The sequence below is a fragment of the Gavia stellata genome, chromosome 3 (assembly GCF_030936135.1).
Source record: "Gavia stellata isolate bGavSte3 chromosome 3, bGavSte3.hap2, whole genome shotgun sequence".
NCBI lineage: Eukaryota > Metazoa > Chordata > Aves > Gaviiformes > Gaviidae > Gavia > Gavia stellata.
Window position 1 is genome coordinate 40,681,879 of NC_082596.1, and position 103,478 is coordinate 40,785,356.

General features: G+C 36.3%; 1 protein-coding gene across 1 annotated transcript; it reads left to right on the forward strand.

Annotated features, from left to right (window-relative positions):
* Positions 1–441: 441 nt before the first annotated feature.
* Positions 442–99,118, forward strand: ASPH (aspartate beta-hydroxylase). Its single transcript, XM_059836293.1, has 17 exons — positions 442–665; positions 3,190–3,339; positions 5,427–5,495; positions 19,578–19,622; positions 26,648–26,737; positions 28,264–28,338; positions 62,173–62,261; positions 64,350–64,436; positions 67,464–67,614; positions 68,662–68,798; positions 74,362–74,460; positions 75,138–75,227; positions 80,262–80,399; positions 86,889–87,024; positions 87,881–87,972; positions 92,845–92,978; positions 98,776–99,118. The coding sequence occupies exons 1-17, from the start codon at positions 650–652 to the stop codon at positions 98,924–98,926; spliced, it is 1,749 nt and encodes a 582-aa protein (XP_059692276.1). The 5' UTR covers positions 442–649; the 3' UTR covers positions 98,927–99,118.
* Positions 99,119–103,478: the final 4,360 nt, after the last annotated feature.

Genomic DNA, 103,478 nt, shown 5'->3' on the forward strand with positions numbered 1-103,478 from the left:
GGTTGATTTCAAGTAACTATTAGAAGACTCAAAACTACATTTTAGAAATTAGCTGTCTTTTATTCTTGAAGTAGTTAGCAAGTTTCAAATGAGCAGTCTCTACAGGGTACTCAGGAAGCATGGTAGAGGAGTGCCAACATGGAGAAAGTTTCTTGGGTGAGGGCCAACTTAACAAATGCAAGCAGGCAAACTTTGTGTCCAGACTTGTGTTTCAGCTTATGCTGATGGATTTAATGTCCTTAGAGCTCAGGCACTGAGGCATACATTGCAGCAAAAATACTACAGTACAATGTGCTTGGCTTCATTTGCTGCTGTGTTTGATGTTGGAGGATTAAGGGGAGGGGAATGGATCAACTACCCAGGATGCTCTGTTAGGAGGAGTAAGTGAATTTGATTGTCGTCAGAACTAGATTGCCATATGAGTTCTGAAAAGCGTTTGGCTCCTGAGGATAACTGCTCTAAAAATAGACTTGGAGGAGAGCTTTCTCTTGGGTCTGGTTTCGTGTTCCCACTGAGCTGGCTTTAGGGAACTTGTTTGCTCCTGTTGCAAGACTACAGTGAGGATAAATTGTTTCTTACTCTGCCTTCAACATTAATTTTGGAGATATCGACACACTCACTCTGTCTGTGGAAACCGAGCACTAATGTTATGGCTGACGACACAGGTATAATCTTCACCTTTTTGTGAACAAATGGAAAATGCGTAGTTACAAATACCAGCTATGTCTGATTTTGTAATCAGCAAAATAACTGGCTTACTGTGGTATGTTGGTGTTTTCTAACCAGTTTGCTGTTCTAATCTGTGTTACAGGCTGCCTTTGTTCTTTTCTGATTAAATGCTCTCTGGAGTAGAGGTATTTCATGAGTTTATGGCAGGTGGTTAATTGTAACTTAGTTTTTGCCTGAGTAGAGTACACATTAACATAAGAGACATTGTTTTGTCTTCAAATATCTGACTTTAAAGTTAGTTTTGGAGTATGTGAAATTACTAGGTGTCTTTAACGTAAGCTAAAGTAAAAGGAAAAAGGTTTTCATATATTTTTATCTAGGTGTGACTCTTAATGCAGGGTGGGTGAGGTATAGTACTTTTAAAGATTTGCCATTGAGGAATAGAGCACACTTTAAGACTTTCTAATGTCTGCATAAAGACATCTGGTGGTGTAAGCACAGGCTTACCAGATATGGCAAGTGACCTACTTCTGACATGGCTGGCAGCATGTGCAGGGTAAGAGCTTGAATTGACAATTACCTGTCTGGAGTGAGCTCTGAGCCAGTGTCAGTCCTTGCAATGTTTTGTTCTGACCCTATGTGTACGGTTACCTGTGCAGACCACAGGTAAATTTTATTTTACATAACTTCCATTTGTATTAAAGTATCGCCTGATGAAGCTGCTGTGGTTGAATTCTTAGCAGAATTTTTCAAGAGTTTTGAGAATAATTTTTGTACGAGATAGGCCACAGCATAAAAACATATCTTTGTGACTGTTGTGAATTATGTTTTCATAGCAGAATCTGTTTTTGAGGGATTTGCATGAAACAGTATTTTAGACTGGAAAAAATATGAACAGCCATGATTACGTAAATGTCTGTCTTTTTTTTTTTTTTTTTTCATTTTCCTGTTCTTTTCTATTAATAAGTAAAGCCCCTTTCTTCAGAGGCAACTAGCAGTAAACAGTAGAAAACAGTAAGGTAAATGAGTAAGTGTGAAATAAAGTAACATTCTCTTTTCTGTTTGCCTCTTCTAATACCTAGTTTGCTCTAGAACAAAGTTGTAACCTGGAATCATTTAGAATGTTTTTGGCCTTAAGGTTTCATCTTAAATATGTACAAAGCTTCCGTTGCGTACATTGGAACACAGAAGTAGTGAAGTTCTGCTGTTACACAATATAATTGTTTATTTCTGAATATTAAAATTTCTAGCTCAAGAGTACATTAAATAATTTTCACATGCAGTTGATCATATTTCTGAATGTACTGGCACATGCTGCTTGTCTTTGCCTCTGTTTTCAGGCTACCTGTACATCTTTCCCACCAGAGAGGTGGTATGATGAGTTATGTATATGGACCTTGCACATATGTAATTACGGTACTGTGCAAGTAGCAAGCAATACATGCCTGATGTGAGGCTAAGTCATCTTGGTTTCTCTCTGGATATTGTTGGACAGCCTGTACCAAGGCAAATTTTTGTTTAGTATAGAAAAGAAACTAAATAGCTGCTATTTGATCTTTGTATGGAGTAGTCTTAATAAAAGAATATTTTTTTCAATAAAATGCTGAGCTGAGTAAAAGCTGACATGAGTCAGGGTTTTTTTAAATTGGTCTGAACTCAGTATATAGCACAACGAATGTAATAAAAGGTTTGTTTATTACAGCTGTGAACCTGATGGCAAGCAGGGTCTGAAAGTACAGAAATAAGTCAGTCAGTCACAAATCTCATTGCTCATTTTTCAGAGCTACTCCATTTTATTCTAAAAACCAATCATGTTGATATTTAGCTGTTGAGAGTACTTTTTGTCTGGAATTCTGAAGGTATTCACGTAGTGAATCTCTGCTTGATTCTAAGCAACAGGGAAGATATTTTTTAGTTGGTAGAGAGTCCGAACTTGGACTCTTACCCTTAATATGGTTTAGATTTTAGTATTCTTAGGCTATTTGAATTTTCATGTTGATTCCATGAACTAATTCAACTAGCTTTGAAACTTGCTACAGAAGAAATGCTTTTCTTCCAAACTGTTTCTGCTGGTCATATTGCCCTCTGGTGGCAGTTTGAGAACTGTTGGCACAAATGCAAAGCATCTCAAAAATGTTAAGCTCTGTATAAATATACACTAAGGGGAGGAAGGGGGGATTTCCAACTAAGTTGTTAAGACAAATTACATGTTGGGTTTTGGTGTTTGGTTGGTTATAGGGCTTTTACTTAGATAATCATTGAGCTTCCCACCATAATTCACAGTAATATGAAAAGCAATTAACAGTGGTGAAGTTTAAAAAAAAACCAACAAACTAACAAACAAACAAAAAAAAACCCCAAAAAACCCAACCAAACCACCAACCAACCAAAAAAAAGTCTTACTCAAATGTCTTGTATTCTGTGTAGTCATAAGAAACAAAATTTATAATTATATCCTCAGTCATAATTTTATAACTCATACAAATCCATTTTTCCTGCTTGTTTGCCTTACTTTAACAGAAACTAAGCATGGAGGAAGCAAAAATGGAAAGAAAGAAGGCCTCTCTGGAAGCTCATTTTTCACCTGGTTTATGGTAATTGCTTTGCTGGGAGTTTGGACATCAGTAGCAGTTGTCTGGTTTGAACTTGTGGATTATGAAGAAGTCCTAGGTAAGAATTTTAAATCTTAAAACACTTCTAATAATAATTATGATATACATTAAATGGAGGCCATTTTAAATTTCTAGATAGCTGAATTGACTGCTGCGGTGTTTGCAAATGACCTACATGATAAGAATAGGCAATGCAGTTCAAAAAGTACATTTCAATGCTGAACTCTATTATGATGTTAAAATGGGAGTCTCATAAGACTGGGAAAGGTTATTAACATACTGCATTTATTAAAGAGTTGAAGCAATCTCCAAGGATAGATCTGGATCTGTTTGTAACATATATACTGTAGTTCATTTGAAATGTCAGCTAAATATGCATTGTGTCAGTTTAAGCTCTCAGAAACTTGCAGCAGTGGCTGAAAGTGGGCAGCTAATGTTACCACTCCTCTGATGGACTGTGTTGCCTATAGAGTCAAGAGAACTGATCAGTCATCCTCTCGTGAATGAGCTGTTGAATGACCTCAGGATTAAGTGTGTAAGGGTGATAATTGTATCTCAATATGCCAATGTTAAGATAGTATTGTTAATGTAATATCTAAGGGTGAAAATTAACGTCTCAAATTTCAAGATGTATGTCCATAGGTAGAGCTATTATCCCTGATCTTGTAGGCTTCAACATGCACTTCTGCAAGCTTTACAGCTTTACGAGTGTGTTGGTACGTGCTTTTTTGATCTGGACTGATTTTAAGAGAAGCTTCTGGTTTGAAACTTAATTGGTTCTAGTGATGCAAATAATGGTTTCTGTATTTTTACCATGCATGCAGCCAAAGCAAAGGATTTCCGTTATAACTTGTCAGAGGTTCTACAAGGTAGGATATTGGAGAAATAAGATTGCTTTACAGTTCCTTGACTAAAAATTTTGGTTTACTTTTTTATGTTTTTAATTTTTTAGAGAATTACTATTCTTCTACAATGACATGAAACTCAGTCATTTCTCATCTGTCTCATTCTTCATGGTTTTGAAGATGATACAATTCTTCTTATTTCTAGAGAATTACATGTATTCCACCAATCTGTTGTGTTTAACCATAAAGCGATAAAGATCCTTTCTAATTGATTGCTTCCACACAATGGTCATGGCCTTATTTTTTGTCTATTCTAGACCCAGGTCTGTACTTTTTCTTCCACAAAACTGTTTTCTAATTTTCTAAGTACCATATTAAGAACTATATTTCATTTATTTTAATGCAATCAAGTTCTGCATCCATTTAGAGAATGGCAAATTTAGTAATAAACTGGCAGACTATAAGGACTTAGAGTTCTTCTGCAAACATTGTGCAGATTTTCAATCTTATTAAAAGTTAAGTCTGAATTTTATCAAAACTGATTAGATAGCGCTCTACTCACTTGGTGATCCCAGGACACTTCTAATCCTGGATACCATGGTTCTATGCTAAAAATTCTTTTTGAATAGAAAAAAGGGTTCTCCTTTTGCTTATACTTACAGCTGGTAGAGCTGCAGTTTCAAAAATAAAAGTGAGCAGTTTGATGTATTCACCTATAGTCACCTATAAAAGGATGGACAACTTTTTTGTCTGCAGTGAATGTTACACAGTTGTTGATAAAATGATGAACGTTTTTGCTTTGTCCAGAAAGTAGGTTGCTTACCATCTATTAACTTGGCACTAAAAATTACATACCTATCTTTTTTCCAGATAATTTAGAATGGCAAGAGGCATATAATCAGAAAACAAACCATGATTATTTGATTAATTCTTGTTTTATTATTTCTTTTCCCTCAAACATGTTGAATGTTCCTTGTGAACTTAGGTTTATTCTGAGCAAAGTGTTTTCACATAAAACGCATCACTTAATTACAGATTTGTTTAAAATCTGCGAGCACCGAAATAAATGTGTGGAAAAAAGACTAACTTGTGTTCAGTCTAAAATCTAGGCAATGCAGAAAGGAACTTAAAATATTTGTAATATTTTCCAGGAAATTTAAAACGTGGTTAAGAAGAGTATGGCTAAATCATTAAAAAAACCCCTAGCATTGACAGTTAACCTTCGCACATTGAAAGCACTGTGCTGGAAACAAACTACTGAATCCCTAATTCTTTCCTCTTCCTCTCTTTGGATTTCTAGGGAAGCTTGGGATATATGATGCTGATGGAGATGGAGATTTTGATGTGGAAGATGCTAAAGTATTGCTAGGCAAGTACAAATACAGGTGGAATAATTATATAATTCAGTTGTCATAGTCATGTTTGGGTTTTGTTTAATGTCAAAACAATATTTCTGTTTTGTCATAATTGAAGAACTTCATTTAATTGTGGTGGGTTTTTTTTCTTAATGCAAGTAGGATTGTGTGTGCAACTTGTTGGAGCAAGTTGTATTCTTTTTCTTCTAATATAGCAATGTAAGTGGAAAGCACTTAACTTCAAAATAGTCCTGTAAGTAATTAGGTGCTGTTGACTGTTGAAAAGATGGTTGTGATTATTAATAAATTAATCAGATGCAGGGCTTAAGATGCTTCAAGAGTTAAAACATTGTTTATGTTAACATGTTAAGCCAGGTCCATTTTAAAATGACTTCCAACAGGCCTTTGTATTTCTTAGATGACTATTTGTTTAGCATATTTCTGTACTGTCTTTCCTCTATTCTGAGTTCTCCACAAGTCTATTCGTTTTCTTTGCGCTTCAGAAATCCTACATGACTTGGATTTTTCTTTGATGTTGAAACACTGGTTTTAGGCTTCTATTCCTTGTAGTATGGGAGAATGTCGTTCTGCTCACTATGTATCTTCAAAGAGAAATTTCAATCACTAGACATGCTTCATGATATTGCCCTTCTGCCTACATCTTCTAGCAGTTAAAGCACTACCATCTTCAGCTTCACAATCAAGCATTGGATACATATTTCTTGCATACCTGATGTTAGGTTTACTTTGATTTAATTGATTTGTTCAAATGTAAACCTATTCTAGGCACACAAACCTGTCAAATTAAATAAACAAAACAACAAATAAAACCCAGGGTGCTAAATAATAGCTTGAGCAGAGAGCAACGTGGAGTGTCTCAAACTAGTCAAAGTTATCAATAGGTTCATCAATATGTTATGGCTTGCTATTTGAAACTCATACTCCATAACAATCAGTTTATCATCAGTTTCTTTTTCCCCACTTATGTTTGCAGAAATAAGTAATTCTTTCGGGGGGGGGTTCATTTGATTAATCCCTTCATGGTTAAAGAAAACCCATGCAATCAAAATTACTGAACCATTTTGCAGTGGTGTGAATGTGAGAAGCACTCCAAAGAATCTCCAGTGCTCTGAATGACTTCAGAGCTACAAATTGGGCATTAATTGCAAATGGTGAATAAGATAACACTTTGTATAGTTACAATTCTAATCTTTCTCTATTACGTAGTGTATAGAAAGTGGATATCAGTCTCTTGTGGGTCATATTAGTTGGATTCAGATTGCCAAGGTGGTAGCCAGAAACACACTGCTGCTTTGTTACATCTGTGTTTTATGCAACTCGATATAGCTGGGAATTCTGCCAGTACATGACAGTGTTTCTATTATAAGCTTGTCTTAACATGCATTTAAACCTTATACTTGAAGTGTGACATTAAAAGGTCACAGATGAAAAGTTATTTTTATTATTTTTGAGTACTTGCTTAGAAATATGATTTAATCTCATTAAATTTTAAGAATATTTTCTGCAGTACAAAGGAAATGGTAAATTTTGAGAAGTTACATGATATTGATAAAAATTATGAATATAAATATATACTTTTTTGCTAACTAGCATATAATATTATTAACTGAAGTTCCCAGTAAATTATTGTGCTTGTTTGTATTTAACATTTAATAGGAACTAAAAAATGAACACCACTATGCAGACTAAAATTATTTCATTGATACAGAAACTGGAAGACTAGATTCCCTCTTGAGGAGTTTGTCTTCCAGAATTAAGTCTTTGTAGTAAAGAAAACCAGATAGTAAGTCTGTATTCGACTGCATTAGGCTAACTTTCTAAATATTGAATGCATAGCTCCTTTTATATTTTATTTATGAGGATTTTGTTAGTGCATATGCTGTGTTTGAAAACTTGTTATTTTCGGGGATTTTTCTTTGGGTCAGAGTACCATAACAGCAAGTGGTTTCTCTGCTAATTTAATACTGACTTAAAAAGGAGATACTACTGTTTGATGTTTAATGCTAGGAAGTCATATACTTTTTTCTTTTCTGTTCTGTAGCTATTACTAAACTACTGTATCTTGAAATTGTGGCATGTACAGTGGTTTAATGTTGTCCACTTCCATAATCTTTGTAGTTTTCGCTACAAATGTAAAGATTTAATTTGTATACTAATGATAAATATATTTTAAAGTTAATTTTGATTTTGAGAAATGCTTCTATCAGCATGAGTTTATTTTATATGTCAAAGAATGGTTTAGTAGCTGACAACTTAGTATTTTTTTGTACTACTTGGGCACACCTGAATAGAAGGATTAAAATCTACTGTTCTTGTACATATAAGGTATTATAGGGTCTGTTCTTTTTATTTATTTGTTCCTGCTGTTCCCAAAAGAGCGCAAAGAACTAAATAATGTTGTTTTAAACACATATACTGCTTCCTTACTCTTCTCGTTCAGCAACCAGTTGAATTCCAAATTTAGCAGTTGACCTAACTAGAAAGCCGCAAGCAGCCTTCCACAACTACACTTGTGGAAGTGTAAATCAAAGGAGTTTTGATGATTAAGTTCTCTCGAGGTATTTGTGTAATTTCAAAAATGGTGTGCAAGAAGTGTGTTCTTCCCCACCCCACCTAAAACCTCGCCAGCCAATCAGCCTCAAATATTTGTTGAGTTAGTTTTGTATCCACTTATAAAAAAATTATTCAGGGTGGAAATGCAAACTTTTTGAAGCTAGTCTGCAGTTACCTTGCAGAAATGCAAACTTTTTGAAGCTAGTCTGCAGTTACCTTGCAGATTCTTTCTTTTTCACAGTTATTTGTGAGGTTCTGTTTACTGAATTCCTTTTGGTAATGGGAAGAGAGGCTTCTTAATTTGCTCCTTTGAGGGCTGTTGTTATGAGTAATTCACTTCCCACTTCTTGTCCACCTCACTCTGATTGTTCTTTGAAGGAAGTTATTCTTCTCAGGAGGAGTGCTATACCTCTGTACTTGAGAATTGAGTACAGAGAAACAGTGGCTTTAGTAGTATTACAAAAAAATGCATGTATAGGGAGTACCAATGTCTGTTGTAATAGAATCTTTGGAGCCGAGCCTTTTTTTTTATACTTCAGTCCTTTTTAACAAGCGACAATACCCTGAGAAATTCTACTTAAATGGTTGCAGTAGTTAGTACAATTTCGGAACTGCAGCTACAGGAAGTCATCAATATATTGTTCTTGTGCATTTAGTTCAGAGTAGTCCGGCTATGCAGAAAATAGAAAAAAAACTCACCCTAGTGTATCAGCAAACAATGAGTAGTAAACAGACTCCAAGCTTCTGTAAAACAACTTTTTTTTCCCCTGGTTCACACATAGTAGAAAAAGATGTTTGCAAGCAGTGGTAAAAAGATTGCACATTCAGAGAATCTGTAGTGAGATAACAGGTATTAAAAGAATGCTTTTGTACGGTTCAGCTGCTTGGGATAAGTTTCATACTCTTCTCTATTTTTCTCACATTCTACTGTAGCACCTTCAAATATTAAAGGCTTGCATATGCTCACCTTTGTAAAAGAGATGTTTGCAGGCTTTGTCTTGTTAAACGAATGTAGGCAAGCCCTCCGCCCCATTGGTTGGTAACACTATTGAACAGATAAAGATTTTGACTCCCTCGATCACTGTTTGGTTTAAATTGTAATGTTTAGACTTCTCTTGAAATAAAATAGTTATTTCCTGTGAGTTGCTGATTTAGCATGGCATGGCTGCCTGATTGAGCAGTTCCATTTTTGTCACCACTTTCGGGCATTTCTTACTATGCTCATGTGTGCTTATCGGTATGTGAGTTTTACTTTGAAAAGCAGTTCTTCTCAATTATGGGGATGAATGAAGACCAAAAATAGTTTGAGTATTAATTAGTTTGGTGGGTTTTTTTATTTTAACTCTTTCCAAGAAAGAAAAAAGATAAATATATGAAAAAACGTGTTACTTGCTGTAACTCAGGCTGAAGTGTCTTTTTTTTTTTCCTTTTTTTTTTTTTTTTTTTTTTTTACCCTTAGCTTCAAAGGCCATTATATTAATCTTGGATATTTTTTGTAAGGAATTGTAAAGAAAGGTTTTGGGGTTTCATTGTTCAGTGTTTTTTGTGGTAAAGACTATAAGACGTATTCTTCCCATTTTCTGTGGTTCCCTTTGGTGTCCTAAACTTTTCAAAGAAAATATGCTGCTGTACTCTATGTTATATTTTATAAAGATAATTGCCCAAGAGTATATTCTTGACTTAGTGCAAGAACAGGGACATTTATATGGTTCTTCACATGCTTACAGAAATGCTATCTAAACCCTGGGGTCTTTTGTGAGTGGTGTTTTGGTTTGGGGTTTTTTCTTTTTTTTTTTTTTTTAATGCCAGATTCTGACAGACGAGAATGAAACAAATATCTATTACTCTGTGTTTATAACTTAGATTTATATTTTTTTTTTTTTTTAGATTCAGGTTTCCATTCTTAAATTGAGATTTCATTCTTCAGTAAATATACTTACTTTGGTTTATGTCTTTACATCTTGCTTGGTCCAGATTTTGAAAACAAATTGGAATAATGACTGACTACGGTGCATAAAGTTAAGTCTATAAAATTTAATTTTTATAGAACTAAGCCATGGAAGAAGTTGGAGAGGGACATTTGTAATACCTTGATTGCCTCCTGGATTCAGTTTGTCATTTTTAAACCTTTGGGCTATCCAGTGAAAAAATTAAAGAGAATGGCTGATCACTCAAGTAGAGGTTCTGGATACCCAGGTACAAGGATGTGGAACATCATGGACTTGGAAGTTTCCTCAGAATTATCATTGATACTCTCACTGTGTGCTGTAAGAAAAACATGTTGAAATGTGTTAAATGTCTCTGCCATGAACTCCTCTATCTTGAATGTTTCATTAACCTGCACCTAATATTGTTTTGTAGTCTGCACGTGCAACATGTTCACTTAATTTTATGTCTCAACAATCTGTCTTCACCCTTAGCCCACTTTTCTGCTTCGTCTTCCAACGCAAATGAAGGTTTGTTCTGGTTAGAAGTGGGAATTCCTCCCTCTCCTGCTTTAAAGCTTACCAATAATAGACGTTTGTCATTGCGTGATCATTCTGTTGATCTTTTCCCAGAACAGAAAAGTCAAAATGTTATATAATAATAACTCTAAAGCAGTGGATTTTAATACAAAAAAACAGGGGGGGGGGGGGGGGGGGGAAGAGAGCATTAATCATGGCTTATTTGTATTTTGCAAACACCAGTTAGATCAGTGGGTCTCATAGCCAAAGATAGCAACTCCTGGTTTCAGAAAGTTTAGAAGTGACGAGCTCTTTTTTTGCTCCTCTGGCTATCTCTACTTTAGCTGTCTTTAGCGTGCTTTAGATTTTCTATGTAACAATACATATATATACCCTTTATATTGGCTACCTATTCATTTTTATCTAGTGTTCTGTATATCCTCAGGTTTGGAATTAATTCCTGAGGATCAAGTGTATCATGTCGAATATATATCATAGAAAAAAATATTTGAGAAGCATGTTAAAAAAACCAAGCAAACAAACTGCAAAACAACCCCAGCAATTAGAGTCCTCACTTCTAAGCAAAATCAAAATTCTGCATGGTAGAATAATTGTTACCCTTAACAGTATGTCTGTGACAAGTTTGTTTAAATACGGTTTGCTTTTAAATGTTATTCTCCGCTATCAAATGCAAGCTCACAAATTTAAACATGATGGTTTAAAAAAAAAAAAAAAAAAGGCAAATTGAATGATTTTAAGTAGTAGAGGATTCCTGTTAAACAATTGTCTGAAGGTAAATGCTGCAGCAAGAAAACTGAATATAAATGGATTTGGTTTTAGGACTAGGAAGAAGGGAAAGCAAAGCAAAGCTGTTGCCTTTTTTTTAAGATTTTGGCATAATATTCTGCATGTTTATTGTCCAAATTATAGTTTGTACTTTTGAAAGTTTCAACTTTCTTAACATTTTTCTATTTCCTAATTAGCATTCCTGTAAAGACTGCTGTCTGTGACATGAGATGTCTTTCACAGATCCTCCTTTTACAGTTTCCTCTTTCCACCTAACTGCTGTCTCTTTTTTTTCCTTCCCCCTCTCTCTCTCTTTCCTCTATTCTTGTGTAGGCCTGACCAAAGATGGCAGTAATGAAAATATTGATTCCCTTGAGGAAGTCCTTAATATTTTAGCAGAGGAAAGCTCTGATTGGTTTTATGGCTTTCTCTCATTTCTCTATGATGTATTGACTCCTTTTGAAATACTAGAAGAAGAAGAGAGCGAAGCTGCAGATGATGTTGATGGTACGTCACAGAATGAAGGGGTTCAGGGAAAAAAGACTTGTGTTATTTTGGATTTACAGAACCAGTGACTGAGAGACTAATTTGATTGGCTTTCGAAAATATCCATGAAACCATCAGTCTTAATATAACAGGAATTTATGGCATTGAGGGGAAACTCCCAAATGGACGCAATAAAGATTGAACTAAAGTCAGCCATGTGATGTAGTTTCGCTAGTTGAAAGCCTTTCAGTGACTTTTCCATTTTCGTGACAGGATGACAAATACTACGCAGTTGTGTAAATATGTAGAATAAAATGTGTATCTGCAGTTGTGTAGTTGGTTTCTGTATGTGCTTCAATTTGTGCATTTTGTGCACAAAGCTTACAAAGCTAAGTGTAATAACCTCTCCTGTTAACACTGTAACATTTGTCTTTCTAGCAAACATTAACTGAAGCGTTTTGTAACAGCTTTAATTGTAAAGTATTCTGGCATGACTGCATTATGTAAATACATATTTATATGTTAATCCTTAATGTAAACATGACAATGATAATTCTCTTGTGAAATATAATTTTAATAAATAATTTATTTTGTGATTCACTGATTTCTCAGGTAGATTCTTTTTACCTGTTCAAATAAAAGCACTTCATTTAAAAGTGCTTGAAAATCTTACAGAAACATTTATTTCTAAGTTAGCTAACGTCTGTTGTATTCAGAAGATATGATGTCACTATATGGTTTATTCCCACTGATTTGTCTGTTTTCAGTCATTTTTTTAATATAACAATCATATCACAAAGGCTGTTAGAAATTTGTTTGAGTTTTTTTAAGGTGGGCCTTTTATGGAAGTGGGAAGCTGTGACTATGTATTTCTAATGTAATACTGAATATATTAAAGACTAATTGGAAAATAGAATGTAATGTCTTCTATTCCTTGCTAAATTCAAGAACTTAATGCATTTTTGCAAATTTTAATCCTTTTCCCATGAAACTGTTTAATGACAGTTGTTCCAAAAATATTTTTCATGTACATGAATTCTGTCATAAAGTTATTGGTATAGAAAGGGGAGTTTATAATTGTGTTCTGCAGTTTGTTTCCTGGACTAAAAGCTGAAACTGAGCTCTCGTTTTTATGCATGAATAGCGTACTCAATCAGATTATTATTAAAATTATGTGAAATTGTCTATTGTGATGCCTGCTATGCTTAAGTTTCTATCTATTTCCTATATAGAGTTTATACTCACATTTTAACACTAGTGGTTGCAGGCTGAAATTTTAAGCTGTTTTTGAATTAAATGCATTTTCACTTTCTATGGCATGGCAATTTTAAAGCAAGTTAACATGCCAGTTTCAAAAAAACCTTTCATTAAATCATCCACTTCAGGGTTCTACTCAATCTTTAAAAAGTAATAAAAAAGAAAAAGTGTTAGTGTTAAGCAAGTGAAGTGTTTCAAAAAAAAAAAAAAAAGTTGTGAAGTGTTAATACTGCTGCTTAAGATTTACAAATTAAATAGAGCCACATAAACATTAGTAACATTTTCTTCCAAATATTTGAGGATTAGGTTAGAAGAAAGTTAGTAACACGTCAATTTAATGGGTTTTAGTATGAGATATATGAAGCATAAGGCAAATAAAAAGAACCAACCCATACATTATGAAAATAAATGCTAATAGATCTGTGGAATATTACTGAGAAGTTTCTCAGCAAGTGGAAGAAACTTGCAAAATATCTAAGACATAGGAAATGAGCAACCTTGGTTTGTTTTGTTTGTTTTTTTTTTTCCTCTTTAGAAGCAGATTTGAATTAGAAATAAGAGTTTCATCACTTTTGTGGGATAATAATATCTCTCAGTATGAATTAGAAAAATTGTCATGGAACATTGAATTCTATTGTAGATGCTTCAGTAATGGAACTAGATAGCCAAGAAGAGGAGGAAAACATCTACTATGAGAATTCTGTATTACAAAGTTTATACCAAATAGTTAAAATACACATTTCTAATCTGATGAAGTTTCAAGTGAAATAGAGGTAATAGATTGCTTGAGCCATGAGAAAGGTACAGGCACTGAAATAGATAATGGTCACATCAGTTTAACTTGGGCTAGGGAGTTGAAATGCAGGCCAAGAAAGTTCTGATTTAATATCATGGAAGTTCCTTGTTGATTTTATTAAGTGTGTGGGAATAAAGAATTTGTAGGAGGAGAAAAAGGGGTAGGGAGGGAAGACCTAGGGGAAATACTAACAGTAAATAACTTTCTAGAGTGTTTAGTTTATGGAATATAGGTTTTTTTCCAGAAGTGTTCACTTTTGCCTGGTGGTGTTCCTGTTGAGTTAACAACTAAACCCTCGCCAGTGGTGAGCACAGCTGTCAAAGCTCTCCTAAAGTTTGGGATAGAAGAGTTTGATTTTAATGAATTGCATTAATTGTTGTGATTGCAAGCAGGACTTGGCTAGTAAGGGTTAGATCAGCATGGCCGTTTTTTGAAAAGCATTTTAACAGCAAAAAGGTTAAGCTGAGTATGATATGTAAATAAGTAAGGAAGACTGAATTGTATCTCAACTCTTGCTTCTAAGTCCACACAGAGTTTGAAATTAGTTGAGGAAATTGAAACCTAAATTTTTAGTTTGATTTATGGTGACTATCAGTTACATAAAATACAGTCAGGATATTAATGTTTTAAAAGAAGTCCAGAAAACTTTTAAAGTGGTTTTAAACTGTAGGTAGAAAGCTGTAGCAGCTTTGTCTTCTGATATTATTTTAGAATAATTATTTCGGAAGGCAAAGCTGCTGGTTTTGACCTACAGTTTTTGGTCTGAGAATTTAAAATAGGAGCCAGTTAGTAGCAAACCATGTTTTAATAAGGAAAATATATTGTTTAAATGGTAGGCACTTCCTAGGTTTTGTAGCTAGTAAAGAATGAAAATTTAGTGATTTTATGTTAAATTGAACGCGGAGCTTTCATCAGCTACCTTCATATTCCTTACAGGTCATTTATATTGCGTTTTACAGAGCTGCAGAAGTAAATGTCTGTGACCTGAAGTTGTAGTCTTCCAGTTTGACCATCATTTTTAGAAATATGTAGAATGTTTTGCTTTTTCATTTTCTAGTGTTGGTAAATGTTTGATATTCTAACTGCCAGTCTTCAGCATACTTTTACAACCTTTAAACAAAATACTGCATTAACCTTTGTAGCATAAGCTCTTGCTTGCTTTGTTGTGATAGTAGTGTAAAGAATTTGTAGGGAAAAAACCCCTTAATACCGTATATCTGAAATGGCTGAGAACTTATGGAAGGTTTGAACCCCAGATTTCTGTGACCACTTTCAACGATATTTAATTTGAAAGTAAGACAGTGTTTTATATGGGGGTGGGGAATCACAATGCTCATAATGTATACAATAACTTAGAACTGAATAGAATAAACAGTAAATTGTTTGCATATCTGTTGAAATTCCTATTGCAACTTTTTATTCTCCTCAAAAAATTAGCTGGTTTGAGAGCGTGTTCAATATTTCACTCTTGAAATTTGTTTCAAGGTCAGTGAATAAGTCTTAGCACCTGTAGGCTTCATTTTATGGTAATTTTGCAGTATTAGTTAGTCTCCATTGGCTGGCCTTAGAAGAAATTGATTTTTTTTATGACAGTTATTCATATAGTTTACAGTTGGATGGAAGGGTAGAAGAAGAATGCATTGAAGCATTAGAAGGATTTTCATTGCATTTCATAGTAGTTAATGGTCAAATGGGGGAAAATAACGCTGATACTTTAAATATAATTTGATTAATATTTGAGAGCTGGGGAGAGCTGTTGCGTACGGTTCGGTCATTTTGGACAGATGCATACTATTTTCCCTATTCAGTTGCCATCAGTTAAATAGCTATTGTAATGATGGCACAGCAGCATGAATTAAATTAAATACTGTCTTTCGTATGGTCAGTTAGGATGGATTCCTAAAGATGAGGCTAATAAAGGCAAGACTTGCTTGTTGGTTTCTTGTATCTTATACAAGATGCAACATACACATCTGTGACTTCAGAAAATGCTTTCTGCCCTGTGTCTCTGATTTGAATTTTTCTTCTGCGATTTGGCAATTAAATAAGCAAGAGATATCTAAGCAACTTACTGAGAATATATTGGGAGTATTTTAATTTTTTATTATGCTAGTTGTATGAATTAAAAAAGCTCTCTTGCATTTGGGAGGGTTACAGGCTTTGGTATGCCTGGCAATCTGCATACAGGTAATGAGTTCAGTTTAAGGTAAGTGGGTGCTAGCCTTCTGTCAGTAAGCTATTTTGTTTAACAGAAAACCTTGTATATACAATGTAGCATATTATAAATGCAGAATGATAGTAATAATTATGTGCAGGTGCATATGCAAACAATCATAGCTTTTTCTGACTTGCAGTTCTGCCGGAGAAGGAAAACAAAAAGGAGAGAAAAAAAAGTTAATAATGTTTTTGGCTTACAGATTTGCATTTCCTTTTTTAGTTCTGCAATTTTAACATCTTTTGCTAATTTTCTGTGTGGTGGAGGAGGTTTTTGGTGGGACCTCATGAATTAAGGCAAGAGCCTGAACACAAGCCCTGATATTTAAAGTTTGACACTTTCTGTTATCCAGGCTTTGCACAAATTGCAGCAGGGTAGCAAGTTCTGTCTGTCAGCTGCTTAGTGCTAACCTTGACCGTATGCTTTCTATGGTAAATGTGAAGTAGCCTCTTCCTTTTTCACATGTAAGTGGATAAGCCACATTAATTAGCTTACATTTGTTGCATGATGCTGCAGGTTAAAAGGCTTTATGCAGGTAGATGTTGTGGTGAAATTGATTTATAGGAATTTTTTCAAGTGGCAAAGCATTTTGTATAGCAAGGATATTAAAGTGTTCAGTATTATTAAATGAATAATATAAAATTTGCACGTGCAAGAATAAATGTCAGGTTTCTCAATATATTGTTAAATATGAGAATATTATCTGTCAACGTCTGTGAAACTGCTCAAAAAGACTGAGTGCTTTGTGCTGGCTATTATTTTTGTTTTGCAGTGCTTATTTTTCTGAATAAAAATAATATTCATATACTTTTGATGCTGAAATTCTAAAGCTGTGTTCTCACTCAGGGGTTCTTTTTGTGGAGGTTGTTCTTGAAGATTTTTGTGAGGAAAAAATGGATTTTGTTGCAGAAATAGAATGCTTTATAATATTCTTTATAATATTCTAAGTTTCAAAGAATCAGTTAAGAAATTAAGTTATCTACCATTAAGCATTATGTAAAAATAACCACTTTAACATGAACATTTGATTTTTAGTATGACTGTTTAAAGCAGCTCTTTGGAAAATATTGGAAACCTATCCAGCTATGTTAACTTTGAAGTCTACTTTTTAATTCACTGACTCCAATAGCAGCCATTTCTGACATTCCATTATAACCACATAAGTGGTTATAAATTCTATATTTCTCTTTGCATTGCCAGCACTGGACATTTATAATGTAGGACTGAGTGGAAAAAAGAAGGAATTTAAAAACTAGCTCAAAGAAAGTGTGAAGACACTTGATTTGGAGCTTAGAGTAAGGGTCCACAAGTTCAGTTACATGTTTCATAAAATTCTGGACATTGCTTTGTGTGCCCCAGGGCTGTAAGAGCCTAAGTCTTTGCCCATGAGTTTACTTAGATGCTAGATTTTATCACCTGCCCCAGGACATTGCTATTTTGGGAAAGTGAAGTGTTTTGCACCCATGCCTTGCTTCAGCCTGTTTGGCATTCACAAATGAGACTTCACTATGCTGTAGGCATTGTAGGGGCCCAGTCCAGGCAGAAATCAAGATGCAGCAGGATTTCTGTTTTGTGATTATTACATAATATTAAGATTTTGAAATATATTATTCTACATACTTTTACTGTAAATGGGTCTATTCATAATATGTTAAACTATACATGATTTACAGAATTATGTCGTTCATTGATAATTTGCTGAGAATCTTAAAACTATTCATTGTATAAAAGCAGACTGAAACAAATTACTGCTTGCCTGAATATTTATCAAGTGAAATATCAATAATCAGTGAAAAGGGTATTTTGTAATCTTTCAACATAGTGCATATACTTTTATTTAAAAATTTATCTAAATATCAGTATAATAATTTTTGTGTATACAGGTCTTTGTAAAATTTTCTGTTTTCCCTGTCAAGACATGCTTTTAAGAGTGTATCTTAAAATACACAGTAACATTTAATTTACTGTGAAAAGAGGGGGAGCTGGAAATTTAAATTCTGAGGACCTTTTATTAATTATATTTTCATTGATGCTGTAGTATAAGAAAGTTGGAGTCTATTCTTCCTTTTGTATGAGAAAGTTGTTTACTTACTGTTCCACACACTGCTTAGAAATAGTAAGACTGAATAATGAATTTAGTCAAGTTAGAACTCTGAACTTGAGCAATGATGGTAATCTGTGAGGGAAGAGCTTAAAAAGGCTTTCATATCCCAGGTATGAGTATGTAAGGAAACTGATCTAAAAACTAGCTGGCTACTTGGCTAACCTACTTATAAGGAATTTTGGCCATAATGTCAATGCTTGATACTTTGAAAACATGTAAGATAGAAATTAGATGCAAGTTGATTATAATGACTTTAATGGCTACATTCTTTAAATTTACGATATTTTCTTTTTAGTGTAGAATATGGGGCTTTTGTTCGTTTTGGTTTTTAAGAGTAAATGTTGAGGTATATTGATGCAGTTTGGGTAGTTATTAATTGTTTTCTGGAAACCTAATCTCGGGGTTCAGATGTCCAATGTAGGCACTTTATATGTCTCAATGAGAAGCCTAATGTTGAGACATGGGAATATAATTTCTAGTTTAAAAAGATTATGTATGAGTTTAAAAAATATATTTACCATAACTTTTCTTAACGTCCTAGTTGGTTTTCGGGTAGCAATGCACATGATTTTTGTGGTTAAGGTAGTTGTGTTTATGGGGTATAGGTCTTAATCCACAGCAGCATCATGGTGATAATCCAATCTCTTTTTATAATATTAGAAAGATGAGGCTAATTATTATTTGTATTTTGGGGAAGGCTTTTGCCTTCATGCCTCTTGTTCAACTAGGTATAAAGCACAATCAAGATGCTGAATGGCCTCAGTTTCTGTTAGCTACAATGGGGAAGGAAGGCAGCACCTGACTTTGGAGATTAAGGTTTATTTTTTTTAATAAAAGTCTTAAGTAAAGCAGTAAGTATTTTAATTGAAATGAAATGGCAACTGCTTTTTGGAATATGAGCAGTACCTTTGCCAAAACACCTATTTTCATTGGATAAAGAAACATATATTGTAATTCATTGTAAGAAAATACTCAATTTATATAATCTACAGTACATAGGTGCTTGAAGATCTTTTGAGTTAACATGTTTATTAAATACTTATAAAATTGTATAGAAATATAAGTTAGTGGGTTTGAGAGACAACTGTCACAATACCTAGCAGAGAAATCAGCTGGGATATTGGTAATAATTGTGTGGCATCACGCTGTCTGGAGAGAACTGAGCTAGCTCCAAGAAGTTAAGAAGCAAGTAGCGTGCATCTGGTATTGTACTTTTCTTGGATTAATTAGCCTTCCATCTCAGTACTTGTGGTGGTTTTGCTGCTGAAGATGCTTTATTCTTAATGAGTTAACATTCGGTATCTCTCCATAGCATTGCAGCATGCTATGTAAAGGTAACTTTTTATATGGCATGGCAGATTGGAAAATTTTATGTCATGTTTATTGAACATCACAGGTATATTCATAACCTATTTCCATTTTGCAATAAATCAGGTGAGGAGCCAGGCGGGGTAGCCAAGAAAAAACCTAAAGTCAAAGGTATTTTTAACGTTCTTTTTCTTGTGGAACTTTATGCAGATAATGAAGTCTGAAATGCATGCGCATTGCAAATACAGATTGCAGGTTATAATAATGTTTACTAATACTAGCTATGTTGGCTAAGTGTTGTCTAATGGTACAGCAAATTATTATCCTCCCTATTTTTCAGTAAGTTGTTTTTTTTTTTTACTACCAATTGTAATTTAATGACAATGCAAATGCTTTCCTAACTAGAGATTGTATTTTGTTTGTGCAATTTTTTTTACAACAGTTGGTCTTGTTTGGATTATAAGGAGTTTGTTAACTTCATATTCTGCATGTTTAAAAAAAGTTCTGATGTATATGCAGATTTTGCCCTGTGTGAAATCCTCCTGTAGTTATCTTTCATGAATTCATGATACTATTACTATATTGTAATTGGACTTAAGCACCTTAATTTCTGCTTAAGTCTGTACTTATATAGTTTCATCTACTTCTTTCTTATGGGAGGAGAAATTTAGGTAAAGTTCAATAACTTCCCCTTTCATATTATTTGCAGGATTGATTGCAGTGATGATACTTATAAATTTTCCAACAGCTTAAAAGTAGGATAGTTTATGCCATATATTTATTTATAATTACATTGCTGAATGAACAGGACATAATGGTCTAAATGTGTTCAGTGCAACAAAGGGACTAAAAAAGCTAATTAGCCTCAGCAAAACACCAAACTACCAGATGTACTTCAAGTGCTTAACTTTTTATATGTTCTCAGTTATCTCCACGCAGCATGGAGCTTTGTAAAGAACGCAGTCTTTGTTGCGTTAAAGACACAGACCTTAATGTGTTTTTTCTAGTAGTATGTGAAAAATGCATGCTGTTTGTGATACAGAGTCTCATTAGGAAAAAAGTGCATTTGCTGAGGGAAGCTCTCATGCTCATATGAATGTGACTTTTCTTAGCATCTTGCATGCAAGTTGAAATACTTAGCATTTGTTCCACATTGTGCTCAGTATGACGTGGTTGCAAATTGTGTGTTTTGAAGAATGTAATAAATGTCATTTAACAATTCATTCCTGAGTTTTGGATTATTTTTCAATGTTTGATATGAAAATGAAGAAATGGTGTGATATATTTCAAATGCTTTATGCCAAAAAACAGTTGGAAGGAACCGTGATGTTACTCCTTTTAGACTGAGCTGTGTGATTGAATTGTTCACTCGCAGAAATGTTACACAGCAGTTTGAGGCAGATGTTACAGGAGAAATGTTGTCACTTGCCCGGTTTTTGCCTCAACAGACTGCATTTCTAAATTTTACTGAGTTAAAAATTCCTTATTCTGGAGAATGCTGCTGGTACTGACAATGTTTTTCAAAACTGGAGCCAAAGTGGCAGTAAATATTGAACATGTAAATTTCAAGGATGCTGTTCTGACTCTTCTGATATGTTATCTAGATACTGTGGCACAGCCAAATGTGAATTGAAATAGAGAAAATAAGCACAAGAGATACAACTACAAAAGTAAAACAAACAAAAAAGTATTACTAATAACACTACATATGGAAAAGCAAAGATATAGGAATTAATTTACAATTCTTACTTTGATTTCACTGAATATGGTCAAACCAAATTAACTTTTTTGGTGTTGATTTAATTCACCAGGACATGGCTGTTCCTTCTTAATTATTGTGTACTTCCTTCTTGTTTTTGTAAAATATATACTTAAGATAAATTTTTAAGTCTTGGCCTAATCTGAGGTAACAGTGTCAGTAAAATGTTGTAGTATACATTTATCTTGTTATAACATTTTCATTTGTAGTTTTAGCAAGTTGAGAAAATTGTGAAGAAAAATTATTTTGGTGATGCTCCTGACACTTCTAGATCCTACAATGGTCATACTGTTGTCAAAGATTCAAAATGTACTGTGATTTTCATGCTCACAAAACTGGTTTTAGCATTCTGCAGAAGTTAGCTAACAGTAAGATGATAGAGCATGGGTTTTGCTAGATTAATGCTTTATTTGGATGCAGTCGCAGTAAGCTAAGATTATTGACAGGCTGCATGGTGTGAGATACTGCTAAAAGTCTGAACTAATTTGTTTAAATGGCTTAAAGCTTAAATAGTTAATTATACAAGTTCAAATTGTCATCTAACAAACATTAAGTAAGAATTCGATGAAAGCTTTTAGATGGTTGCTCATAAGATGTTTTCTGATCTAAGAATGTTTCTCTTATTGAACATTTCCTCTTTTTTAAATGAAAAACTAAAAAGTAAAAGAAGCAATTAAAGAACCACTCAAGAAATTAAAGGAGAAGCAGGAATCCAGGAAGGAGGAAATCAAAGATGAGGAAGGAAAAAAGAAAGCCAGGAAAGGAAAAGATGCTACTGATCGAAAGGACAAGAAAGCTGTTGATATGAATAAATTAAAGAAAGATTCTGACAAGGCTAAAAGAGACAGAGGAAAGGAAAAGGAAAAAAGCCTAGACAAAAATGTAAAACCCAAGGAGGCTACAAAAAAATCAGCCAGTGAAAAGAATGGTACTATTCAGGTGGGAAAAGACAAAGAAACAAAAAAGATAGTTAAAATCCCATCCAAGGAAGACAAGAAAGAAAAGAAATAAACAGAGTTCTGGTTGTGCTAATGAGGAACAGACCTCAAGAATGAGAAATTCAGCATATTTATATGAATGTGGTAAATATAGCAATAAGAAGATAATGTTTTCTGGAAATAAGTGTGAACAAAGGCTATACATAATCATTTTTTGAAAACTGTTAAGTGTGTACTGGCATTGTAAACACAAAACAAAAATGTCTGCTGTGAAACTCAAATATGTACATATGTTAATATGCCTGGCTAACAATGTGTATTGAAAACAGAAATATCAAATTGATGCCAGTTATTTCAAGTATACTCTATAAGCCTGGGTTTGGGGTTTTTTTCCTTTCTTTGTTTCCTTTCATTAAAATGCTGTTTTCTTGATGTGGGGATGAGTGTCATGTTGTATATCAAATGCAAGTTTAAAAGCAATATTAAGAGAATTATCTGGACACATATAGTGTTCTGTTTCACAAAAGCAACCAGGAGGAGCATTAATAGAACGTATTGTCATAGGAACTTAGCAAATAAATGTAAATTATTCCCTGCTAAACTTTTTTTTCCCTAAGTAGACTGAGAAAACTATTTTATACACAAACACTCAAACCAACTTTAGCGTTGCGTTTATTTATGAGACTTCAGTGTATACTCAACCAAAGTGTTGCAAGACTTTTGTTTATTGATCCTGTGACAATATGTACTGCTTTCCTTTCGTCCTTTCCTTCTATATTTATTTTTTAGCTATATTTAGGTCTGAAAACTTGATTCACTGTCACTTTTCAGTTTACTGTGTTTACTGATTTTTTTTTCTGAGTTTTCCAAGCTTCTGGTTATATATACTTCTGAAAATTAGGCCACCTGTTTCACCATTGATGGGTATTGTTCGGTTCCAATCACATTTTAAGAGGTGATACGCTACTACTACTGTATTCTGGTTGAACTTGATTGGAGAACAGCTTATGTATTTTTGCAACTATTATTTTCTTCAAACAAGACTTCTGAAGTATGTGATACTTCTGTAAGCAACCTCCTGTGTTAGTTTGCTCTTATAGCTTCTATATTTTTAACATTTAGGAATGATTTATCCAGTAGTCTCATTAGAATAAACAAAGTTACAAAATATTTCTTCAGAGATACTTCAATATGTTATTGGATCAATACTTGCTTTCAAGTTTATATGGAAAAGGAGTATTTTCTAATTTTACTAGACAAATAATATCACTTAGTATGTTGAAATATTAATTGCACAATAAAATTACACGAGATTAGAACAAAATTCGTAATGGAAGTTGAAGAGTTATTATTGTAATACTGCGGTATTGTTTTAAAGAAAACAATGCTAAGGAGTGAAATTGAGCATGAGTATATGCATGTGGGTGGTGGTGTAAGAGTAAAGTCCTGAAGGTTCTGTTTGTGGTTTTGCTTAAATTTTACGTATAACAGTTGGCAATACACTTATCTCAGACTTCCGATACAGCACGTAGGTGTATTTCTAACATGCTTTGATCCCTAGAGGTATAAGATGTGGTAATAGGGTAAGATAGAATCTCATTTTTCTTAATTTTTTTTCTTAGAGGAAACTTATGAAAAATAGTTCAAATGAAAGCCATAGAAAATAGTGGAGTACCTTAAGATTCTAGCTGTGATAATTAATAGAGATGATATACAGAGCTATTTCCTAAATATTTATATATGTGTGAAGGAGGGAAAAGATGTGTGCGTTAAGAACATTATAGTGCTTAGCAAAAATCTTGACAGAATAAAGATCTAATGCACTTGCATAATGAGCATTCTCTTTTAGGTTTTGATGATGATAGACATGTTTATTCATCTTTGCTGTGTTAGGTGTCAATATACATAATTGGTAGAGGAGCACTCAAATCACACTTCTCAAGAATGGTGGCACAGTGGTATAGTGCACATCAGTTTTTATTTTCTCCCTTAATGTGACAGAAATTGTAACCGTCTGGGAGTGAAAATTGGAATGAGTTGCCTTTCTGATTAACATATTCTTGTATCTATGACCCAAAGTTTATCCGGTTCTAAAAAAAAAATTGTTTTTTTTCCCAAAGAACATTTTATTTGAGCAGCACTCCAAGCTATACAGATAACCACACAATAAAATGCGATTTTTGCCCCAGAGATATGTTTTGCTGTTGTATATCTCCATGAAATATTATTGTCATTCGACTTAACATGGCAAGTTACCACATAAGCTGAAAAAATGCACCACACAAGTAAAAACTGAGTGCAACTTTTTTTTGATAAAAAGATGAGAGAAGATAATATCTTGCAAAAAGTAAACATATTACATACTCAACAGGATTGAATAGGAATCGGTGGTAAACACATGATAAATGTGTATAAAAAGCTTGAAAGCAAAGTTGAGAAATGTGCAACCAAAACAAATAAATACTCTTGCTAATCCCTTCTTTCCTTTTACACACCCCAAGTGTTTGTTGGCTGTGAAATATTGAATATCTTTTGAAATACTTTAAATCCATTTATTGTTCATGAAGCAAAGCAAGCGTTTGTCTGGAATTGGAGATGTGAGTTATCAGAGGATATGAGGACTTATTTAAAGAGGTGTATACGTAAGGGCAGTGAACTGTATTTGTGAAAGCAGGGGTGGCTGTTTCTACGCTTCCAGATTCTGAAGTGTGAGACAGTGGCTAAGTAACTGGTTTTGTTTCCATATGTAGTTAAAGGTAATTGTGGAAGGAAGTAACTTCTTATTCTTGTAGCCATTAATATTGCTGCAGCAAAAGATGAATGTAAGTCTTAATAACGGTTTTGAAAATTTTAGGTTTTTTTTTTAAATGACACAGAAGAAAATTGGCAAAAAATGAAGTGTAAATTTGGCTTCTTTTCTTCTAGCTTCTGATCTTGACTCCATAGTAGTGGACTCCTAGCTACAGTACTTTTAGGTACAGCCTAACTACTTATCTTCATGTAATTTAAATAATGTAAAAAGGTGTAAGTGGGATTAATTCTGTTATTCCTGTTCCCATTACTTATATAGGGTAATGGAATAAATACATATTTTTCTCACAATGCATAAAATAATAAAATTTCTCTAGTTTACACAAAGTTGTTCTGAGGCATACTAGTCCTGTTTGTATTGACTCCAGTAGAAGCCTGGTAATTATTTTTTTTAGAAAACTTGACTAACTTGAAATATAATACTTGCATTGTTCCGCTTAAAGTTACTTTTACAAGATTGTTAGCAGTACAGGGGTGTTCATTAGAATGTAGCCTCTGCTTTCTTAAATACTATTTTTCTACTGATTTCTGTGCATACAGCTCTTGAGAAACTAGTTTGTTTTGGGCAGTGTGCGTGTCTATTTAAGAAGGTAGTTTTATCTTAAGTGACCTTGGAACTTAAATATGAACCTAGGAAAAATGACATAGGATTATAGGAGAAATCCATTTGGAAGGGACTTCAGGAGATTCTTATTCCAACATCTTGCTCAAAACAGGGTCATCTCAGAGGTATGACCAGGTTATGCTGGCTGTTATCCAGTGTGGTCTTTAAAACCTCAAAGGATGGGAATGTACAACCTCTCTGTGCAGCGTTTTCCACTGATTTGACTGGCTTCATGGTGGGGCGTGTCTGTGTGTGTGTAAGTTTTACCCATATCCAGTCTGAACCTCTCTTGTTTAAGTCTTGTTTGAATCCTTCATAAAGGATAGTTGAGAGGACGATTAGGCTAATACCAATACATTCTTTCTTGAGGATGTGGCATAATCTTTCAAGGCTATGAATTATCTTTATCTTTTACCATAGTGTTGATCATTGCTGTTATTGGTTGCTTTCTTTTCATTGTGTTTTGATCTAATAAGACTCTGTGGTATAGATAGTAATCATCTTGGTGAAATTTCTTCAGTCATACTTTTCCTGTAGTAATTTAGTTGTCAAAAGAAACTGCAGATTGAGATTATCTTATTTTGAAGGAACAGTTCTCTTCATCAGATCTTCTAAGATTTAACATGTGAATTTAAAATACCTCGTCTCATTCTGAGCAACATGTTATAAAGTTCACATTACTTCTTCATAAAACCTATAAAATTGATCGTATGAAGCACTTTTTGCCCCAAGAGAAAAACAGTGAGAAAAACCTGGTGCCTTTTTTCTTCTGGATACTGAATAGATCTTGAGAATAGCATAGTTGTTTCTTCAGTTACTTTGAAATAAAGGCAAGTGCTTAAATTTCTGTCCCTTTTTGTCCCCTCATTGTATGTTTGCCTTCAAAACATATGTTTAAATCTGAATACGTTTTAGTCTTTGTATATATCACTGTATATCAGGACAGCCCTGTAATTGTGATTAATTGTTTGAATACATTACGGAGAGTTTAACATCAGTTAATTTAATTGAAACAAATTTCTTAGTTTGTAATTGAATCAGATCAAAAAGAGCATAAATTTAACTTTATAACTGAAAAATGCAGGCCTTAAAGAAAGATCTGTCCCAGCACAGCCAACATCACCAGAATCTGCAGAGACCATCCAGCCTGCTGAGAAGTCATATGTCGAATCAGGTAAGGCCTTTTGTAAACCATAAGTGAAACAAAAGACATGATGTTTCATTTGAATTATAATTCTGTTTCCTCAGCATGCAAACTCATTGTGTTATTTCTTTGGGTAGAAAAATAAATCTTCCTTTGATTTTATGTGTTGCTTATCCAGAGTTTATGTAACAGGAATCACTGTTGATAACTTTATATAAATCACTGACCATGAAAAGTTTATAATTTAAATGTATAGAAGGCACTCTTGTCAGCTCTCATGGTTACCATTGGAACCATATCACATCAGAATAGCTTTCTGCTGATGTACAATTGTGGTTTTGATACGTATGCAACAGCGTACCAGTCAGAACAACAGCAGATTCTCCGCCTTAAACAAACCACGAAAAACCCCCACCCAACAACCAACTTCATAAGATTAATCAAATATTCACTTCTCAACTAAAACCAATAGTATATATCATTAAATACAATAAATATAGCTTCTAGTGTTGAAAAAAAATAATTTAAACATTTTTCAAGCCCCATAAGTATTAATAAAATTCATTAGGTTTAAGAGGAATTCAAGAAAAAATATTTTTACACGTCAGATTTCAGATATGTGATTTTCATTTTAGTGTTATACACAGAGTACCTACTTCTCCCTGTTCCTTGAAGAGGCTTGTCCTACTTCATGTTTATGTGAACCTAACGCAATAACCTGCAAATGTGGAGCGTATGGTCAATAAAATGGATTATAGCATTTGTTTTAAGACTTGCATTATTTGTCTTAAGTTATCATTTATAAAATATATCAAGTTAAGATGTAATTTCCTTTTTTTTCTTTTTTTCATAACTGGTACCATTTTGAATCTTTATTTGAAAAATGCAGCTGTGATTTGGTTTTGTGCTGTTGAGTTTCTCAATGTTAATTTCAGGACATTTATATGAAGGCAACACTTCATACAAATTCCTGTTATGTCCGAGGCTGGTGTGTTAGATGACAATCACTTGTCCCTGAAATCAGTTTGTGATTTATTCTGCTATGAATTGCCAGGAGAAGACCTTGATATTGTAATGTTAGTATCTATTTTCGCTGTCTATAAAGCCAACAAAACCCCAATTCTGCAAGTGACATTTTGTTGTCAAATATGACACGCTAATGCCGCTGCCTAAATTGTAGGAACGTAATAGATGAAAGTGCTAGTAAAATAATTACATAGAATAGGGTTCTCAGTTTGGATAGTTATCTGAAGTTACTAATGTTATTGCCACTGAGAAAAATATATTTGCAGAAAATGCATTGTAGATAAATCTTCCAATTAATCTTCAGAATGAATCTGATGTGATTGATGCAAAACTTTCCATATTGGAGAGTAAGCAAAACCAAATTGTTTTCGTAATTGCATGAGTTGCAGAGGTTCACCAAGTCAATCTCTATGGAATTTTATGGAATAGAATTAGAACTTTGTGGAGGCTACGAAAAGCTGCAAGCCTCGAGCTAATATTTAGACTTTGCCTTTTGCACTTACCTTCACTGCAATTTGTAATCCTTTTAGAGCACAAGAATGCTGACATAGAGTTGGAAGAGAAAATTCAGTCTGTTCTTCATGAAGCTCTCCATTCCCAGCCTGGTAATGCATTAACACTTAGAAATCACTAAAGAGTTTATAAATACTGCCATAGGCTAGACGAATCTCAGAGTCTGGTGTTAGTATGCACTTAAAGTACTTTTGCCTGCACAAAACATTCTAATCAGCCAACTTGTCATTTTCAAGAAAATTCGGAAAGTTCAGTCACCAAATTGCCCAGAGCTGTTTGGTGTTTGGCAGCAGTAGCTCAAATCAGTCAATTGACAAAAACTTCCTCAAAATACTGTCTACAGTGCAAGAATGGGTAAACACAGATGGCTTTTACTGTGGTTTTCTCCAGGAGCAAAGAAGGCACTGGCGAGTCAGTGCAGGTACTTTGGGTTTATACTGCTGGAAGGTGCAGGCAAGTCCCCCTCCCTGTCCCCTTTGGGGACTAGTTGAAAAACACGAAGGGTGCGCTGAAGACTGAACATGTGCTGGTAATAGTATTTACCAAGGAGTATCTATTCTCTAACAATCTGTATTATTGATTAGGAGAGAGACATGAAGATGTAGGTGAAAGTATAAGTGACCAGTGGCAAGTGAAGGAAGAAATACATGGAGAAACTTTTGAAGCTCCTACAACAGATGACTTGCTCAGAGAATTAGAGAATGAAATGCCAGAAGCATATGAGACACCAGACTCAATTCAGAAAGGTATCTGAATGACTAAATATATTTAAAACTACATTTTGCCAACAATAAGAACAGACAAATGGAAATATGTCTCGTTAAAAACTTGACTTGTAATTTCTACTTGCAATAGAGACTTGGCAAATGTCAACCACAGCAAGTATTACTTGAAAAATAAATATTTTTTAAAATCAAAATGGGATATTTTAATGCCATGTGTTTTGGAATCCAGGTAGCTATATATTATTGTTTACTTACTGCTATATTGGTTTTCAACCAAACGAATTAATATGTGCTCCAGGTATGCATATCTGTGCCCAATAGAGGGACTTCTATAATAGCTGTATAGAGTCTGCTTCTGGACTTTCTAGTTTATTAAATTAAATTGTAAGAGTTTATTAGCACAGCCTTTTGTAGACAGACTTATTCTCACTCCACTTTCCTTCTAATGTGTCTCTCTGAGAGAATGTTATACATGAACTATATTGCAAGTCCTGCTGAGAACATAACATCATATAAGGATGATGCTCATATCCTGCTGCCTTGGGGCATTGACAGGATGATAAAAATTTCTTGTAATCAAAATATTAAAGCAGAATCATATGATCTAAATCCAACTTAGGGAAAATATTTTTGAATGCTTTTTATCTGCACTACTGAAAATTTTACATATGGATGTAATCTAAAAGTTTTGATCCTCCTTGTTTCTGTATCTCTTCTATTCATTCACAGTGAAGTTAAAGTAGGGGAATAGAGGAGAAATTAAATTTGCAGTTACTTTAAATCTTTAAAATTACTATTAAGAAGGCAAAGAGAATATGTTTTACTTTCTTTACATTTACACAGAAATTTCTGTGGAGAGTCATCTTTTTTGTGCAAATGTGTATAGAGTTTATGTGTGTATACACATTCTCAGTATTATGTATAAGATTAAAATTATGAATTTTATTCTTTCAATCTATATACATATCTTGCTGGCATTAGAAGAAATATGGTTAGAATTTCTGCTTAGAAATTTGAGTATTTTTACATAATATTCTGTTACAGGGTTTGTGCTATCATGTATTGATTTAAAAATTTTAAAATTTGTAAATACATATTTATTTCTCAGATGCTGATCTTTTGGTAGATGATCTTGGAGCAGTGGAGCCTGAACCATATGAACCTCCAGGTATAATTTTGTTTTTCCAAACTTGGTAATACACATTTTCTGCCTAAATGTAGCAAATTATATGAGAAAGCAAAATAGAAAAGGTTGGACTGGTTTAGTAATACGTAATTTTGAAAATGCTTTTTCCTCCAAACAACTGTTCTTGATTGTCTTAGATATTTTTACTCTGACTGAGATGACTGTATTGTGTTTGCTATTGCAAATGGTTCTTAAAAAGAACAGATGGTAGGTATGGAAACTTTGCTTTCATTGGTGCAAAAACTTCATTTTTACTTTTTTATGTGTTTCTGGTTGTTGTGTATGATTGGAATCTGGATAGGCAAGAGATCTGTGGTTGTACAGTCTAAGAAAGTGAGAATGAGATTTATTGCTTACATTAATGTCTTCTTACAGACTACAGTGCTAAGGTTCTTCTAGCCTGTTATGCTTGGCATTAGTCAGAAACTTGTGTTCTCACATGGAACTTGCCACCTTTCAGAGGCATCCAGTTTGTAACGTTCCTTCAGGACTGTTTGTTTCTGTATGGCCAATTATGCCATCAGAGAGTGAGTCAGCACCAAGGACTTAATTCTGAACTATCCTTGCACTGTCTGTCTGCATACCCTAATTCATCTTTAAAGCTTTTTGAAATTTTGCCTGGACGAATCCAATTAGCTTATAGTCATCTTCATATTGTGCTTGATGTCACATACAATGATGTTAGCTCATCTTTCCCATTATGAAGAAACATTACATGGATATTACAGTTTCCCTGCTGTCTGATAAGTATTTTCTTCTGGATGCTAATAATGCTTCTATGTAGTACAGGCAGCCTCTTCCATTTATATTGGACATTGATTTCTGTTTGGACTAGGCTTCTTATCTTTGGCTCAATGTTAGTTCTGGACTTTACAGTCTTGTATGATGCCAAATATGGCAGAAAAATAATTTTATTTGTTTCATACAGCTAAAACTGCTTATTCCTATCTTTGTGGAAGATAACTTCTTTCCAGTTACTGATTTAGAATCCAACCTGCAATGCTTCCATAGTAAAAGGATAGTTACTTTACCTTCAGTACCATGTGTTGTCAGATGTATCATACTGAGTATATTAATAACGTCACAAAGAATTGTAGTCACAGAGGAAAATAATCCACGTATTTAGCTATGCAATGAAAAAAAGTAAATTGCTCTAAATCTGTGATGCCAGAAGCAAAGGTACATATTTCTCAAGGTCTGATTTCTGGCTCTTATCTTGTCTTCTGTAGAACGTCGCCAGTGGTCCTCCTGCACATTAGTGAAGAAGCTACCTTAGAACTTTGAGGATAGGGGAAGATTACATTTTTTATTCATATTAGAAGAACTATTAAAAAAATATTGATGGAGACTAATGGCTCTTGTGGATCTAGTTTTCATACAGAGTGTATAACAGAGGACTAGAAGAGAGGGCAACCCAACACCTTCCATTAGATTGCCATGTGTCAAGTTGCAAGTGTCTGTAAGGTTTTAATTTGTCAGTTTTCAACTAAGGAGCTACATTTAGCTATTGACAGGCACATTATGGATGCAAGTTAAAATAATCAGAGTATTAAAAATATTTCATATTTTTAATTTAAAAATATTTCTTTTTAATATTTAATTTACAGTTTCATATGAATATGATATGGATATGGAAAAGACAGTAAGTGATCCAGAAGCTCCAGGTTTGTAAATTTTCATGACTTCAGATTATAATATAATCACTTACACTTTTTTAAACATGCTTCAAAGTAATGTGTCATATTGACTGTTTCATCACACTTTCATTTTCAACCAGTTTTTCAGGTAGTTTCAGATAAGCCTGATTTTTGCAGCTCTGTTACCATTACAGGTGTGAACACAACACTCCATGAATCCAATCCACAAATAATTACATAAATACTGTGTTCTGTCAGGAGTCTTCCAGTCTAATCAATGGATTGTCTAAGACCTATTTGTATTCCTAATTTTAAGCCTAAATACAAATATGCGTTAACTTATTATATTGTGTGACTTACGGTGTAGGTCCTAGATGTGTTTTACAATCCAGTTGTCACTTCCAAAATAAAATATTGTAGTACTAACTCAGTATGTTTAATTCCGTTACTCTTGAGCTAAATATGTGACCTTTTTAAATTCTCTTGTGCTATTTAGCTGTTGCATGAAAATTTTATTAGAATATAAAATATTAAATATTTATGTTTAAGGTGACTCTGAGCTAATGCTAGAAGACGCTATTGAACATTACACAGGTACAGTCCAAAGTCTTACTTCTTTTTATTGACGTTTCACTGAATTTTGGCCCCAAGCCAGCCCCCAAAAAACCCAAAACATTAAAAGTCATAGATAGCATCAGTTCCTTCGTAAGTTATTATATCTATATTTTAATTTTTGTTCTGAACAAATACGAAGATCTACATGAATGCTACTTTTCTGTAATGTCAGCCAAATGGGCAGAATAATATTTTGAGGGTTAAATTTGCAGGAGAAAGGATGTTTGTATTTTAAATTGCATAGAAATGTTTCTGTGGATAAAAAGTAATTTGAATTTGCCAAAGATGTTGAAATTAGTGTGATAAGTGTCAGGAAAAAAGTACTATCTTTAAAATTTTTTTTAAAAAGCAAGCAAGCCATAACAAACGGATTCCAAAATTCCACTGGAGAAGTTTTCTGTATATAGAAATTATTTATGAGTATTTCCATTTTGAATTGTAGGTAATTTGTAGGTGATTTCATGAACCGTGTAAGAAAAGCCTACCAATAGTACTTTATCTTTTTTTAAGTCTATCTTGTAGTGCCAAAAAATGATTCAGTTCTTTTCACAGGACCTTTTAGAAATCTTCATCATTGTTGAACTTTTATTAACTTTAATGCAGTATAAAATACTATAGTTTTGAGTATCTTTATTGTCCTGAATAAACTTGACAGTGTATTATTTGTATATATTTATTTTCTTAAAATTCCATGAATTTTCATATTGATTTTTTTTTTTCTTTAAACAGAGGATAGAGTGCATGGGGATTATAACGAAGATCATGGTATGACAACTGGTGTATTCAGTGAAATGACAGTATCAAAGTCTTTCTTTAATGTGAAAGTGAAATTATTTTGTCTTAAAATTTTCCATGCTGTCACATTACTTTGCAAGTTCTCAGTTAAGGTGGTTTTTTTAATGTTCAAACCCCAGGTGTACGTAGGCAATCAATTGGTCTTTAACACTGGAGCAAGTGTAGAGTATGTGTATAGGTTATATTCCCATATTTGTCCTCTTTGTCATACTTTGTGTTTATGTGGCGTAAGAATGTTGAAGACTTTGCATGCCCTTTTTCTTATGAAACCCTGGCCAAGTCAGCCGTGGTTCACTTCATCTGTATAGCTCAGTGTTACCTTTTCACCTTGTCTGTAACTACCAGTTCTTTGGAGACAACCCTGTTTTAGTTTGATTTGGTTAATGATTTGCTAGTGATTGCTGAGACCAAATCTGGTGCTTGTGCTCTGGGGCACAAGCCTTATGAAGAGCGGCTGAGGGAACTGGGGTTGTTCAGTCTGGAGAAGAGGAGGCTGAGGGGAGACCTTATTGCTCTCTACAATTACCTGAAAGGAGGTTGCAGAGAGGTGGGTGTTGGTCTCTTCTCCCAAGTGACTAGCGACAGGACAAGAGGAAACAGCTTCAAGTTGTGCCAGGGGAGGTTTAGGCTGGATGTTAGGAAAAATTTCTTTACTGAAAGAGTGGTGAAAGACTGGAACAGGCTGTCTAGGGAGGTGGTGGAGTCACCCTCCCTGGAGGTGTTCGAGGAACGTGTGGACATGGCACTGCAGGACACGGTTTAGTGGGCATGGTGGTGTTGGGTTGATGGTTGGACTTCATGATCTTACAGGTCTTTTCCAACCTTAGTGATTCTGTGAAAAAGTAAACAAGAAGACGACCAGTGGTCACAGTCTTGAAACAAAGGTCTGTGGTTGTGATTCCTTCTGTGAGATCCTTCTGGGGGACTACTGTACTAAAGAGAAGTTAAGCATATCTTTAGAGGACTCTTGTTTATTTTCCATGTTTATGTAACCTGAGCAAAGGACAGTGATTCTTAACTTCAAAATATTTGAGACAGAAAACCTTCATTCTTTGTCATCAGGAGAGAAATTCTGACATCCAGCTCTGGGATAGAAGTCAAAATCCCATTGAAGGACTTTCAGTGGCCCAAAGGTGTATTCTGCTCTTAGTCCATGTCTTCCTCAGCCTGCAGAAAATAATTATTTCCCTCAGCTATGATGCCCTTGACTTAATATGTCAGCATCAATAGGACGCAAAAGCAAGAGAGACCTACCTTTTTCCCTGGGCTTATTGGTTACGCTCCTTTTCAGGAGATACTTTACAATCAGTTCCTGATCAAGAATCACTTCTTCATATCTAAGTGTGAGAAGCAAGAGAAGAAGTGTAACTTTTAATCTTTACTTTTTATGCTCCTTCATACGTAGTGGTGACATGAACAGCGAACCCTTCCACGGTCCCTGATTCCATCTATACCTGCTTTTGGAGTAAGATGATCATGGAGGTTCCCAAAGGAATTTGCATCAGTTTTCTATAGAATCAGTTCCAAAACCATTTCATATTCTGCGATCTCTTCTGGCCTCGGCACAGTAACAGTGAATCACTCTATTTTGTGAGTAGTTCATGTGCTTTAGCAAGCAGTGGTTTCATGTGCAATCACTACTGTGTGCTGCAATGAGAGTTTTAAATAGTATCAGATAAATCAGATTTAGAGTTTTTTCTACTTTTTCTTTACTATTCCAAGTCCTCTGATTAGGCTGATGAAGAGAACAGGACGTTCCATTCTTTTCTCAAAAGGAAATTCCGAGGAAGAACGTGATTGTCAAAAATTTATTATTCATGGCTACTAAATTGCCAGGCTTTCTTATGCAGCTAATCATGCCTGCAGTTCAACATAATCTGTGACAAACTGCTTTTGTCTTGATGAAAGTTCATCTTTTCATGGGAGAATTTTGCCTTGCTTCCAAGTTATCCCTTCAAGACATTCTGGTTATGAGAGAAAGCACAATGCTTCCTTTGTAATTTTTAGAGGGATTTTGTTTGAGAACTCTAGCCTGGAGCAGTGTAGAAGAAAAAGACCAGTGAGGTGAGGCGTTGAGTGTTCTTGGCATTTGCATTGATTGACTTTTTTTTTTTTTTTTAACCCCACCCCCTGTCCCCAATCTTGAAAGTTATGTGAAGTTACAAAGTTATTTGGAATTTCAGTTTGTTCCAAGAGCAGACCTGTGTACAGGCACCCTTATTTTTAAGCACTTGTCGGTCCCAGAAATAACCAGAGAAAAATAATCAGAAATTGCTGTCAGGATCCCTAGAAAAGATGAGAGACAACACTGGAGAAGACAGTCTAATCACAGTCCTATAAGCTCATCTTACATTGTCGGTCCTTCAAGGTTTGAGCTAACCAGCCAACCATGGATATCTCGGAAGATGTGCTGAAAGATGTGAGGCTGTCTTTCTGTGACACGCCGTTTTTTCCGTCTGAGTTCAGTCTGTCCAGTTTCAGGGCATGGGAGTTGTAATTGTTCATGAATGTGTGCTAGACACCATTTTAGCAGTTGTAGTACCTAGTTTTCATCCCTGTTGTCTCCTGGCCCATCTTTCTTGTACTTTTTGACATGCTTTTGGTTGGATCGAAAATGAAACAGATTTGCTCTCTTTCTGGAGAAGAGAGTTTTTAGCACCTGTTTTCTAAAGTCAAAGAAGGGATGGAGGCCATCATGGAGAACTGAAATTCTTTCTCTCAAATGTAAAGCTTATGTTTTTGACATTAGCTCCAAAATTGCGGTTCACATCCACAAGAAGATTCACTTTAAAGCTTTAGATGCAAATGTCTGAGAAATCAGCAGAAGTATAAGCTTCCCTGTGCTAGAGTCAATGTATCTTCTCCATTTCTATCAGATGTGTTCCCCCTCTTCTGGCAGACCCTCTGATGTAATATTTTCTCCAATCCTGGTGCTTCCTAGAATTCTCATAAAGCTGAGATAGCAGTGCCAAGATGATTGTTGGCTAGAGCAGTTCAGTTTCTTTTCAGACTCTTGCTTTGTATGACTTGGTTCTTAATTCAGATGAGCAACCAGGTCTAATAGTATTGCAGTTCCTGTAATCACTTCTACCTTGCATGGTGTTGGGAGAAACTGAAAGCCTATGGTAGGCTGCACCCCCTTTGTGAGTCTAGCATATTGAAAGGAACTGTTTCTTCATACCTTCCACGGTTATGGCTAATGCTAAAAATTCTTTAGTTGAAATGAGGGCATGTGCCCACACTGAAGTGTGTAAATGGAGTGATCATGTAACTTGGAACACAGGAACTCAGTTACTGTACACAACTTTCAGTAGTTTTATGAAGAGTTTTATACAGTCTGTAACAGTGAAACTAGAGAAAGAAGGCAAGTGTGAGATTTTCATTAGAAATGAGGAGTTCTGGATGCTTTTTTAAGAACATGCTGTAAGAACTTTTTTTTTAAAGGAATGGAGGGGAAGCCAAGTGACTATTAGTGCCTTTTTAGATAAAACATTAGTGGAAAGATTTTATTCTTTAAAAAAATCTTATGTAAATAACCTTTTTAAGATCAGGGTTAGTACCTGTTAAGATAATAAAATTATCCAAAACACTGGATGAACACTGAACTTCTTTAGTTCTAAAATCCACAATAAATGTATATTGAAAATTCAGACAATTCATGGATAGCATTTTGTCTATTTTCAGACATTATTTGAAGTAAAGTAATGAATATTCTTAATCATTTCTTCTTCAGAGTTACAAAAATTAGAATGGCTCTTTACTCAACAATTAGGAGTGTAGGTGAATTATAACAATTGTACAGAATGATAGCTTTATTGTCACTGTTTTCAGTATTTCATCTGTGTCGATAGAAATGCTTAAAATTTCAGCATTGCATTCACATTTGGTACTTGTTTTATGTCTAGAATTTCTGCTACAAGCTCCAGTGAAAGTTCATATATCTATTCAGGCCCCCAAAGTGGTGAAAGTCTTTGAGAGATTTGCATTTATCAGTAAAGAAATGAACTGGATGCTTAACAACCAAATTTTTAGGATACCTTGTGCATATCAATCACCCAGGAACTTTATTTTTCTTTCCTTTCAGAACCAAAACATGAAGAGCAGACTGAGACTCAAGATACAGGTATATACATATATGTATGTATGTGTGTGGGTGGTGTGTGTGTACACTGCCACACACATCCCCCCATGTGTTTATATTTATATATATGGAGCATATTAGAAAACCTTTGTTTCATATGTAATTACAGTAGAAATACCTCTAAAATAAATGTTATTTGGAATATAAATGATTTTCAAAATCAGATAAATATTTTAGTAAAGTTAACATAAAAATCATCAACTTAATCTTGCTATTTATATGTATTGAAATATGTAATCTGTGTGAATTTCAATCACGATATATTGCCAATTTTGGCAAAGGTGCGTTACAGTCTGTGTAGTTATAAAGTTAGGTTTTTTGACTATGAACTGAGACACCTTCTTTTGATGTACCATCCTTGAGGATTCATCTTTAAGGCGTCAAGTGACACAAAATGGAGCATGTGAGGCTTTTTGTGAACATTTGGAACACAGTAGTTCAGAACAGACACTCAACCTGCTGTCTGCCGTGAGCCTTGCCCATAACCTTGGAACCAGTGCTTAAGATCATTCAAAATTTACAGGCTGTCAGTACTAGCTCTGTTTTGATGCATACTTTTTGCTAGTGCCTTTGTCTATTAGCAGAAGCAATTAAAAAATTATTTGTCTGCGGTCCTCTCTCTGGATCCTGTATACTTTTTTGTCTTGAAATACCAGCTCTTTTGAGAGTAGTCTCAGAGATCTGATTGAAAAAGACACAATTGTTTAGTTTAGAATGAAGTCAAGAAATTCTTTAGTGTAAATAAATAATAAATATCTGCTTTGTCACCTTTGTGATTATAAGCTTAAGAGGACAGTCAAATGAGTTAGAAGGTGCTATATTCAAAGAAAATAAAAATAACAATTATTTATTTTTCCATGGAATCTATAATTTAATTTGAAGAACTTGCTTGTTGTCCTTCAGGAAGGAAAGTAGGACCCACCATAGAATTGCATGTTTATCCAAATAAAAAGACTTTTAAAGTAAAAGATCATAGGTTTTTTTGGTTTGGTTTTTAACATGTCTAGCAGATGGATTTAATGCTGTAAAAGGTAAAAGTGGGAGTACTGATTATGCTTAGAAAGATTAAGGAGTGTTTTTAAAATTTTAGGTTTTAAAGTTAATATGTCTTAATCCAAACAACTTTGGTTCAGAAGGTACAATTTTGAAATATTTACCTAATGAATATAGCAGTTCTTTAGTGAAACAGGGAAGAAAATTTAAGAAGTAATTTCCTTTTTTCCCTCAAATTCATCCAAGTTCCTGTTTGTTTATAGCAATTTACCATTCACAGTTAAACATGTCTGTGTGCTAGCAATGTTCGTTTGTGTTGTATGTAAGTTTCATCAGTTGAGGGACTGACTTCATTATTGCTCTGAATTGAATGTTTTCTTAGCTGTTGAGGACCTTCCAGAGGAGGTGAATGAAGCCACGGAGCCAGGTATATATTTTGTAATTGTGATCTTAAAGTGTTTTGAGGAAATATATGCATTTTGAAATCTGATGTAAAAAAATAAAAGTTCATTATATACTTTTTTCTTTTTACACTTATAGAGGAAATTATTGAAGATTTTGATATTGATAAAGAGCTGTCAGGTATGAGTTTTTATAGTTTATGAAGGAAAACATTTTTTCTTCCATTTATATTTGTTCATATAATTAAAAACCAAACAAGAAACGGAGCAGAGAAATGTGCTGTATAGAATCATAGAATGGGTTGGGATGGAAGGGACCTTTAAAGATCATCTTGTCCAACTCCCTTGCTATGGGCAGGGACATCTTTCACTAGATCAGCTTGCTCAAAGCTCCATCCAAGCTGACTTATAAGACCTCTTTAAATACCGAAAGGCTGCAATAAGGTCTCCCTGGAGCCTTCTTTTCTCCAGGCTGAACAACCCCGACTCTCAGCCGTTCTTCACAGGAGATGTGTTCCATCCCTCTGATAATTTTCATGGCCCTCCTCTGGACCTGCTCTAACAGGTTCATGTCTCTCTTGTACTGAAGACCCCAAAGCTGGACACAGTCCTCTAGGTGGGATCTCACAAGAGAGGAGTAAAGGGGGAGAATCACCTCCCTCGACCCGCTGGCCATGCTTCTTTTCATGCAGCCCAAGATACAGTTGGCTTTCTGGGCTGTGAGCACACATTGCCAGCTCATGTCCAATTTTTCATCCACCAGGATCCCCAAGTCCTTCTCCACAGGGCTGCTTTCAATCACTTCATCCCCCAGCCTGTATTGATATTGCGGATTGTCCTGACACAGGTGCAGGATCTTTCACTTGGCCTTGTTGAACTTCATGACTTTCTTATGAAGTACATAGAGCTTCAATTTGAGGTGTGGAGTATGTTAATTTCCCACATTACTACTCAAAAAGATTAAGTTGTAAATTTTTGTTTGTTGTGCTGGTGTCAGGGAATTTTAAATGAGTACTGAGTCAAATGTAATTTGAAGATTTGCTCTAAGAAGTTAAAAATATTATTAAGCAAGATTTTTTTTCAAACATGCAATTCAGTCAGCTAGAGCAAAGTGATCTAAGCAGCTTAGTCTGAGCACAGTGTGTAGGATTAGATGCTATATTTATTTAGGTTTTCCACTTGAAAAATGTGTTCTAATATAATTAAATGGAGAAACAAGAATTATTGTTTCACACAAACAACAATTGTAACCAAAATCACTTTTGGGGGGTGTACTAGGAATGGAAATCAATAGCAAAGAGGAGCTAAACTTTTGGACATGACATGCATTCAGTACCTTTTTTCTACTGTTAAGTTAACCTAGTTGGTTGTTCCTTTTTTTTTTGATACTAATTTGATTGGGTGGCCGGTGGGGAATAAAAAACAAAATTGTGAACATACTGTGTGTAACTTACAACACTTACTTTCTTTGTAACAGTAGAAAGTAAGCATACAGAAGATGTTGTGGCTGCTGAACCAGAGGAATCAGGTTTGTATATTATCTTTTCAATGAGTTTGCTTCTTTGAGAATGATAAATATTATAAAATCGAATTCTGTGCTGCAATAAAAATACATTTGTAACTTTTTCTGCAGCTTTTTTCTTTCAAGGACAAACATAACTGTGTTGTTGGAATCTAGCATCTTGGGTTTTTTAATGACAATATTTTAATGCCTTACAGAGCAGTCTTCAGTTTTAGAAGCTGAGAGAGTGCTCCCAGTTCAGAAAAACATACAGTGATAAAAATGGCCACATTAGGTCACGTGAAGCTGAAGATTTCTTTGCTATGCTCTGTTTCCACCAGCCAGTAGTGTGTACTCAGGAAAGAGGGTATATGTAAGAAATAAAGTGGAATGTCTCCCCAGCTTTGAGCACTTTATTTATGGGCTTCCTGAGTCAGAGAATGTATTTCCCTTTCTTTGATTTTTCTTACTGTCTACAGGCAGCATCCTGGCTATTACAAATTCTTTTCCAGTGAGCCTGACTCCCTCCATGCATGAACAGGGAGCTATTTTGAACCTTCAGTCTATTAGCAGTAATGGCACTTTGTGACATGTGACATGCCTAATTTAAACATACATACAGAATTAAAAAACTAAATTTTGAAGTCAAATACTTCACAGTTACAGCTGGGAGCATAATAAGTATCTGAATGTTTTCTAAGCCCATACTGTAGTAGCATGTGAAACTGTGGGAGATTTGTGCTTCAGATAGTATAGTTTCAGAATTTTGAAGTATAATTTTTGAAACTATGCAGTCCTGCAGTTTACTTATTGGCCTACTTTAAGTATTAATCTTTCCCCTGGAAAAATTCAGCTGAGGAAAATTTGCATGCGACTTCTGCAAAAGTAGTATTACAGAGCAGTCTTGATAGGTCACTGTTTTGAGCATAAGGGAAAAAAAAATGCAGCTTTTTATAAGTATTTAGAAAACTGTCCTGTTTGAATTGTTTGTACACTTTTGACTTACAGAAATTCCTGTTCAAGCTGAGGATTATTCAAATGATGTTCTAGTGGGTAAGTTAATCTTAAGTGCTTGGGTTTTTTCCTCCAAAAAATGGAGCGATAGCTACATGGAAAGTCTGTAAACAAATTACTTTGTGGAGAGGCATGAAGGGATATCATTATTACCATTTAAAGTTGCTTCCTGTTTTTGAAGCAATAATTTTTATCTTGTACTAGGTAAGTGCTAGTAATAGTTACTGGGTTATACGGAAGCATTCCAAATACAACTGAGAGAAGTTTTAATTTACAACTTTATTTTTAATTATTTCAGACAGAGCTGGATACTTTTGTTGTAAAGGGAAATATAAAAATTTCAGGTCTCAAAATATATGCGTACTTCCTTTCTAGAGTAAGTGATCATGGGTAGTGATACTGTCACTTCTCTGTGTATCAGATCTATTGGAGTCCGACTGCGGCATGTTCTTTGGCCACTGATCTGGAAACAGGACTGTTTTGTCATGCCATCACATTATTCTTGACATAACTGATTTTAAGAACAGCAGCAGTTCCAGCTCTTTCATCTGTTGCCTGACAGTAGTAAACATAGAGTTTACCCAAACCATTTTTAAAGTAGCTAAATGGCTTTTGAATTTGAAGACTGCATATTGTTATATTTAATCTGCTTTTTGGAGTTAATAATTAGATGTTGATAGTTTGTTCTTTGTAATGAAGTAGTTGTGTTGAGTGAAACACTGAGCTGTATCTCTGTGCAGTAAATCACAGAAGCTGCAATCCAGGAGCCCCGAGAGCTCTATTTCTGGTTTGTTCTGATTACCTTGAACACCTTTCTAGGTTAGTTAATCTTTGCAACATGCAGAAGGTCTTAAGTGTTGTAGTGCCCAGGTAGTTCTGTAGGGTTTTGTTTTCCCTTGCGGGAGAGGAAACTTGTGTTTTGGTTCTTGGGCGTGCCAAAAGTAGCCAGAGAAGTGAAAAAACATAGGAGGCCTTTGTGGTTGACCAGTACAGATTGGAGGCATGGTTTAGTTCACATTTTAATTTACATGCTGAACCTTAACTGAGGTGATTTGAAATGCTCATATCAATACGTACCTGTGTTGTTTGTGAGGTATCTCTAACCTGTTCAATATACCATGTGGCTGTTATGATAAAATGTTTGAAGCCATAGGTGTTCATTAATAGATGCCTTTTCTAAAAATGTTTTGTTTCATCATGAATATGAAATATTTTTCACCAAAGCTTATAATCAGTATAGGAACAAGCAGTAGTTACCTTCGACAGCATAGGCAAGAAGTTCAGCAAAGGTAGTGTTCAGTGGGTTTGTTGTGCTTTAATTTGGAACTGTAGAACAAGAAAAGATGTTTTCTCTTAGAAGATGTTGCTCCTTAAAGTTAAAATAACAAAAAGGCTCTTACAGGACTATTGCAAAACTTCAACAGTAGATAATTCCACTGCACAGTGTCAGTTGTATTGATATGAGGATATTGAGATGATCTCTTGACTTACATATACAATTTTAAAACTAAATTCAGAATCCAATTATCAACTTGAAATCTTTAATTTTTGTTTTCATGGACCTTATTTATTTTGCTTTTTATGCTGCAATTTATGGCCCAGTCTTGCAGCAGTAAATTAATTTCCTACCTTCACAAAAAAAAAAAGAAAAAAGTATATTGTACAGTAGTTTCCAAATATTCCATTTAGAATCACAGAATCATTTAGGTTGGAAAAGACCCTTAAGATCATCGAGTCCAACCATTAAGCTAACACTGCCAAGTCCACCACTAAACCATGTCCCTAAGTGTCATGTCTACATGTCTTTTAAATACCTCCAGGGTTGGGGACTCAGCCACTTGCCTGGGCAGCCTGATCCAGTGCTTGATAACCCTTTTGGTGAAGAAATTTTTCTTAATGTCCAATCTAACCTCCCGCAGCGCAACTTGAGTCCATTTCCTCTTGTGCTATCACTTTCACTTGGGAGGAGAGACAAGCACCCACCTTTCTACAACCTCCTTTCAGGTAGTTGTAGAGAGTGATAAGGTCTCCCCTCAGCCTCCTCTTCTCCAGACTAAACAATCCCAGCTCCCTCAGCCGCTCCTCATAAGACTTGTGCTGTAGACCCCTCACCAGCTTCGTTGCTCTTCTTTGGACACACTCCAGCACCTCAAGGTCTTTATTGTAGTGAGGGCCCAAAACTGAATGCAGTATTCAAGGTGTGGCCCCCACCAGTGCCGAGTACAAAGGGACAATCACTCCTTTAATTGCAGATGGACTTTCAAATAAGATGGTGGAATTGAACCTAGTTGTCCACTCTCCTTTTATTGTATTGTGATACAAAGAGAGTCCTTGCTGTTTTCAAACACTGTTAGAATCAAAAATAACTTGTTTTACTCTGAAACAGTATGTATTTCTGATCCTTTCAAAAGGTTTGTTAGATTTTTTATTTTTTTTTTTTTTTTACCTTCAGTTGTTTTCAAAACTAGTGCAACACACTTTTTAAACCACGAGATTAGCCTTCAAGAGTATGTTAGCTCTGCCCTGGTGTATCTTGTAGAAATAGATGATAATAGCAGCACTGGAAGGAATTAATATTTTCTTTCTCCCCTCACAGGAAAAAAGTGAGAGAATCAATAAAAACCTATTTATTCAGTTATTAAACACACAAGTAACTGTTAGATGTAGTACCATGTATGTGATTCTTCCTTTAGGAAGCAGAAAATGAAAATAATTCGACCAGCACAAAATCTGCAACAGTGTACCAACATACTCAAGAATCTTTAGTAATGTGTGTAATTATGTAGGAACCACTTTGAAGGCAGAAGAATCATTGTTTATCACTTTTTGTAAAAAGCTTATTATGTCAGCACATAAAGTAGGACTTAAATAGCATTTCTGAAAATTGAGAAAAGAAACAGGGGACATAAGTAAACTACTGACCAGAAATAAAAATATTATTACTATTAAATTATTATTTTTTCCTACTATTAAGTATGTTTACTTGCCTTTTTTGGATGTGAAAATTTCACTTTGAAGGCAAAATTATTTTTACATTTTCATCTTAAAGTATGAAGTTCATATTTACCAGGGATTTTTTTTATTTGTGATGAAGGATTCAGTCTGGGTTTTTTTGTCAGAAGTCATATTTGTTCATGTGATTTCATTTCATCAGGTATTCAAAGCTAGTATTTCCTGTTATTTCAGCAATCATAATATTGAAGTTCATTGTACTAGAGACAGTCAAGAACTCTACTCTGAATGAAGAACACCTATATACACATATGCACTCTTTACATATATGAAAGATCTACCTATTTATGTACTGAACATAACTTCAGGTAGTGTAAAAGATATTCAGAAATGTCGCTATAGAGTCCTTATTCTTAGGTACTACAAATTCAGGCAACTTCATTCGAAGCATGGTGGTACCAGTTTGTATCAGGTTAGGAGCAGTTGTTTGATTTGTGTCTGAAACATAGGAACTTACTTATTTTGGAAAGAAATCAGGACATAGTTCAGATGATGAATTTAGCTGTGAGGAACATCCTCACATGGCCAGTGAAGAGATTGTGTGGGATTTAAATATGCTGGAGTGCAAGTCAAAAGTTTTTTGCTGACTTCAGGGCATATCACAAAAAAAAATAGTAACAGGCAACTGCATCCTTAGGTATCTGTGTGTACTGTTTTCCAATTCTCTAAGTTTACTTCTAAAATTACTACCAATATTACTTTCCAGCTGTGGGCTGTTTTAACTGCAGTTATAGTCTGTATTTTTGTAAATTAATGCACTTAGGTGGTACGATAGGCCAGCTTGAAATATTACTGATTTACGATTTTTGGCTAATCCTGTTCTACACTGGCACGTAAATTGCAGTGGTTGTGATAAAGTGGTACTTTGAGACACATTTTAAGGGAGACATATTATAGTTTTTTGGGATACCTTTACTCTCTGTATTTGGATTTTGATCCCTCTTGTATCTGTTCAGATTTAAAATATCTAAGGGTTGTTTCCCCTCCCCTCTTGACATTTTTATAACCCTGCATTTATTTTACCAACTGCTGAACTCCCTTATGTCTAGAGAAGTTTCCACTTCACAGCTTTGACGCTTCCTCATTCCCTGGCTCCTCTCTTCCAATTGTACGTGCCCTTGACTTTAAAAAAAAATATATATATAAAAAATTGTTTTAATGTATTTGTGACATGGCCTAGATTTCCTTTACAAGGTAAATGAAGTGCCATATGCTGAGAAAAAATTTACTGCTTAGATAAATATTTAGAAGTTTACATTTCCCACCTTATACAGCAACTTTGTGTATATTCATTATGATAGCTCCTAGAAATGATAGCTTTCTCAAATTAACTAATCTGATACAAAGTTGCATTTTTTAGCATTTAAGATTTTTTTCTGTTTGTTTTAGAGTAAGTTGTGTTTTGGTTGGTCCTTTAATATAGATTTCCCCTTATTTTTTCAGATACTTAAAGCTTCAAAAGAAAAGTCCCTACGTCAGGAGGACCAGCCCCAACCATACGCTACAAAAGGGGAGCAGATGGTTGTAATAGATCTTATGATGTAATTACCAAGCAGTTCAGGGTTTGGGGAACGAACACTAAGATATTGTAAATGGGTTGTAGCCAACTGTCATTTTAGTAAGCTTTTTTAACACTTGGATGTTTAATTTACATTCCTGTGAAATTTTTTTTGGTCAAGTTTAGTGAATTCATTATTTTTTCTTCTGTGTTTGTGACAGAGTTGCAACTTTGAGCTGCATTTCTTATGTGCTGTTCAAGCAATTGTTAATATTCTATTTATAACATAGCAGCAAGTACATTTTTTCAAATTTTAATATATATCTTTTGTTGTGGATTCATACAGTATGTACAGAGCAGTTTGGTCAGATGAAACATATAATATTATGAATTTTAAAATGTTTTATAACTGCTGATATAGCATACAACCTAACCGCATTTTTTTGAAAACACTAATCAGGCACACACTATGCTGTGAAGTTTGATTTATATCTCTTTGCACTGATGTTATGTCAACAGTTACACTACATGCATTTCAGGTGATTTTTAAAATAGTCTAACAAGATACAAAATGTGTCTTTTTGATTCATGCTAGTAAAAGGGCAGATTACTAAATTAATTTTTTCAGAAACCCTTTGTGTGTGAATTAGAACGTTTTATTTATGCACGTTTGATTTTTAAAGCAAAAATATCTAGAAACTATGTAATAACCTGCAGGGAGTCAGTGTAGATTGCAACAAAACTGAGTTGCTGGAATGAGGTTGAGTTCAGTAAAATTCTTCTAGTTTGGCTACCAATATAATATCTCAAAGCTGTATTTAGTAAGCTTTATATTCAGTGAATTAATTAAAAAGTCACATTTGCACAAATACTTGACTTGTTAATTAAAAAAAAAGGCTTTGGAAAGTCAGTCTTAGGAAAAATAGGGTATCAAAATTTAAGATCTACAGTCGTAAATGCTCTTGTAAATGGTACGTCTGAAATTTAGACTTTCAGTTATTTAGAATTTTAATATCACAGGTGTACTTTTTACCTGTTCTGTGCTGCTGTTCCACAATTATGAAGACATATTTTATTCTTTGGCATTTTGCATGTGTTCCTTTTTGGCTCAGGAATAATTGCTGTGATTTTAGGAAATGGCCAAGCCTGGTATGGGAGCTTAGAAGAAATAAAATAAGATAAATTTTTATGAAGAAAAGTCAATTTGGTAACACTAACAGTGGTCACCTTTTGGTTGACAGGGAGATTTTAAATTTCTGTAACACTGTTTTGAAGTCAGGTTTTAAGTTGCTTACATTTATGGTGAAAAGGGCATCATATATGCTTGCCTTTTTTTGTTTGGGATTTCAGTAAGACTCCACATAAGTGAGTGTTACATCTCATCAACAAACACAGAAGATGTCCCAAAGTGATTTCTTGAGACTTTTCAAGAAAGCAATAATACTCTTAGACTGTGATGTGATTTGGGCTGGGATGTTTTAGTAAAATTACCTGTGATTGTGAATTGCAGAGCAATAATTTTTACAAAGCCATATTTTGTGAGGAAGCTTGGGAATAATTTTAGAATGGTGAATGGAGGACTTTTTATATAACAATGGCAGCCTATTTGTAGAATTATGGGACTGTGAGAGTATATTATGCTGTGATCAAATTTTAAGTATTTTGTAACTGGGTATGTGATTTTTACGTGCTTCATGTTTACAAAAATATGCCAAGCTGAGTAAGGCCAAGAGGACTATTAAAAAAAATGTATATTTAATCTGTTTTAATGTTTGGCTGCAATAAAACACAGAAGAATATCTTTGTCTTTCTAGTGTCATTATTTTTTCAAAAATGTGGTCGATATTAGCTATGGGGATAAATATTTCCCCCAGCCACTAATTAATATTATTATTTTTCAAAGTAATAATTTTGAATGTTTAAAAATATATTTGAAAGTACTATTTACAAGGAGAAAGAAATATAGCAAGTAGAAGTAATTTTTATTTCTGGGTGGCATTATGTGAAGGAAATGGGCATTACTCTAAAGTCTGTGTTTTCTATAATTGTGTTTTGTTTCTTCTTTTGGAGTATTAGTTATTCTGCAACCAATTTGGCCTGAATTTTGCCCATGATACATAATTTCTATTTGTAACTTAAAATGGATGGGATATCACTCTTTAACAAAGGCAAATGTGGGGGGGAAGTATGGTGCCTACTTCTCCTAGTGAAGTATTGTAGGTTATGGACCATAGTTTAAATCAGAAGTCTAGCAAGGGTATTGTGTCTGTGCAGTTCTGTGTTTGAAAACAAAAATCTTCCCTGACCTTTTCAGTTTTCAAACACCTCCATATTTTTATGATGAAATATTGCTGAATAAATATCTGTAGTTTAAGAAAAAGTCAGAAGACAACATGTTTCTTTATATTTTCACATTGCCACATTGCTTCTTGCTGTATCTCAGTGAATCTATGAAATCTTAGATTCAGTTGCTTTTTTGGAAGTCACAGGAAGAAATACTAATAAGGAAAGCAAAATTTAAATAAGGGTAGGATACTAAAGTTTCATTTTCATACTGAGAACTGACTTGTTCACATTCTCAATAATTGAAAAGGTATCATATCATGACACTATTCTTTCTAAGGAGTAAAGAAAATGGGTGAGATTGGATATTGGAAAGATACTGAAAAATGTAATGTTTTTACTGAATATCATTGTGCAATTTTACGTGTTTCAAAAATTGCATATATGTAAATAACAAATTGTATTGTACATTTATATTGTTGATTGGGATTCATGTAAAATCTACAAGGTATGAAATACATTTTAGTTGTGACTCAGGTCATTGTCACATGCACTCACAAATATTTAGACATATTGTAATATGAAAAATAAATATATTCTTTATGGTAGAAACCTTCTTGGGAATACCTGATGCATATGTTACACAGTGATAGCAGTCCTAGCCTATAGAGATTGTTTAAAACAGTTTTGTCTATGATTTGTTTAGCTGGAAACAGAGAAATTGAGTAAAGGATGAGAGTGGTTTGAAGAGCTAAGAAAAATTTTTTGTTTGAGCTACAGTTGGTTTAAGTTGGTGATAAACTAGTCTCAAGATTTACTGTCATATCCATGTCTTTGAGACAGCACGTTTTTAAACCTCTGTCAGAAATAGCATGATTAATACCATTTGCACCATCGAAGTAAGCTAGGGATCAGTGTGGAGGGAATAAAGCAGTATGTGCTGAATATGATGCTGAAGTGAATTCTTAGTTAAGTATGGCGAGAGCCAAGAGAAGCAAGATCTTCAGAGCTGACAAGGTCAAGTTGTGATGAATTTCAAAAGCAGCAACCTAGGAGAAGCTGGAGTATCTAAAGATCATTGGAGAGGCTTTGGTGAAATTAAAGGCAACTAATTTAGCAGACTACAGGTTGAAAAAAGTCTGAGAGAGAATTTGGAGCATTGATCCCAGTACATATAACCTACAGTTCTCTATGTAGTATTTATGTTGCCTGAACCTCAGTAATAAAGAAACGTGAAGCTGGACAAGAAATGGGAGATAGGAGTAGGCTTTAGAGTCATGAGCTCATACCTTGTTCTTTCTGTGATGAAAAAGAAGTTGCAGAAATAACATGAATGTCCAAGATGGGTGGAAGAGGGTCACTGAGTAACCTAGAGGGAATTAGAAGAGCTCAGGTGAGAATATCAGTGTTGCTGATAAGGGAAAAGATACAGGGAAAATGAGTGGCTAGGTAGCATGCTGTACCATGGTTTACTATCCTGTAATGAATGGTTCATGTGCTTTGAGTTGGTAAAAATAAAAGAAATATGGGTATATAAACTATTCTGTGTCTCCTCTGGAGCTGCATTACCGCTTTTTTTTAAAATACAGTATTTCTGATGACATACAGATGGACCTGACCATTTTATTTATTGTGTAGTATGCGCAAAAAAATAAAAACAAAAAAGCCAGTATTTTAGCAAGTACTGAACAATGCTTTCATTAATATACCATTATAGTAATAATATTCCTTCTCCAAGTTATTCCATAGTACATAACTGACTCTCTGTAGATCTTTTTAAATTTCTTTCGATTTAATTGACAATCTGGATTTTACGATATAATTGAAGAGGTGAATGACTTTCAGTGTGGCCATATTTATTTAATTTACAATATCATAATAAAGTTAATACTCATTCTGCCTTGTGTTGAATATGAAAATCAGTCATACTGTCTGCATGTTCGGTAGTAGCAGTTGTCAGCTTGTAGTAAAGGGTGAAATTAGAATGTGAAATAGTTTGATTTCATGTGTGTGCATAACCCAATTTCTCTATGAAAAAAGAAATGTTTTTCAGCATTTTCACATGGTGTATTTTGTTCACAATATAATGCTTCTAAGCAGTCCATTTAAAAAAACTGTGAAGATTGAGTATTCTGACAAGATTTCTGTAATTGACTTAGAAATTAAAGAAAATGTTTTTTCTATGTATAAGAATACATCAAAATTAAAGAGTGTATAGCTAGAAAGCCAACTGACCTCTCTTTCCAGTATTCTCTATTAAGTTTATTGGGAGGAAATATTGGAAGCTTATTGGGACGAAATTGGAAATGGAATGATAATGTTAGAATTGTGATGCAAGATGTGTTAAATGTTATAGAGTAGGGCAGGATCAAAAAGTGTTTAGAGAGGAGGAAAAGAGAAGAGGACAAGCCTGTCTCTATATGTACCATCTTCACAATATACACATACATGATTTTGGTACAGTATGTAGTCTGTCTTTTGTTACAGACTGTCTTATGCTTATTTAACATTTACCTGTGCATTCAGATGTTTACAAAATACCTGGGTTAAATTATTTTAAAGGTTGAAGTCAGGCAAAAGCTTCCAAGTGCCTAAGTCACTTCTGAAAATGAGACCTAGGTTCCCGATTTATTTTAATGGTTTTTGCATTTTAATCAAATATATATATTAAGTTAGTGTTCCCAAGAGTTTTTAATTAGTGAACAAATTTTTTTTTCTTGCAAAATAGCTTGCATTACAAGTGTGTATCACCAAAATCTACCAAATATCTAAAGGGGAAGGCGTATGAAGTATTTGCAATGGACGCAATTATGTAATAATATTTGAAGCATCTGCGGAGAAAGGCCTTTTATGTAGCCATAGTTCAGACAGTAGTCTATGGTTACTTTAAAAAAAAAGAAACCAAGTCCTGTTGACCTAATCATATTCTGAGTGTAAACTGTAATTTTATTGTAATTTCATCCTAACTCTTTCTTGTAACTCTTTCTCATCATAAACTGTTAATGTAAATTTATTTCAATGAAATTATATTTTTAATATTCTAGGAAAAAGTGAAAAAGAAACTGAAGAAGACAAAACAGAAAAAGGTAAGTCTGAAAGTAACATTCTGTTCTTCTGAACTTCAAAAGCATGCTTTCTGGTGGGGGGCACTGATTTAAATCAGATTAAATACTAGTGAAGCTTAGCTGCTGTACATCTTATGTAGGTAAATTGGAGTTGAATAAACATCCAGAGTGCATGTGCTTTTGTAAGTAAACGCACACTTGTTTCCAAAGCTGACAGCAATGTATTCCCCTTTTACATGCTCGCAGGCTGCTGTTAAAAACTTCTGCTGTTTCAGGAGTCAAAAGCTTCAATGTTGTACTCCTAGCTTAGCTCTCCAGAGGTCACAGCTTCACCAGGCTCCTCGGGCGTCTGTGGGTGAGAGGCAACCTGGGCTGCCTAGGCCCAAAAGCTGGGTTCGGCACTGCCTGCTGTGCTCAGCCTGGGGACACAGCTGGCTCCGTGCTGTGTATGATCTGACCTCACACAGCTTGTCCAAGGGATGTAGAAGCAACCTATGGATGGTCCAGTGTACTCATAGCTCTGGTGCACTGTCATGTAACGTAATTCAGGTAACTTAGGTCAATCAGTAAAACAGATAAAAATAAATTGTAGGTCTAAACAGATGCAGCTGTGGTGTAGAATGGTTATATCCATCCTTGCCCACAGCAGAAGATGCCATCTGGGAGCACTGGTAGCTACTTTAGAAAGACGCCAGGTGGCACTAAAATCAGTCCTCATCAACTCCGTGTTTACCCAGTAGGGGTTTCTGTCTGGTTTAAGTTAGGTAAGAACACACAGAGGCAGGTTTGGTGGAAAAGAAGTGGGTGGTGCTAAGAGCACCATGAATCTGTTCTCCCTATGCTGACATTGGTGCTGGCCCCATGCATTCCCTGTCACTGCATGAAGCTTGCACAACCTCTGCCATTCGGACAGATCAAGTTTTGTATCTGTCCTTAGCTATATCATTACAGTGAGCAGTGCACAAAAGCCTTAGGGCCTGTACACTTCATAGAAGTGGAGATCTCAAAGTCCAAAACTGCTGCATAACACAACGCTGAACTAAATGTATAGGATGCTAGAATATTACCATGTACTTTTGTACAGAAAGTTAATGAAGAAATTTATTTCTGGCCTTGTCAAAGAGTTGCTTGATTCTAGCCTTTGAATGAAGCCAGAAGACTTCATGGTGAAAGGGAGAGGTGAATGATGGAAATACATGCCAAAAATAAAATTACCATTCTGCAATTGTTTCTTAGAATCAACATCTAACCAACCAACAGTAATTTCAGACAGAAAACCCTGCAGAATACTTTTTACTGCAAGGTAGATAGTTCTGGAATAACTACAGCTAGAAATTTATTATAGTAATTAGATTCCTGAGCTTTATTAGTCCCTAAAATGATGCAGTTTTTATTGTCTGATTGCTTCCCCAGGTAAGTTGATTATAGAGGTTTTGCCCATTCTACCTGTACCAGTTTGGAAAGATGTTTTGATTATTGTAGCGCTACTGGCTTTAAATTGTCTAGATGCAGTTACTTGGTTTTATACCTTCTAAGTTATCATTTACAGAAGCCCATAAAACAAGTGGATCACTTACACTATTTGTATCTCACCTATTGAGCTTCCCAAACAACAGGACAATGACAGGAGTTTTTCATCATCATCAAATTCTCATTCAAGCACCCACTGAGAGACAGCACAATTCCAAAAACTAATTCGGGTCTAGTATGAGGAGGGAAGACAATTACTTGAGCAAATTTTGAATTCCAGGTAAAAGTAGTTGGTCTGTTAATATATATATGTGTGTGTGTATGTATGTATGTTTTTCAGCCCATAACTGAAATTTTGAAACTTGGACTGGGAAGGTCAGAGTATTTGAGGGGGGGGATGGGGGGGGATTAGTAAAACAGAAGGTCATAAAATTCATTGGAAAACTTCTACAGAGCATGATCTTTGGAATCTGCTTAGCATTGTCTTTTAAAGGTGCCCATCTACAAATTGCCAAGAACATTATTACTGAATTTGGATCACAGCAAGGATAGGAGGGTGTTTAGAAAAGAAAGCCTATGCCTCCCCTGGGAATAGCTTCCTTAGAGTTTGACAGTTTAAGATGGAGAACTGGCGGGAGGAGCCTTCACTGCCATTGACTATGAGACTGTGTCACATGGGGAGGTCTCTATTTTAGATTTGGTTTGGAGCTGGCACCGCCCACGTCTATTTTTGTCAATGTGGGAGAAAAATAAGGAGGCATCATTATATACTTATATAACTATAGAGATTATGACTTTTATTTAAAACTTTATTTAAAACTTTTAAATAAAGTATTTCCACTAGTGGTAAGCACAACATATGGTCAGTGCAGCAGGATTGTTCCAGTGCAGTTTTCAATTCAAAAACTGGGGACCATGTGTCCTCAAGATGGCTGTGAAGACCATGATTTATCTTGAATCCTTAGGCCTTATGAAGGTAATTAACTAAAAGCCAGAGTCCTAGCTGCTTTCTGTTTTGCGTGCCAGTAGCAGACGCAAGATAGAGGAAGCCACCAGGAATGCCCCCTTGGCATTATAATGATGATAGGGAAAAAATAAAATAATCCAATGGCAAGAACTAAAATCTATTTATGAGGTGGTTTATTAGATAGGAAGCAGAGTCTTTCTATCCCCACATTCTCTTTCCACTCCTTCAGAGAGATTGTGACATTAGTTCCTCAGAAATGGCAAGGCAATAGAAATTTCATTAGAAAGATAGTTTAACAAGAAATACTCAAGCTAATAGTATAATATGGACACTCTTAATCACAGAGGAGGCTACTGTCTCTCTCCATCGACTACGAATCCTACAGCATCAGTTCCCAAACGTTAAAGCAAGACAGTTTAGCCTATGTGGAAGGCACCTTTCCTCCCAGACCTCCAAGTTACACCAGCCAGGAGTCAGTCATCCGTGTCAATGCACAGGATAGGACCAAGGTACCAAGCTCCAGTGCAGCAGGCAAGCCTGCCCTCCCACTCTATGCCTTTTCATAGTCTCCAAAGGTAAGAAAAGGAGCAGAGGACTTAGGAAAGGGAATAGTTACTACTGAGAGCAAAAGACAGAGGAAGAGGAGAAAAGGGCATCAAGACCAGGTGGAAAACTGTCTGAGCTAGCCCCAGTTGAGATTTCTTCCTGACCACAGTTGCACATCAGCTGACAAGCTCACTGTTTGTGGTGTCCTTCTTCCTGACGTGTATTGTGTCAGAATGAAGTCACATAATTGTGAAGTATCTGTTCCCAACATTTTACAAGGCACAGGAGTGAGAGATGATTTGTGTTAAGTATATGAAAGTGCATACTGGTGTTTAGAGATAACCACTAATTGTTCTGGGATTTCTAATAGCAGCATGATATTATCTCCCGTTTACTTGGAATATCTTTGCTCAGGAATAAAACTGTACATGTATCCTTTGATCAGAGGCCCAGTGTATGTCAGCAAGGACAGAACAATTCATGCTTTATGTTGCGCTAAAGGTACTCCATCCTTTAAATGATATTTTCAGAAAACAACTAGTTGAAGCCTTTAGCGTAGACAATATCAGAGACCCACTTAAAACTAACTTGCTGTCTGTTAAAATGCCAAGTGCATGCTGTATCTTTAGAACAAAAAAAAAATATTAATCATGAAAGGTAATTATGATAGTATTCAGTATTTTTGTCCAGTTCTGGCTAATAAAGTATTGACTGTTTTGAGACATTAGGCTGATATCTGATCGGTCAGCTCAGCAGTGTTTGCTCTTTTAGGAGGATAAGGTTTTCCTTAGTCTGGCTAATTGCTTTGTATTTCAGATGAAAATGTGAAATGGAGAGCTGGGGTTTTTTTCTCCCTTCTGTGGAGGCTAGAGAGCGTTCGTTTACTCCATTACAGAAATATTATTACTAGTTATTTCTGACATAATATTTTTACCAGTTTGTTCTGTGTTGCTTTGGACTTAGTCAGATGTAATAAATTTTTTGCCATGTACTAGTTGTCACTCTGGTTTTTTCCATATGTTTTTTTTTCATATTACTTCATGTAATTGGTTTGGATGCGCTTACCACATTAACATAATTGGCTTACTTGGCATTTTACACCAATTTCAAGCCTTGTGTTCTGCTCAGTTATACAGGACCATACAGATATTTGATAATTTGAGAACGTTTGTCTAGAAATTCTAGAAAAGTTTTCATTCCTTGATTGTTATTTCTTTAGGCAACTTTTTGGTTTAAAAGTTGTAAAGTATGAAGAAATTATACTTCCATTATAATTCTGTGAATAAAATTGACATCAAAGCTGCAAAATGATTTGCCTGATGCTGTCTGTGTGGACAGTTACTTAAGAGAAAAATATACATCTGCTTCAGATGAAGATTTACAGAACTTGATTTTTTAAAACATTATTAGCCTTTTGTTTTTGCAGAAAAAGTTAATATTATCTTTTTTTTTAATCTGACCTGTAATCGAGATTGCTTTCTATCACAAGGCACTGTTTTTAATCACTTAAAGGTGTTCTGAAATTATACCATTGAGATTACATTCTTCTGTTGGGAAAACTCATTTTGGAAATGCCTTTCTAAAAATGCATTTTGGAAGGTTTCAAGGAAAAAATTCAGTAGCTTCACAAAATGTACTTTTCACTGATTTCTTTGACTTTTCCCAGTGTTTAAATGAAAGAAGAAAAATCTTTTATTGCAGACTTAGTGTGGGTTTTTTCCTCCACAAGAGCCTGTATTATTAATGGCAAAAAAATATTAGTTCACACATGCTGGCTAATAGTCATCAGTGGAGAGATGTTTGAGTTTGGCCACTGGATTTCATTTTCCATTCCCTGTGCAGCTGCTGTTTGCTGCTGTATCTCCACTTGTTTCAAAGCCGATGGCATGTTCTAGTCTAGATCTTCAGACCTGAGCAAGATTTCCTCTGGTACTGTTCCTTCTTGGCACTGAAACTTTCTGTGAGATCACAGGCTGAGAGAGTTGTGGGGTTTTGTTAGCCTGGAGAAGAGAAGGCTCTGCGGAGACCTTGTTGCAGCCTTTCAATACTTAAAGGGGTCTTATAAGACAGATGGGGACAGATTTTTTAACAGGGCCTCTAGCGATAGGACAGGGGGTAGTGGTTTTAAACTAAAAGAGGGTATATTCAGACTAGATACAAGGAAGAAATTTTTTACAATGAGGATGGTGAAACACTGGAACAGGTTGCCCAGAGACGTGGTAGATGCCTCATCCCTGGAAACATTCAAGGTCAGGTTGGATGGGGCTCTGAGCAACCTGATCTAGTTGAAGATGTCCCTGCTCGTTGCAGGGAGCTTGGACTACATGACCTTTTAAGGTCCCTTCCAACCCAAACCATTCTACAATTCCATGATTCTGTGATCAGGTACTGAAAGGAAGGAATAAACTGTTTTCTGAGTCTTTCAGCGTACACACTACTGGCTTCCAAACAGCCTGCCGGAGTAAGAGTTATCATCTAAGAGGAATGTCAATGAGTTGAGGAGAACTCCGGATGGGACTCAATTCCAGATCAAGACACTTGCATGTGGCTGCATGTGCTAGTGTAGTGTCCAAACTGCATTATGTACAATGATCATCTGTACAGTCAGTGGAGCCTTCAGCAAACCACTTAGTAGGTGTTTTTTTAGGCTCCATTGACTGTAATGACTAGATTTCTAAAGAATAAAGTAGGGTTTAGGTGTCTACATAGAGAAACCTAAATTTAGTTGCCTTAATTTGAATGTGTAGAAACAGGTGAAGTGTTTCTTGCAAAGGGATACTTATGTTCTGTTAGCACCATTTGGTATGGGGCCCATGTAATTATGTGACAGCAGAGAGGCTTTGTCACTTGCATTCATCTTTCCTTGAGTCACTCTCATGACTGCTTATAGCCCTAATAATTTTCTGAAGTATGCCCCAGAGACGGAGACTGGAAGTAGAGTAGATGGTCAGTAACAGGTATTTGGGGCAAGAGAGTTTAGGGGAAAAGACCCTTGAAGAAGGGCATGAGCAACAAGGGTGTGGAAGAAGACAGGTATCTAAGAATAAGTTGGGGATAAATAGGAAGAGCTGGACTAAGGAACAGATTGTGAGCAAGTGTAGAAATGAAAGGGAAGAAATTTTGTAGGGCATCAAGGTTGAGAAGGGGAAAGGTTGGGAAGAGGATGCCAGGAGAAGGAGAGAGAAAGGAGATGAACAGAAGCTTAATGGTTGAGTAGAAGCTGCAGAGCATAAAAGCATGATTGTTAGACAAATCAGATAATGGAACTGATCCATTTATTTTTGAAATTCAATATTCTGTTGCTGGCATAGGGCTGCGAGGAATCTCAGTCACAGTGGTGACAGACATGGAGCTGGAGGAATTTCTTTAATTGACAAATGAGATAATGGAAATTCCTTGTCTAATTATAGTCTTGGCATTAAAGCGCATTGACATACAGCAGTATATTACAGAAATTGTAGAAAATAAGACTAGGTGGGACCCTGACGCTTACTTTGTCTATTCTGTTGACCAAAGGCCTTATCAACTGTGTGCATTGTTCCTGGCAGATGCTTCTAGAACTTGTTCTTACAAATTTCCAGTAATTAGAATTCCATAACTACCCTCAGCAATCTGTTCTGCTGTGCTTGCTCGTGGATGCTAGTTCTAGATGTTCAAGACAAATTTTCTGTTGTAGCAATTTTAAGCCTTTTATTCCTTGTCCTGACTATGGTGATGTAGAAAAGAATTTATTCTTTTAATCTCTGTAGCTACTTTTTAGAGTGGTACGTACCCTTCTTCCAGTGAGGCAAACTCTTTACTCCTACCTTTTTCCCCTTCGTTCTTGCTTATTCGGATGTAAAAAGTGCATTCATTACTTTTCAAAAGATATCTCTCCGTTATTTGTAGAAAAAGACTGTCGGTGCTTTTGGTGATGACAAGGGGCCTTTCAACATAGAATAGGCCTGGTATTTTAGTTTTCATATGCCAAAATAGGTATATAAAATAGCTATTCCATCATCTTTCATTGGATGACATTGCAGGCTATTAAGTTTACTGCACATTTAATACATTACCACTTCCAAAATATTTTCCTTCTCTGTTTTTTAGGGTTTTTTTCTGTTTTTCTTTTTCTCCTGTACCTTAATGTAGAAGGGAGAGAGAAGATTGCTTGTCATCATTGGCCATTGTTTATTCCCCAACAGAAAGAACTAGCATGGAGTTTCTTGTAAGGCTTCTTCCTCGCTTGCTGCTTTGACAGTGGAAACTGTTTTCTCTGAGGGAGTCTTCAGCACTCCTATGACAACAATTCTAGATAGAAAGCCTATCCTTACATCCAACACCATTATTGAAAATCCTCAGTATTATTCTTGCAAGACCATAGTATGATATATAAAAGAATTATTATCATTTTAATGTTCAACCAGATTTGGACTACAAATACCCTAGCAGTTGTGTGATCGTGCATTACTTCAGCTACATGGTAAAATTTGTAAGTCATTGAAGCAAAATTACATGTTTTTTTCCTCTGAAAACAGATAAGTTAACTTCTTTGTAACACTGAATTTAATACATTGGGTCACATCTGCTGAAAGATTATTACACTAGAAGGAGGCAATGGATAATTTATTAAAATACCCCTGCAGGGACATAGCAGGCTATCTGGTTAATATAGAGGAATGCTTGATGGTTACACTGAGAGCTCTCTGATGAATTCTTTAACATAGGAATAGAATGGGGGGTGAAAATGATTGCTCATTATATAATGTTTACTGTGTTATATTGGTGCCTAGCAGCTGAATAATATTTATTTTAACAGCTTCTTTCCAGCTTTTCATATTGATCTCCTGCTGGTCTAGAGCTGATCCATAATTGTACTGAAAAGGGGAAGATAATACTTCTTTGTAATGGAGGGTGGCAAAAAGGTTCTCCCAACACATCACTGGAGTCAGATATGAGGGGAAACATGTCTTACATCTTTGTGCCACAGACTTGTAAGATTTTCATTCATTTTTTCTTCTGAGCTGTTTCTGTCTCATCTCCTTGTAATCTCAAAGGAATTGTGGAAACAGTGTCCCACAGGCAGTAATAGTTTCCTGGTGAGTGGGAAAGCTTCTTTCCATTGCCTTGAAGGAACCTTGCTGTTGCCATGCTTACCAAGTTTGAGAAGGACCAAATGACTTTGTATCTTTCCATGAATACTGAAAGTTAGAAAGCTGAAAAATAGCTGTCCTTTCTTATTGACTACACAGTTTCTATGTAACTGGCCAGTCTTAGATAAAGATTTTGCTTCATGCTGTAGGAACTGACAATTGACATTTTAGTTGTGGTTTACATCATTCCTTGTATGTACAGCCACCTACTTAGAGAACAGGAAGAAACCAAGTGTTTGGTGGTGATGTCCAGCTGGAAGCTCCCCAGATCATGTACCCAGAGGAACTGACATGCCTCAGTTTTCCTGCTAACAACAAATGACAGTTTCACGTAGCAGCTGTGAACTCAACCAACCTAAAAAGTCCACAGGGGCACTTGCTTTTATTGGCCGCTTGGGCTGATGCTTCTGGGTTCATCCACACCTACTGTTGAGCAAGCCAGGCCTTAGATATAGCAATGAAAAACTGAGCTGGCATATTTTTAGAAAAGGAAAAAAAAAAAAAGAAAACAAAACACCAAACACAAAAGCCAGCAAACCTTTTGCACATTATGGATTGTTCTTTTCATGCCCAGTGACTTTTATGTCAGAAACTTCTGACCGTACCTGTTAGTCACTGTGGACTGAAGGTCTGGGGTGGAGGGGTCCTTTCTCTCATGGTGAGAGCTGATTTTGTGAGTGTTGCTGGATTCAAGGGGTATGAGCACTTGGAACAGAGCCAGTGCTGTGGTCCTTAATCATTATCATCATTAACTGCATGAAAATGCAGTAAAGACATCACTTTGCTATGAAATGTATAATATTAAGGTAAGACATAGCAAGATTGGAATCAGCCACAGGTTGAAATGCATTTCTACTATATTATCTATGGGGAATGAACAAAAGACATGAAAACCATCTATATTATTATATTAAAAAAAAAAAGAAAAGCAAAATCAGTTCAGTTCCATGATAACTACATTCCTTAAGGGTATTATTGTGTGTTTGAGTATAAATGCTTGATGTCAAGTCATAGGGTACAAACTTGGAAGTGTTTAGCAAAGCAAAACCGATATATTAAAGTATGCTATTTGCTGGTTTATCCTGATAAAGGAGTAAACTCCTTTATGTCAGTTTTTTCCTTAGCTTCTTGGTAGCTAATGCCTTGGAAAATGACAGTCACTTCCATTAGAAGAAGGATCAACAGGGATATAATAATCCTAATGCACTGCTGCTTTAGTACCTTTCCTGTATAGATCTTAATACATTTTTATATTTAAAGCTTCATATGACCTCTGTGAATAAGTAAATTGAAGCTATCCTACTAAATTCCATCCTGTTTAAATTCTATTTCCCCCCTGCCCCTGAAAAGCGATAGTATCTATTTAACTGTGCATACCAATGCTGCAAAATAGTTTATAAAGGTAATGTAAGAAAAACTCTCTCCATGCAGAGCTGTCTGAGTTCAGTGTTGAACATGACAGTAAAAGTCTTACACAGAAAGAACCAAAGGTAGTCAAGGGCTTTTTTATCTCAACAGAAGCACCTCAGACTCATGAGATCCCCTGATGCTTGGATGGGGTTTGTGTTGGTTTAGCATTAACTAAGGCATTGGTCTTTCTCTGAGGTTTAACGCAGACAAAGTGATTTGTCTGCCTAAATCTCTGTGTAGGATCAGAGTCTCGGAGAGAAACTATCATTTAATGACTCATGAGCACAGCTTCCAGTAGCATGTTGTGGCTCTTGTCATTCCTGAACAGTGCACCCAAGGACTTGGGAAGCAGAATAAAACATGGCTAGTTACAATACCTTGTTATCCAAAATACTTGCTGCAGCTTTGCAGCAGTCTTGTGATGTTAAGCTGTATGGTGTTTGGTTTTAGCTTTACACATACTAGTTACAGCATTCCCTATTTAAACAAAGAAAATAATTTTACTTCTCTTCATGCTATTAATGACTTACTGTCCACAGAGGGGAAAAAACAGTAATGCATAATTTAAGCAAAAATATGTGCTATTACTTACAGATATACATAACTAGTAGTTACTTGTATCAGCCACTGTATATTTCCCTTACTTGTGTCAGAAAAGGGTTTTTTTTCCTAATGAAGTGCAAAAGGAAAGTTGAGCTGTAGCAAATGTGGAAAAAAGCAGTTATCTTCTGTCATATCATTCAGTAGTTTATTTGCATTTTTTTTAACATCTAGTATACTTCATGTAACCAAATAGACATTGTTTAAGAGTGAACTGCTATGAAGTAAATAATAGCTGTTTAAATTGGCACAATTTACTTCAATTTGCTTCAAACGCAATTTACTTTACACAATTTATTTCAAGGCTGGTTTGCTACATACTGCTGCTGCTCTGCTACTGAGCGATAGCTTGCTATGCTGTGGAAGCTTGATGACTTAAAGAGGTCTTGATCGGACATTTCAGAGTTGAACCTGTTTTCAGCAGGAAGTTGGACTACACAACTTCTTGAGTCCCTCCTACCCTGAGTAACTGATTTCTATCAAGTCTTTTAATTGCTTTAGATAAAGAAGTAGGCATATATAGGCACAACTTTAGAAATTACTAACATGTCCTGGTAATGGTATTTTTCATAATACCATATAAATGTGGAAAAATAAGTTAACTTTGTTCTTCCATGTCAATTGAACCATTTGGAAAAAAATTCTTGACTATATGAGAAAAAAATTCTTGACTATATGAGATAAAAAATGCTTTTATCAAAAACTTGACTGCAAAGTTATTCAGTTTGAATGACTGAAGATTGCTTTTTCATACAGGAGTTTGTGATTGCAGTACGTAAGAAATCAATTTCTTTTCAATGTATTCTGAAACTGCCTTATTTGAAAATCATGCACTTTACCAGCGTAGTACTAGTCATTAGTTAAAGGTTGCTCCAAGCAATTGCTGTGAAATATGAAAGAAGTAATGAACTGTGTCTTTTTTAAATCTCTCCTAGCTAAAAAGAAGAAGAAGACAAAGCTCTTAAACAAGTTTGATAAGACCATTAAGGCTGAACTAGATGCTGCAGAAAAGCTACGTAAAAAGGTAAGTTTGAATGTTTCACTCAGGACTGTAGACAGTGGACAAAAATGCGCAAAATAAAAATTAAATGAGAAAAAGGGAGAATTACTTTCAGATAACTTTCATTGACTTTTTAAAATTAAATATTCAGTGCATGTTTATCCTTCAGGCTTCATTTCTGCTGGATAGTTTATCTTAATTTTTTGTAAAGTCATAAGTGTATGTCTGTTCCTGTGTGTTTTGCTCACCTTTAACCTTGAAAATATTTAGCTTAACTGTTGAATTCCTATCATCAAACAACTGCTTAAATTAATCATATGGAACAGGGTTAGTTCTGCCCTATCACTGTTGTCCATTTGAGAACTGAAGTCAGCTATTATCAGAGAACTTAAATCATGTGTGTTAATATGGATCTTTCAGTGTTCATATGCTTTGTGAGCATTAGTTGCAAACCTTTGTTGTAGGCATTGTCTCTGTTGGGATTCTGCACACATCTTGTGAGTGTCTCTGCTCCTGTACAGCTGCTTAGAGCACGAAGCAGATGTTCCTGCTTCTCACCAGTGGCAGCAAGACCTTAACATCAATCAGTCAATTTTGGTAGTTCTGAATTTAATAACTTGACTATGAAAAACAAACAAAAAAACCCCCAACAATAAACAAAAACTCTTCAGTCATCTTCTCTGATAACTTCCAATTTTATTCTTTTATTTGAGTGTTTCAGAAAACAAGACCTTTGCAGAGATGTCCCTTTTCCAGATGTGAGATTAAATAGTGAAGCAAGACTATGTGACTGTTAGAAATGAGACACCTTAAGTCTTTTGGATGTAAATCTTCTAGAAACTCAGATATACCTCACAAGACAGTCCTAGCGCATGGAGAACAACTGCAGGTCTTTGTTGTACCCTGGATTTCAGATGGCTGAGCAATGAGATACGCTATTTTTAGTACCATAAAATAAAAACCATTTTAATCACTGCAGGTGTAGGATTATTCTTGATTTTCGGAAGACTGACTGCAGTTTTAGCTTTACGTTGCCATCTGTGCAGCCCCAGAGTTCCTGTAGGTCTGTGATGGGGCTGAAGGGCTACTACAGAGAAAGCACTAACCTCAGGCTGCTGCTGCTTTTCACTAGGAGCCTTGTTTACGTGTTAGAATACAAAAATAAAAAGCATTTTCATGCTTCTTGTTACTTAAACCATTGGTTGATCAGAGAAAGGCATAACAGAAACTTTTGATGATCCTATAAGGTCAGTTGGCTGACTCTCTTTTCTCGTCTGTGTCTCTTGGTGACTTGCAGACAATCACGCTTATCTTCTAGGGAGCAAGATAAATTTAGTAACAAGTCAGGCGTGTAATATTTGAAGATAGCAAGACAATTGTGTATAATAGTCCACTCATATTTATAAAGCTGTAAGAGTTGGAAGTGGCAGGAAGATCTGATGCCAAATTTTGCCAAGCAGTGCTCAGCTCCTATTTAACAGTTCAGCTGGTTCTTCTCAACTTCCATCCTTACTTGCTAGTCAGCATCAATCATGAGAATACCGGACTTTGTATGCAACAGGGAGGAGACAAAAAGCACATGTGAGGTGTCCCGAGGGACATTGATATGCAAAACACAAAAGATTTGAAGGAAACAGCCATACAGTATGGATGAGTCTACAGTATTTCCCCTAGAAGAACCATAGTTACAATACTGTTCATCATGTGAGGTACGCAGAGAGGAAATTTCCACATATGTCTAGAACTTCCTTTGTATTCTCCAATCAGTTTGGATTTTGTTATTAGCAATAGAACCTTTACATTTTTATAGAGACAGGTTATTGTCATCTCAGCATTTTTTCCAGTCAACAAAGGGGAAGTGAGTAAAATAAAAACAAAGCTATTCATTTTAACCATGTGAAGTAGATAATATTGTTTCTGAAATAACAACAATTAATTTCTCTTAAATAAGCAGGCAATCCCAACAAAAATATCAGTGAAAACTGTTAATTCAGTCTGCATTTTTTTGTTTTGTTTTTGTTTTTTAATTGGGGAAATGAATGTGTTATTAGGTCATGCATCCTTCAGCTTTTTTATTAGACAGAATTGCTGATAAATATCTCTACTTTCCAGGGAAAAGTTGAAGAAGCTCTAAGGGCCTTTGAAGCATTAGTGAATCAATATCCACAGAGTCCTCGAGCAAGATATGGGAAAGCACAGGTACTAAAAAAAGGCCATAAATGTTAAAAAAGATTAAATAAACCTTTTTTAACAATAGAGTTCTAAACCCCAGTCAGACTTCGTTTATAATTTTATGGATGTTTCCTAGGGAAAAAAAGAATTATGTGATCTGTCATATTGTATCTGTTTCAGTCCTCTATTCTTCCCCAATTACTTTGGGAGCTTTTGTCTAACTTTAGTGGGAGATACTGTAAATAACACAAAAATAAGATACATCCTGTATATCTTATGAAAACTGACAGATAAACAGTAAGAAGAGATAAATCCCAATTAATGTCCCAGTGCAGGAACAGGCAGAACTTTGTTTTTACATACTGTTTGCTGCTGCTGGTAAATCAACACATCAGTCCGCTTTGAGATAAATGCTGCTTTTTGCTTAGTGGGAATAGGGAAGGATTTTTTGGAGTTTTTATAGAGAGAGTGTTAAAGGGTAAAGAACCTAAATTCATAGGCAAGGAGGCTTAATTAGCCTTTTCTGGTGGAGTGAGTTCTGTTTCAGGTGTTCTCATGCAAAAAAAGTGAAAGCATTGGAAAATAAGCTCTGTATTCATAATACTTTTGAGCCGTGTTGGGATGTCTCAGAAGAGAATAATCCTTGTATTTTCGTAAATAGTAGAATAATCCCACTGCACTAGGTGTAATAAAAGACTGCTTGAACTCCGGTTAATCAAGATGAGCAAAGTGAAACCTGCACCGTAGAAGGGAATTGTGCTGTTTTACAATTAACGAGGCACTTGAATTGGAGTCACAGACAGTTTTCATTTGGTTATTAATAGTCATGCTAAAACCAAAGCTGTGATTATCCAAAAAACTATCACACAAGCACTTGATACACAGCAGACCAAATACTTTAGTGTTCTGTGTGAGGGATAGTCTGCTGAACTATTTGCCTTCGTATGGTAGCAGACTACTTTAGTTCATATATGTGATGGACTTAACTCTGTTAACGTACGCTTTTAGTATTTACCTTTTTAATGAATCTACTCATTATATCTAAGAGAATATGCTTCCTGCCTCCTCATTAGCTCACTGCTTTTAGGGAGGAGGGCAGATCACTGAAGCCAGCTGTGAAGCTTATTCTCATTCAGAATTCCCTCCAGTTGTCCCTTTACAACAATTTGTAGTCACAACCTGCTACTTTAGTAATGCTTAAAAGGTCCTACAGACCAAGATCTGAAGTCACAATTAGCATACACTTTCTGGGAATGTATAAAAACAACTATAAATCCATTTCTGTTTTCAGTAGCCTCATAAAAGTCTTTTTACTGAACACTCATATTAACATGAGCAATGACAATTTATTGAATCCAGTATGTGTAAGTTGAATCTGTTTGAAGGAATGGGAAAATCATGGGCTTCACTTACAGATGGATTATTCTTAGGGTTTACATTGTAACACCGTATTACTTTTAAATGGGTATTTATATCAACACAACACATTCAAATTTGCTATCTCTCATCACTAACTAAAGGTAAAACTGCAGAGAAGGGTAAGGGTAAAGGTCAGGAATTCACCACAAGAGTGTACTTCTCCATTTCTATGAACCATGAACCAACATGACATGCTAATTTTGTAGATTCAATTTCTAATAGGACATGAGGATTCATTTTTCTGGATCTTTCAGTAGCTTTTGAAAGGCAACTGTTTTCCCCAAGAAGTTTATTATTAGAAGTGGTTTTCAGAAATTTGAGCAATTCTCGATTTCATTTCTGGAGCTACACTTCGGCCAGATGAAAAAATCTTCTACAGAAATCGTTAACGCCTTTAAGGCTGGAAAGAAGAACAGGTAGATCTTAAATCTCCTTATAGGTCTTGTAGCATCTATAGTGGTGAATTTATGCAGATTTTTATGCTGACAATTTTTGCCTCTTGCTTGTGATCTTTTACTATTCTTTGCCGTGCAATTCCCTCAAAAAAAGGAAAAGCAAATTTCCTAGTGAATATACATCAGAAAAATAAATAACCTCTTCAAACTGATTTCTGTAGTTATGTCTGAAACCAACTGATCAACTGTTTGACTGAGTAGTCATGTTCTTTGGTATTTCCCATATTCTGTTTCAAAGTAGGCCAAGGAAAAAAACAAGTAAAGGACATAAGTGCAATAGACCAATAAGAGCTTTTGCACCTGCAGTGCTTGTGATGCACCTACACCTTGCTCTGCTAATTGACCTAAGAAAGAACATAAGCCCATAAAAATAGACGTATTTGGGAAGAATGCCTTAAACACATGAAAATTCATGCATTTGTGTAAACAATTCAAAGTAATGCTTTAAAAATTCAGCATTTGAGATATAGTCTTATTTTTTTCAGCTGTGGAAACAAATTAAGAAAATGCCATACCACAGGTGAAATCAGTAGTAGCTTCCATTGGCTTCACTGAAGCTGTAATTTCACAGTAGAGATTTCATACACCCTTTGGTCTGCTCCTGAATTTAATGAACAAATTAAAGTTCTGAAAGAGTTGTAGGGTAGATATTCTACCAACATATGCAAGAGTAAAGCCAATTCCTAATTAGTTTTTTTAGAAAGAGTGTAATTAAATCTGTGTCAGAATATACGGAAGAAATGGTTGTTGGTGTGTGTGATCTGTGTATTGCTGCCAGTGTGAGTCTTAGTATACGCATAGTCTGTAGGCAACAATTTACATTTCTTCCATATTATTAAAATGGATTGATTCATTTATTTTCAAAAGCAGAAATTATGACTTCTACAAATGTTAACCAAAAATCTGTGTTAATGTATGGTTTAGGTGCAAATTTCCTCATACTTATGCTTTCAAACAGTTTGCAGGAAACAAGAATTAACAGTAATTCTAATCTGCCTCATGAAAAAGCACAATCAAATAAGTTTTCCATTGTTATACCAAAACTATATAGATGAAAGATAATTCTAAGATTATTCACGTAGTCTAACAATTGCATAGTTTGTCTTTTAAGAAAATTAAGTTATTTTTAAGACTAATGGATTATTATGTGTTCTAATAATGGTTTTGTGATTCTTTCTAGTCTGAAGATGACTTAGCTGAGAAAATGAGAAGTAATGAGATGCTGCAAAAAGCCATCAACACCTATGATGAGGTGGTTAGTCTGCCAAATGTCCCTTCAGATCTGATAAAACTGAGCTTGAAACGAGAAGCAGACAGGCAGCAGTTTCTTGGTAAGATTTGAGGACGGTGTAAAAATTGTGGAAGTTGTGTGAGCAAGGCTTTCAGAAGGTCACTAAGGACTTAAAAATGCCACTGACAATTTTCGGTAGGACTTGTGTTCCTAATCTCTTAAATGCTTAAGAAAAATGTTTTAAAATTCTTTAAAATTTTTCTAGGGAACTAGTGTATATAATTGCTTGTATGATAATAGTGCCTGTAGACAACAGTGCACTAGGTGCTTAAGAGAAGCTATGATGAAAGGTGGTCAAAAAATTTTTATTGACAGAGAAAGAAGAAAGTGTTCTTCTTTTTCTACTGAAGCTGAGGGAAATCATGAGAAAATTAATGGCATACACAGAGTAAACACACCCAGAATAAACTTTCAATAAACATAGAGAAGAATGGAATTGAACTAGGGGATAACATCCGAAAGTTTAGATCTCAAGTCTGTGATGTATGAGAAGTGCTGATTAGAATATGAAGCACAGTCAACTTTGGTGGAGAAAAGAGTTCTCGTCCCATGGGTTGGATTTGAATATCAACTTGCTTTGATGTTGCTGTTCCTCAGCAAGACCTCATCTAGGAAGTCGAGGAACATACTTAATTTTAAGCACGTAAAGCGTGATTAATTTCGTAATGGAAATACAGTGGAACTATTGCTTAACACTAGAAACGCATTTAATTACTTAATCAATTCAGACTAAGTTTATTTTGATGTGTTTACCTCGTTTTGTCAAACACTTTGACATCTATATATGAAAAAGCAAGCATGTTACTGCTACACTATGAACGGTTCTCCACTAGAGGCTACCATAACACTGCTTGATATGTGTTCCCAGTGATTTCCTGAAATATTCCTTGCACGGCTACACCCCAGTGACAACCAAGCAGCTGAATATATTCCTAGCCACACAAGTTTTTTTTCAAGTTCTGCTTCTTGATCTTTAGTGAAAGTGGAACACCTGGCTCTGATTTGTGTTTTCTTAGACGTTGTGTAAGCATCTTACTACTGTTACTTATATCTGTAGTTGTAATTAAGTCTTGTTCCATCAAATTAGGTCGCATGAGAGGTTCCCTGGTTACTCTACAGAAATTAGTTCAGCTGTTTCCCAGTGATATTTCATTCAAGAATGACCTTGGTGTTGGTTACCTCTTGATAGGAGATAACAGCAATGCCAAGAAAGTGTATGAAGAGGTGAGCTTCCATTCCAGCCAAGGAAAAAAATTATTTTCATTCAGATGTTCATTCTAAAGATTGCCTGCTTTTAACTTTTTGAGTTGTTAAAGAATTTGCATGTCTGGTTTTGAAGGGTTAATATAGGTATGATTTTTTTCTAGTGCAGTTCTTAATTATCTTCTAATTTTAATTCAGATTTCCTTATACTGTCATGCTAAATGTTTGTCCTCATAGACAAAGAAATGCAGATGTTTTTCATATGCTTAATAATATTAGGTTTCTTATACCTTCTGGCAGCCAGGTTTGGAATATATTGGCAACACATATAAATGTAATGCATAGTATAAAAAAAGATATCTACAAGACATGGAAAGCAGAAGTAAGCCTGTTTCTTTACAGGTACACTGTCTCTAACCATATGATAAAATAGTTCAGTACTCAACATAGCTATTTAACCTTTGGTTTTTCATGATTTTTGTAGACAGCCTAAATTCTGTTTTTCTTTCATGATGGTTGTAGTGTGGACAGTTCATTGGATTTATATTACTATTTTATATATGGTTTTCAAGACGAGGAAAACTCACTGCCAGGAAGGGCCACTCTGCTCCTGTGATCTAGAAACCCTGTTAACGTCTGGAAACTCACTGACAGATGCGGAGCTTGATGTCACTGGTAGAGCACAAGCTGTCAGCACCTGATCGGAGATGGTCTTGTTGGCACACTTGTTGCAGTGCTTGTTTAGTACAGGCGTAGTATGGTAATTGGCTGGTTATGTAGACTGAGGACGAGTCAGCATGCTTAGTACCACCTCTTGAGAATAAAGGCTCAGTTTTCCGTCCCCCACATCCGGTAGTCTGAGGGGATTATCATCTCAGGTGGTTTCTCAAAGAGAAGGAGGACGTTCAACTGCATGGTTGGAAGCAGAGGCCGAACTCTGATAGTACCTTTTTTTCCTCAGGCTCCTCTGGTAGTCTCAGATGTTGCCAGAATAATGTTTGCTTTGCTACTTTGGCTACTTTGTAGGTCCCTCCATAAAACATTTCTGTTCAATAATTTTTGGTCTGCTGTCAAAATTTCTCAGAGGATTGGAAACATCAGCTTTTAAAGACAGAATATATTAACCGAACCTGCTTCTCAAGCTGCAACGAACTTGAAAAAACAAAAACATACTCCTTTTGGGCAAGATTTTCCTTTGCAATTTTTCAGTATTTTGCTGCAAACAATATAGATGTTAGAATTACTTAATATCAATAATCACAGGACTTCTTATAAAAGAGAAGGTAATCAGTTTGCTATATAATTACTTTGATACTGAGTTTGATATACTTCAGAAGAAGTGTATACTGCTCTGATTAAGAACAGATATGCAAATAAGAACTGGTCTGCTTTTAATATATTGTTTTCCATGCTTCCATAGACTTTATCCAATGTAAGTACTCTTGCAGTTCACTAACCACTGAAATAGAATAGATCATAGTGATGTTCTGTCCTTGTAATAAAGCAACAAATAAATACCTTTTAAAAGGAGTTGGATTTATGCTTTTTAAAAATCATGTGGGTTTTGTCCATATTCTGGCTATTCCTCAGGCTGGATTCCAACACAGTAATGTAATTTTTCTTCTTTGTTGTAATTCAGGATAAATTTATATGAAGAATTTTAAGAAAGGAAACATAGCCAAAGAAACGGGGAGAAGCTCATGTGTACCTGCTTTTATTCTTGGTTATACTGAATGCTTCTTGCATGACTTTGAGCAGATTGCTTAGGGGCCATATGGTCTGCTCTTGCGTGCTTCGTTTAGTTGTTGTAATGCGTATTTAGAAGGTGATTAGCATATGGTTTGGAGCTGCTATCGTAGGTGCTCAGGCTCTGTCCACAGTAAATAAAGAGAGGGGCAAACTGAAGAGTGGTTCTGGGGGCCTCTGGGAGACATCTTCTTCCCATGATTTTTGAAAAACAAGGGAAACTTCTGTAGTGTAATTAAATCCTTCTTCTCACTAGTGTAGGACAAATTAGTCATTTGATAGAAAAACGTAAGAGAGCACAGATGAGCATGAACTCAGTGCTGCACAGTAGATGCCTTCAATATTTATGAATCCTGGGTTCTGGTTCCTACTGTAAGGATGTTAATACATTTTATTCAAGTGTTTTTTAATGCAGAAGGCATGCACATCTAAGAAGAGAGAGCAGAGCTCAGGATGCATGCTCAAGAGAACATACCCCTTGTTCGACTAAAGGCTCAGCTTTTTGCTGATTCCCCTTTGGTCCCATTCTTTTCTTTGTGGTTGTCTAACTTCTTGTGTATGTGGTACTTGTTTCTGCTCCTCAGGCAAGTTCTCAAGTAGTTGAATACTCTTCTGTGCAGGAGAATCTAGACTCCAAATTTCCCATTTCCTGGGAATCTGCAAGATTCTTGGGCAAAAGGTACCGGTGTCCTCCCTTGCTTCCTGCTATAACATTTCTATCTTAACTCAGTGTTATCAGTTTGTGTTAAGCATGGGCTGAGCGTACGCAACCAGCTGGACCCTTCACAGGCACTGTTCCCTACCTTCGGATTACATTATACACCATTTCAGACCAGCCTAACTGTAGCTGGCATCATCTCCAAGGAATTGAGTAGATGCCCATGGAATCCTAGTGAATGAAAACTTTCTGCTTTACGTTTAATAGCCAGTTTACTTATTTTCTATTCAATTCTTGTCTTTTTTGTATAACCTGATTTAAAAGTTGGGAACTAATCAAAATTATTTAAAATTATTTTCCCAAAATTTGTTAAGTCATAGCAGCTGTGGAAGTGTTATAGTGACATTTCTATTTCAAAAATCTTAAATAAGATATGTTTCTTCTTTAACTACAGAAACGATGTGCATAAACATTGAACTTCAGATCAAGAGAGTTTTGTACGTATAGCTGTAGTGTGGTATAGTTTAACTGATACAAAATACACTTTTCTATTGTGCATTTACCAAACTTTGTGCTGAACCACAAATAGAAAATGGTGTCCAATTGGAGAGGATTTCAGTTTTGCCTAATACTAAAGTATTTTCTTTTGAACATTACACTTAGGGACACGGAAACATAACATTAAAAGTAGTCCTAGTAGAATTCAGAGCTATTTTTACTTTTAAAGAAAACTTAATGTTAAAAGTAGTCCTAGTAGAATTTAGAGCTATTTTTGTTTTCAAAGGTCTACGGATTATGATAAAATACAGTGGAAAAGAACTTCATAAGACCAGTTACTCTGCTAATAGCACTTTTTCTGCCTGCCATGCTGAGGCATGTCTGCATGGCTCAGTGCAGCATTATACAGACATGCACAAGCCAGCTATGATTGAGCTATCTCAGGTACAAAAAGCAGAATATCCACATTAACACAGTACTCTGCCCTGGCTAATTAGCCATTGATAGCCCCAGAGGTTAATTTCTATATTCATGATTAATATTTAATGGGCTATGAGCAGTTTAGTAAAACTTATTTCTAAACATAATTAATATTGCATGCAGCAACAGCAACAGAGTAATACAATTTACATTAAATACTTCCAGTGTAATTTCTGCTGATTGTATCTCTTTGCTTCTCTTTAGGGGCTCTGAATGTAGATCATGCCTTAATGCAACTAGGCATGGTTTAAATGAACTGTAAAACAGAAAATTCTATTCTGTCTTAATTAATCAGATAGCTTTATCCTATAGCTAAAGGAACTGTAATGAAATTATATGGCTAATAAATATTTCTGTCAGTCATTTTATTTTACCCTGCAGGTACAGATTCTTGGATCAAAATGGTTATACACAGAATGCTGTGGTCAAAAGGCATAAGATGCATAAGGTGGTAGCGTATTCTTATACTAGGGATCGAGCTCATCCTTACTATGAATTGCCATGTTCACTTTTTGCTAATTATGTGTCATATTATGGACTTCAGACAGATTCTTAAATTGATTGTTCCTTCATAGAAGCTGTTCTCTGCAAAAAGAAGTGAAATGCTGCTATTTTTAACTCATAACATTTTATACCCACGTTGCACTGATTTTGGTTTTGCTCATATGTAGTTTATATGTAATAAGGTTTGAGAAAGCAGAGAAATTGGCCCAGAGGACTTGTTATGGTTTTGCTTGTAATTATTTTGATTGAAAAATTAAGTTAGGCAGTGACTGGAAAAGGCAGAGGGAAATGACTATAATGTATGCAGACATTTTATCCATAGTATAAGTTTAGTAGCTCCAAAAATGGATTTAGGCAAGAGAAATTGTTCATCTGTCCATTGTTATGTATTTAGTGACTGTGCTAGACATTCGGCAGGTGTCAGCCTCTGTAATTCCGCTGACTCCCAGGCACTTCTGATGATCTCACAGACTGAGGATCTGTCCTGAGAAGATATAAGGAGAGAAGAGATGTAACAACAGATTAACTTGACCATGTAATTGATATTGCATAGAGCTTCAAATGGTATTGAATATATACATGATAGAAACGTGGAGCTGGAAAGTAGATCAAGGCATTCTCTAATTTTCCCCTTGGCTAAGGCAGACCAAATGTGCTTAAATAATCTCAGTAATGTTGGGGGTACATGTTTCAGAACTCAGGCCAGCCAGCTTCACACCTCCTTTCCCTGAAACACTCCCTCATACAGTGATCCTTTCCTACAGCAGTCCCTGTACTCACAAATCTTTCTCTTGCACAGTCCCTATGAAATATCCATCTCTGGATGTTTGTCTATGGGTTTTCCTTTCCTGCAAAATTAAGTCAGGTTATAACTCAGACATTGTCTGAATCTTGTTCAGGATACAAAATCTTTTAGCTTAATTCAACATGCTAGGTCTTGGTCAAAGAGTGCAGCACACAACTATACAAAAATAATTTATCCATCACCTTCTAGTGTGAAAGCACATTGAATCACTACTGCATTAGACCTTGCATTACCATCTGATAACTTTCTCTTGGCCAAGCAAGTGTAAGCTCTTCCAGGGAGTGCTTCAGTTCACTGTCGTGCTGAGAATGCCCTTTGTGTTCCCAGGGTTTGCGCGGTCCCGTCACGTGAGACAACCGTTATTTTACAGCATCTTTTTAAATTGTACTCACTGTGCTTCGCAGTGTAGTATATTTTTGCTTGCCAAGACTAGTTTGCCACCAGTATAAATCCATCTAATTTTAAACTATTTCAGGTGTATTTCTACACTACGCTTCCTGTGACTGTGCTGTAGATTTGTTCAAAAGCAGCTGCTTTCCTTCAGATTAGTCAAATGTGGGATAGGTAACTTTAGTGTTAATGAATGGTGATAATTCTGTAATATAGCATGCTGTAACTCAAGAGAGAGAGTGGAGAAAGATGGACAATAAAAAATAATGCAATTCAGAGATTCCAGTTGGAGTAATTTTACTTCGGAGGCTTGGCTTGTAATAGACTTTTCTGGAGAAGCACAGAAGTGAATGGGGAAAAGAAAGTACAGCCAAGCCAAGAATTTCTCTGAGAGTCAGCAATGGAGGAAAATGTCATTGCATCACTAAATAGTAATATGTGCACAGGTTTGTTAATTTGCGTAGATCCATACATGAGTATTTAATTCATTTGCTCTCAAACAGGTTCTAAGCCTGGCTCCAAATGATGGCTTTGCCAAAGTGCATTATGGCTTCATCCTGAAGGCAGAAAACAAGATAGCAGAGAGCATACCCTATCTAAAGGTATTTTTCTTTTCTCACCTACAGTAAATATTTTATCGGTAAAAAATAAAATTGGAATGTATAAAACATGTCAAGATAGAAGCATACTAATCACAAATCACAGTTTAAGCTACATGTTAGAGTTATATTGCTATACCACTGCCTATGAACTGGAACAAGCTTGTACACTGAGACTCATCGATTCTTACACATCAAGTATTTGTTTTATTAGTGGTTAAGCCTAAGTACACAGCTGTGAGTCTCAAATTCTTTTGAGTTTGGCAGTATGCTGCAAACTTAAGGCTCTTGAAAAATCTAGAGAGGGCTTGCATATACTTCTGAGTGGGAAGAAATACCACAAAATAAAACCTTAATCCAGCTTTCTAAAATGCTTGTGTGTATGTATATAGGGTCAGGGCCAAGTGTCCATCTCTGAATACACCTCTGTCTTGGAGGGACTGAGGGAAGAGGCCATGGCATTTGGAAAACTGATAATGTTTCTCAATGTCATTTTACTGAAGTGTTGTATTCATTCAACCTAAGCTCCGGGTTACCATGGTGGTTACATTTTATAGGCGATTTCATAGCCTGTCTCTTGTATAGAATTGGCAGCCTATTTAGAGCAATCAAATGAAGTCTTTTAGAAGACCTACTGAAGTTTCTCTTACAATCTTTTTTTTTTTTTTTTTTTTTCCTAGGAAGGACTAGAGTCTGGTGACCCTGGGACAAATGATGGACGCTTTTATTTTCATCTGGGTGATGCCTTGCAGAGAATGGGAGACAAAGAGGTATGCATTTCACATGTTCTTGCTTTAAAGTCTAAACCTCTGATGGGCTGCAGAATCCAGAAAAACTTTTAAGCACGGACCCAATGTTGAAAACATGAGTAGTCCTATTGCAATAACAATCCAGCATATGTGTGTAGAGATCAAGATGAGCAACAGCAAAAAAATCTGCCATTGGTGTGACAACACAATCACTTAGCATACCTTGCTTTAGAACTAACCTAAACTCTTGAAGCTTGCATGGGGCAGTTTGAACCAAGGGACCAAACATTTTTCAAAAAATCAGTGAAGGTGGTTTTAGAGTCTTTTTTTCTGCTCCTACCACTTACAACAAAGATTTTAACCAGAGTTAAAAAAAAAACAGTTACATGTATATCACTGCATAGAAGTTCTCTCATAGCTCTGATATAAGTGTTTTGTAAACCTCCCTTGTTTCCCAAAGTGACCTTGAGCACCAATAAGTATGTGATAAAAGAAGACCATGAGAGGGCTGAATGTGTTGGCTGAGTTATGGTATTTGTTCAATAATTAAAGTAGCAAACAGATCAGAAAAGCAGATATTTGTGCAACAAATCTGTTGCATGCCCAACAAAAGCAAACATGCGACTGAAAACCGTAAGAGTTTCCAATTTGTTTATTTAAAACCAAATTTAATGTAAAAGCCAAATTTAAATACGTGAATTAGCACTATTGCCATGGTAGGGGAGCAAAGGGCTTTTATTGAAGACTGTTATTACTAATGAACTTTACTATGGGCATGAATTTAAAAACAAACAAGAAAACAAACCAAAAAACCATACTCAGGTTCCTGGATGGGAAATGTGAAAAGATTAAGAACAGAAAAGCATAGTGGAACTTCTTTTTAATCAGTTATCTAGTAATAGGTCTGAAATGTTGATACCTAAAATACTGTAAAGAATGCTGTCCTCTTGAGTGTCTTGGCCCAGTTGGTAGGCAGTTCTCCAATATCAACTATAAACAGGTGGACTATAATGAAGCCTATGTCAGTAATCTTTCTTAAGCCTAGTTCATCAGGTTAATTTTCTTTTTTTATAAATCGTGGAACTTTTATTACAATACCTTATCCATACATTGAAATGTAATAATATCTGTATTTTTTAAGTTAGATTGCCTTCTCTGAAACTACAATAAAATATTCTTCTGATTAAGTTTTTTGAATTTAAAAGTTTATTTACAAGTGAGAATTAGTTGGCCTCATTCTATATGTAAACACACACACGTGTGCGCACGCACACACACGCAGTGTCTGCTTGCACATGTGCTGTCTGTCTGTCTTTCTCTCAACAGAAAACCAAAAAGGAAATCCCTGTATGCTTCCATGGGTTATTCTGCGTTGAATGATTGAGCCTAGAGCATCACATTACAATGTTTGACTAAAGATACCACACAGATGTAATTAATGTATATCATCCCAATCCCCAGGACAATTATGTGTTAATGTTTACGGAGTTAATGGTCAAATCTGCTATAGAAAAAGTTTTCATCAATGACAAATGAACTTCTTGGCACAGAAGAGACTAAATTTATTGGTGAAAAGTCCACTGTTAAACTAAATTTTTCTCACTGACCTTGCTAGACTTGCTGAACTTCAAGATTTAATCAAAGAAACAGATGAATATTTAAGGAACATGTGAAATTGCTATCACTGAAGGTTTGTTGAAGGTAGATATTCATCTATTAGAGCTAAATTAGGAATTATGAATGTGGTTTTGGTAAGTGTTAGAGAAACAGTGTTGAGTATGCCCTCTGCAACTACTTTGATAAAATGCCAAACTGACTTAAGATAAATTAGAACTGTGGAAGGTATTATAGAACTAAGTGCTGTTCACACAGAATGTATAAACTGAGTGCATCTCAAACAATTACTCTCCTGGAAAAGAAGCTATCCTGTTGTAGCTGTCCTGAATAGTACAGTGGTCATTACTGAGTCTTTCCGCTGCCAAGATCTGCATGCGAAAAGACAGGTTTCTCATGGAAACTCATGACTGGAAAGGATGAGTGAGGCAACCTAACCTTACTCCATGCTCTCAAAGGCAACCTCATAGCACAATTCTTCTAATAGATAAGGATTAACAGTATTATACATTGTGATTATAGCTGATGGATCTTAAAGAGCAGCAACATTCATACTCATCAGTCAGGGGCTGAAACAAGTAATTCATCCCCCTTATCATTTAGGCTAACTCCAGCCATTGCAAATGAATGCAGGCAGTCAGCATGAACAATCTATTGATATCCTACTGCTATTACAACTTACATCTTGGGGAACATACATTATAAATCATAATGCTTCCCTTTCAGAGACTTAACCAAGATAACATCAAAATTTAAAGATACACTGTGTATTACACAAAAGTTGTTTTGTTTTGTTTTGTTTTTTTGACCCGTGCACAATTTTACAAAGCTTCTCTAGGGGAAAAAAAGATGAAAGCTTATATATGGTTTGCTGTTACTCTGTTCATCCACACTGTTCTTCTGTACTTCAGATAAATACTGTAAGGCAACATTCTATTGCGGCCTTTCCTCCATACTTCAAGAGAGTTATAAAGATCAGAGTACCACATTCTTTAAAAGCTTGAATAAAATTTTCGGACTCTCAAAAAATAATCTATGGTTACAATATAGAAACTTGTGTAAAAATTTGAAGACAAAACCACCCAAAGTAATTTCTTACCTTATATCTGAAATAAAAGATCTCTAAGATAACACCTGGAAATTTTTAGAAGTAATCCATTACATGAAGAATTTCCAACAGCTTTTTGTTTTCTTGACTGACTGACTGCTAAGACTAAGTAAGTCTTAGTAAGTCACACACTTATGGCTGATTTGTATCCAAAAAAGTTTTTTTTTTTCTTCTAGTTTACTGGCTTCAAGGTAGACATAAATAATAAGCTGATGTGAATTGTTCTCCTAGAGATGTGTTTATTTGATTGTATGTTTTGCTTTCCATTACACCCCATATGTAAAATGATTCGTCTTTAGCTTAAGAGTTAGTACTGTGGTTTTTGTCTCAGTAAGTCTTTTATTTTAGCCTTCATGTCAAATGTGGGCAGATTAATGGACAACTGTCATACGCTCATGAGTTAGAATAGGAGAAATTACTCTCTTTGAAAAACAATTGACAATTAAAATAGTTAGTCATGCAGGGAAACTACCATACCAGAATGCTATTAGAGACAGTGTTCATCTTGTCCAGATGTCATGATTTAACCCCAAGTGACAACTAAGCACCACACAGCCGCTCGCTCACTTCCCCTCAGTGGGATGGGGGAGAGAATCGGAAGAAAACGTGGGTTGAGATAAAGACAGTTTAATAGGTAAAGCAAAAGCTGTGCACGCAAGCAAAGCAAAACAAGGAATTCATTCACTACTTCCCATCGGCAGGCAGGTGTGCAGCCATCTCCAGGAAAGCAGGGCTCCATCACGCGTAACGGTTACTTGGGAAGACAAGATGCCATAACTCCGAATGTTCCCTGCTTCCTTCTTCCTCCCCCAGCTTTATATGCTGAGCATGATGTCATATGGTATGGGATACACCTTTGGTCAGTTGGGGTCAGCTGTCCCGGCTGTGTCCCCTCCCAACTTCTTGTGCACCCCCAGCCTGCTCGCTGGTGGGTGGTGTAAGCAGAAAAGGTCTTGACTCTGTGTAAGCACTGCTCAGCAGGAACAAAAACATCCCTGCTTTATCAACACTGTTTCCAGCAAAAATCCAAAACACAGCCCCATGCTGGCTACTATGAAGAAAATTATCCCAGCCAAAACCAGCACACCAGATTTTCCATACTCCTGCTGGAAAGAAAAGCAGAGGGTTTGGTTTTTTGAGAACTTGGCAAGGAGGTGGGTACAGCCAGGGAAGGTGGCTAATGGTGAGGTGTGGGGGGAGTATTATTAACTGGAAGCACAAGGGTGATATTATAGGCTGGTTTCTGTAGAGTGAGATAAGAATGAATATCAGGTTGGGTGAAGGAGCGTGAGAACATGGTCCAAGTTTGGATGAGTGATGCTTAAGTGGAGGTGAATTGGACAGGTTGCAGGCTTGGGAGGGTGCGAATTTCAAGCGGTGTGGCTAGAGAGGGACTCTGCGTGACTCCAAGTAAAGAGGTTTTTGGACAGTTTCTGTTCAAGGCAGGAATTGCTGCCTGGTTCAGTCCCTCTGCTCTGGACTTCTTACCTCATATCTCCCTACTTAGCTGTCCCATCATACCCTTTTTTTCTTTCTCTGTTGTCTAAAATACTGCAGCTGTAGCGGCAATACTGGATGGGAAGGAGGCAGCTATATGTAACCTTCTTTGTATATGGTTCATCACAGTGCTACTCATGCTGGATCTTTTCATTCCAAGCATCCCATTTTCTTCCTTTGCAGGACCTTGTTTTGCCGCTATACAGCAGTAAAGCAAGTTGTGGAAAGGGAGAGTAAGACAAACAAAGGTCTGGTATTAGCCTCAGTAGGTTTCTACCACATGAAATAAAGGGAAGGGACAAGAAAAACTAGTAGCATCAGCTCAATTCTGGTGTGGCAACAAATATTTGAAGAAACTCAAGTGCATATATGTACATATGTGTATTAGGTTATTATGTAACAATTTAGATCCACAAAGTCAGCACTGTTTTCATCATCACAGCAACTCCATTGGCAGCAGAAGGCAGTCATTCATAGTTAGAGAATTGAATCAGAGAGAAAACAAGTTTGACCAAGATGACAAGTAATTGGATCTCCCAAGTCCGAGGACAGCGCCGAGATTACTGACCCATATTTGGTGTGAACAGTTGTGAGAAGATTATCCTATTTTCCTAATGTTGCATTGGACACCCTGGGCTTTGGGATTGTTAGTTGGGGTTTTTTGGGTTTGTTTGGGTTTTTTTCCTTGACAGGTTTGTTACTACATTACATTAGAATAATAACCCCAGCATCCAAAGAGACAGTCTGTTACCTTGCCAAAAAAGCATAAGTTACTTTTTTTTTCTGTGGGAGCTTGGCTGATATGAATTTGGTCATTAACAACTGCAATCTTTTAGGCATACAAGTGGTATGAACTTGGATACCAAAGAGGCCACTTCGCATCAGTTTGGCAGCGCTCCCTCTACAATGTCAAGGGACTGAAAGCTCAGCCTTGGTGGACAGCAAGGGAAACTGGTTATACGGAACTGGTGAAGGTAAGGCAGTTTGTTTCTGTATACGTTGATTTTATTTTTTTTAGTAACAAGTATAATCTAAGGTATTAAGCAGAGAAAATTCTGATCTATGAAGTCTGAATCACTGCCTGTGAGTACGAGACACCAATCTCAGAGTGAGCGCAAGATTTAACTAAGATACTATAAAATGAGCTCAGGCATTTTCAAAATGGAGAATGGGTACAGGATGGCTGAAATGATAGATAAATACAAAATTTGCATGGTAGACAACTGTAATGTCTCAAGTGCAAAATGACAGCAAACTTCGGTAATGTCTGGGACACCCATTGTGAATTTTTAATTAGTCACGAAAGGCTGTGTCCTTCATCCCTTGTGTAATGTTTGGTGATTTCTTTGGAAGCTTTTAATTGCATAAGAGAAACAAGTGTAGACTCCCAGTGATCGATTTAGCAAACGATAGCAGCATAGAATTTAAGTTCTTTAAAGTTCTTTTTTTATTTAATGTAAGACAAGTGGTCTGGTTATTATTCATCATAATAGTTTGTGCTTACAAAATAGCATATTTTTAATTTTTTATTTTAATTTTAATAATTTTTATTGTAATTCCTAAAGAAAAAACCAACCTTTTTTTTTCCCTGTATGTTTTAATTATTGGTATGTGGTTTAGCAAAAATATTCTGCACAAATAATTTAAAAACATAAATGTTTATTTGCAAGAGACAAGTTCCTTCAGAGTGGTTGTTTCATTATACTTAGTTACATAACGTGTTAAAAAACCTGCTATGAAAGGATGATTTTATTTAAAAAAAAAAAGAAAGAAATTAGAAAAGTAAGATAACTCCTTTTTATGCTTTTGATAGTGGCATAAATAAGGCTAGGAAATTTAGATTAAAGTGTGATTCTCCAGTGTAATCTCAGTCACACAAAAAAAAGCAATTAGCTTTATTGGCTAGTGTTTGGGAAGATTTGAAATGTGCATGTATTGAACTCATTCTTGAGGAATGTGTGGGAATAGATACTCCCTGCCATGAAGGAGATGGAGAAGCTGGGAACTTCTTATCATACTTTTGCCAAACAAGAAGGAAAGAATATATGTTATTTTATTGATGTTTTAGAGCTATCTGCAGTGATGTTTTACAGTCTCTTACATGTAAACCATTCAAATTCCTGAGTCACAGAAGGTAAAGGTCTCTTCACCCTTGGTGTGAGGAGACAAGTCAGCTTTGAATGATGAAAGAATTCAGTTTCCTGTTATAAAATGGCCAGGGGTCCACCGTGAAGGGATTTTTTCAGGTGGATCAGACCATATATGGAGGTCTTGGTTTGGATCAGCATCCTGTGTGGCTCGTAGGAGCCATTCAGAAGACCAACAAGGATAGAAATTCACCCCTGACCTCCACAGCACAACTACCTCTCCGAAATCGACTCATACCTCTTCAATCCAATAATTCTTTGGTGTATTTTTTAGCTGTTTTATTAGAAATATGTCATTGAATCTGGACTAAATTATGGTTCCTAATTTACTTACATAGATATCATAATTTGGGGGTGGTAAGATTTACATTCTTCAAGATAATGTTCACAGTTGAAAGTATAAACCCAAAATATAAGTTAAATGCTTCATTAAAAATATTTGTATTGTTGTGTTTCCCCCATAACTCAACAAAGTCCTTGAAGTTTTGGAAGAAAGCAGGCTTGATTCTAATAACATATGATGCTGCAAGCAAAATTTGAAGTAGTATTCTCCAAAAAGTGGCAAAAAAAAAATCATTGAAGACATTGGTTTTAGTCATTTCTGAACTATTCCAACTTCTGTACATGTTTTAGTTAAATTATTTCCCTATTCCACAGAGGAAAATCCAATCAGCAGTTATTTCTTACTGCTTCATCTCATTACGTTCCTCTTACATGTGTGCAGGATGTGTGGGAAATGCCACCAAATCCCAATGATAGAATTTGACATGGAAAACTGCTGTCTGAAGGGCAAAGCACTGGAGTCCATGACCCTCTCTCCCTGTGTTTCACCACTTGTTGTTAAATGCGAACAAGCGATTTTCAGTATCTTGGTAGCTGAACAATGCTAACTGAGGATTTATTTGTGGCTGAGATAGTGCTAAAGCCAGACTGGCAGCTCTTTTTGGTTCATTCTACTAACCAGCACAGCTGTGGTCAGTAGCATCCCGTAGCACAGACCTGGCTTGATTTTGTTATAAAGGGTCATGTGGTTTCTTGGGACTGGAGATGGAGATGTGAATTTTGACAGTGCCTTGCTTTTTCCACAGAAAACCTGAAGAAAAGTATTGTCTTTTCTTGGTATTCCCAGATGAATAAATTCCTTCTGAGGGGTGTTCAGCTCACCTAACTGTAGCCGTACAGACACGAGGCATATTGTCCATGCTAGTGGTCTAGTTTACAGGTCAAAAAAAGAGGTATTTCCAGAGGATGATTAATTTTTACTATGTTAAATAACTATTTATGGATGGCACATCTCCCTTTCTGATATTAACTTTCTTACTGCTTTACTGAAAAAAGAAGCGTGGATAACTAATTTAGGCCTGATGTTTAACTGCCTGATTGGTAATATTAAAGACAATCTCATACTTTATTTCCGTCAGTATTACCTACTTGCCTGGACGTCTTAAGGAAGAGGGGTTTTTTAGTTTCTTTTAAAAGAAAAAAAAAGGCTGAGAATATCTCATTAACACTTAACAGGACGTGCATTATGGTGGTAAGTCCTGGTTAGTGCTACTGTGCTGAAGGGAAGTGGATCTTTGCATCTCTTTAGCTGCTGCCCATTAATGCTTAAGTTTTTTTGTAGTTTCCTTGAAAGAATAGGAAGGGGTACCTGATTTCTCAGGGAGCAGAAAACATAAGCCTTTCAATTAGGAAGAGTTTGTCAAGTGATTTATGTAGAAATGTTCTGTTAATGTTTCTGATCTACAGTATTTCAGGCCTTTGGATTTGGAGATTGAAGAAACTCTTCTTTCTTGTTTGAGCTCAGCTAAAAGGAAACCTTACTTTTATCTTTGGAAACCTGTCTTCCTCCCTTGGGGCAATTAGCTTTCTATAGATGGTCTTGCTGAGTCATTGCATCATTCTCTGGTACCTTTTGTAGAACCTCAGTATAGCATTATTTTTCTATTCTGGTGCTCATTTAAAAAAATAATAAAAGAGTTACAATGCTATTGGATCCTAGACACTTTTCACCAGTCTGAAACTAATAGGTAGGTAATGACCTAGGTAACTTTGTCCTTTCCCTCATGTTGTGTCCGTTGTCTTTTGGAAAGGCCCCAGAGGATGCTTTGCCAATATTGTACTACAGGGAATAGCTGATTGATTAAAATAATAGATCTTGTATTGTCAGTTTTCTCTGATGGTTTAGATTTTATTAATTGAAAGTTTAAAGTGCGGCAAGAAAAGCACAGAAAGAGAGTGAAAGTACCGACAACAGCACATATCCATAACATTTTCTGTAGAGTGACAGCTAGGGCTTAATGGTTTAGCTAATAATAGCTAAATATTCGTATTTAATGGAGAAATTGAATTGAAATATGCATTTAAAGTGCGGATGGATGCTTTAAGGGGAGCCTTGTGTTGAAAAGAGCAGGCATGATGTGTACACATGCTGATGTTCAAGCACTATGGGTGACCAAATGGGTGCAAGGAATCTATTTTGAAAGGTTTAAAATATTGCCCCTTACTTGGAGATCATCAGCGTTTCCCAGCAGAGACACAATAACTGATCATGAATATTCTCCTACTCTGTGCCAGTAACAAAGTGAAATAGATTGAAGTCTTCACCATGATTTTATTTTATAGTCCAATGGATTAAAATGGACACGTGGTCACTAGTTGTATCTCACATGAGGGGTAGTAACCTCTTAATCTCTGCCATGTCATTTATGACCATGCATTTGAAAGGGTTTGACAGCACAGAGTAAGGCTTCTTTTAATATAATAGTCACACATAAAAATAAACCGATATTAAGAAATCCCTATTTAAATATAGTAATGTCTTTGCCAATAAAATCTAGACTATTGCCAGATGTAAAGCAACTGTAAACTTCCATTATTGTTAGGAACTGTATTTAAAAAGCCATATGGAGGTTTATGAGAATCAGCTGCTAGGAAACAAGTACATATGTTCCCAATGCTGTTCACCACCTGATTCTTCACTTGAAATCACAAGGTTGCACCGAATATAATATGAATTTGTTGCTCTAACCTGAGGCTTGAATCCCTACATATTATGGAGCAAAGGCATATTTAACTTTTTTTCTGCAGATACCAGCTCTTGGATCAAGAGCCTTAAATCCAAGTCCTGGACTTAGTCATTACGTTTTAATGGTGTTACGTGTTCTTACCATTCAAGGTAAAACCAGGGAGATGAAGGGTGAACTGTGTTTGAACTCCTGTAACTCTCCGCTTCCTTTATAGCTAGGAGTTGCCCATTACTCGTAGTAAAGCACTATCAGTGTCTCTTATAAATGGGGCCCAGGTTTTCTGGAGTAGAGAGATGCTATTGATTTCAGTGCAAGTTATGTCTAAAACCATTGAGGAGCTAGTTCAAAATCAATGATGTGTTCATATCACTTCATGTCCAACACGTTAGGGAAGCAGTCTTAAAAGGCGAAGACAAACACGCACCTTTGGAGGTTAACTTTCACTTTCAACCTGTGGCACTGAAGGATTAGAGGTGACAAAGCAGCTGTTGCCTGCAACTCCTTGGACCACCAGTGCTCTTTATGCATCATCTTTGTCTGCATGGGTGAACACTCCCTCTTACCTTTTTTCAGATGAGGGAGTAGGAGGATTTTGAGGAAACAGAGCAGCACTTGTAATATCTTTTAAAGTCTTCCAGTTTCATTGATCTGTACCACTTTAACTTGAGGCCTGTGTAAATGTAAGTCATTCTTTTCTTTCTCTTCTCCAGCCAGTGCAAAATCAGATACTCAAGCTGGTAGTTCCTTTTGTAGATATGGTAGCACTGAATTGGTACTAACACTGTTCCCATATTCATCTCTGATCAGGTGGAAATTTTCAGTCTTGTTTTGTACTCTGCATTTTGGAAAAGTCAGTTTTTCAAAGATATTCTGAGAAACATTTCTACAGTGTTAACTGTTAAACGAGTGTAATGGAAACCCATCAGTGGGAGAGAATAAGGCAAATGCACCAGGAAAAATTATAAGCGCTCTTCCCCTTAACTGATCGATGAGAGATAAGACAATTTGCTAGGAAGAAGAGGAGAGTACTGTAATAACAGAAGTGCAATCCTTATTTTCATAGGTCTTAGCCTAGCTAAAAATATTCTAGTGGGAGAAAGTTGCTGTATTATGGACAGCATGTTCTAGCCACAGTTTGCTGAGCCTTTTATGATATATCAACGTACAATCTGTTTTGTGTGATCAGCTTGTCTTTTAATTGAAAAAATGCAAGTGGAAAATGCAACTTTTTAATTTAAATGGGGAAAGCTAATAACCATATGGAGTTTTAAGGCTAAAAAGGAGCAGTTATATCACCTAGACTCAGACTTTTGAGTTTTACTCAGCTTCACACGTCACATAAAGAGGTAGTGTGGGAACACACCTTAGCCTATTTTCAGTATGAAATTGCTTGAAAATGTCTTACAGAAATGCTTTGTTCAAGAGCACAAAGGAAAAATGAAAACTATTCATCCAAAATAGCAAGTAAAGTAAGCAGCTGTGAAATGGAAGTCACTTCTATCCAGGTCCATTGTTATGCTGTGGGTTTTTCATTTATATTGCTATAACATTAGAATAACTTATTGGTAGAATAAAAGGTTTTCAGATCTATCTGATTTTTACAAATATAATGTCCTAAGGCAGCAGAGAACAGAATTTTTAATTCTACAGTCTTGTGGTTTTGGTATGTATGAAGTACAAGCAGCTTACACGTTTTTAATTGTTGTGTCCATAAATCATCACCTGGTGTTTCAAGTCGTCTTTGATCTTTTTCAATAGCATCAGCAAGTGCAAGTGAATCTTTGCAAACCTTTCTGAAGGTTTAAATCATAACTGTCAACTTAAGTGGCCTGTTTACATTTGTACTCTTTGAACTGTGATGTTCTGCCAACACCTGGAGTTCCAGGTTATGCGAGTGGTTTTCTAGTCGCAGGAGTGCTTCCAGGTAACATGTGCTGACTTTAAGAAGATCAATACTCTTCCTAGCTTGCAATACAAAATGATCTGTTAAAGAGCCCCTAGGCTAATCAAAAAGCAAGTCAATGTGAGGCCTAGTCTACAGAGAGGCTGGGGATTATTGAAATTTTATGATCCTGATGTAATTGAATCTGAGGAATGCCATGAAAGTTCTTTTTCCTGCCTTAACATGTCAGAAGGGAATTGAATACAAAAAAACTTGATAATGATGATGAACACTTTTTCAGTGCTTTTAAATTAAAAAAAAGTTAATAATAGCAGGGGAAAATAAAAAAAGTACTAAAGCCAAAGGCAGTAAGTTCTCAGTGCAGTAACGTGGCTCTCTAAACAGTCCTTAGAAAAAAATTGGAAGCTCATTCGGGATGAGGGGCTTGCTGTGATGGATAAAAAAAGAAGCCTCTTCCTGCCTGAAGATGAGAATCTACGAGAAAAAGGAGACTGGAGCCAGTTTACCTTATGGCAACAAGGTAAAACATTTTCTATTTCTTCTCTTTCCACAGTTTCACTTTCTCAGATTAACATAGTGTAATAAGAAGTAGCAACACAGTTTTTTCCAGAGCTGTTTTTGTAATCACTGAATCTGCAGAAGAAGGGCGCTAATAAAATAATGTCTGGGACCCCTGCGACAGTAAACAAGCGTTCTTTATTCTAAACCATATTGTCCCCAAGCACTTCTAAGACTCCCTTGAGGTAATACTCCTCTCCCGGCAAGGCTGCCAAAATTTTGCATAGTAATGTATAGTACAGATCAGCCTGCGGGAAAACAGGAAAATGGGAGAAGGCGCATTCTCAATATTGTGTTGTCAGCTAGATGAGATCTATCATTCAGAAATGGTATGAGCAGAAGAATAGGAGCTTTAATAAGCCTGCTGCCCTGTCTCTGAGCTGTGCAGTGGGAGGCCAACTATTGGAATGACCTTAAATTCTTCTAAGACTCTGCATATGAAAGAGCACTGTAAAATAAAATATTAAAAGCAAATTATATAAAAATATAATCTGGTCTTGAAATGGTATGATGTTGGTGGCATTTTTCATCTTTTTTTTCTATGCAGCCTCATTAATGATCATACTTTTAGAATCATGTTTAAAAAATCATAGAAAGCCTGCTCTTCACAAATAATTTAAAAGCAAAGATGTTGCAGGCTGCTCTGATATTACGACGTGTACGTACTTCTGTTTCACAATCTGTAAAATGGGAATAATAATATTTACATGCCTTTCAGTGTCAGCTCTTTGACAGCTTTTTTGCTCTTCTGTAAAGTAGAAAAGAATGAAATATTTGTTCATTGCTCTTACCAATGCTCTATCAATTATTTTCACTAGGAAGAAAAAATGAGAATGCTTGTAAAAGTGTTCCAAAAACATGCACTTTATTGGAAAGATTCCCAGAAGCTACTGGCTGCAGAAGAGGGCAGGTACCTGGCAAACAACTTCTTTTTTGCATATTCCTAATGCTGGGAACAGGTGATGTTGAGGAATGTGTATAGAGGGTTGCATGACCTTGGGATATTTAGTGATTCCTCAGGCAAACAATGAAGTTAACAGTAAAAATATGCCCAATTTTAGCCCCCAGTAAATACAAGGTAAAATATGTCAGCTGAAGCCTTTTTATGGAATCTTCAGTTCATTTTACCTTGTGTTTGCTGGGAGCTCGTCATAGTAAATAACTCGTAAGTAGTTACTTGCCATGGGTCAACAAATAAGTACAAATTTACTAAACTTCAGCCCTAAGTGACCTGGTCTGACTCACAGCTAACCCTGCTTTGAGCAGGAGATTGGATTAGGTCCTTTCTAACCTGAATTTTCCTATGATTACTCTGGTCTGAACCTAACTTTACAAGACTAATTCAGTGAGCCAGATTCTCACTGTGATAAACTTCACCCGTCTACCCCAGCCTGGCTGCATTAGATAGAAGGAGAATCACCTCATGGAAGCCAAACAACAGTACTGCTGTCACGTGCTTCTTTCCTGAAGGTAAAGGAAGGGAATTTTACATCCATGAGCTGTAGCCTTGGATGCCAACAAAGTTTGTTTCAAGTTCCTGGTCTACACTGACTACTCAGCTACGAATTAACCTCATTAAATCATGCAGTAGACTTATACTGTATGGATCAATACATATGCAGGTGAATGAACGGCCCAACACAGATACCATGTGATTCTGTAGGAGAGACATTTTCATTATTCTTTTTTTTTTTTTCCAAGTTACTATATTTTATCTGTAATGACTACATGAGAATAACCTTCATGTTGCAAAATTAAGGATGCAAAAGTTGGAAAACACAGTGCTAGCATAATCCTGAATCAGAGCCTTGAGAGTAGATGTTCAGCTTTTTCACCAGACGCTCGCTTTTGATGTGCAGAAGCGCACTAGATGGCCGCTGTTGTGGGAATAAACAAGGCTGCTGTTTCATTGATTTATTGCAAAGGCTGATTGTAGTGAATATAATGATGAGAGAGGTCATCACGCTTAGTGTGGCTAGCAGCAAGAAAACTGCTTTCTGTGGCATCCATAGCCAAAACAGATCTATCCCAGAAAGCAAATTCTCTTTGAGAGCTACTATCTTGTTCATCATTTTTTGGCACCCCACATGTTATCACCAGGATATGGTTTGCGGAAACATTGTGTATTCACAGCTATAGCTGTAGTCATGTGTTTTGAGCATATAAAATGTAAAATAATCTGAAAAATGGTGCTCTAGAAGTCTTAAATTTTACATCCAATATTAGGGGTTACCTAGGACAATTTTGGTCTTATGCTAGCCATGCCTCAGATTCTTACTGGTAAATTAAATTTAAAATACCACCTAATCTCTATTCACATACTGAACCAATGGGAACAAACACCATCAAGTAATTAGGAATTCTGTGGTAGATAGACCGTTTGGACGCTTTGTGTACCTCGTGTGTTGACAAAAATAAAAGAAATGTAAAATAATCAACTAGCTGCTCAGTGCTACTGAGAGACTGTGTAAAACAATAGCAAGTGATCATATTATTAAAAATCATATAATTCTTCTTAAAAATAGCAGTAAACTAAAAGTAGCACAGGTAGTTTTAATTCTGGGCATTTCTTAACTCTTTGGAGTTTTACGTTACAACCATAGTATAAATCATTGGTGGTTCAGGACTAGTTATATATAGTACTTGAGTACAGCGCATACATATAATTCACAGACTTATCTAGAGTGATCTGTGTGGACAGATAACATACACAACAGTAAACATTCCACAGTGCTGGTATATAAGCATTAAAAAAATTGTTTCTCTGGGATATTAGTAACTATCCTGCATAGCCATTTATTTGCACTGCATTAGGGTCTGACAGGGCAATCAAGTTAATGCATCTTGGTGTGGCAGAGGTGGTGGGTTGGAGCATCTGTGTTCACCACCGCCACTGGAGTTTAGCACTTGCTGTCATAAGAAACTGCTGGTAAGCTGAAACCTCAGATGCTGGGAGCGGCTAAGGCATTAGACACACACTGTCTTCTGCTGATCTTGTTACAGCTGGAGAGCAAGCAATACCTTAAACCCTAGGATTTTTCAAACTGACCCTATCCCAGCCTGATGTGCAGATTTCTCACTTGAAAAGACACTTCTCACCACGGTCGTGTGTTATTCACACTTCCTGTTCATTGCATTGCTGTAGAATCACAGAAGGGTTGAGGTGGGAAGGGAGCTCTGGAGATTACTTAGTCCAACCCCATGTTCAAAGCATGATGAACTAGAGCGGGTTGCTCAGGACTGTGTCCAGTCAGGTTTTGAATGCCCCTGAGGATAGAGACTCTACAGCCTCTCTGGGGAACCTGTTCCAGTGTACAGTAAAAAAGTTTTTTCTTATGTTTAAATGGAATTTCCTGTATTTCAATCTGTGTCCATTGCCTCTTTGCCTTTTGCTGGATACCATTGAGAAGAGCCTGCCTCCATCTTCTGCACTCCTCCCATCAGATATTTATATATGTTGATAAGATCCCCCTGAGCCTTCTTTTCTCCAGGCTGAGCAGTCCCAGCTCTCTCAGCTTCCCTTTGTATGTCAGATGCTCCAATCCCTTCATCACCTTTATAGACCTTCACTAGACTTGCTCCAGTATGTCCATGTCTCTCATAGTAGGTAGCACAAAACTGGACCCAGCACTCGAGACATCTCACCAACTCTGAGTAGAGGGGAAGGGTCACCTCCCTCAACCTGCTGCCAAAGCTGTCCCTAATACAGCCCTGGAGGCTTTTGGTCTTCTTTGCTGCAAGGGCACCTTGCTGCCTCATGCTCAAATTGTTGTCTGTGAGGACCCCATGGTCTTTTTCTGGGAAGTTGCTTTCCAGACAGTTGTCCACCAGCTTGTACTGGTACATGGGGTTATTCCTCCCCAGTGCAGAACTTTGCACTTCTCTCTGTTGAACATCATAAGATTCCTGTTTGCTCCTTTCTCCAGCCTGCCAAGGTCCCCCTTAATTGCAGCAAAACAAAATGTAGTGTATCAGCGACTCGTCTCCAATTTTCTATCATCTGCAAACTTGCTGAGGGGGATGCGCTCTGTCCCATCATCTGAGTCATTTCTGAAGCTATTAAACAGTGTTGGGCCCAGTATTGAGCCCTGGGGTACACCTCTGATGAGTGGCCTCCAAGTGGACTTTGTGCCTCTGATCACAACTCTTTGAGCCTGGCTGAACTGCCAGTTTTCAATACACTTCACTGTCAGCTTACCTAATTTCCATTTCATCAGTTTGTCAATGAGGATGTTTATGGCAGACAGTATTGAACGTCTTACTGAAGTTGAGAGAAACAATATCCACTAATATCCCTTCATCCACCAAGCTAGACATCTCACCACAGAAAGCTGGTTAAGTACAATTTCCCCTTCATAAACCTATGCTGACTGCTCCTGGTCACCACCTTTTCCTTCATGTGTTTGGAAATGGTTTCCAGGGTTATTTGCTCCATTACCTTCCCAGGGATCAAGGTGAGACTGACTAGCCTATAGGCGAGATATATATATATTTCATCCTCAGATCCTCCTTCTTGCCCTCCTGCCCTTGCAACATTTGCTTTCTACCAGTCCTCAGGGACTTCTGTTGGTTGCCATGACCTTTCAAAGGTAATTGAGTGTGGATTCACATCATGCAGCTCCCTCAGCACTCGAGTGGATTCCATCAGGACCCATGACCAGTTTGTTGAGTTTGTTTAAATGTTCCCTAACCTGATCCTTCTCCACTGAGGGTAAGTTGTCTTTCGTCCAGTCTTTTCCACTGGTCTCAGGTGCCTGAGATTCCTGAAGGTCAGTCACACCAGTAAAAATTGAGGCAAGGAAGGCATGGAGTGCCTCAACCTTTTCCATGTCCTTTGTCATCAGTTCTCCTGCCACATTTAGCAGCAGGCCCACGTTTTCCCTAGACTTCCTTTTACTGCTGATGTATTTGTAGAAACCTTTCTTGTTGCCCTTCCTTTCCATCTCCAGATTCAACAGCAGGAGAGCTTTGACTTTCCTAACCTCATGCCTGCCTGCTCAGAGAGTGTCTCTACAGTCCTCCTGGGTGACCTGACACTGCTTCCACCTCTTGTGTGCTTCCTTTTTGTGTTTCAATTTTGTCTGGGTTGCTATGCTTCCTGCACATGGGGATGAACCATTCCTGAGCTTGGACGATGTGATCCTTGAAAATCAACCAGCTGCCCTAGACCCATCTTCTCTTCAGCACTGTATCTCATGGGATTTTTTCCCAGCAGATCCCTGAATAAGCCAAAGTCTGCTCTCCTGAAGCTGTGGGTAGTAATCATGCTTTTTGCCTCTTTCCCTCCTCTCATGATCCTGAACTCCACTATCCCATGGTTGCTCCAGCCAAGACTGACAGTGACCTTCACAACCCAGTTGTCATCTGAGAGGGGCTTGTCAGTTTGGCTAACACAGGCCTTGTGTCTCCTGTGGTCCATCCTTTTAAATGATAAGAGTGTCTGTAAGTCTTTCCATCGGAAAAAGGGTATTTTTCTGATTGCCAATAGGAGATAATTATTTTCAGGTTGAAATATGAATACTGATTATTTTAAACCAAACTTAAAAATGTGGACTTCTATACACGCACACACCTGGATGCACATGCACCCCTCGACATGTTTTTTGTGGCATTGAATGCCTTTAGGACACGAGAAAGCACAATTGTTGCTGAGACTGTAACAAAAGGTGACATTGCACTTTTTTGGCTCATCATCAAGGATGAGAGGTAATGAAGTTCTGAACTCCTCACACTATGGTTGTGAAGCTGAATGTGTTGAAGGCCTGCCTCTCTCTTTTTGCAGATCAAATATTCTATCATGCACCCAGGGACTCATGTCTGGCCCCACACAGGACCCACCAATTGTCGGCTAAGGATGCATTTGGGCTTGGTGATACCTAAGGAAGGCTGCAGAATTCGGTGTGCCCAAGAGAACAGGTATGGTCTGGGGTTTGGGGTTTTTTTTCCACCTTCCTCAAGGCTGAAAAGCATGTGGGACTGCATGTAATGGAAAAAAAAAAAAAAAAAAAAAAGACAAAGGGAAAAAAAAAAGTGTGATTTACTGATCAGGAGGTGTAATATATTTCATTAAACAGGCAATTTACACCCTAACTCTTGGTATAAACATATAAATATCATTTGTCAAACAATTCCAGAAGAATCTTGGGAGGCAAAGCTGCTGTTCTCTGCTGTAGCATGGAAGTAAGTGAGTTTAGTCCCTGAAGTCTTTCTGTGTTTACTTTTATAATGCCAGTCTAATATACTTGCCAACAGAGTACCTCTATTTATTTTGGGGTTTTTTTTGCTTAGAATTCTTTGCTTATTCAGAAAAAGCTGGGACTAAGCTATATCTCCCTTTTCACCACCATAACAGAATACTCCTGTATTTCTGCAGAAGCTTCCTTCCTAGCTAGTATTGTTTGTTACAATTAATTTTAAAATATTGCAATTGAAGTTAATTTGCAGATGCACACATCTATGAAGTGTTTGGCCCAATGAGTTACACAGGTAGCAAATTTCTTTAAAGTGCATTCTAAGTAAGAATTCTTATCCCTTGGGGAAAAATTATGCTGACTTGAAGACCAGTTTTGTCTCTGTTTGCTTGGTGCAAAAAAGCCAAAATAATATGCAATAGTCATACATTTACAATCAGGGCATATACTCCACTGGGAAATATGAGCAAATGTGATAGGTTTTTCCATTATATTATTAAACACAGACAGAAAAATATAGTATTAACTATATTGCTTTTTGCTTATAGACTTAATTTTCTGAGGCTTATGTGAAATTCTAATGATGCTTAATACTTATATGGATATTTTTGGAAGATTCTGTGTCTTGTCTGCAGCATCTGAGTGCAACAGGTGTTAATTTTGAATTCTTTTCATGGTAGTAATGTACAGATATATTTGATATTGAGAAATGGAATGCCACTTCTGTCTGCATGACTGCAATATGTAGCAAAGATATTTTTCAGAACTTTTGAAAACAACTATAACAAGAAATGTTTAGAATTTTTGAGGATAAAGTATCCCACAGTTAATAACAAAAAATGTTGTCACTATAGACTCCTGCCAACATATAGCTTATTAAATAATCTGTCACAGTCAGTGTTACAATCTACACTACCTACATCTAGGTAGTGATGGTCGTTTGCTTCCAGCATTCCAATCCAATATCCAAAATAAGTTTAACAAGATAGACATTCAGATGGAGGGAAAGGTAGCTAATGGGCTTAGAGGACTAATATGGAGACGTGGAGTCTTTTCACTTTAGGACAGTATTGTGAATTCAGATTGGTGGTCACTAGTGGCCTGTGTGGACAAAGTGGTGGGTTTGATCTGCTGCCAAGAAAGCAGGTGTCCACAGGTCACCACCCTTTATTACGGCTGGCACCCTTCTTTGTCTTAACCCGAACAGAAGGGATAGTGGTGTGGAAAATTAACTTAACCACCTCCTCCTTGGTAGCAACACTCCCTCAAAGTCAAGAGCGGAGAAATGCCTGTTGCTGGTACATTGCAGACTGACCACTTCAGTGTCCAGACTCCTGAAACTGGCTCAGTCTTATGCATCGGATTCACTCATTTGGCATGTAAAACATTCAAGAGCTGACTACAGCCTGTGCTGGAACGTGTTGACTTTACTTGCTTTTGGCAAGAGCTCTACATTCAGAATCAAAGGCAGGATTTTCCCTGAAAGCATTGAAAGTGTGTCTACTAATGGCTATGAAAGGGGGTTTTTTTACATCCCTTCCCCCATGAAAAGGGAGGTGGGTGAACTACTGTGGAAGGGAACGGTGCCAGGAGGAAATCCTACCTTGGGCGTTTTCCGTTCCTCCCCTCCTGGTGGTTCAGAGCAGTGGTAAACTAGTGGTTTCAAGTAGGAGAGCTGACTCAAATATGAAGGTTAGCATAGGTCAGGCCTTTTCTGGCCTCCTGTCCCACTGCTGTGTGTATGAGAGAGAGAACAGAAACAATGAGAATTTTGTGCTTGGTTACCTCTGTGCCACCCTGTGTGGGTATTCAGAGGGACAATGTTATAATGCAGCTTATCCTTTGATGGACAGGCAACTCGGCTCTGTCTAGTACTATGTTCTACTCCTTCACTTGGAGTATTTCTGCAGCTGGTGAGAGCTGGTACACCTCATTGTTATTCAGTACAGCTATAGTAATTTTATGTCACTGAGCCATTGTGAAGTCCCAACTCTGTAAAGTGTAGGGTACAATGCACAAAAATGGTAGGTAAATAATATCTAGTTATCAAAATCCAACATCTCTGTCAGACAAGGTAATCATATTTTGAAATGAAGGTGCAGAATGACAGCCTTACAAAGAAGCCAGTCCAAGATTTCACCTGTAACAGGTGACAGTAGAGGCTGTGCAGGTGATATAGAAACCACCCCAAAGTGGCTCAGCACCAAAGCAGAATAATATTGTCCCTGTGGTCCCACTCTGAATTGTTTCTAACACTGTGAAGGCTTCTAGAAAATATTTATTTGCATGCTAATGGTGGGGGTTGTAATCTATTCAAAAGGGGCTAATAGTTCTGTCAACTTTATGACTTATTTTTTCTTGTGCAAAACAGCCCATCCCATTATGATGCAAATGATAGATCCTGGGTTTTAGCCTCTGAAGCTACTTCATCTGGGTGTTTGGAGTTTTTATTGCCCTTAACTGAGCTGCACTTTCAGGCAGGATTTTTCAGGCTTGGTTTAAATTAAAAAAAACCCCCACAACAACAAAAACCAAAAAAACCCCTGAAAACTAACCCCCAAAACCGAACAGCCCTCCCCCCAACAACAAAAAAAATGCTAAAACAAGATAGCCCCCAAACAAAAACAAATCCCCTAAACCCCCCAAAACCAACAAAAACACACACACACACAAAAACGCAAAGTCGGCTTGATTTTTTTTTTTTTTTTTAACCACATTATAGCATTGCAAGTGGTTGACTCCCATTGACTTGAATAATACCAATGTAACTTCAGTGCAGTAGCAGAGACTCAGGGTCTGTATGACATAAAACATTTTTGTATCGGGTAACTGACATGGCAGCAGCAAAGAACACGTGATCATAGCTGAAGCCTGCAAAAGGGTCATTGTCTGGGCCTTCAAGGCTGATGTCTGTGTGCAAGCCAGTGTGAATTTTTTACTATGTTATGATTCCTGGTTTATCTACTCTTGCTTAAAATATGTTTAGATGATCATTTCAGTTGAAAAGATCCAATTTCAATTTCCATTTCTCTTCAGAACATTGCAGCACAACCCCATAAATTTTGATGGTTAATTTTTGCATTGGTTGAATTAAAAATTAAAATACCAAGATGATTTGGGAGTCTAAATCTCATTTTCACCCTCTTTTTGAAAAAAGAAAATTGTTTTCTCTGTGAATGGACACAGTTGAATGAACTAAGCAAGGCATTTCCATCTTTGATGGCAAGATCTTTGTTTCTTTACCATTCACTACTGTTCACAGTTCCTAATTCTCCTTAAGGGCATCCATCCTCATGGACTGCCTCAGCTCCTAACGGATCCTGTTAAAAAACTCGATTATGTGGTCATTGTAGAGTGACTTTAGGAGGTAACACTTCTTTGACCGATATTGCCTCGACTGACCGTTATTCATCCAGTCTCACCTGAAGGGGTATAATCAGGTTCATGCTTTTGTCCTGCTGCAGTGCAAAATAAATTTGCTTTGCTCATGCCACTGCCTGACTTTACAAGAGACAAACCATGTAACACCTAATCAGCTGCTGTAGGTGAGATTGAGATCTGAGGGGCAGTGACAAATGACTAACACGGTGACTTTTTGACATGTTTTGACATTATCACTAGTGGTGACTGATCAGCTGCTCATTTTTCACAGTATCAGGTCTGCATTTAACCAGGTGTTAAGCCTCTATTCAAAATCATGAATCCAGATCTCAGCAGACTGGAGAAGTGTGCCAGCTGAAACTTCTTGAAGTTCAACAAAGCAAATGCAAAGCCCTGCAACTGGTAACAGATCAACACCTTGCAACAGTGCAGACTGGGTGATGACTGGATAGGAAGCAGCTTTGAAGAAAGGGACTTGGGCGTCCTAGGGGATGCGTTGAACAGGAATCATAATGTGCTCTTGTCTTGATGAAGGCTAGCTGTGTACTGGACTGTGTTAGTAAGTGCATAGGAAGCAGTTTGAGGGCCGCAATTTTTTTCCCTCTCTTCTGCACTTAAGACACTGCCTCTGGAGTAGTGCGTCCAGTTTGGGGCTCTTCAGTACAAAAAAAAAGTCATTGATAAACTAGAGGGACCCTGGTGGAGGATGAAAAAGATGATTAGGAGACTGGAGCGTGGGACACATGAAGAGAGAGAGGCTCAGAGAGCTAGTTTGGAGTCTGAAAAAATGAGGGCTAAACAGAAGCCTAGTTACTGTCTTCAGCTACTAATGGGGGACTATGCAGAAGACAGTGCCAGACTCTTTTTGGAGGTGTGCAGTTATAGAATGAGAGGTAATGGACACGAGTGACAGTGAAGGAAATTCCATCTAGATAGAAGGAAATTTGCACAATGAGGTTAGTGAAACACTGGAGGAGACGGTGGAATACCCCTGGTTGTAGACACTCCAAAATCCACTAGTCGAGAACCTGAGATACTTCATCTAACCTCAGAGTTGTATCTAACTTTGCAGTAAGTCCTGTTATGAGCAGAGGCATGGACCAGATGCCCTTCCAAGGTTTCTTTAAACCTAAATTTTTCTGTGATTCTATCCTTCATAAAATTGACAGAAATACTGATTCTTCTGACAATTAATGTCTCCCTTCTACGTTGCCTCTTGCCCTTGCTTTTAGATCTGGCAATCTTTTTAAATTTTATTAATTTTTCAAATTATGAAGGTGCTCAAAACTGAGCCACTTTGAATAAATCATGTGCATCCCTTTTTGTGCCTAACAAAGGTACAGATCTTGGGAAAGTACCACTGTCAAAACTTGGCTCTTCCGTGCCGTAATAAACACTAACCCAGGGTACTTATGTCCATTCAGTGATCTGCTCTGCCTAAGCAGTACTTGGCAAGCAGAGGGGCTTTAAGTTATGTGGTATCATCCTTCCAGTTCAGCTTTAATAGTATAGTTAACCCAATGTACACAATGGCATTTCAATCTTCCTCTGAAGAAAAATCTTTAGACTCTATTCTTTGAATGGATTTATGGGACAAAATTGTTATCCTGAAATTTTAAGCATGATCAGGGCCTAATTCTGTTGTTCTGATTTTTAGAAAAAGCAAATTGATTTACTGTAATTTATTTTCAAATCATATGACTGTATTGCTGGTCATTCCCTCAGTTTCCATTACTCATTATGTATTTATCTGATTAGAAAAGGAAAGAAGTTGATTACGACACCAGCGTTACACCTGCGAGCCTGATGAATGCTCCCTGTTTATGGGACTCAACTCATTAGAAGTCTATAACAAATATTGCAAATGTCTGAATGTGTATGTGGGCATAACTATGCAGAGTGAGACGAAACAATGCTTCAGTAATGTGAAGGTCCATTAGACTGATCTTTCTGTAGTTTATTTCAATTAAAACTCTGATACTCGAATCTCTTTATATTAGGTATTGAAATCTTGACTGTGCAATGTATACGGTTTCAATAATTCTCATATGTAAAAGGGCATCTTCAGACCTGATACATAGCTTGAGTGCTCCACAGCACTTCAAATATTACACTAGAGCATGTTCTTTTTTGTGTTGCAGAACCTGGGAAGAAGGGAAAGTTCTTATTTTTGATGACTCTTTCGAACATGAAGTATGGCAGGATGCTGAAAATTATCGCCTGATATTCATTGTGGATGTGTGGCACCCTGAGTTAACAGCACAACAGAGACGCACCCTTCCTGCTATTTAAGGAGTTCCTTCTGATGTGCGGAGCAGAAGAGCTTTAATCCCTTTGGAGTATGCAAATAAGATTAATTTATCCAGCATAAGAAGAATACAAGTATTGTAAGGGTTAGAAGAGATAAGGACAACATTCTGCAATCACAGAGGACTTGATTTTAAAAAAGGAAAAAAAGAAGGAAAAAAAAAAAAAGCCGTGTTTTGTTTCGTACTGATACAGCACTGATATGTATTGTTTTTCTGGCTGCAAGTTTGCAGATACACATCTTGTCAGCCAAAGAGCAATAGGTCTGGATTTTCAAACTGAGGAATGTGCAGATGTTTTTGCCATGCCTATATTATATGTACAAAGGTCAGTCAGTCAGTCATCTGCCCAACCATGTTCAGACACAAGATTCGCAATTCTACATCTGGGAAATACTTCCCAGGCTTTTATCTGGGAAGCAACATGTAAGATATTTAGAAACATATGCACACAACCAACTTTAAAAATCAGTATGCAGTTGTAATGTTAGCTGCTTTAGGCATAGAACATGTCCCTATGTTATCAACTGTAGATAATGTGAATGGGTTATGTGTGTTTTGTATTTTTTTTCTACCTGAGTAACTGTATTTTTCTAGCATAATTATGAACTTATTTTCTTTAATCAACCACTATTTTTTTAAAAAAAAATATATATAAGTGCATCTCTAGCTATCAGGAGAAGGAAAACATTATATATTAACAGTTTTTGCCAAGTGTGGCGTTCTCTTGCCTTCCTGGAAATGCAAACAGAACCTTGCATAATCAGCTGCTTAGTGAAGCTTTGTTCTTCTAAAACAAAATAGTTTTCTTAGTTAGCAGGCAACCTTCAGTTTGATACTGATTTTGAAAGATGTTGAGCAAATGTGACATCTGTAGGCTCAGATCTTAAAGTGCTTGACAGTTCTTAGGCTTATGTGGTGAACTGCTGTTTCTCCTATTGTTGCAAAAGCTTGTGTTGTGATATCCATTTTCTACCCAGCAAGAGTCTGGGGCACCTCCTCCCAGAGGCTCTTTCTAGGCTGCCCTTGGGTGGTCATTCAGCAGAAAAAAATATATGAAGAATTTCTTGTGCTTTGGGCGGAAGGACAAGGTCTAACTTGGTTTCCTGCCAGAATGCAGAGCAGACAAAGAGCTTCAGGTTATTAACTTGTATTAACTTCTGCTGCCAGCATCCTACAGAGTGCTAGAATTCTCCTTTAATTGACCTAATGGTGCTTTGCTTGTCTTGAAATGTATGACATAATGCTGAAGTAGTCTTATCCAAGTACCGTTTACAGTTTGCACTGTATTTGCCCCACAGAATTTACTGTGTGATAAAAAGGCCTATTTTCAAGAAAGAAAACCGGTTGGATATTTAAGCAGTTCACAGGTCTTTTGGCTCTGTACTGTTCAATGGGAGGTGGAGGATGCAGGACCCTCCACTGTTAACTTGTAAGAACACTAACAGGAAAGAGAGACCTGAGGTTGCGCTGGTGGTGTTTATGACTGGCTGTTACCTACTTGCCTGCAAAACCAGCTGGGTGTGGTTAGGTGTGCTAGGATGCTCAGGGCTTGTCAAGAGCAGTGGCATCATCACCGAGGGTTGTGAGAGACGAACACTAAGCAAGGAGACATTGAGGTTACTTAGTCTCCACAGCTTTGGCTTTGTTGTCCAAAAGACGCTGAACAGTCATGTTATTTGTTTAATGTTCAGTGGTTTAGTACTGCAGAGACCACATCAAGGTACCTAAGTATCGTGACCAGAATGCCATGTTTGCTGAAGCAAAATACAGATAAGAGCTTTGCATTCCCATAACCTGAATGCTTTTCAGATTTTGTATTTTACTAGGTAATTAAATCTTGTAATGCCGTGTAACACATGGTGATTGCACCATAAATTAGTGTAACCAGTTTCTGGAGGTGTGCACTTTAATTTCCTTTTTGACTATTAAACTGATAAACCTTCTCTGATCAAGAGTCAGTTTGAGACAGCTGTGATAATTAGGCTTTAATGTGTTGTGCGTATCAAAAATAACACTGAGACTGTACACAATATACAAGAAAGTAACAGTTCTCAGTTAATGATCATGAAAGCTGAAAAGATTTATAAGTTTCATGCTTAAGAAAATATAAAAATATTTTTGGAGAGCTTTAGGAGAATTGTGCAAAACTGGAAATAAGGTACTTGTTATCGTGGGGGGTCATAGTAAAAAAACTTTTCGAAATCTCTTGGTAGTTGTTTAGTCAGAGGCTGTATTTTGTATTTCTGTAAAGTGATCAAGCAGTACAAATTATAAACTGTTTTGTATTTCTGTAAAATAAAGACATAGTTTGCAAAGAAGACATCAAAAACTGTTGAAACCAAAATTTGTGGTTTAGGAATATTTTTATTAATGTTGCATTTTAGTTTCTATCGCTCAGAGTAAATACTAAAAGAGTGGTAAAAACTTTGGAGCTTTATTTGTAAAAATTCATGCTGTTCTTCAGATTGTTTCATTGTTCCTTTGAAGGCTCATACTTCATCTTTTCCGATTGCAATTGGCAAATAGATAAAAGTAATCTACCCAAGATGTGTGTGTGTCAGAGTAGCACTGGTCATTAAATTGTGTAGTGACATATTGGCCGTTTAAAATCTTAAGTGCCTTGAATATGACAAGGTGTATTATTAATAGCTTCTGCAACACTGAAGTGAATCTACTCTGTGCATATCTGTCAAGGAGCTGAGAGCGTATCTTTTTGTTAGGTACAGTTACTGGATTAGCTATATACATAGGGGGGATATATATATATATCAAACTACAGAAATTATGCAGTGAATAAGTGGTATATTATTTTAGGTATTCCTGTGTGCCAACTGATATTTCCTCTTGAAAAAGTTTTTCAACCTTGGAAATGCCCATGGAAGAAGGGAATGGAAATGTTTTTTTAAATGGAGAACCATCGCAATTTAAATATTTTTTTTTCTTTGGATTTATATACAGAGGGTAATGACAGAGAAGAGCGATATAGTCTCCTGTTTGTAAGGTAGTATGTACTTGTCATGATATTAGGAGGTCGATTCCTTCCTGCCTGTAGTTACCTTGCTTGCAAGTTCAGAGTCTGTATAAAATCCTACAGTTAAATACAAGCATCAGACAGTTATATGCAAGGCATCATATGTATTTATTCATGTCACAGCTAAAGAAAATAAATAATTCTAATCTTCTGCGAGGTTTAACCCTCAAGGACTAGATTTCAGTGATATTTGCACTTCTTGGGCAGAACAAGTCCCACTTGAATGAACAGTGATTGTAACAGGTCATCACAAAGATTCAGTGGCAGTGGAGGCAAGTGCATTAACAGAGAAAAATTGTAAATTGAAGTATTTCTTCATTAATGCTGCAGTGTGATAGCCAATGTCTGTCTTTTTTTCTGTCTGTTTGGTTTTTTACTTTCTGCTTTAAGCAAGTTCTCTGTGACAAATCCAAATGCCTGTAAGTCTTCGTGAGCCCAGGGAAGGGAAAGGAGCTGTGTCCTGTTACCAGGAGCTGACATCCTAGTTTTCTGTAATAGGTGGTAATGCCAGGGGAGGGGGAATGGAAGACATCCCAAAGATAAATGGGCTCAGCCATCTTATCTGTTTAATGTTCCAGCAAGCTTCTGCTGCTTTTTCTGGCTCCTGTGTTGCCTTGCTGGGACCATCCATGCCTTAAAGACTTGCTCTCTATCATGGAGACCAGGCTTTGTATCAATGACGTGCTGCTGCAGAAGGTTAGTCTGAATGAGGCTATTCTGTACAAATACTAGCGGGTAAATCCCAGGTGTGTTGATAGGATCTGGCAGGATGTCCTTTCTGCCCTGTGCGGGCATAAAATGTTGTTGCAGATAAAGGCAGTATTTTGTTTCCCCATCTGTTAGGGCTGACCATGTCCAGCTGAACTATATCATCACTTCAGTGTATCACTTATGAATTCAGTGGATGTTCCAGAGGCACATTAAAAACTCTTATGCCCATTATCATCTCATTTTATATATATGGTTTACACTGCTACCTTTGGTATGTTGTTGCCAACCGCTTGTTCTAGTAAATTGTCAATGTATGGCAATTTAATTGAAGTTTAAAGGTGTGTACAGTGGTTGTAACCGTTTTAGGAAATAAAAGTCACTGCACGTGCAATTTGATAACGATTTTTCTTTTATTTCTTTAATCCGGTTTCCATTGCAATGAAGGGATGGGACTCTCTTTGCTGCTAGAGCAACTAGAGAAATAACAAACTGATCTTTGGCATTTCAGTTCTTCTATTCTTCCACATTTCCTTCTAGCAGAAGCTTGTACTGAATAATTAATTCTAAGTTTTCCTTTTTCATTTTAACCATGGCCTGCATCTGCCATCAGGATACCCTTCTGGCTACACCTTCCACTGACTGCAGGAGGGAAGGTGGTAAATGGCTCTGCAGAGCTTTCATTTGCTGTTGTGACCTAAATGAAACAATCTGGATTGAACCATTAATCACTGGTGAATGTGTCCAATGGGTCTGCCTAGCACCCCCCCTTCACACGCACACACACACATCTAAT

Excerpts from the sequence above, each read along its gene's own strand:
- ASPH (XM_059836293.1), top strand. Across the intron at positions 28,339-62,172 it reads AGCTCTCCATTCCCAGCCTG|CTAAAAAGAAGAAGAAGACA; the intron begins GTAATGCATTAA and ends AATCTCTCCTAG. Across the intron at positions 92,979-98,775 it reads CGGTGTGCCCAAGAGAACAG|AACCTGGGAAGAAGGGAAAG; the intron begins GTATGGTCTGGG and ends TTTGTGTTGCAG.